The 124,380-nt window shown below is 48.0% G+C and overlaps 2 protein-coding genes and 1 non-coding gene across 4 annotated transcripts; 1 reads left to right on the forward strand and 2 right to left on the reverse strand.

Annotated features, from left to right (window-relative positions):
- Window positions 1-34,605: 34,605 nt before the first annotated feature.
- Window positions 34,606-34,678, reverse strand: TRNAR-CCU (transfer RNA arginine (anticodon CCU)). Its single transcript has one exon. It is a non-coding gene; the product is annotated as a tRNA-Arg (tRNA).
- An 8,148-nt stretch (window positions 34,679-42,826) lies between these two features.
- On the forward strand, window positions 42,827-53,575 carry LOC149330792 (globin-like). Its single transcript, XM_089559976.1, has 4 exons — window positions 42,827-42,985; window positions 45,037-45,228; window positions 48,806-48,988; window positions 53,492-53,575. The coding sequence occupies exons 1-4, from the start codon at window positions 42,827-42,829 to the stop codon at window positions 53,573-53,575; spliced, it is 618 nt and encodes a 205-aa protein (XP_089416102.1).
- Window positions 53,576-64,230: 10,655 nt separating this feature from the next.
- jing (AE binding protein 2 jing) lies at window positions 64,231-121,009 on the reverse strand. 2 transcript variants are annotated; one of them, XM_089561459.1, is made up of 8 exons: window positions 120,984-121,009; window positions 117,349-118,150; window positions 114,470-115,468; window positions 106,884-107,052; window positions 100,684-100,869; window positions 73,060-73,190; window positions 71,107-71,174; window positions 64,231-70,572 (listed from the first exon to the last, which is right to left on the reverse strand). In XM_089561459.1, the coding sequence occupies exons 1-8, from the start codon at window positions 121,001-121,003 to the stop codon at window positions 70,392-70,394; spliced, it is 2,556 nt and encodes an 851-aa protein (XP_089417585.1). In that variant the 5' UTR covers window positions 121,004-121,009; the 3' UTR covers window positions 64,231-70,391. The 2 variants fall into 2 exon arrangements, with proteins under 2 accessions (XP_089417585.1, XP_089417584.1); XM_089561458.1 differs by having other exon boundaries at window positions 117,325-118,150.
- Window positions 121,010-124,380: the final 3,371 nt, after the last annotated feature.

Below are 124,380 nucleotides of genomic sequence, written 5' to 3' on the forward strand. Positions count from 1 at the left end.
CTGCCTGTGATCAGCGCCTGTTTTCTCTAAGATTTCAATGGGCGAGCACGCCGTTCAGCAAAAAGCATGCGTCCGCAGCGGCACCAAACGGCTAACAAGACCCGATTAAACAAATTGCACATCCAACCAGATTCGCATTTTTCACTTCTCTCGTGCAACCAAGTTGTCACGATAGACTATGTGCACCCACCTTTGCGCTCTTCAATCAATCAGATCTTGTTAGCCGCTTGGTGCCGCTGCGGACGCATGCTTTTTGCTGAACGGCGTGCTCGCTCATTGAAATCTTAGAGAAAACAGGCGCCGATCACAAGCAGTTTCAAAGTTTTCGGCTTTATTTTCGCCAGCAAGCAAATTACCGGCCAATTTCATTTGTCAGAATGTGCAGGTTTTTTTGCATGTTTTAAGCTCAGGCCCGCCGCAAAAGAGGCTGCAGGGAGCGAGGAATTAATGATTAAATAAATTGCACATCCAACCACGTTCGCATTTTTCGCTTTTTGCGTGCAACCAAGCTGACATGAAAGACCATGTGCAACCACCTTTGCGCTCTTCAAGCAATCAGGTCTTGTTAGCCGTTTGGTGCCGCTGCGGACGCATGCTTTTTACTGAACGGCGTGCTCGCCCATTGAAATCTTAGAGAAAAAAGGCGCCGATCACAAGCAGTTGCAGCGTTTTCGGCTTTATTTTCGCCAGGAAGCATATTACCGGCCAATTTCATTTGTCAGAATGTGCAGAAGGTTTTTTTGCATGTTTTAAGCTCAGACGCGCCGCAAAAGCGGCAGCAGGGAGCGAGAAATTAATGATTAAACAAATTGCACATCCAACCAGATTCGCATTTTTCACTTCTCTCGTGCAACCAAGTTGTCACGAAAGACTATGTGCACCCACCTTTGCGCTCTTCAAGCAATCAGGTCTTGTTAGCCGTTTGGTGCCGCTGCGGACGCATGCTTTTTGCTGAACGGCGTGCTCGCTGATTGAAATCTCAGAGAAAACAGGCGCCGATCACAAGCAGTTTCAAAGTTTTCGGCTTTATTTTCGCCAGGAAGCATATTACCGGCCAGTTTCATTTTTCAGAATGTGAAAAAGGTTTATTTGCATGTTTTAAGCTCAGACCCGCCGCAAAAGAGGCTGCAGGGAGCGAGAAATTAATGATTAAACAAATTGCACATCCAACCAGATTCGCATTTTTCACCTCTCTCGTGCGACCAAGTTGTCACGAAAGACTATGTGCACCCACCTTTGCGCTCTTGAAGCAATCAGGTCTTGTTAGCCGTTTGGTGCCGCTGCGGACGCATGCTTTTTGCTGAACGGCGTGCTCGCCCATTGAAATCTTAGAGAAAACAGGCGCCGATCACAAGCAGTTTCAACGTTTTCGGCTTTATTTCCGCCAGGAAGCATATTACCGGCCAGATTCATTTTTCAGAATGTGAAGAAGGTTTATTTGCATGTTTTAAGCTCAGACCCGCCGCAAAAGAGGCTGCAGGGAGCGAGAAATTAATGATTAAACGAATTGCCCATCCAACCAGCTTTGCATTTTTCACTTCTTTCGTGCAACCAAGTTGTCACGAAAGACTATGTGCACCCACCTTTGCGCTCTTCAAGGAATCAGGTCTTGTTAGCCATTTGGTGCCGCTGCGGACGCATGCTTTTTGCTGAACGGCGTGCTCGCCCATTGAAATCTTAGAGAAAAAAGGCGCCGATCACAAGCAGTTTCAACGTTTTCGGCTTTATTTTTCCCAGGAAGCATATTACCGGCCAGTTTCATTTTTGAGAATGTGCAGAAGGTTTATTTGCATGTTTTAAGCTCAGACCCGCCGCAAAAGAGGCTGCAGGGAGCGAGAAATTAATGATTAAACAAATTGCCCATCCAACCAGATTCGCATTTTTCACTTCTCTCGTGCAACCAAGTTGTCACGAAAGACTATGTGCACCCACCTTTGCGCTCTTCAAGCAATCAGGTCTTGTTAGCCGTTTGGTGCCGCTGCGGACGCATGCTTTTTGCTGAACGGCGTGCTCGCCCATTGAAATCTTAGAGAAAAAAGGCGCCGATCACAAGCAGTTTCAACGTTTTCGGCTTTATTTTTGCCAGGAAGCATATTACCGGCCAGTTTCATTTTTCAGAATGTGCAGAAGGTTTATTTTCATGTTTTAAGCTCAGACCCGCCGCAAAAGAGGCTGCAGGGAGCGAGAAATTAATGATTAAACAAATTGCACATCCAACCAGATTCGCATTTTTCACTTCTCTCGTGCAACCAAGTTGTCACGAAAGACTATGTCCACCCACCTTTGCGCTCTTCAAGCAATCAGGTCTTGTTAGCCGTTTGGTGCCGCTGCGGACGCATGCTTTTTGCTGAACGGCGTCCTCGCCCATTGAAATCTTAGAGAAAACAGGCGCCGATCACAAGCAGTTTCAAAGTTTTCGGCTTTATTTTTGCCAGGAAGCATATTACCGGCCAGTTTCATTTTTCAGAATGTGCAGAAGGTTGATTTTCATGTTTTAAGCTCAGACCCGCCGTAAAAGAGGCTGCAGGGAGCGAGAAATTTATGATTAAACAAATTGCACATCCAACCAGATTCGCATTTTTCACTTCTCTCGTGCAACCAAGTTGTCACGAAAGACTATGTGCACCCACCTTTGCGCTCTTCAAGCAATCAGGTCTTGTTAGCCGTTTGGTGCCGCTGCGGACGCATGTTTTTTGCTGAACGGCGTGCTCGCCCATTGAAATCTTAGAGAAAACAGGCGCCGATCCCAAGCAGTTTCAAAGTTTTCGGCTTTATTTTCGCCAGGAAGCATATTACCGGCCAGTTTCATTTTTCAGAATGTGCAGAAGGTTTATTTGCATGTTTTAAGCTCAGACCCGCCGCAAAAGAGGCTGCAGGGAGCGAGAAATTAATGATTAAACGAATTGCCCATCCAACCAGCTTTGCATTTTTCACTTCTCTCGTGCAACCAAGTTGTCACGAAAGACTATGTGCACCCACCTTTGCGCTCTTCAAGCAATCAGGTCTTGTTAGCCGTTTGGTGCCGCTGCGGACGCATGCTTTTTGCTGAACGGCGTGCTCGCCCATTGAAATCTTAGAGAAAACAGGCGCCGATCCCAAGCAGTTTCAAAGTTTTCGGCTTTATTTTCGCCAGGAAGCATATTACCGGCCAGTTTCATTTTTCAGAATGTGCAGAAGGTTTATTTGCATGTTTTAAGCTCAGACCCGCCGCAAAAGAGGCTGCAGGGAGCGAGAAATTAATGATTAAACGAATTGCCCATCCAACCAGCTTTGCATTTTTCGCTTCTCTCGTGCAACCAAGTTGTCACGAAAGACTATGTGCACCCACCTTTGCGATTTTCAAGCAATCAGGTCTTGTTAGCCGTTTGGTGCCGCTGCGGACGCATGCTTTTTGCTGAACGGCGTGCTCGCCCATTGAAATCTTAGAGAAAACAGGCGCTGATCACAAGTAGTTTCAACGTTTTCGGCTTTATTTTTGCCATAAAGCATATTACCGGCCAGTTTCATTTTTCAGAATGTGCAGAAGGTTTATTTGCATGTTTTATGCTCAGACCCGCCGCAAAAGAGGCTGCAGGGAGCGAGAAATTAATGATTAAACGAATTGCCCATCCAACCAGATTCGCATTTTTCACTTCTCTGGTGCAACCAAGTTGTCACGAAAGACAATGTGCACCCACCTTTGCGCTCTTCAAGCAATCAGGTCTTGTTAGCCGTTTGGTGCCGCTGCGGACGCATGCTGTTTGCTGAACGGCGTGCTCGCCCATTGAAATCTTAGAGAAAACAGGCGCCGATCACAAGCAGTTTCAACGTTTTCGGCTTTATTTCCGCCAGGAAGCATATTACCGGCCAGTTTCATTTTTCAGAATGTGAAAAAGGTTTATTTGCATGTTTTAAGCTCAGACCCGCCGCAAAAGAGGCTGCAGGGAGCGAGAAATTAATGATTAAAGAAATTGCACATCCAACCAGATTCGCATTTTTCACTTATCTCGTGCAACCAAGTTGTCACGAAAGACTATGTGCACCCACCTTTGCGCTCTTCAAGCAATCAGGTCTTGTTAGCCGTTTGGTGCCGCTGCGGACGCATGCTTCTTGCTGACCGGCGTGCTGGCCCATTGAAATCTTAGAGAAAACAGGCGCCGATCACAAGCAGTTTCAAAGTTTTCGGCTTTATTTACGCCAGGAAGCATATTACCGGCCAGTTACATTTTTCAGAATGTCCACAAGGTTTATATGCATGTTTTAAGCTCAGACCCGCCGCAAAAGAGGCTGCAGGGAGCGAGAAATTAATGATTAAACAAATTTCACATCCAACCAGATTCGCATTTTTCACTTCTCTCGTGCAACCAAGTTGTCACGAAAGACTATGTGCACCCACCTTTGCGCTCTTCAAGCAATCAGGTCTTGTTAGCCGTTTGGTGCCGCTGCGGACGCATGCTTTTTGCTGAACGGCGTGCTCGCCCATTGAAATCTTAGAAAAAACAGGCGCCGATCACAAGCAGTTTCAAAGTTTTCGGCTTTATTTTCGCCAGGAAGCATATTACCGGCCAGTTTCATTTTTCAGAATGTGCAGAAGGTTTATTTGCATGTTTTAAGCTCAGACCCGCCGCAAAAGAGGCTGCAGGGAGCGAGAAATTAATGATTAAACAAATTGCACATCCAACCAGATTCGCATTTTTCACTTCTCTCGTGCAACCAAGTTGTCACGAAAGACTATGTGCACCCACCTTTGCGCTCTTCAAGCAATCAGGTCTTGTTAGCCGTTTGGTGCCGCTGCGGACGCATGCTTTTTGCTGAACGGCGTGCTCGCCCATTGAAATCTTAGAGAAAACAGGCGCCGATCCGAAGCAATTTCAAAGTTTTCGGCTTTATTTTCGACAGGAAGCATATTACCGGCCAGTTTCATTTTTCAGAATGTGCAGAAGGTTTATTTGCATGTTTTAAGCTCAGACCCGCCGCAAAAGAGGCTGCAGGGAGCGAGAAATTAATGATTAAACGAATTGCCCATCCAACCAGCTTTGCATTTTTCACTTCTCTCGTGCAACCAAGTTGTCACGAAAGACTATGTGCACCCACCTTTGCGCTTTTCAAGCAATCAGGTCTTGTTTGCCGTTTGGTGCCGCTGCGGACGCATGCTTTTTGCTGAACGGCGTGCTCGCCCATTGAAATCTTAGAGAAAACAGGCGCTGATCACAAGTAGTTTCAACGTTTTCGGCTTTATTTTTGCCAGGAAGCATATTACCGGCCAGTTTCATTTTTCAGAATGTGCAGAAGGTTTATTTGCATGTTTTAAGCTCAGACCCTCCGCAAAAGAGGCTGCAGGGAGCGAGAAATTAATGATTAAACGAATTGCCCATCCAACCAGATTCGCATTTTTCACTTCTCTGGTGCAACCAAGTTGTTACGAAAGACAATGTGCACCCACCTTTGCGCTCTTCAAGCAATCAGGTCTTGTTAGCCGTTTGGTGCCGCTGCGGACGCATGCTGTTTGCTGAACGGCGTGCTCGCCCATTGAAATCTTAGAAAAAACAGGCGCCGATCACAAGCAGTTTCAAAGTTTTCGGCTTTATTTTCGCCAGGAAGCATATTACCGGCCAGTTTCATTTTTCAGAATGTGCAGAAGGTTTTTTTGCATGTTTTAAGCTCAGACCCGCCGCAAAAGAGGCTGCAGGGAGCGAGAAATTAATGATTAAACAAATTGCCCATCCAACCAGATTCGCATTTTTCACTTCTCTCGTGCAACCAAGTTGTCACGAAAGACTATGTGCACCCACCTTTGCTCTCTTCAAGCAATCAGGTCTTGTTAGCCGTTTGGTGCCGCTGCGGACGCATGCTTTTTGCTGAACGGCGTGCTCGCCCATTGAAATCTTAGAGAAAAAAGGCGCCGATCACAAGCAGTTTCAACGTTTTCGGCTTTATTTTTGCCAGGAAGCATATTACCGGCCTGTTTCATTTTTCAGAATGTGCAGAAGGTTTATTTTCATGTTTTAAGCTCAGACCCGCCGCAAAAGAGGCTGCAGGGAGCGAGAAATTAATGATTAAACAAATTGCACATCCAACCAGATTCGCATTTTTCACTTCTCTCGTGCAACCAAGTTGTCACGAAAGACTATGTCCACCCACCTTTGCGCTCTTCAAGCAATCAGGTCTTGTTAGCCGTTTGGTGCCGCTGCGGACGCATGCTTTTTGCTGAACGGCGTCCTCGCCCACTGAAATCTTAGAGAAAACAGGCGCCGATCACAAGCAGTTTCAAAGTTTTCGGCTTTATTTTTGCCAGGAAGCATATTACCGGCCAGTTTCATTTTTCAGAATGTGCAGAAGGTTTATTTTCATGTTTTAAGCTCAGACCCGCCGCAAAAGAGGCTGCAGGGAGCGAGAAATTAATGATTAAACAAATTGCACATCCAACCAGATTCGCATTTTTCACTTCTCTCGTGCAACCAAGTTGTCACGAAAGACTATGTCCACCCACCTTTGCGCTCTTCAAGCAATCAGGTCTTGTTAGCCGTTTGGTGCCGCTGCGGACGCATGCTTTTTGCTGAACGGCGTCCTCGCCCATTGAAATCTTAGAGAAAACAGGCGCCGATCACAAGCAGTTTCAAAGTTTTCGGCTTTATTTTTGCCAGGAAGCATATTACCGGCCAGTTTCATTTTTCAGAATGTGCAGAAGGTTTATTTGCATGTTTTAAGCTCAGACCCGCCGCAAAAGAGGCTGCAGGGAGCGAGAAATTAATGATTAAACGAATTGCCCATCCAACCAGCTTTGCATTTTTCACTTCTCTCGTGCAACCAAGTTGTCACGAAAGACTATGTGCACCCACCTTTGCGCTTTTCAAGCAATCAGGTCTTGTTAGCCGTTTGGTGCCGCTGCGGACGCATGCTTTTTGCTGAACGGCGTGCTCGCCCATTGAAATCTTAGAGAAAACAGGCGCCGATCACAAGCAGTTTCAACGTTTTCGGCTTTATTTCCGCCAGGAAGCATATTACCGGCCAGTTTCATTTTTCAGAATGTGAAAAAGGTTTATTTGCATGTTTTAAGCTCAGACCCGCCGCAAAAGAGGCTGCAGGGAGCGAGAAATTAATGATTAAAGAAATTGCACATCCAACCAGATTCGCATTTTTCACTTATCTCGTTCAACCAAGTTGTCACGAAAGACTATGTGCACCCACCTTTGCGCTCTTCAAGCAATCAGGTCTTGTTAGCCGTTTGGTGCCGCTGCGGACGCATGCTTTTTGCTGAACGGCGTGCTCGCCCATTGAAATCTTAGAAAAAACAGGCGCCGATCACAAGCAGTTTCAAAGTTTTCGGCTTTATTTTCGCCAGGAAGCATATTACCGGCCAGTTTCATTTTTCAGAATGTGCAGAAGGTTTATTTGCATGTTTTAAGCTCAGACCCGCCGCAAAAGAGGCTGCAGGGAGCGAGAAATTAATGATTAAACAAATTTCACATCCAACCAGATTCGCATTTTTCACTTCTCTCGTGCAACCAAGTTGTCACGAAAGACTATGTGCACCCACCTTTGCGCTCTTCAAGCAATCAGGTCTTGTTAGCCGTTTGGTGCCGCTGCGGACGCATGCTTTTTGCTGAACGGCGTGCTCGCCCATTGAAATCTTAGAAAAACCAGGCGCCGATCACAAGCAGTTTTAAAGTTTTCGGCTTTATTTTCGCCAGGAAGCATATTACCGGCCAGTTTCATTTTTCAGAATGTGCAGAAGGTTTATTTGCATGTTTTAAGCTCAGACCCGCCGCAAAAGAGGCTGCAGGGAGCGAGAAATTAATGATTAAACGAATTGCACATCCAACCAGATTCGCATTTTTCACTTCTCTCGTGCAACCAAGTTGTCACGAAAGACTATGTGCACCCACCTTTGCGCTCTTCAAGCAATCAGGTCTTGTTAGCCGTTTGGTGCCGCTGCGGACGCATGCTTTTTGCTGAACGGCGTGCTCGCCCATTGAAATCTTAGAAAAAACAGGCGCCGATCCCAAGCAGTTTCAAAGTTTTCGGCTTTATTTTCGCCAGGAAGCATATTACCGGCCAGTTTCATTTTTCAGAATGTGCAGAAGGTTTATTTGCATGTTTTAAGCTCAGACCCGCCGCAAAAGAGGCTGCAGGGAGCGAGAAATTAATGATTAAACAAATTGCACATCCAACCAGATTCGCATTTTTCACTTCTCTCGTGCAACCAAGTTGTCACGAAAGACTATGTGCACCCACCTTTGCGCTCTTCAAGCAATCAGGTCTTGTTAGCCGTTTGGTGCCGCTGCGGACGCATGCTTTTTGCTGAACGGCGTGCTCGCCCATTGAAATCTTAGAAAAAACAGGCGCCGATCACAAGCAGTTTCAAAGTTTTCGGCTTTATTTTCGCCAGGAAGCATATTACCGGCCAGTTTCATTTTTCAGAATGTGCAGAAGGTTTATTTGCATGTTTTAAGCTCAGACCCGCCGCAAAAGAGGCTGCAGGGAGCGAGAAATTAATGATTAAACAAATTGCACATCCAAGCAGATTCGCATTTTTCACTTCTCTCGTGCAACCAAGTTGTCACGAAAGATTATGTGCACCCACCTTTGCGCTCTTCAAGCAATCAGGTCTTGTTAGCCGTTTGGTGCCGCTGCGGACGCATGCTTTTTGCTGAACGGCGTGCTCGCCCATTGAAATCTTAGAGAAAACAGGCGCCGATCACAAGCAGTTTCAAAGTTTTCGGCTTTATTTACGCCAGGAAGCATATTACCGGCCAGTTTCATTTTTCAGAATGTCCAGAAGGTTTATATGCATGTTTTAAGCTCAGACCCGCCGCAAAAGAGGCTGCAGGGAGCGAGAAATTAATGATTAAACAAATTGCACATCCAACCAGATTCGCATTTTTCACTTCTCTCGTGCAACCAAGTTGTCACGAAAGACTATGTGCACCCACCTTTGCGCTCTTCAAGCAATCAGGTCTTGTTAGCCGTTTGGTGCCGCTGCGGACGTATGCTTTTTGCTGAACGGCGTGCTCGCCCATTGAAATCTTATAGAAAACAGGCGCCGATCCCAAGCAGTTTCAAAGTTTTCGGCTTTATTTTCGCCAGGAAGCATATTACCGGCCAGTTTCATTTTTCAGAATGTGCAGAAGGTTTATTTGCATGTTTTAAGCTCAGACCCGCCGCAAAAGAGGCTGCAGGGAGCGAGAAATTAATGATTAAACAAATTGCACATCCAAGCAGATTCGCATTTTTCACTTCTCTCGTGCAACCAAGTTGTCACGAAAGATTATGTGCACCCACCTTTGCGCTCTTCAAGCAATCAGGTCTTGTTAGCCGTTTGGTGCCGCTGCGGACGCATGCTTTTTGCTGAACGGCGTGCTCGCCCATTGAAATCTTAGAAAAAACAGACGCCGATCACAAGCAGTTTCAAAGTTTTCGGCTTTATTTTCGCCAGGAAGCATATTACCGGCCAGTTTCATTTTTCAGAATGTGCAGAAGGTTTATTTGCATGTTTTAAGCTCAGACCCGCCGCAAAAGATGCTGCAGGGAGCGAGAAATTAATGATTAAACAAATTGCACATCCAACCAGTATCGCATTTTTCACTTCTCTCGTGCAACCAAGTTGTCACGAAAGATTATGTGCACCCACCTTTGCGCTCTTCAAGCAATCAGGTCTTGTTAGCCGTTTGGTGCCGCTGCGGACGCATGCTTTTTGCTGAACGGCGTGCTCGCCCATTGAAATCTTAGAAAAAACAGGCGCCGATCACAAGCAGTTTCAAAGTTTTCGGCTTTATTTTCGCCAGGAAGCATATTACCGGCCAGTTTCATTTTTCAGAATGTGCAGAAGGTTTATTTGCATGTTTTAAGCTCAGACCCGCCGCAAAAGAGGCTGCAGGGAGCGAGAAATTAATGATTAAACAAATTGCACATCCAACCAGATTCGCATTTTTCACTGCTCTCGTGCAACCAAGTTGTCACGAAAGATTATGTGCACCCACCTTTGCGCTCTTCAAGCAATCAGGTCTTGTTAGCCGTTTGGTGCCGCTGCGGACGCATGCTTTTTGCTGAACGGCGTGCTCGCCCATTGAAATCTTAGAGAAAACAGGCGCCGATCACAAGCAGTTTCAAAGTTTTCGGCTTTATTTGCGCCAGGAAGCATATTACCGGCGAGTTTCATTTTTCAGAATGTCCAGAAGGTTTATATGCATGTTTTAAGCTCAGACCCGCCGCAAAAGAGGCTGCAGGGAGCGAGAAATTAATGATTAAACAAATTGCACATCCAACCAGATTCGCATTTTTCACTTCTCTCGTGCAACCAAGTTGTCACGAAAGACTATGTGCACCCACCTTTGCGCTCTTCAAGCAATCAGGTCTTGTTAGCCGTTTGGTGCCGCTGCGGACGTATGCTTTTTGCTGAACGGCGTGCTCGCCCATTGAAATCTTAGAGAAAACAGGCGCCGATCCCAAGCAGTTTCAAAGTTTTCGGCTTTATTTTCGCCAGGAAGCATATTACCGGCCAGTTTCATTTTTCAGAATGTGCAGAAGGTTTATTTGCATGTTTTAAGCTCAGACCCGCCGCAAAAGAGGCTGCAGGGAGCGAGAAATTAATGATTAAACAAATTGCACATCCAACCAGATTCGCATTTTTCACTTCTCTCGTGCAACCAAGTTGTCACGAAAGACTGTGCACCCACCTTTGCGCTCTTCAAGCAATCAGGTCTTGTTAGCCGTTTGGTGCCGCTGCGGACGCATGCTTTTTGCTGAACGGCGTGCTCGCCCATTGAAATCTTAGAAAAAACAGGCGCCGATCACAAGCAGTTTCAAAGTTTTCGGCTTTATTTTCGCCAGGAAGCATATTACCGGCCAGTTTCATTTTTCAGAATGTGCAGAAGGTTTATTTGCATGTTTTAAGCTCAGACCCGCCGCAAAAGAGGCTGCAGGGAGCGAGAAATTAATGATTAAACAAATTGCACATCCAACCAGATTCGCATTTTTCACTTCTCTCGTGCAACCAAGTTGTCACGAAAGACTATGTGCACCCACCTTTGCGCTCTTCAAGCAATCAGGTCTTGTTAGCCGTTTGGTGCCGCTGCGGACGCATGCTTTTTGCTGAACGGCGTGCTCGCCCATTGAAATCTTAGAGAAAACAGGCGCCGATCCGAAGCAATTTCAAAGTTTTTGGCTTTATTTTCGCCAGGAAGCATATTACCGGCCAGTTTCATTTTTCAGAATGTGCAGAAGGTTTATTTGCATGTTTTAAGCTCAGACCCGCCGCAAAAGAGGCTGCAGGGAGCGAGAAATTAATGATTAAACGAATTGCCCATCCAACCAGCTTTGCATTTTTCACTTCTCTCATGCAACCAAGTTGTCACGAAAGACTATGTGCACCCACCTTTGCGCTTTTCAAGCAATCAGGTCTTGTTTGCCGTTTGGTGCCGCTGCGGACGCATGCTTTTTGCTGAACGGCGTGCTCGCCCATTGAAATCTTAGAGAAAACAGGCGCTGATCACAAGTAGTTTCAACGTTTTCGGCTTTATTTTTGCCAGGAAGCATATTACCGGCCAGTTTCATTTTTCAGAATGTGCAGAAGGTTTATTTGCATGTTTTAAGCTCAGACCCTCCGCAAAAGAGGCTGCAGGGAGCGAGAAATTAATGATTAAACGAATTGCCCATCCAACCAGATTCGCATTTTTCACTTCTCTGGTGCAACCAAGTTGTTACGAAAGACAATGTGCACCCACCTTTGCGCTCTTCAAGCAATCAGGTCTTGTTAGCCGTTTGGTGCCGCTGCGGACGCATGCTGTTTGCTGAACGGCGTGCTCGCCCATTGAAATCTTAGAAAAAACAGGCGCCGATCACAAGCAGTTTCAAAGTTTTCGGCTTTATTTTCGCCAGGAAGCATATTACCGGCCAGTTTCATTTTTCAGAATGTGCAGAAGGTTTTTTTGCATGTTTTAAGCTCAGACCCGCCGCAAAAGAGGCTGCAGGGAGCGAGAAATTAATGATTAAACAAATTGCCCATCCAACCAGATTCGCATTTTTCACTTCTCTCGTGCAACCAAGTTGTCACGAAAGACTATGTGCACCCACCTTTGCTCTCTTCAAGCAATCAGGTCTTGTTAGCCGTTTGGTGCCGCTGCGGACGCATGCTTTTTGCTGAACGGCGTGCTCGCCCATTGAAATCTTAGAGAAAAAAGGCGCCGATCACAAGCAGTTTCAACGTTTTCGGCTTTATTTTTGCCAGGAAGCATATTACCGGCCAGTTTCATTTTTCAGAATGTGCAGAAGGTTTATTTTCATGTTTTAAGCTCAGACCCGCCGCAAAAGAGGCTGCAGGGAGCGAGAAATTAATGATTAAACAAATTGCACATCCAACCAGATTCGCATTTTTCACTTCTCTCGTGCAACCAAGTTGTCACGAAAGACTATGTCCACCCACCTTTGCGCTCTTCAAGCAATCAGGTCTTGTTAGCCGTTTGGTGCCGCTGCGGACGCATGCTTTTTGCTGAACGGCGTCCTCGCCCACTGAAATCTTAGAGAAACCAAGCGCCGATCACAAGCAGTTTCAAAGTTTTCGGCTTTATTTTTGCCAGGAATCATATTACCGGCCAGTTTCATTTTTCAGAATGTGCAGAAGGTTTATTTTCATGTTTTAAGCTCAGACCCGCCGCAAAAGAGGCTGCAGGGAGCGAGAAATTAATGATTAAACAAATTGCACATCCAACCAGATTCGCATTTTTCACTTCTCTCGTGCAACCAAGTTGTCACGAAAGACTATGTCCACCCACCTTTGCGCTCTTCAATCAATCAGGTCTTGTTAGCCGTTTGGTGCCGCTGCGGACGCATGCTTTTTGCTGAACGGCGTCCTCGCCCATTGAAATCTTAGAGAAAACAGGCGCCGATCACAAGCAGTTTCAAAGTTTTCGGCTTTATTTTTGCCAGGAAGCATATTACCGGCCAGTTTCATTTTTCAGAATGTGCAGAAGGTTTATTTTCATGTTTTAAGCTCAGACCCGCCGTAAAAGAGGCTGCAGGGAGCGAGAAATTAATGATTAAACAAATTGCACATCCAACCAGATTCGCATTTTTCACTTCTCTCGTGCAACCAAGTTGTCACGAAAGACTATGTGCACCCACCTTTGCGCTCTTCAAGCAATCAGGTCTTGTTAGCCGTTTGGTGCCGCTGCGGACGCATGCTTTTTGCTGAACGGCGTGCTCGCCCATTGAAATCTTAGAGAAAACAGGCGCCGATACCAAGCAGTTTCAAAGTTTTCGGCTTTATTTTCGCCAGGAAGCATATTACCGGCCAGTTTCATTTTTCAGAATGTGCAGAAGGTTTATTTGCATGTTTTAAGCTCAGACCCGCCGCAAAAGAGGCTGCAGGGAGCGAGAAATTAATGATTAAACGAATTGCCCATCCAACCAGCTTTGCATTTTTCACTTCTCTCGTGCAACCAAGTTGTCACGAAAGACTATGTGCACCCACCTTTGCGCTTTTCAAGCAATCAGGTCTTGTTAGCCGTTTGGTGCCGCTGCGGACGCATGCTTTTTGCTGAACGGCGTGCTCGCCCATTGAAATCTTAGAGAAAACAGGCGCCGATCACAAGCAGTTTCAACGTTTTCGGCTTTATTTCCGCCAGGAAGCATATTACCGGCCAGTTTCATTTTTCAGAATGTGAAAAAGGTTTATTTGCATGTTTTAAGCTCAGACCCGCCGCAAAAGAGGCTGCAGGGAGCGAGAAATTAATGATTAAAGAAATTGCACATCCAACCCGATTCGCATTTTTCACTTATCTCGTTCAACCAAGTTGTCACGAAAGACTATGTGCACCCACCTTTGCGCTCTTCAAGCAATCAGGTCTTGTTAGCCGTTTGGTGCCGCTGCGGACGCATGCTTTTTGCTGAACGGCGTGCTCGCCCATTGAAATCTTAGAAAAAACAGGCGCCGATCACAAGCAGTTTCAAAGTTTTCGGCTTTATTTTCGCCAGGAAGCATATTACCGGCCAGTTTCATTTTTCAGAATGTGCAGAAGGTTTATTTGCATGTTTTAAGCTCAGACCCGCCGCAAAAGAGGCTGCAGGGAGCGAGAAATTAATGATTAAACAAATTTCACATCCAACCAGATTCGCATTTTTCACTTCTCTCGTGCAACCAAGTTGTCACGAAAGACTATGTGCACCCACCTTTGCGCTCTTCAAGCAATCAGGTCTTGTTAGCCGTTTGGTGCCGCTGCGGACGCATGCTTTTTGCTGAACGGCGTGCTCGCCCATTGAAATCTTAGAAAAAACAGGCGCCGATCACAAGCAGTTTTAAAGTTTTCGGCTTTATTTTCGCCAGGAAGCATATTACCGGCCAGTTTCATTTTTCAGAATGTGCAGAAGGTTTATTTGCATGTTTTAAGCTCAGACCCGCCGCAAAAGAGGCTGCAGGGAGCGAGAAATTAATGATTAAACGAATTGCACATCCAACCAGATTCGCATTTTTCACTTCTCTCGTGCAACCAAGTTGTCACGAAAGACTATGTGCACCCACCTTTGCGCTCTTCAAGCAATCAGGTCTTGTTAGCCGTTTGGTGCCGCTGCGGACGCATGCTTTTTGCTGAACGGCGTGCTCGCCCATTGAAATCTTAGAAAAAACAGGCGCCGATCCCAAGCAGTTTCAAAGTTTTCGGCTTTATTTTCGCCAGGAAGCATATTACCGGCCAGTTTCATTTTTCAGAATGTGCAGAAGGTTTATTTGCATGTTTTAAGCTCAGACCCGCCGCAAAAGAGGCTGCAGGGAGCGAGAAATTAATGATTAAACAAATTGCACATCCAAGCAGATTCGCATTTTTCACTTCTCTCGTGCAACCAAGTTGTCACGAAAGATTATGTGCACCCACCTTTGCGCTCTTCAAGCAATCAGGTCTTGTTAGCCGTTTGGTGCCGCTGCGGACGCATGCTTTTTGCTGAACGGCGTGCTCGCCCATTGAAATCTTAGAGAAAACAGGCGCCGATCACAAGCAGTTTCAAAGTTTTCGGCTTTATTTACGCCAGGAAGCATATTACCGGCCAGTTTCATTTTTCAGAATGTCCAGAAGGTTTATATGCATGTTTTAAGCTCAGACCCGCCGCAAAAGAGGCTGCAGGGAGCGAGAAATTAATGATTAAACAAATTGCACATCCAACCAGATTCGCATTTTTCACTTCTCTCGTGCAACCAAGTTGTCACGAAAGACTATGTGCACCCACCTTTGCGCTCTTCAAGCAATCAGGTCTTGTTAGCCGTTTGGTGCCGCTGCGGACGTATGCTTTTTGCTGAACGGCGTGCTCGCCCATTGAAATCTTATAGAAAACAGGCGCCGATCCCAAGCAGTTTCAAAGTTTTCGGCTTTATTTTCGCCAGGAAGCATATTACCGGCCAGTTTCATTTTTCAGAATGTGCAGAAGGTTTATTTGCATGTTTTAAGCTCAGACCCGCCGCAAAAGAGGCTGCAGGGAGCGAGAAATTAATGATTAAACAAATTGCACATCCAACCAGATTCGCATTTTTCACTGCTCTCGTGCAACCAAGTTGTCACGAAAGATTATGTGCACCCACCTTTGCGCTCTTCAAGCAATCAGGTCTTGTTAGCCGTTTGGTGCCACTGCGGACGCATGCTTTTTGCTGAACGGCGTGCTCGCCCATTGAAATCTTAGAGAAAACAGGCGCCGATCACAAGCAGTTTCAAAGTTTTCGGCTTTATTTGCGCCAGGAAGCATATTACCGGCGAGTTTCATTTTTCAGAATGTCCAGAAGGTTTATATGCATGCTTTAAGCTCAGACCCGCCGCAAAAGAGGCTGCAGGGAGCGAGAAATTAATGATTAAACAAATTGCACATCCAACCAGATTCGCATTTTTCACTTCTCTCGTGCAACCAAGTTGTCACGAAAGACTATGTGCACCCACCTTTGCGCTCTTCAAGCAATCAGGTCTTGTTAGCCGTTTGGTGCCGCTGCGGACGCATGCTTTTTGCTGAACGGCGTGCTCGCCCATTGAAATCTTAGAGAAAACAGGCGCCGATCCCAAGCAGTTTCAGAGTTTTCGGCTTTATTTTCGCCAGGAAGCATATTACCGGCCAGTTTCATTTTTTAGAATGTGCAGAAGGTTTATTTGCATGTTTTAAGCTCAGACCCGCCGCAAAAGAGGCTGCAGGGAGCGAGAAATTAATGATTAAACAAATTGCACATCCAACCAGATTCGCATTTTTCACTTCTCTCGTGCAACCAAGTTGTCACGAAAGACTATGTGCACCCACCTTTGCGCTCTTCAAGCAATCAGGTCTTCTTAGACGTTTGGTGCCGCTGCGGACGCATGCTTTTTGCTGAACGGCGTGCTCGCCCATTGAAATCTTAGAGAAAACAGGCGCCGATCACAAGCAGTTTCAACGTTTTCGGCTTTATTTTCGCCAGCAAGCAACTTACCGACCAGTTTCATTTGTCAGAATGTGCAGGTTTTTTTTGCATGTTTTAAGCTCAGGCCCGCCGCAAAAGAGGCTGCAGGGAGCGAGAAATTAATGATTAAAGAAATTGCACATCCAACCAGGTTCGCATTTTTCGCTTTTTGCGTGCAACCAAGCTGACACGAAAGACCATGTGCAACCACCTTTGCGCTCTTCAAGCACTCGGGTTTTGTTAGCCGTTTGGTGCCGCTCCGGACGCATGCTTTTTGCTGAACGGCGTGCTCACGCATTGAAATCTTAGAGAAAACAGGCGCAGATCACAAGCAGTTTCAAACTTTTCAGCTTTATTTTCGCCAGGAAGGATATGTCCGGCCAGTTTGATTTGTCAGAATGTGCAGAAGATTTATTTGCATGTTTTAAGCTCAGACCCGCCGCAAAAGAGGCTGCAGGGAGGGAGATATTGATGATTAAACAAATTGCACATCCAACCAGATTCGCATTTTTCGCTTTTTGCGTGCAACCATGTTGACACGAAAGACCATCTGCACCCACCTTTGCGCTCTTCAAGCAATCAGGTCTTGTTGGCCGTTTGGTGCCGCTGCGGACGCATGCTTTTTGTTGAACGGCGTGCTCGCCCATTGAAATCTTAGAGAAAACAGGCGCCGATCACAAGCAGTTTCCAAGTTTTCGGCTTTATTTTCGCCAGGAAGCATATTACCGGCCAGTTTCATTTGTCAGAATGTGCAGAAGGTTGTTTTGCATATTTTAAGCTCGGACCCGCCGCAAAAGAGGCTGCAGGGAGCGAGAAATTAATGATTAAATAAATTGCACATCAATTTCTTGCACATTAATCATCAATTTCTCGCTCCCTGTAGCCTCTTTTGCGGCGGGTCTCAGCTTAAAACATGCAAAAAAACCTTCTGCTCATTCTGATAAATGAAACTGACCAGTAGTATGCTTCCTGGCGAAAATAAAGACAAAAACTTTGAAACTGCTCGTGATCGGCGAGTAAATTTACATAATTTGCAAGGGGCGAGCTGGCTTTTAAGCTTTTAGCATTTGTCTGGGGCGCCACCTGGTGCCTTGCTGAGACCGCGTTACTGAAGATCACAAAGGTAGGTTAACCAGGTGGTTCTGTAGCATTTCATTGCTCCCAAGGCACAAAAGTGCGCATTTCGCTTTCCGTGCCATTTCGTTCATCAGGAATTTCTCGTTTCCTGTGGCCTCTTTTGATGCGACTCTGGGGTTAATATACGCAAGGCGAAGCTGCGAAAATTCTGAGATACAACACTGGCCAGGGTAAAGTTTCCTTACGTGAAAAAAAAAGGTGAGAACCTCGAAACTGTTCGTGATCGGCGAGTAAATTTACATACATTTCAATGGACGAGCTCGCTTTTAAGCTTGGAGCATGCGTCTGTGACGCCAGCTGGTACCTTTGCCGAGACCGCTATACATTGCCGAGGCGAGAGGAAGCCAGCATTTCACGAATAATGAAATGGCACGGGAAGCGAAATGTGCACTTTTCTGCATTGCGGAGCAATGAAATCCTAAAGGAACACCTGGTTAACCTACCTTTGCGATCTTCATGCTTCCGGTCTCGGCAAGCCGCCAGGTGGCGTCACAGACGCATGCTTTTAATCACATCACTTTATTTTCCTTAAAGACCCCTTGCGGGGTGTTACATAAGGGGTGGTTTTTATAAAGTACAGGTGTCCACTGCAGTCACGAATGTTCCAGGGCAGGTGATGGCAGCGATATCGCGGGGAAGGCCGTTCCAGTCAGCTGCTACTCGGCAAAAAAAATGAATTAGAGAAAACAGTAGTACGGGCACGTGGGCGCAAAACTTGAAGAGGGTGACTGATGCGATGGGATCTGCGCGGCGGGGGTGCGCAGATGTAGGGTTCTTGTCTTAGGGGTGAATAAAACAACTTGTGAAATAAGACGAGACTGGCAGTGCGACGGCGAACAGAAAGTTTAGATAGACCTGATTGCAATTTTAGAGATGATATGCTAACTTCGTATGAATACGAGGAATGAATGAATCTGGTGGCTCTGTTCTGCACAACTTCGAGGGCGTTTGTTAGATATGCTTGGTGAGGGTTCCAGATGGCCGATGCGAATTCCAGTTTAGTTCTGAGTGAAATGTATGCTTGTTGTCTTACATGTTGAGGGGCATCCCGCAGGTGAAGTTTCAAGAAGCCAAGTGTTTTATTTTCACCACCACGTAGCTTTAAAGTAAGCTCGCCCTTCAAATCTAACAAAATTGACTCGCTGACCTCGAGCAATTTACACGTTTTCGCCTTTTTTTTTTCATTTAAGGAAGCTTTCAGCAGGCCAGTTTTGTTTCTCAGAATTTTTGGAAGTTCGCCTAGCGTATATTAACCCCAAAGACGTATCACAAGACGCAACAGGAAGCGAGAAATTCATTATATAAGAAGTGGCACGAAAATAAAAATTTGCACTTTCTTGCTTCCGGGAATAGTTAACCTGTCTTTGCGATCTTCATGCTACCATGCTGGGTAAGCCGCCATGCGGCGTTCGAGGCGCGTGCTTTTAGTTTTAAAGTGAGCACGCCCGTTGAACTTCCAAAAAACTGTCAGATTTTTCGGTACTTCGACTATTTTCTATTTTCGCCGGCGAGATGGTCATATATACAGGGAGGAATTGAAGACAAAAGAAAGGGAGCTCGTGTCAGAATCGACTTTTGTTGCTTTGGGAGCAATGAAATCCTAAAGAAAAAAACAGGTTAACTCACCTTGGCGCTCTTCAGGCTGTCGTGCTGGGTAAGCCGTCAGGTGGCGTTCCAGGCGCGTGCTCTTAGCTTTAAAGTGAGCTCGTCCCTGTATCTCGAGCCAAAAACAATGGGTGATCGCAAGCAGCTAGATGTTTCCGTCGTTTCTTCATTTTAGGGATTATCGTGCAAAACAGTTTTATTTCTCAGGATTTTCAGCACTTTTTATTGCGTAGATGAAGCCTTTTTCCGCCTTCGAAGAGGCCATATAGGGTTGCAGCCACAATTGCTTATAGTCGGCAGCTACCGCAGCAGACTTCTTTGCCGATGTTGAGCTCTGGTCGCGTAGTGGCCAGGGCCTCCGCAACGGAGGCAAACTGGAAGTCGATTCACATGACCAATATTAGTCCGGCCTTTACCCGAAGTGAAAGGGGAGCCTGTGTGGTACTGGTACACCATGCCGTGTGCGGCTGTAGATCCGAGCCATGCACACAGACGATCCGAGGGGGGGGGGGGGGGGGGGAGGAGGTATGACGCCTCGATGCTGGACGCTTCCACTTATATGTCGTCGAAGTCCTGGAACAGGTGGAACCGGAGATACGGCTGGAACCTCGGATGGCTCCGGTGTATGGCTTGAGGCATCTTCTCTGCCTCGGGTACTCCGGGATCAGCTCGCTCGTGCAGCTCTTGGAAGCTGCGCAGAAACTCAAGCATGGCCTCAGTTTCGCCTTGCATTCTGGTGCAAAAGGTCATCGTTTATGCGTACAATGCAGTCGGGTGGAAAGAATTACTTCCGCTAACTTTTCAGACGAACACACAGATAGACATGACAGGACGGGCGCTGATTTTGATTCGATTCGGTCCATTCAAACCCTTGTAAGAGGGCTATTGCGACCCTTTCTCTAGAATCCACACTGGTCAAGTTATGCCCTCACGTAATGCAAGAGAGCTTTCGGGGCGAGGTAGCCAGACTGCGAAAAGCAGGGTTCCCTAGCCACGTACTGACTGCTGTCACCGAGGCCCTGCTATACAGAAGTTCAAGGGAAGGCAAAAGAAGACACGCAGAACAAAAAGACCCGGGAACGCCAAACCAGTGGTTATGCCATCCATCCACAAGGTGTCCCATAACCTAAAAAGGGTGGGCAACAAGTACGGCGTTCCGATGGTGTTCTCTGCGCCTTATAAACTTGCCAAGATGTGCCCTAAGGTCTGCAGTAGTGGCTCTGCGATATCCAGCTGTGGAAAAAAACGATGTGCCACGGGTGTGGTCTATGAGATCACACTTTTTTGTGGCAAAGTGCACGTTGACCAGACTGGGCGTTGCGTTCACGAACGTGAAAGATAACATGAAGGAACCTTGGGAAACGCAACAGTCATCCATGAATCAACCCGCCCATTGCCGTTCTTGCAAGGATCTAAACGATCATAACTGTGAGCCACGGCATGACAAGATCAAAATTCTGTCCAGAATCAAAGATAGATTAGCTCGGGAAATACCCGGAGCCTTTTTCATCAAGGCGAAAGGCGACATGTGAGTCAGCACCACCTCTGTCTTCCTGCATACCAGCGAATTCAGTTTGCTTAAAAATAGGGGACGAAATGCAGTCTGCTCGTCTTAATCTGCTCAGCGCCCATCCTGTTATGTCTATCTGTGTATTCGTCTGAAACTTAGCGCTGTTTAAAGTTGAAGAAAAGAAACTGCATCACCAACTAGCCCCGAAACGTGTTTTACTACTAATGCGACCGGTAGTACACGCGTCAGCAGAGCGGAGCCCGAAATTGCCATGATAGTCCTCCAATTCGTAAAGAAAATCGCAGACAGATTTCACGTCAGCGCACCCCTCATACCTTGGCACTGGCAAATTTAGATGCAGCTAATGATCCGTGAACACGGTGCCCAAACCGCGGCCAGGAGGTGAAGTTTGAGCCAAGTAGTCATCAGATGGTGCTCATCCATTGACAGTCATCTGTCGACTAACATCCGTGAATTGGGCCCTTGATCGAAGAAGCTCAGACAACAGGAAAAGTACTGGCCTTATAAATCGGAGGAGTCCTGCCATGTTTTCCGGAACCTCCGCACATTCTGCTTTCAGGGACGCCTCCTCTTTCACTGCAGACTGGGAGGTACCGCAAGGTGACCTTGAAGTTCTCTTGAAAGAAGAGAATAGGGAAGGCTGATGCAATTTGCGACACTCGAGGGGCGAACCAGTGCTCGAGTAAAAAAATTCAGGGGGCACTTTGGTTCTCTAAAGTGCTGCAAGGCGGGGTGGACGAATATTTTTTATTAGTTGTCCTCTGCTCCAAAAGGGGGCGTCAGGCGTCCGTGGGTGATCTTATTACTTCGAATCCGCGCACTCTGACGTCATAACCATTTCGACCAACCGAAAAGCGCTACACCTCTGCTGACAACCTTCTGTGGACAACGATGAAGCACTAACGGCTTTCGCCTTAAAATTCACGCTGGGTGACAAATGAAAGCATCGCTTTCCAGGGAGCAGGGTCTGTGTGCCATGGTCTAGCCCGACGAGTGACACACCCATAGTCAACATAGAGGATACCGGTTTTTTCTGGACCGAAACAACGCTTCCAAAAGGGCACAACATAGAACATGGCGGCGGAGCCAGACTTGCGATCGACGCTCTCGACAGCGCAAGGCTAAGGCTACAAGAAAACAAGCACCACCCCTGAGCGTGACAGAACAAAAATACAAAGAGCACAAAGGGTAGCTAAAAAGAACTAAGAAAAAAGGAATGAAACGTGAATGAGGCGAAGCGGCAGCGACAAGCGCTCGAAACAGTACGTGCAGTCTTCGTCAAAAGGGGTCTGCTTCTGCGCCCTGTAGCACGGCTCTTCTTGCGTACTCAAGGACCCTAATCTCGCGAAGGCGGGGGGATCTTAAGTCCTCAATCCTCCCAAGCTTAGAAGTGCCAAACGTTCTTAAAGGTGCACTGAAGAGGATTCTGAACTTGTCTTTTTGCCGCGGGAACTCGATCTACACGTTCCTAGCATTCACCACCTGCTGTGGGTTTGCCCGGCGCTGAAGCCTACAAGAATTTGGCACCTGGCGGCAGCGGGTCTTTCGCCCGATAGCAGTGCTTCATACACCGCTTGGACACAAGGACCTCATCATCGTTCACTGCTCGATTTCATTAGATCAGCGAACCTTTACTCATTTATTTAGGCATCCTCATTTATCATTACATGCCGTTTTATGCCCTGAGGCAATAAACATCGCATTAAAAAAAAACTGCGACTTATTACCCTCTGTGGCCGATTTCCCTAATTAAATCGAATTAACGTCCGGCTCCCGCCTTTATTTTTTGAATTCTCCGAGTACGGTGGGCGGAGTCGACCAAGGCGTTGAGTGCCTTTCAGCCAGCTCCGTGGAGTCTTTGCTTTCGCTTTGTTTTGTTTTTTAGGTTTCCATGAATAAATAGTTTCATTCGCAGATAGCCGCAAAATAAGCCCGAAGAAATAAAAATACGCGCGGACTATTTGCTACTACGGACTACTACGTATTACTCCGCCGATGGCAGAGCGGCAAGCCGCCACGGGACTGGGTGAAAGGCGCTCCACGCGTCTGTCGACTCCGCCCACCGTACGCGGGAGAATTAAAAAAAAAATTGCAGAGGCTTAACTTGGTTAAGCCTGGAGAATGCGAAGCATCATCGTGTCGCGTAATTTGGAGGCGCACAACCACGGAGACGGCGCGAGGTGGGCCCCCGTTTCTCCACTGTCGTGACGTCATCGTGTCACGTGGTGTGACGACATGTATCACGTGATTCGGAGGCGCACAACCACAGCGACGGCGCGAGGTGGGCCCCCGTTTCTCTACTGTCGTGACGTCATCGTGTCACGTGGTGTGACGTCATGTATCACGTGATTTGGAGGCGCATAACCACGGTGAAGGGCTGAAGTGGTAGCTAAAGTAGTATGCTTCGCATAAAATGGTGGGAGCCGGACGTTAATTCGATTTAATTAGGGAAATCGGCCACACAGGGCAACAAATCGAAGTTTCTAAGAATGCTCGGAACGTGCAGATCGAGTTCCCGCGGCAAAAAGACGAGTTCAGATTCCTCTTCAGTGCACCTTTAAAAGCCCCACTACACGGCTTAAGAACAAATTTCTGGGGCTCTACATCATTGACAAAAACTGTACTACAAGAAACCTGGCTCCCCGCGTAATAGCTACTCACGCCGAACAGCTATTCCATCGTTGCCGATTCCAGCTCCCTCTTCATCCTCGCAGATGCGCGCCGAGTCAAGCTCCTCCGTCTGTGTCCATCGTGATGACCTGAGCTGGCTGCCGAATGCGTGACCGCACCCCAGCAGCGCTCCCGCAGGAATCCCCCGCATAGGAAAACATACTTACGCCCCCCAGCGCCGCTTGGCTGCCCTTATCAAGTCTTCACCGCAGCGATGACATGCCACATCTGGCGAGCAACAGTTCGGTCATGCGCAGTTGCGCTGCCCGTGCGCGCACTTAGATTGACTGGAAGAGAGCGTGCGCAGCTCAAATGGCTAAACAAAGGCCATAGCCACACAATATTTATGTGATGGTGAAAGAAAGAACAGTATCTGCCAAGTGATATGCTAAGAGGACCCCGGGCCACTGAAGAGACCCCCCTCAACGCTATCGGGTCACGTGGGCCCTTGAGGCGGAGCTAAAGTAATCCCTCAAGTTTTTTAAAGCGAAAGCTTTACTACTTGCACTTTCAAGCATTTGCCGTGACGCGGCAGTGCCACCATTGACCTTTCGCATGACCTCTGTGTGACGTCACGCCGAAGAGCTGGGCGACCATCTAGCGCCGTCTGCGAGTAGTGGCGGTGCCACCACCGGCGGCCTTAGATTATATTAGATTACATTACACTACATTACATTAGATTAAATTGGATTGGATTACATTACATTAGATTAGATTAGATTACATTGGATTGGATTGGATTAGATTAGATTGTATAACCGATGCATCCCCACAAGTTAACCACAAGCACCACCACCAGCTACACTACCAGCTGAACCATGGCATAGGTACGGTTATTGCTTTCGCAATTACCGGGCTTAACCAAGCTAAGCCACAGCGAATTTTTTTTCGCCTCCATCGAAATGGGGATGCCGCAGGTGGGAATCAAACCCGCGACCTTGGCATCAGCAACCGAACACCAAATCCACTGGCCCATCACACCGGATTCCCCCGTGCTCAGAAGAGAGAAAAAATAAAGGAACGTAATTTTTTTTCTAACGCGACAAGTTAATGCCAACTTTTGTGACATGCGATACGATCACGCGTGCCAAATCAGAACAATTGGGACTTTCACACCCAAAACGTTCGACTACGCTGCCAAGGTTCTCTGCGTGTGCGTACTAATTGTGCCTTATTAATGAGGTGTGTGCTCAGTGGTGCTTTCGAAGCGCAGTGCAGAGTAGATAACCGGCTCCATCCGGGTTAACCTCCGCCCCGCCGCGGTGGCTTCCTGGTTACGGCGCTCGGCTACTAATCCGAGAGACGCGGGTTCGATTCCGGCCACAGCGGCCCAATTTCGATGAAGGCGAAATTCTAGTCAGTGCACGTTAAATGTCAGTGCACGTTAAAGAACCCCGGGTGGACGAAATTTCCGGAACTTCAATAAAACTTGGGTTGGGCCTAGTTGGTACATGATGTTGTGAAGGTATAGGTTGCGCAATCAAAGGACGAACCACGAAGAAAGACACAGACACACACAAGCGCTTGTGTGTGTCTCTGTGTCTTTCTTCGTGGTTCGTCCTTTGATTGCGCAACCTATACCTTCACGAAATTTCCGGAGCCCTCCACTACGGCGTCTCTCATAGCCTCAGTGCTTTGGGACGTTAAACCCCATAAACCGGCCAACCAACCCGGTTAACCTCCCTGTCTCTAATTTTCCGGGGGATGGTTGAGTTCATTTGCGCAACGGTCGGTCCCCTGCGGTACGGGAAAGAATGGTGCTTGTAACATCAGGACATGTAGTACTCAATGAGCGACGACTTCGGCGCTTACTTATCTCCCTGCTTTCTAAGAAAGAACAGACAACCGCCTCAGGGCGTGCCTCTTGTTTCATGATCAGCCGCAGTTAGGCGATTACTCCGCGACATACGATTGTGAGTCGCCTATCATTGCTTGTATCTGTACACCCGGCCAAATCTTTAACTCGCTAGGGGGTGACATTGATAAATGCGCCTTGTAAAAGGTTGCTTTTGGCTACACCGCTAGTATATTCATGCTGTAACCTGACGCGTGAGGTGGCATTTAGATGTCTTTTTTTTTCACGTGTTATTCGAGGGGAGTACTTGCCTGGTTGGATAAAATTATTAGAAATCCCAATCGTCCGCACCTACGAAGAGCCAAAACAAGCGGCATACGCAGTAATGGTTGTGGTCCATATGGACTTCTCTTCTGGGTAAACAACCGCCCCTTTCATGCCGAACAAGTCGTTTACCCAGAGTAAGCACCGCTTGTTTCGGCTCTTCGTAGCGGCAGACGATGAATATTTCTGATAACTTTGATCTAAACACGCAAGTACTCCACTCAAACAGTATATGAACAAAAAGGAACCACGAAATGCCACCTCACGCGTCAAATTACAGCATGAATATGCCAGCTGTGTAGCCGAAAAGAACCTTTTACAGGGTACAGTCTTTGTCAAAAGTAACCAGGCTGCATGGTTTGCTTCTCGGCCGTATAGTGGAGCCCTTACGGCTTCCCTGAAGCTGAAATGGTTGTTAAAGGTAAGGACTGGGGGTATTCTTACCTTCCAACAACTTTTGATGTTTAGGTAAGTCACAAGGGCTCCACTAAACAAGCTAGAAGCAAACCGTGCAGCAGGGTTACTTTTGACAAAGACTGTACATTTGGTCGGTTGTACACCCTCCCACTTTTTTAACCTGAACGCACGAGCGTCGACTGCCCGGCGCTGCGGCGCCGGAAGAAGAAGAAGAGGAGAAAGCTTGCGAGGGCAACGGCACGCCCTCAATTCGTGCTGCTGGAATAAGGTTCGTCTGCTAGGCTGTTCTGATTAGTGCGAAGCAACCCCTGCCCATCATCGGCTGTTATGCATCGGAGCCCCAAGAAGCTGCGAGCAATTGATTTTATCCGCTGCATGTAGCACGGGTGATTCTGAAAAGAGCAAACATTTGGAAACAGCCTAGCATGCCCAAAAAACTAGTGGCAAACGTTGATTACAACAAACTGACAGAAGAGGGCCTTCGCTATTGACGCTTTAATTTCGCTATTTAAAGCAAATGCTCTCGAGACGCTACCCGCAAATGCAACCGAAGCCTAGAGTCGTGCTTGGAACTCTACGCGTTTGCACCATCTCAGAGCCTTAAAGACGCATCAGATAGAATACGCAACAAACGCTCTCAGAACTTGGCCCGGCCATAAAAATTGCTTCGCAGGGGTTGCTTCGCACGAAACAGAACAGCCAAGCAGACGGCGATAGCTGCAGCGACATGATCGGCGCGCATGCCCGTACCCCTCTCCCGATTTCCGCTCTGCTCCGCCTATGCACCGCTGCACCGGGCAGTCGACGCTCGCGCGTTCAGGTTAAAAAAAGTGGGAGGGTGTACCTCCGCGATTGGTGCAATGAATGTCCCCTGGTAATTATAGGTTTTTGCACTATGTTCGCGTGAGCTTTGAACGCATTTTTCCCGCCAATAATAGTTGGAGGGTTACAACACTCGCGGGCCAAGCACTGCGAGTTGCAGAGCTGACAAAGTGCAAATCACTTACCTTTCTAGCTGCTGCGGCTGAAGCTTTGAGACGGTTTCGTTCATGAGTTCACCCTTTGAAGAAGCGACACCGACGACACAGCACTTAGAAGACAAGCTGGCAGAGACACTTTGGCTGGCATTATTCGATGATAGAATAAAATACCTGCCGTATTTGTCTACGGTCAATCCAAGAGCGACCAAGAATACGACGTTCTCAAGGGGTAATAGCTTGGGCCTTTGAGTTCCAAGGCCCCAGCTATTGCAGCGCTATTACAGGGATTCCGTCACAGTTTGACGAGGTAGGCAGAGAGGTCTTCATTAATGCAATCAGTCAAGATGAGTTTAGATCTACGTCCCGAATAACTAAGAAAATGACGTCCGAACAAAGGTGAAAGGGCTGACGCCATGCTGCAGCCGAATCGCTGCAGCCCGGTAGGCTCAGCCAAGTCTCGCCTGGTCTCGCCAAATCTCGACCGGCGGCCCGGATGGTGTGGAAGGCCTTATCTTGAGCCTTAATTAGTTCGCTTTTTTTTTCAACTGAGGCAATAGCAACGCCTTTGTTTCTATTTCAGGCGGCAGAATATTGTGTTTTATTCCTGATTTAGGCTATCGTCCTTGCACGCTGGTTTGCTTGGCTCGTTTCAGCCCTGCGCACGCGTCGTGCCATGTTGTCACGTGGAGGTGGCAACAACATGGACAACGAACGAGCTGAAAGAAGCGACGATTAAGCCATTAATTCCGATGCAATGAAAACGCCAGATGAAAGCGATGAATTTCCAGTATCGTATCATTAATAGCTCTTTGATCGCCAAAGAAATAAACAAAAAAACTTTGAGATTAATAAAGAAAAACGTAATTACATGTTTGTTGATTTGAGCTATTTTTGTAATATCTGAGTGCCCAAGGCCCACAAAAACCCATGAACTAACACACAGGTGCATGCAGAAATTCTAGTGCAAAATTCAAAACTTCTCTATCATCTGTGAATGCAGCATTACGACCACATAAATTTTGGCTGTTCTGGGTTACAGGGCTAGCTTTTGCACGAATTCATCTTTTCGTGGGCCTCCTGACTCTCTGGCAGCTTATACTTTAGCCTCGCGTTGATAAATATGTTGGAGAAGAGTGTTACTTGAAATATGTCAGCAGGTTTAGTAGATATGCGGGCAGAAATTAAAACTCACATTTTTGCGCTCTGTATCATATATGCACGCAACGTCGGGCGTTAATGGGTTAGACGAATTCTTTACTGGGCTGACTCGTGCCCACAAAGAATTGAACAGCACGGCGGTTGCAATAGCAACAAACGTAATCGGTGCCCGTCGAAGAACAGAATCACCGCTGCTCCCTCCTGCGCTCAGATTAAAGCTGACAGAGAACTTTCGAGATAAACAACGAAAAGCAGCCATAACAATCTCGAATCACGTAGCAGTCCCGCGTGGCTGCGGTCATTCGAGATAACTCCGTTTGGAAGGCACTAAACACTGTATTTGGTAATGATTCAGAAGCGGTAACCACAATCGTAAAAGATGGCATAGAACTTCAAGGCACTAAGTTAGCTGACGCATTTAATGACTTCTTTTTATCAATCGGTGGTGCTACCAGTAGAAACCCTGATTTAAGATATATGAAGGAGCGAAGTAATCCAACTATATTTTTAGACCCAGTCACTAATAGTGAGCTTGTAGCGACATTTTTAACCCCAAGCAATAGTAGAGCTGCTGACGCGGACGATATTCAAGTGAAACCTGTAAAATTTGCCATTGATGTATTAGCACCTTGTCTTACCCACATTTTTAATATGTGTTTGTCCACAGGATGCTTTCCTCAAAAAATGCAGCGAGCAAAAGTGACAGTTGTGTTTAAGAAGGGAAATAGCAATGACATGTCAAACTACCGCCCCATATCCGTTTTACCTGTATTCTCCAAAGGTTTAGAGAAAATAATTCTGAAACGCTTGACCTCTTTCACTGAACGTTACAACTTAATAACGTCTGCTCAGTTTGGCTTCCGCAGGAACAAATCTACGGAACTCGCACTGCTGGCCCAAAAGGAGTTCATTCTCGAAAACTTTGAGTGTAAAAATATGGCACTTGGGCTGTTTCTGGACTTTTCCAAAGCCTTTGACCTAATTAATCATGAAATTCTCCTTCAAAAACTCGATCACTACGGCATAAGAGGCATTTCGCATCAATTAATATCGTCTTACTTACAATACCGTACTCAGTTTGTCGTCATTGAAGGAAAACACTCCACATCAAAGTCAATCAAAACAGGTGTCCCACAGGGAAGCATCCTGGGACCATTTCTTTTCATTCTTTATATTAACGAGATAGTTCGCGTTGATGCAACGGCACATTATATAATCTATGCTGACGACACAAGTTTATTCTTTTCAGGCAAATCGTGTGTTGATCTAGGTATCCGAGCGAATAGAACGTTGTCCGAAATTAATGCCTGGGCTCAAATTAACTGCCTAAAGCTAAACATTAATAAAACGAAGGCTATTTTATTTCACCCCCGACACACACATGTCCAGCGACCTTCCATTTTTTTAAATAACACTGAAATTGAAGTGGTAAGGAGCTTTAAATCACTGGGCGTGTATTTCTCAGAAAACATGACATGGGATGATCACGTAAACTATATCGTTGGTAAGCTATCCAGGACAGCTGGCGTTATGCGCCGTTACTGCTACAATTTTCCCATACCTGTTAACATGCTCATATATAACTCTTTATTTTCCTCTTTATTAAATTAGGCGTTTTCTGTATGGGCAACAACAACAGCTGAAAACATTAGCAAACTTACTGTCTTGCAAAAAAGGGCTTTACGCCTCGCCTGTAAAGTTCCATATCGCTTCCACACAGCAGGCCTATTCAAGAAGTACCACATAATACAAGTTTCATCGATGAACGATCACAGACTGTGCCGCTTATATAAACTCAGTTTAATAAAAAATAATGATGCCATCACTAGCCTAGCAAGGCTAGAGAAAAACATTTCTGCTTATAATGTGCGCCATCCTGAGATGTGGTATGTTCCAAAATGCAGAACCAATTATGGAAATCAAATGATAAAATTTAAATTGCCTACACTTCTGAATCACATGATAAAGGATGCTAACATTGACATATCAGATATAACACCAAAAGAACTGCGTTTATTGTTTGTATAATGTTGTGATATGATTTTCTAGTTCTTCTTGCCTGTTTTATACTAACTTTTTCAACGATGTTGCCATATCCGACTGTGTTCTCTTGCCGCACGCTTCTGTCCTACCCCGTGTGTTGGGGGGTCAGGGCTTTTCAAGCTGTTCACACAGCTTTTCTCCTGTCCTCCTCGCAGCATCTTTTTGTTGTGGAATAAATTTCAATTTCAATTTCAATTTCAACTGTGGTCGCGTCTTTGCATCGCAAACAAAGCGATAAAGTCGCTTTCGGGCAGTTTGGAGGAATGAACAAACATAAAAAGCTTCGCGGCGATGTATCACCTGTTCGCCGTGACAGGAAAGTTGGCAGCAGAGTTTGGTCGGTTACAACACCGAAACTGCGCCTTCACTTGACCGGCAAATCTGAACCGTTGCCGTATAGAGCAGAAACAGTGAAAAAAAAAAGCATGCTGCAAATAACCGTTCCGGGAAACTAATTATCCTTTGCTGGCCTCTAGCTGCCGAACAGCTTTTTTGAAGCTTGACGACCACTTTCCCTTAAGGATGGGGGGAGGGGCGAGCTATGCGCATTCATCTATTTCCGCCCTTCTGGCAAAAATGAATTGCGGCAAAGACGTTTACTCGAGTTCGTAGAGCTTAAGAGAGAGAAGGAAAAACTTTACCGCGACGCAGCACCAAGCATCGGGTATATTCTGTGACGGAGTCATCCTTCACATCGGCTGGCCCGAAAGACGCCCGAAAGAAAAATCTCGTCAATACACTCTTCAACATGTTAGTAAAATGTGTTGGGCCGCCGCGGTGGCTCAGCGGTTATGGTGCTCGGCTGCGGACCCGAAAGACGCGGGTTCGATCCCGGCCGCGGCGGTTGAATTTCTTTGGAGGAGAAATTCCAGAGGCCCGTGTACTGTGCGATGTCAGTGCACGTTAAAGAACCCCAGGTGGCCGAAATTTCCGGAGCCCTTCACTACGGCGTCTCTCATAGCCTTAGTCGCTTTGGGACTTTAAACCCCATAAACCAAACCAAACCAGTAAAATGTGTTGAAGAGTGTATTGACCAGTTTGGAACCGTTGCTTTTCAAAACTCGGCAGGTATTAGTGTTAGCAGTTTTTTAGAACTTTTATCCTTCTATCTGAGGTCCATGTTTATCTTTTGGAATGATAAACCTCACCTTCAAAAAGAAGGGATTCGTATCGGCTCCTGCATTTCCCCGATCTTAAGTGACCTCGTTTAAGCAAAACTTGACAAAGCCGTTATGGACAGATTAGACAATATGCAGGTTGCCAAAGTTTTTAGATACGTTGACGATTCCCTGATTTTTATTGACAGTGACCATGATTCCTTTAAATCCAATGCTTTTAACATACTAAGTATGCTCAGACAAAGTTTTAAACCGCATGTTCTAACTTTCGAACTGCCTTCTAATGACAAGCTTAGATTTTTTGACATTAGCATCACCTTTCACCCAGGTCATACCTGCTGGGCTTATGAACCTCGCAATAGCAAGCCTCTCCTGCCCTTCAAATCTGCCCACTCTAAACTGGTCAAAAAAGAGCAATAGCGAATCTGTGCTTTGAAAATGCCCTCCGAAAATCCTGTCCGCATTTGATATATGCAAGTTTGCAACAACAGTGCAGTAGGCTTTCGCACGCTGGCTATCCTGGTCACCTTCAGATTTCAGTAGCGGAAAGTTTACTCAGGAAGCTGAACACTGAGCTGCACCCTTGTGCGCGTGCGCCCTTTGAAAGACAGAAGAAAAAAATGGCAGTTATCCCATACTTGCATACCATCTCTCAAAATCTTAAGCGCATTGCAAATCGGATAGATGTGGCGGTTGTTTTTTCTGCCCCTGAAAAGTTAAACAGCCTATGCAAGGTAAACAAAGCTGTTCGTCCTTTGGCCAAAGAATGCACAAAGAAATATCAAATTCCGTTCGTGGATTGCAAGGTTGGCGTGGTGTACCAGATACCGCTCTCATGTGGACGACAGCAAGTCGGTCAAACTGGTCGCTGCCTGAATTACCTCCTCCGTAAGCATAATCGCAATGTAAGTAATAAAAACGAAAATGATGGAGAACTAGTGAAACATTGCAACGCATGTGTTAGGTGCAAGCCACTACTAGACAAGTGTTCTTTAGTTGGGAAAAGTAAGGATAAGCGCACTCGGGAAATTATTGAAGCAGAAAAGATAGCCAGATTAGGAAGTGCCTGTGTAAGCACTCCTTCTGTCAAACTCTCAAAAAAATAAATTGCTTACTTACGCTCGCAGTGAATTTCCGCATGCTATGGTATGACACGGCAAAAATGCATGTATAAATTTGTGCTTTCGTTCCTAATAAAGTTGTTGGAAGTTAGCGCTGTGTGTGTCTACTCGTTCTTGGTCTCTTGTCCTGTTTGCGCTATTGCTCCGAAAAATGGTTGAAGTTGCTGCGCGGATTAGCGTGAATTAGTTCGTTGGATGAGTATAATCACCGGATGTTAATCCAATGTAACCTACTCGAACATTCTAGTCCTCAGATTTTCAGATTTGGCGGTGCTGTTAACGTCATGAGCCTCTCGACCATCAGGGAATTTCGTGAACGAGAAGCCGAATTTTTTAGAGACCGCAAGCCAAGTGTTATCGCATTAACAAACGAAACAGACCTTTCTGGTTCCGTGCGAAACATATTCGCAATAAATCTGCCATGTGAAATGGCGGCTTATGTAGCTGGTATCCTCCCTGGTAGTATTTGTGCATGATATTTTCATTTATTTATTTTGTAAACCTGCAGTCACTACGAGGTGATTTCAGCAGGCTTGTAAGGAGGTAGATGATAACACAATTACAAAGGTAATAATAGACTGTGGAATTTCGATGGAGGCGAAATTCTAGAGGCCCGTGTACTGTGCGATGTCAGTGCACGTTAAAGAACCCCAGGTGGTCGAAATTTCCGGAGCCCTTCACTACGGCGTCTCTCATAGCCTGAGTCGCTTTGGGAGGTTAAACACTAATAAACAAAACCAAACCAGACTGAATCTAGGTTAATACAATAGAAATTAGGGCAACTATTTAAAAAAATTGAAGCGCAGGAAAAAAGTACGGTGTGTTTTAACAATTCAGATAAGCAAAATAAGTCAATAATTGCATCGAAGCTCATATCTGAGGCATTTATTTAGGTCAACACATCCACGCCACTACTAAGCAAGTTAATAAGAGAGTAATTCCTCATTTGCATCCACCCAAGCGCAGCAATACTGCTACAAAGGAAAGCTATACAGCGTTTTCAGAAACTTGCTAGTTAAAGAAAAATGCGGCCTGCTCCGGGGTTCAAACCCAGGACGACCGCTTCACGGGAGTAGTCGCTCGAGCAACTAAGCTAACCGGGACGGCATGCTTACGGTAGGGCGAGAGCGAATTGATCAATAACTCGAAGTGCGAACTGTGTTGGTCAAATGTTTAGGGGAATCACCCAAGGTGGAGTAGATTTGTAGTAAGGGAGTAATTGATCATTGAGTTTCTGAGAAAGCTGTATAGCTTTCCTTTGTAGCCGTATGGCTGCGCTCGGGTGGACGTCAATGAGTAATTACTCCCTTATTACAAATCTACTCAACCTTCGGGGATTCCCCTAAACATTTGACCTACAAAGCAAGCTGTGTTTTTCGCAAGCAGTCAGAACAAACTCCGAACGCCGAATGTTAGCATATCAGCTTCCATGGCACTCTAAACAAAAATTATTGAAACAAACATTGATATGGACATCATTAGCCATTTTAACCTAATAAGCTATTTGCTCTGCGCAGCTTCGCTTTTATCGTATTTCGCACTTATGAGTCTAGAAGTCTGTTCGCGTGAAGCAACCGGTTTAGAAATGCGCTTTTTTTTAGAAATGCTCTTTCTTTGTTTATTTTCCGTTTTCTCTGTCTGCGTGCTGGACTCATGTATGTTTATTATTAGAATGGAAGCTGTATGAATGTAAAGTGGCACAGGTGACGTCACATGTCACTGCCCCCTGCCCAACAGGTGAGAGCCACGCCAAGCGGTAATAAGTTTTATGCCTGCAGCCTTCACCATTATTTAACGGTTATGAAAATAAAGTATTATACAGTTAACGCTATAAACAATTATATCACTTTAAATACAACAGAACAAAGTGGATGGCCCTGCAGAGGCAACGCTTTTGTTCAGCTGATTAAAGTGGACCATTTTCGGAGAGAAGGCTGACTACCTGAAGAAGCTTTAAATTGACCAAAAACGGGTTGTAATTTATTATACCTTCAAAGGGTAGCACGACCGGAGGAGAAGATATGGTTTCTATGCCGTAAATCTTGCAGTAGCCGTTAATGAGTTGATATGAAAGAAGCGTGCTTTCAGACCTATTCAGTGTCGTTACGCCCAGTTAGCTGACTAGGATAGTGACCCACACTACCTCTCTCTCTCTTTTTTTTTAGGATAAGGTGCAGCCTCTATTGTCTACCTGCGTTACCTGCCCACAACGAGAACAAATACTGTTGGTTTCATAGAATTCGAGCTTCCAGCAAAGGTGTGATGTCAACTTCCGGGTTCACGCACTCCGTCGCGGCGTCCTCTATACAAAGAAAAAAAAAATTTCGCCTGTACCCTCGGCGGGACTCGAACCCGCAATCCCCGGTTTAGGAGACCGATGCCTTATCCATTGGGCCACGAGGGCTAGGACGGAGAGCGCTCCAGGTTTGCGGTAGACAACGGGAGCGGCAAGACAGCTGCTTTCCTCCTTTCCATTTGTCTCGGGGAGCTTTCCCTTTCCCTCTTCCGCAACACTTTCACAGAGGGAAGAGAGGGGGGAGAGGGAGAGAGAGCGGGTTGCACTTGTTGAGCGAGCGCCAAGTTTTTATCTGGGGCAGTGAAAGAAATCAAGAAAAAGGCGGCCCGTGGAACGCGGCAGAAGACGAGTGGGTTTGCCAGTCGTCTCTGTCGGTCGACGAGGTGAAAACGTGTCGAGCCGGTCGGGTGTGTGCGACACCGTATCGCAAGCGCAGGAAAAAAATAATAAAGAATAATACGACGAGGATCTTACGGCAATAAAGAGAATATAAGCACAGACGACAAGAAGCGACAGAGAGGATTTACTGGAGGAAATCTGGTTACTGGTTACTGCAATTAACATTTCGGATTATCCTATTTATGATTTAGTTTATAGTTTGCGGGGGTTTAACGTTCCAAACCAACTCAGGCTATAAGGGACACCGTAGTGGAGGAATCCGGAAATGTCGACCATCTGGGGTATTTAACGTGCACTGACATCATACAGTACACGTGCCTCTAGCATTTCGCCTCCATAGAAATTCGACCACCGCGGCCGGGTTTGAACCCGCGTCTTTCGGGTCACCAGCCGAGCACCATAACCACTGAGCCTCCTCGGCGGCTGGATGATCCTAATTCAATTCAATTCAGTCTACATCGAATTTCTTTTACAGAAAATACAAAACACTTTTTGGACCCATAGCCAACGGCTAGTTCCATTTGATCCATAATACTATTTGATTCAGTGCATTTAAAGATTATCCTATTTGAGTCATTCTTAAACGTACTGTCTTCTTCACCCTTTTGTAGAGCGCTCGAGCGTGGCGCTTCCATGCAAACGAAGGGACACCCCGCTGCATCCGCTAGTTACTATAGGCACAATGATTGGCCGGAAGTAGAGCCGCCTAAACCCAAAACAATGCCTGAACATGCACTTTGCTGGAGAACCAAGGCTTGATGTATAATTTCAGTTTTTATTCATGCTGCACACTGCTCAACCACTCTGCACAAGGGTGACGTAGACAGTACAATCAGCTTCAAATGAAAGGCATCAGAAATGCAGACAACAAAAGGAAAATATTTCAGATGAGGAACGTCTAAATGCTAGCGCAGCTAATTTTCGCTTCAGAGACGCATTGGAAGGCTCGTTGGCTTTTTGGAAATGCTAAAGTACTTGCTCTCCCGTAACTGTACTGCTTTTGTATTTTTGTGTTCGGCTTTCAGTTGTCACTTCATTTCACGCTGATATTTCCTTACTTCGCAAATTGGATGAGCATAAACGCGGGAACACAAGCGATGTGTACGATTCACGAATGCCAAATAATTGATTCCTCGGAAGAGCGAAATTTATGAACGTGGAAGCTGCTGCCATTGTGCAACTCAGCGATGAGTAAAAACATGAGAGAAACTAGAAATATAAAAAAAAGAAAGAACTTTCAAAATGATACGTGAAAGATACTCATCTAACAGTACCTTTTGCTGGGCTAGTTGGTGTGACATTGTGTTCAGGAAAGTAAAAAACAGCGCTAAATTCTACACAAACCACACAGAAAGACGGACAGGACGGGCGCTGACGTCTTCACTTAAGCAAACCAAGTTTAACCAATCATGCAACAATCGCACCTGCCTCCATATTTCCGCCCTTAACACTTTGCTCACTCGTCTTGCGTGTCCTAATGAAGGTTTAACAAATGAAGGTTTGGATTTGTTAAACCTTCATTAGGACACGCAAGACGAGTGAGCAAAGTGTTAAGGGCGGAAATATGGAGGCAGGTGCGATTGTTGCATGATTGGTTAAACTTGGTTTGCTTAAGTGAGGACGTCAGCGCCCGTCCTGTCCGTCTTTCTGTGTGGTTTGTGTAGAATTTAGCGCTGTTTTTTCTTTTCTGAACACAAAGATACTCATCGACAACTTCCAAACGAAAACGGAATTCTAAAAGCGAAAACAGAATTAAAAAAAAAACACCGGAATGGGGAATGCTTGGCTGCTACAAAGCATGGGTTACCAATAGATTAGCATAGTTTCGTATCCCACAAGAATCATTTTAGACGATGCGGTAAGCAAGATAGATGCAGCTAAAAATAGTTCCACGCGCAGGGGTTTTAAACGCATCTGTTCGTCTTTCTTTTTGTCTAACGTTGTGTCCTAGACGACAAAATGCTTACTTCTGGTTCCGTTTGATGTAACCCTGCTGAGGGGGAGTTCTATGATGCAATGGACTCATAGATCGTTCATCGTGGGATGTCGTGCGGTCTGTGTGGCATATCGTGCAGTCTGTGTGATATGTCATACAATTCGTATGATATGTCAAACGGATTATGCGGTGTGTCGTGCGGATTGTGTGGTGTTCTGTGGTGGATGGTCTGTGGGGTTGTTGCGTCGTGGAGCTTTTTTTCAGCAGGGAATGTTATGTCGGTTCGAACAACCCTAATGTATTGTATTTCTGTACCATTTTTTGTATATGATTTAGTGTGTATTATTATTTTATTATCTGCATATATTTACAAGAACTGTTTATGATGCGTCTGTTGTGTAAGTGATGGCAAAGAGCCTTTTTTTGTTGTATAATCCAATACCGCTCCTGCTGCTGTACCCAGGCGAGGACAAGACCCAGTCAGGAGGTTCAGCACCTCCTTTTGTCTTGCCTCGTGGGCAATACCTGTATGTTGCCCGAAGGATGAAATAAATAAAACAAATAAAAAGCTGGACACCGGGAGAGGGCATAATTGGTTGCTAACACGCATGGGTTATCAAATGCATAAGCATAGTTTAGTATTCCGCAAAAATAACTTTGTAGCATAATCTACAAAATATGCCTAGTTACTTTTGTAACTAAATACATATGGCATAGCATTGTTACTCTTCGTGTCCATGGATCCCTTCTTACATAGAGCCCACGTTTCCATGGAGGAGAAATGGAAAAGTCAGTTGTGCGCTGTTCCATGTCAGCACACGGTAAAGAACCCTCAAAGGCTGAAATTCATTCCGGGGCCCTCCGCTACGGTGTTTCTCATAGCCTACATGCAGCTTCGAGATAATCCTGCTGTATGGCGTAATGATACACCCGTATGATTAGAGATTAAATTAAAAATGATTAAAGGATCCTCCTCCTCCCCTCTCCCTCGAGGTGCAAAGAAGAAAATGGGAGTGAAAAAAATGAATTAATGCTGTCAATGAAAAGAGAATAACAAAGAGGGCACGGTATTCGTTCATGACGGCAGAAATATAGATAGTCCAACCATTGCATATGGCACTGAGGTGATACATATGCATGCGAACGTAATTTTAAGTGTTCCAATTTTTTCTTTTTAAATTACCGTACAGCCATCGCGAGTACCTAAAGAGATTCGAACCTTGTCACAGAATATGACTATCCTCTAGAACGACTAGAAATCATTATGAAACCTGATTTTTTTATTGTTATGACCATAAAAGGCGACAAAAAGTAGAATTTATTATTTATTTGCAAATACTGTTGGCCGTGGGCCGTTACAGTGGTGGGACGTGATTGTATAGTATTGTATTCACAGTTGACGAGTAACAAGTTTCTTTGGTTATATAAAAATACAAAATTCATCTTCATCTATACAATCATATTTCTTGCAGCGTAATGTTTCTCTTTTTCTACAGAAGCAGTATTAATAAATATTCACTTGAAAAACAGTTATTTCACACAGAAAAGGAAAATAACAAAAACATTTCTACATTCCAGGCCTTCTCCTTAGGCGGGTTGTAATCACCAAGTGATTAGGCGTATGACACTGAAAATCGAGAAATCGAGAAATATCGAGAAAGCCGCGTAAAAGTCCCTTTCCAGCGTGGTGTGCCAAGTCGAACTCGTTTCAGTTAATTGCAACGGATCCGATTTAGACTGGCACGACGCGCCGAAGCGGCTTGTGCGTCTTCAGTCAGTAGAGCCGACATAACTCTGATTTATGTGGTGTCAGTGCCATTAGCAGGCTCTGCATGAGCCATTAGTGGAAAGGAAGGACGATATATCGGCACGTTTGTAATAGCGCCTTTCTGTTGTCTCGAGGATGAGGTGAAGGCGTATAGTGTGAGTTTCATTTTTAGGGCAGTAGTTCCCACCACATCCAAAACACACCACAGCAAATATGAATGCTAAGTTTTTGTACGATCCTAGATATAGACAGCTCGTTAAATTGTTGAAATTTTGAAAGACGGGAACACAAGATGTGCACAGACTCATCGTATTCATTATATTTTTGTTCCAAGGCGATACAGGCTTCGGCATGTTGAACATAAGCCCACGCTAAATGTCTAGGAGCTCGAAGCTGAGTGACGTTTATAATCCTGGGAGGTCGAGTGTATGAGCGCTGAATCTGGCACGACTAAGTTTGGTCTGCGTATTTTAATTGTGCGCTGCTTGAGATTCATTAAATACCGATTACAATTTCATGAGACTGCGCCTCTAAGTTTCTTTTTTATTTTCTTGTCAGTGAACCTTACAAAGGTGCGCTTCTTTGCTGTTTCATTTTTCTGCGCCCTGAAAGAATTTCACACCAAACTTGCTAGCTCCTGCCCGCTTGTGCATTAACCGTCATGTTAGATCCAAGGATGGTTAGGAGTATGATATTTCAGTGAGCATGCTCCGAGGCCTCCGGTCAGCCAAGAAGCTTGTGGCTAATAAAGTGTCACTGCTACTGTCTACTATAGTAACAGCTACTGTTATGCTGCTTGCACCACTGCTGCCACTGCTAGTAATTAATAGTTCTGCTGAAACTGCTACTACTACTTCAATTGCCATCACTACTGCGCTGCTAGTGCTAGAAGTGCAGGTACTAATACAACTTGAACCACCACCACCATTGCTACCACTACCATCACCACCACTAATGGGGGCCGTGGGTTCGGTTCATGGGTTCGGATCGAACCAGCGGCATGTGGTTGTTTTTTTCTTTTCCAATCAATTATCCTTATATAACTATCTTACCCATATACCACTGATGAACACCCCACAAAGAAAAAAACATCCCTTATTCTCCATGGTTTCCGTGACTGTTGGCTTCTGCCCATGTACCACTACTTTGTATGAGCTATATACACTTTCTGTTCTGTGACTAGGCCGTCTGGAACCGCTCTTTTCCAGACCACGGCGGAAGCAATAAACGAATCGAAGCACGAAGACTGCCCAGACCATGCCGTGTTGGACTGAAGCCAGCCGAACAAGCCGACGTGTTACGCACCGTTCGAGCAACCAGGACGCGGAGAGAGGAAGTGTAACGCACGTGCTATACGGGCTTGGTCAAAAGGCGGGAGAGGGGAAGGGGGGGGGGGGGGGGGGGGGGGGGTAAGGGGCTGTCTGGAACCGCAAGAGAGAGTGCTGCGTAAACGCTTCGTCCGGTCATCGTCGTCCTGAGAGTGCAGTGATAAGAATGGTTTGTTGTTACGGGAGTGCGACGGTTGGTGAAGGGAGTAACAGAGATCCCCTGAGTGCATCTTGGCTGCCGGTCAGTGCCAGGGCCGTCGATAACGCGTCGGGCGGGCTTTTATTTAGACTTGCTTGACTAGCTGGTTTCCCATAACTTGCAGGGCAGAGCGCGGACAGCACGGGGTAAGAGTGAGCTCATGTTCGAAGCGCTGACTTCAAGCTATTTATTTCTTTGCCCATAATTCTAACTAGTTATGAGAAAAGGAGAGACACAGCAGCAATCCCTAAGGTTGTACACCGCGGGCCCAAGGCAGGAAGAGAACTTGCGAAGGAGAGGCTCAAGAAAGAAAGGGAGAAAGAGAGGAAGAAAGGAAGAGAGAGAGAGGAAGAAAGAAAGAAGGAAAGAAGGAAGGAAGGAAAGAAAGAAAGAAGGAAAGAAAGAAAGAAAGAAAGAAAGAAAGAAGGAAAGAAAGAAAGAAAGAAAGAAAGAAAGAAAGAAAGAAAGAAAGAAAGAAGAAAGAAAGAAAGAAAGAAAGAAAGAAAGAAAGAAAGAAAGAAAGAAAGAAAGAAAGAAAGAAAGAAAGAAAGAAAGAAAGAGGCACCATAGTGGAGGGCTCCGAATTAGTTTCGGGCGGCGGCCGCGTCTCGATGGAGGCGAAATGCAAAAGGCGCCCGTGTGCTGTGCGATGTCAGTGCGCGCTAAAGATCCCCAAATGGTCTAAACTACTCCGGAGACCTCCACTACGGCACCTCTTTCTTCCTTTCTCTTCCTTTCTTCTTTCACTCCCTCCTTTATCCCTTCCCTTACGGCGCGCTTCGAATGTCCACCGAGATATGTGAGACCTTAGTTAATGAGTCATTTCCATTCCTCAAAAAAACATTTTTTTCAATTTACATAGTGTTCCTCAAACGTGACATCCCACAGCACACGGCCGTTTTAATGCGACAGCTCAATGCTTCCGTTCTGCAGAAAATCCGCCGCTGTCGTCGGCGTGGGAGCTGAAATTAGCGGAGAAGCAACCTAAGTGGGCCACATATATAGGTCACGTGACCATACGGCGTCATCGCAACCTGCCCACCGGACTCTGAGCAAACTCACCACAGTGCCAAGTGGCAGGTAGATTGGTTTGGTTTGTGGGGTTTAACGTCCCAAAGCGACTGAGGCTATGAGAGACGCCGTAGTGGAGGGCTCCGGAAATTTCGACCACCCTCCCAAAGCGACTGAGGCTGTATGCGAATTAACCCACTACGCTATCTCGTCATACCCTTAAGGCGGAGCGTAAGTGTCCTCTCCAATTTTTCGTATTCATAAAGAAGTTGACGGAAGGCGACGAAAAATTTCCGGAGCACTGAGTGCACCCGCAGACAGGTTCGGATGCTAAACGGTTGCCGTTGCAGTTAACGACAGCGAGAATACGAGGCAAAGAAATGCATGTGGCTGCTGTCCTGTCCAGCAACAGCAGCTTATATAGCATCTCGAAGACAATAAAATGAAATCAATAGTTTCTATTGTTTCTTTAATGGTAAGTAGATTTCGTACATGCAGAAGACATCAAGCAGATTGAAGCCTATTTCGCATGAAAAAATAATGAGGATCAGATTTTTTTTCAGAATTCTGACCAGCAACACCGCAGTCTTCCGTCCGTGGCCTGTCGGACTTATTGAGAGAGAGAAAAACGTATAATGCATAGAATGGCTGGGTGGGCCCTCGTTCCAGGAACCCATTGGCTTTTGCCGTCGCTCTCGCCCGGTTCACCAGTAAAATCTTGTGTTCTGACTGTGAGCTAGATAGCGCGTCTTCTAGTCCTCAATTGTTGGGTTATTGACTAGTTTAGTTTAGCTTATGGGGGTTTAACGTCCCAAAGCGACTCAGGCTACGAGGGACGCCGTAGTGAAGGGCTCCGGAAATTTCGACCACCTGGGGTTCTTTAACGTGCACTGACATCTTGATTCTTGGTACAGCTTCTGGCATGCCCACATATGGTACAAGTTAGCCACTTCACCGCAGAAGGCGCAATGCGGATCCTATGAATTTGGAAACACATAGCTGAATTTGACTGGATTTATATAAGTTGGTTTGGTTTATTGGGGTTTCATTGTCAGCGACTCAGGCTATGAGGGACGCCGTAGTGAAGGGCTCCGGAAATTTCGACCACCTGGGGTTCTTTAACGTGCACTGACATCTTCATTCTTGGTACAGCTTCAGGCGTGCCCACATGTGGTACAAGTTAGCCACTTCACCGCAGAAGGCGCAATGCGGATCGTATGAATTTGGAAACATACAGCTGAATTCGACTGGATTTATATAAGTTGGTTTAGTATATTGGGGATTAAGGTCAGCGGCTCAGGCTGTGAGGTACGCCGTAGTGATATATATATATATATATATATATATATATATATATATATATATATATATTCCAGTTTCAGTCTTTCCACTATGCTACTCTACCGCCTCACGCCTTTTTTCCCCGCACAAATACTGCTTTGGCATTTACCAACGTAACTTGGCCAATCCCCCAGCGTGGGTATGTGCCATTTTTACTGAGGGAGAAGAAGAAGACCGGACGCTGTCATTCTGCGTATGTGTCCTTAAGCCTGGGGACATCATCATTCTACGTACTACTGATCGGAACAGGCCTTCGATCGTCCCTTCGAATGCGATGGCCAATGCCCCCGACTCGAACCGTAAGGGGGAGGTGTCCGCGATCTTCCGGTGGCTTCTGGGCAGCCCCGAGGAGACAGTGCCGGACCCCGTATCGGGACTCTCACGCCGCGACAAGACCTACATCATCGACACCTGGACCATGATTCGACGAGACGTGAGCCCCGGCCGTCATGTCGTTCTGTTTAGGGGAAGTAGGAGGGCTAGAACACCGCACGCTTCCTAAGGAGCTCGTCGGTTAGGCTTCCACTGGCGGAATGTGACTGTTTCTGCTACTTTCTGCAAAACTGTACCCTATCTGGAATTCAGTAATTTTATTCTAACGCTGCTCTAAAAAATTTCTTTTTTGTAAAAGAGTACCACTTGAAAAAATCACAGGGACACCTAATTCTATTTTGCTGGCAATGTGTTAGCATTTGCAGATGTTGCGTTTACCGGAAGTGGCGTCATTTATGGTCACGTGACGTCACTTCCCTTCAGCCAATGGGCGAGTTTCATGACCGACCAAGCATAGGGTTTCTAATGCAGCCGCATTAATGTAATAATCACTACAACGAATACACCACAGGGTCATTGCGATTACTTAGTAGTTTCAGCATTCGCATCGTGGACCTCGCGAGAGGAGCAGGGTTCGATGCCCAGTGCCGCCGAGTACCCAACAGTTTTCTAATAGCACAAGCTTTCCCCCTGGTCTAGTCCTAGGCTTTTCAGGGGTAGAAATGGTGGGGAAAATTTGTCCTAGACGAAGCGTTGTGGGCAAGAAACATTACGACCATGACTTTCTTTGGCCTAACTTTGTTCGCGCCATTGAAATCAAGTCATTAATATTAGTCACCGTCCCCTATGCTTTACCCTGTTCCAAAGACTGCTGCCTTTTTTTGGAATGTATACGTCTCCATGCGCGCCCCTCATCTTTTCCATGCTTGTCTGTTCACTGAATGTAAGGCCTTTGGAATGGAACAGCGACGAAAAAGTCGATATTTTTGTAGCGAAAGCTACACTAGGCTAGTCAGTGGCGCATTTCGGGCAGTCCTCGCAGGCCAGTCTGCGCATGCGCCGTAACCTACTCCTTAATAACGCATTAAAGATGTCTCCCACAGACTTTGTTCGTATAAACACTACACGAGGAACACGTCACAAGCATGCACTCACCCTTGAAGAATATTTCTGTCGCAGTAATACTTTCCAATATTCTTTTTTTTTCCACAAGTTGTTCGAGATTGGAATCGCTTGCATCCGTCAGTCTCAGCCCAGCGCACCATAGTCAAATTTATTACCCTCGCTGAGAGCTCTGTACTTTCATTCCCCTCATCATAACCTTGCTCGTATTCTTGTATTACAGTACTCTTCTCAGTGTATTTATTGTACTGAAGTGCCATCATCAGTTTGATGACACGATTGCTTTATTTATTATTGTCATTTGTATTGCATGTTGTGCCTTTATTTTCTACTCTTCAAAAAAATTAGCACTGAGCCTGTATTTGTATGTTTTGCCCTCTCCTGTAAAAATCCCAAGAAGGGATTGACAGTATTCCGAAATAAATAAATAAATAACCATGGCAACCGGTTTCCATGGTTGCTAGGCGCAGAGCATATGGCGCTCTGCGTCTAACGTACCTTTCGTTATGTATATCCTGGCCTAACTGAGCTAAGCCATGGCAAATTTTTCGCCCCCTCACGCCATCAAGGCGAAAAGTATCTCCACTGAAGTAACCCAGGGGCGGTGACGGTGATTAAAACACACAACTCAACGCAGTCGTCACAGTCTCTCGATATGCACGTGATATCTAGCGTGGCTCTATTCACCAAGAGGACAAAAGGACAAAGACACGTCTGGGACCGCGGCTGCAGCTGGCAAAGGACATGGGAGAGGACTTTGCCCTGCAGTGGGCGTAGTCAAGCTGATGAGGATGAAGGTGATCGTCTTGCATTCGTCGGTCCTATGCGCAAAAGCGACACTGTACTGGTTTGGTTTATTGGGGTTGAACGTCTCAAAGCAACTCAGGCTATGAGGGATTCCGTAGTGGAGGGCTCCGGAAATTTCGAGCACCTGGGGTTCTTTAACGTGCACTGACATCGCACAGCACACGGGCCTCTAGAATTTCGCCTTTGTCCGCCGCACTCATCTCTCTGACTCGAACGCTATAGTTGACGCAAGGGCTTCTGGTATATGTCCCTGTCTGCCCGTTCTTCCTCGACGGCGTCCAGATGCGGGGCAACGCCCTGTCGCTGTTCGTGGCTCTGTTCGCCCGATACCCGGAGTACCAGCGCATGTTCCGCGCCTTCAAGGACGTGCCCTTGGAGGAGCTGCCCCGGAACGGGGTTGTCAGGGCCCACGCCTTGGCCGTCTTCTACTTCATCACGGTCATCATCGAGAGCATGGACGACAACGACCTCCTGGTATACGGCCAGAGGCGCCATCACGTCCTTCCTTAGACTACAACGAGACGTTTTCTAGCGCTAGAGGTTAAGAGAAAACAATTTTGCTGTGATTTGACCAATGACCATCCCGAGTAGAATTGCGGAAGCAACGGCGCGGCAATCGCATCGGCGGCGGCGTCTCAGGGGTACTTTGTCTGAAGTGCGTAGAGGCAAAAGCGTTTTCCACACCACTTTGACTGCCTGTGTGGCACTGGTGACGCCACCACTGGATGACGTCACAATAATTGCTAATTACTAAGTGATTAAACATTAATTAATGGTTAATTAGTGATTAATGACTAAATAATAATTAACTGCTTATTAATGACGCTTAAGCTTCGCCTTTAGGAGTGGAACGCGACAGTGTGTTGTAGCGCTTGTCAGGGAGTCCACGGAACACCGCCACCCGTTCGGCGCGATGCCTTGCCCTTTGAGCGCAACGATTTTTGAGGAAAGGAAATGGCGCAGCAATTCTGTCATCTCGGTGGACACCTGAACGCACTGTACAGGAAGGGAGGAAGTGGGAGTGAAAGAAGAGGGACCGTAATGAGGAAAATGAAAATTGTATTTGAGGAAAGGAAATTACGCAGTAACCGTCTCACAATGCGCAGTTGGGGCTCTCCGGGGCTCCGCGAAATCGCTCACACATAGCGTAGTGTTGCTTCCGCAACGAAAAGAGGACGAGAAACGGGAACGCCCAATACATTAATTTGTTTAGCCCGACAGCTTGCCACACGGTATATTAAGGTTACTCTGGAAAATTTTACGAGCAACTACTCTCGCCGGGTAAGACGCAGAGCTCAGCGAGAGCTGTTTGGCGGTGCTGCCGCTGGTAGTTCTATTCCTCGGGCAGCACGATCGGCAATGACGTGATCATTGTATCACGTCACTGCGCGTCCTCGCCCTAAATGAAACATTCTCCAAGCAAATGTGACGTCACGGCGCGTGACGTCACCGATGGGGAGCCGCTCCTTAAGTGATAAAATGTCCCTACAAATAGCTGTCGGTGTAAATCCAGAGCGGGATGTGATAACGGCGCAGCAGTCGCCTTGTAGCACCTCTGTGACTGCCCTAACAATACGTCTTCCCCCCACTCAAGGAGCGATAAGTAATACGAGTTACGTAATGAACGTCTATTCCGTTCAAGCAGGTAAACAAGGCAACCTCATTCCCGCCACATCAGGGGGCGTGTATAGGTACGCACTCAAGGGGAGACAGTACGGGAAAGACTGGGAAGTGTGAGACAGCGGGTGGAGTGGGACAGTCGAGTTCATTCTCTCGTGAGTAGCGCCAGCAAGTTGACAAATAGTCATATGGATGGCAGTAATATAGGACAACACTACTAGATATGGCCTACATAACTGATGCGGAAACATTATTCCCGAAAAATATTCGCGATTTTGACACTCAAAAGTATGTACATATCAATCATTAGCTTAGCTTGATGTTGCCCCGCCACGATGGCTCAGTGGTTACGGCTCTCGGCTGCTGACCCAGAAGGCGTGGGTTCGATCCCGGCCGCGGTGGCCGAATTTCGATGGAGGCGAAATTCTAGAGGCCCGTGTACTGTGCGATGTCAGTGCACGTTAAAGAACCCCAGGTGGTCGAAATTCCCGGAGCCCTTCACTACGGCGTCTCTCATAGCCTGAGTTGCTTTGGGACGTCAAACCCCAATAAACCGAACTTTCGCTTGATGCTGAAGTAAACCAGCCGACGAAAGTAACTTTATCAAATAGGCTTTGTCAATGTACTTTAGGCCACCGAAATTCGATGCGTAGATGCAAATAAGTTGACGGGAAACGCCGCCGTTTTGTGTACTTCGCAGTTAGGAAGAATGGCACACTAAACTGGAGAGTGAGGAATGGGTAATTGTCTCACTTACCCCTTTCTTGGTTTGGCACTTCCTGTTGACCTCTCTGTGGTCACAGCTGTAAGTGCGGACAGTTTTGAAGCAACTGTGAACTTGCTGAAACTTAAATAGTATCCAAGAGGACAGAAACGCCGCTCACTCGCTTCCCTCGAATAGTAAAAAATCCCAAACGACGGGAGTCGTGCTACGTATTTATCATCGACATTGAGGGCACCTCCATTCAGCTTTTGTTCTCAGTAAAACGTCATACGCTCCCTAACGCTCTAATACTCGCATTACTATAAGTCGCGTTTGTATGAAACACGGTCATTCAAGTGGGAACAGTGGGCGGTACCATTGGTACACACACTGTGGGCCACCTAATTGGCGTAGAATGTTCGGAGCGGTATCAAACGATTCAGCGTGTTACGGAGCATGCGATTAGTATAAAAGCGTAAAGTATCATAGGGATTCTTACCGACGACCTTTGGCTCTCCAAACCCTTACTTCTTGAAACTTCAAACGTCCGTTACGGCCAAACTATTTGACGTAGGACCTTCGAAGTGGTGTGAAACGATTTGTCTTCTTGTGATGTGTACGTTGATTTCAAAAAGTAGGCAGCCGGATGTAACGAAAAATTTGTATCTTCTTTAGCGAAGATGCCTAATGACGCAATATTCGTTCGATATTGCTAACGCTTGATACTCATACGCTGCCTCAGCGTTTTCTTTTTCTGTCTACGTTTCGGTTTGTCCGGCATCTGCACTTGGAACAACTTGCACCCAGCACTGAAACCACCAGTGTCATTGTACAAGTTCAAAAAATGTTAAAACACCACATGTTTGAATCCTTAGATATCTAATACGTGTTTGGCTGTAGAAATTCTGTATCACATTCATCTGCTGTACATTTGTTTGGCTTTTGTTGTTTGTTTCGTTTCTTTTTTTCACCTCGGATTGATGTGCATGCACTGGTATATTATACTCTGTTCATGTAGATATAGGTGGCCCTATTTGCAGTTTCGACTTTTGAGCCTCCTGCTGTATACACATCCTATAGTACTGTGCCGCAAATCTGATATAAAACATATTAAAAAAAATGTTCGCATTCCCACTAATAAGCAGTCTTAAGAGTTTCTGCCGACTTTATTACGTTCGTTCCCCTGTGTGATTGACGATTTCAAGCCCGCAAAGCATGCATTGATTCTAATCTCCATGCTGGCGTGTACCTGCAATACAGTGCGTCTTCAAGGACACCACCCTTATATAAATGGTCTATAGACAGTCTATGGACTTTTTATTGACTATTGACTTCCTATAGATATTGCTTTTTGTCTATTCATAGTCTATAGACTATCTATAGATAAAAGTATACTAAAAGTGTATGGCCATAAATCTATAGATTGTCTTGTAGGATGGGGGTTTGTTAAAGGCACTGGGACCTCAGGAGCAGGGCGGCAACAGTCCGTGGTCGGCGAAGGCGAGAACACAGCACGCGCAGGGATGGCAGCGCCGCCGCTAAGCAGAACGGTCTTCTTCGTCTTCACAGTCTATAGACTGTCTATGGCATTTTTTTGCCTATAGGCTGTCCTCTCAAATTTGTCTATGACACTCTATAGACTTTATAGACAGAAGTCTATAGATGCTCTATAGTCTGTCTAAAACATTTTTTGCAAGGGCACAGTCCCGTTAATTCATTCGCACCCAGACGGAGCTGGTGCGCAAGAACGCCCGCAACCACCTGCGGCGGCCCGTGGGACCCGAGCACTACGCCAACATGGCCGAGCTGCTCATCGAGGTCATGCAGGACAAGCTGCGCTCCCGCATGGCCCCAGCCGCGGTCAGGGCCTGGAAGACGCTGTTCGCCTTCATCCAGAAGGTCACGGTCCAGGTACGTACCGGAAAGGGGCTTCCTGGGTGTCGCCATGTTGGTCAGTAAGGCAGGTTGACCGGCCAGTTGGCTTTGCATCTTGAAACTCGGAAAAAACCACCCAAGCGAAAATAATTTCACAAGGACCAAAAGAGACGAGGAGGCAACGGACAGGCGCCAACTTCCAACTGTTTATTGTTTGTGTTTTTCTAGCAATAAACACTTGGAAGTACAGTCTTTGTCAAAAGTAACCAGGCTCTATGGTTTGCTTCTCATTCGTATAACAGGGCCCTCACGGCTTCCCTAAAGATCAAATAGTTCTTTGAAGGTGAGAACGAGGGTTCTTCTTGCCATACAGAGGTTAAGAGCTTGAGGGCTGGCATAATAGCTTTAATATACGATTGAGAAGAAAAACGTGCAACCTGGTTACTTTTGACGAAGGCTGTACATTCATAGACCCGCCGCGGTGGCTCAGTGGTTACGGCGCTCGGCTGCTGACCCGAAAGATGCGAGTTCGATCCCGGTCGCTGCGACCGAATTTCGATGGAGGCGAAATTGTAGAGGCCCGTGTACTGTGCGATGTCAGTGCACGTTAAAGAACCCCAGGTGGTCGAAATTTCAGGAGCTCTTCACTACGGCGTCCCTCATAGCCTAAGTTGCTTTGGGACATTAAATCCCCATAAACCAAACCAAACACACATTTATAGCCTCAGGTAAAGCCCACATATTCACATCACGTGTCTTATTGCAGCCTTGACTTATCGCCTCGCACAAACATTATTGCACAGAAAATTGTACTCCGCCGCATACAACTTAAATGACGTGTCACTCACGCACGAGGCTACCTTTTCCTTCGTATTAAAGGCTTCGAATAAAAGCCTCGCCTGCTTGATCTTGCTTCTGCCTAGAATCCTCGCCTTTTCCGGTCGAGGTGCACACTTGCACGTGTTAACATTTATCATTATTATCATTATTCATCATTATTATTCTCTATTTTTTGTGTGATGTTCCCCAAGGTGTTTCTTGATACGCCTCCCCGTTTGCCCTACATAGGACATTCCACATGTCCTAGCATTCAACAGCAATAAACAGTTGGAAGTTGGCGCCTGTCCGTTGTCTCCTCGTCTCTTTTGGTCCTTGTGAAATTATTTGCGCTCAGGTGGTTTTTTTCCAAGTTTCAAGATCCATATTGTTCGTTGGACTGTTGCGTGAACCTGGCGCTGGAAGCGGCAGCGCGAGTTCTCTGCAAGTATTCATCATCATCATCAGCCTTTCTACGCCCACTGCAGGGCAAAGGCCTCTCTCATGTCTCTCCAATTAACCCTGTCCCTTGGCATTTGTAGCCACCGTATCCCCGCAAACTTCCTAATCTCATCCGCCCACCAAACTTTCTGCCGCCATCTGCTACGCTTGCCTTCTCTTGGAATCCACTCCGTTACCCTTGAGGACCAGCGGTTATCTTGCCTTCGCATTACATGCCCTGCCCATTTCTTCCTCTTGATTTCGACTAGGATGTCATTAACCCGCGTCAGTTCCTTCACCCACTCCGCCCGCTTCCGATCTCTTAACGTGGCACCTATCATTTTTCTTTCCCCAGCTCGCTGCGTTGTCCTTGGCTGAAGCTGAACCCTGTTCGCAATATCAAATCCGCTATTCGCTACCGTGATCCACTCCCGCGGCTACCGCGGTCCCGCAGGGCGCCACGTTCCCGTCAGCTGCATGCGCGCCTACCGCGTCCGGACCAACCAGCGCGTACGCTGTGGTACCCCGCGGAAGCCGGGCCCTACTGCGTGCGCGCCTACCGCGTCCGGACCAATCAGCGCGTGCGCTGTGGTACCCCGCGGAAGCGCGGCCCTACTGCGCGTGCGCAGAACGCCATAGGGGCGCCAGACGGCGCCACGTTCCCGTCAGCTGCGTGCGCGCCTGCCGCTTTGGGAACAATCAGCGCTTATGCTGTGGTACTCCGCGGATCGTGGCAGCGGATCGCGCTATGCTATAACTCTATTGATAGCAGCTCAAAGAGCAAAGGTGTTTTAAAGCGACAACGTTTGTGGTACCGTTCGGCGCGAAACCCGGCGTCGGCGTGACTACAAAATCCTTATTGGTCGAGAGGGTAGTGACGTAGCAAAGCAGGTTCGCTGAAAAGAAGGTAGTCACGCGGAACCGAACCGCTTTCCTTTGGGTCGGGAGCCGGGAACGCTTTCTATACACCACTGAGAAACGTTCGTTCATTGGGATAAGTAGAGGCCGTTTACATTACAGGAACACTTAGTTGATACATTCACTAACTTGCGCCACCAATCAATATGGACGGTAACGTGTAGTAAAGCAGTACGGGATGGCAACAAGCGTGTAGGTCTCTGCGAAAGGGTGCGCCAGGGGACCCCCAAGCTACCACGTTACCCTTTAAAGCCATTGTGTCATATGAACTTAAGTGTCCCCCATATTTTCGACATCTGAGCATACCCGATGGATAGGTTTGTCACGAATTACACAAAACATTCTCAGCATTACCAGATCTGCATTTAAAATACGGCTCTTGAAAAGCAGACAGTACAAAAATAAATTAGAACAGTGCGCCGTGAAGATGTCATCTAGAGGTATGTTTCTGATGTAGAATATATTGCTAACAATGTTTGAGTACAACTTAACGTTCACCTCAGCTCAACCTCACAAGAAAACGCACACACGACACAACGGAGTTCTTGGGCTTGATCCACAGGACTGAACTAATTGTAGCAACGTTTGCCTTGATACTAGTTGGCTCAAGTTGCAGGATGGGAATTCTTTCAGCGCACCGCATACATCACGGAATAGTAGACTGGCACTCGTCTCTAATCTCTCAGACCCTGTGTAGACAATTTGTTTCATGTTTGGGGCTCTTTGGCCGCCCATCTGCCCTTACGCCATAGAAATGCGCAATAATCATTAGATAGTAATGTTTGTAAAGCTGTCCAGTTATTATCTTTGACCGTACATCGGGTACATGGAAATTCGAACACTTATTGTAAGTCAAGCGTATATACCAAACGAAAATGGCAATGAAAGCAGTGTCCCAATGTAGCTTTAGTAAAACGACCTTTTGGGCAAGTTGGTTACTTTGCTTCCACATAACTGCAACGTAAAAAATGACGAGCACAAAGGAAGGAACACCTACGACACGGACAAACGCTGCACTCACAACTGATTTTATTTCGCCAGCAATGGGAAATATAAAGGTTCCGCCGCCATTTTTTACGCTGCAGTTATGTGGAATCCCAATGTAGCGTTCGCGGCCGTACGCGTAAGGAGCTTATCTGCCGAAATATGCTGCGAATTCAAAAGCATGCCGCGGGCTTCGTTCTCTCACGGCGTGGTTGTGGTGTCTGCCAAGAAGTAGGTCAGTTACTGCATGCGCTCTTTCCTCTTCTGATGATCAATTATTAATTTTCAATGCGAAAGCATTTCTTGGATCATGAGTGGCGTCACCGGAAGCTATGGACGGAAGTTGTGGCCAGAGCGTGTCAGCGCGAACTGAATACAAATAATGAAATCTAGTGAATGCACAGATGTCTCAGAAACGTACCTTCGAGATAAGTACTGGGACGTACATAAGTAATTACGAGCAACTAAGTTCCAGGTGTTCGTTTCCGGTAAACTTCCTGCGTGTTTGGAGCATACAGTTTCTTACTATTACCTAGAGGGAAAGCTGGCGACCCTTCTATGGGAGTTTGTGTGGAGCTTTCTCAAGACCACTTCAGCCACCATGGGCGCTCAAAGCATCATGGGGCGGTGAGCTACCGACTGCAGAACTTCAACTTTTGGCCATAAAATAATTCAAAAATAAACGCTGCTTGATAACCAAGAGTGTCCTAATATTCAATATCCTGTCTAATGATTGCAACAAATGAGCAGAAAAGCATGCAAATGCAAAGTTTGTCCAAAATCTCTCCTATTGGCCAAGTATTGAACATACAAAAACTAATACTTTGTGCTTAACAGGCGCACTTTTAAAAAGAATTATGTTTTCAAAAAAATGTTTGTTGGAAAAGCATTTTTAAAAGTTTAATAGTATTTCGGAAATAAAAACCTTTTATTGACGTCGTCTGCTGTTGCGGTTTTACTACTATAGTTTTTGCACACTGCGTTCGCGCCAAAGTCGTCTGCGCACACACGAACAGCGTTTTCAGAATGAAACACCTTAGTAGTGACACTCCATGTTCCCAAAAAAAATACGATTGTCTCGCAACAAGTAGCTCACCGCCCAATGATGCTTTGAGCGTCCATGGTGGCTAAAGCGCTGCGCCGCCAGCTTTCCCTCTAGGTAATAGTAAGAAACTCTATGGTTTGGAGTGCAGTCGTAGCGCCATCATGCGGCACCCACTGAAACCCCCTTGCGATGTACGGCGCTGGTCCAGCAGATGGCGCGCGCGTAGGCGAGATGGCGGACGTGCATGAGGAAGGAAGGATACGCAGTAAAAGAAATGCTTTCACATTACTGCACCTAAGCAGACTTAAGTGCACCTCTGTAATTTTTTGTCGCAGGTTTTCGCCGAGCACAGGAGGGCTATGAAGGAAGGAAAGCCTTTAGGCATCCTCACTCCACCGGCACCACCAGACAGCGACTAGCATGGCGTCGTCAAAGGACGAAAACTGATTGCGGGTCCGTGCCCGTACTGAAGGCGTGGACGCCGGCTTTTGCTCCAGCTTGTTATAATCGTGTACTTTACTTTCTTTCGACTTGTGAATAGCAATTGTCTGTGCTATATCATTCAATGGCCTTGAAATGTAGCTGCACTAATGTAGCATCAGCCTGACTACGCCCACTGCAAGGGAAAGGCCTCTCCCATGTCTCTCCAATTAACCGTGCCCTTTTGCAGCCACCGTATACCCGCAAGTTTCTTAATCTCATCCCCCACCTAACTTTCTGCCGCCCCCTGCTACGCTTGCCTTCTCTTGGTATCCACTCCGTTACCCTTAAGGACCAGCGGTTATCTTGCTTCGCATTACATGCCCTGCCCAAGCCCACTTCTTCCTCTTGATTTCAACTAGGATGTCACTAACCCGCGTTTCTCCTCTCACCCACTCCGCCCGCTTCCGATCTCTGAACGTTACACCTATCAATTTTCTTTCCATAGCTCGGTGCGTTGTCCTTAAGCTGAACCCTCTTTGATAGCCTCCACGCTTCTGCCCCATAGGTGAGTACCGGTAAGATACAGCTGTTGTATACTTTTCTCTTGAGGGATATTGGTTAACTGCCGTTCATGATCTGAGAGGACCTGCCATATGCGCTCCACCCCATTCTTATTCTTCTAGTTATTTCCCTTTCATGATCAGCTGTCATTACCTGCCCTAAATAGACATATTCCCGTACTACTTCTAGCACCGCCCCACCAATTGCGAACTGCTGCTCTCTTGCTAGACTGTTGAATATTACTTTGGTTTTCTGCATGTTCTCTAGTGCAGATCGCGCACTAGAGATATTAGATACTTTTAGCATAGCGTGTACCGCGCCCCGCCACTGCGCACACGCTGATTGGTCCCGGAGCGACAGGCGTGCACGTCCTGCCACTGCGCATGCGCAAGTCGCTCTGAGGGTGCCAGGTGCCGACCAGCTGCACACGCCCCGGTCACATCGGGATAAATCAGCGCGTGTGCACTGGCGGCGTGCGGTAACCTGTAGCTGTTGCAGTACGCGCTACGCTGAAGGTTACTATTTCGAGAGCACCGGTTACCTCCCACCCTGCCCACTCCCGAGTTTATCATAGTCCAGACTTACTTCGATAATATATTCATTTTGGCCAACCGGAAGACATGACAGTTTTCAGCTGCTACATATGACTCTAAAAACATTTACCTTGAAGAAAGTCCCTTATCTATACCCACCACTGTAATGTCTCGAAAGTGCTGACAGGGTATGAAGAATGAACTGTCACGTTTTCATAAGGCCTTACTGCGTTGTAATCCGGGCTGTTTCTTTATGTTCGTGTTTCCATGGTCTTTCGTTATGGCCACCAGCGCACAGATTCGTTAAATTTGTCCGCCATGCGGCTAGTTCTCTTCGTAACGGTCATGGTCAACCGCGTCAGCTTTTCCGATGTTCGGTATCCTTCGTGGTAAAAGAGGAGAGCGCGGCTCAGCATGGCGCTATTCTCGTCCTCGTCTTATATCGTACTCTTTTTAAATGCGAGAGCATTATATATATATATATGGCTTTGTCGCGTCAGCAAAAAGTGTCCGTAAATCCGTAAATTTGTCCGCACATTACACCGTTCTCTGAAGATAAATGTGTTAAATTATATAGTGTGAAGAAAATGTTGCCGCAGGAAAAATTTGGTTGACGACGTGTAATTACTGAATTAAACGTGAAAAAATACACTTAGACTTCACAACAGCCATGAACGTCGATATGGTACATGAACATCAGAACAGCCACGGACGTCGATATAGTATGTGGACATTTTGCTTTCTCATTGCTCCTAGTGCGCGTCACCGCAGTGATCTCAAATTTTTTTTACTAACACTATCCCCAACCAGTTCGACAGTACGCCGCTTTGCTGAAGTATTTTCCTGTCATCTTTTTAAAACAGCGCTGAAGGAAGCACCGACTGTGCACTATCTTGTCCAATGAACAACTGAGTAACAAGCCAGCCTGCTTGTCTTTCGTCTACGGGCCCATCCGTGCCTACTGTCCCAGCCATGGGACACTATTCATACCTACAGCCTTAAGGTCGTGTATATATAGTGAAGCCCCAAGAGGAGGAGAAATACCTGTATTATCTTTCAAAACAGGTGAGCCAAGTGGTGATCATACCGACGACCGCATCTGCTGCTATCACTGCCGCCGAGTTTTGTCAACACAAGTTCCGGCAATAAACAGTTAATGCGTTAGCTTAGAATCCCCACTGCAGCGATTTTTGTCTGTCGGCACCGCTCTCTGAATCCTCTAAGAAAGCGGGAGCAGAAATAAAACTAGCCACACTATTAACCTCGAGCGGGACTCCAAACCACGGCGGCGCGAACACTAGTGTGCAGCTACGCACTGAGGGCGCCAGACGTGCGTGGTGCACGCGCTAGTTTGCATCACTGCCCATAGAGGGTGCCACGAGTGTGCGCTTACGAAATCGGAGCCCATATGCTAACGCATTCCCCTCCGCATCAATCGCATTGACCACCCATGAGTTTTTCTTCTCCTGCTTGTATGTCATCCATGGCCACGTTCGTCCCTTCCATAGTGGTGATTTGTTGATAAAACAAAACAAAAAGAAACAAAGAAAATATGTTGCCGGCCGATGGTCCTTAAGGGTAACAGACTGGATTCCAACGCAAGGGAAGCATAGCAGGGGCAGCAGAAAGTTAGTTGGGCAGATGAGATCAAGAAGTTTGCGAGGATAGGGTGGTCGCAGCTAGCAAAGGAGAGGGCCAATTGCAGAGACATTGGAGAGGTCTTTTCCCTGCAATGGGTGTAGTCTGGCTGCTGTTGAAGAAGATACATGCCCTGCCAAAGCCCATTTCTTGCATTTGATTTCGACTAGGATGTCATTAACCAATGTTTGAATCCCTGACCCACTCTGTCCTCTTCCTGTCTCGTTATGTTACACTTATCTTCCTTTCCATAGCACACTGTGCTGTCCTCGAGTTGAACCCTTTTCGTTAGCTTCGTTTCTGCAACATAGTTGAGTACCAGTAAGATAACGGTGGATATTGAGGGATAAGATAACGGTGGATATTGAGGGATACTGGTAAACCACCACTCACAATCTGAGAGAATTTGCGAAATGCGCTTCACCTCATTCTTACTCTAGTAATATCTCTCGTGATCCAGATCTGCAGTCACTACCTGCCCTAAGTAGACCTACTCCCTTGCCCCTTCAAGCACCTCGCTAGCAACTGTACACAGCTGTTCCCATTCGAGACTGTTTAACATAACTGGTTTTCTGTACATTCATTTTTAGTCCCACCGTTCTGCCCTGACCGTCTAACTCATTGATCATGCTTTGCAGTTGATCTCCCGAGTGACTTAGCAAGGCAGTGTCACCAGCGAATTGCAGATTACTTAGGTATTCTCCAATAATTCTTATCCCCAACTGTTTCCAATCCAGGTCCCTGAATACCTTCTGTAAAAAGGCAGTGAATAGCATTGGCACAGGGCCGTGCACAACTTCACGTCCATGTAAGGCAGATGTCCGGCGCAATAGCTGCAATGAGGGAAACATTGCACTGGCCCACTTAATTAACGATGTTATTGGCCGGCACGTGGACGCGAGTTCTCAGAATATGACAAACTTCAATGGCGACAATGATACGGTATGCCGCCGAGAAGGTTCCTTAATAGAGCTCTCGCTGTAAAAAGGGGCACCAAAAACCAAACACACATTTTGCTGTCTTTTTTTTCCTTTGTTTTCGTACATATGTAAAAAAAAGATGAATGTGTTTATTGGCATATGGAACTTCGACATCTAGAACTCATCGCAAACTTCCAATGGCAAGGAACGCTTACATACATACACTCTTTATGTGGCAGCTATCAAATGTTTCACATGCACGCACACATGTTCAATTCCATTCAACACGAGATGCAAACCCACACTCACTAGCACACACAAAGTACAACCAAGGAAACTCATTCTCATCAACAACCATGTACACATAGTCTGCCCCTAAAGAACAAACATAAGTTGGGCAAAAAACAATCTGTGAAGAGACACATCACCGTTGGTCGTCATTGTGAACAGTCAGTTGCCAGCAACTCAAGTGATAAAGAACAGTGAAAACTAGTGTGTACAAGAGACAAGTGGCACGATTCACAGTGCTACAAAACGGCACCCGTCTGCAGCTTCACATGTGCATTTCATCAGCCTGAAGCAGTGCAGCCAGAAACTTTACAGGCGTGGCCTTCCTTGAGTGACACTGTGTGCCAACCAATCTGAGCACGTTTACATTGCATCATGGCCCCTCTGTTTTCTGGTTGTGACAACTTTCAGCAGTTTCGCATCTGATTCAGGGCAAGCCCCACATACAAGATATATCTGGAGCTTTTTGTCTCGGAGTTATGCATTAGTATCAATCACTAAAACAAGGATGCCCCTGTAAGAAAGTATCACTGCAAGGAGTAACAAGCTGCTGCTAAGCCTTGGCCACAGCAAAGAAATTAGAAAATTTAGTCACATCTTCCGTTCCTTGAGTGAAGAAAGATTTTAAAAAGTACACACCCACAATTAGTTTATTCGATACCAACCGTGAGGCCAGCTAATGTTCTGGATGGCTGTTCTACAAACTGATCACGGATATGTTATGCAGGTGCAAAACATTACTTTGTGAATGGATTCCCAATATGATAATGTTCCCACCAATAAGCTGATGCGAATTATAAGGTACACAGAGGACTTACGCCAACACTGTACTAGGTAGCAATGCAACTGAAAATTAACTTTCTGAATTTTTGAGCCAATAGTAAGAAGACCAAGCCTGTGACATTTCATGTGAAACCGAAACAAGTGGAAAAAATAGTTATAAACGCAGCAATGCACAATCATGGGTCAGAAAATAGCATTTCCAGCCCCACACAAAAAAAGATGCAGCTGTAGACACTACATCACCGTCACCACACGACATCGGGCCACCCGCAAAAGTCCGAGGCCACGAGGTAAAGTATGGCTACAAATCAGCTCTGAACTGGTGCAACCCATCAATTATAATTACTACAATAATATTATGTTTACAAGTACCAAGACAACACAAACTAGAAACAAATAATTTACATGCCTCGACAACATATTCTCCCAAAAACTGAGAACTACGAGGGGGGGAAAAAAACGCTCCAAGGAGCGCAGGCATTTTGCTTCAAAGATACTAAGCTGCGTAATCAGCATTCATTAGAAACTGCTCTGTACAATGTTACAACGACACCATCAAAACTGACTGCACTCATCAATGTGGCTGCCCGACAAGTGTTTAGAGGCATTGCGCGGGTTTCTCCTGTGCGAGCCACAGATGCACGAGTTGGCACCATGTCTTTAGGCCTAGCAAACAACAAGATAAAGGAAACATACATAACAAAAGATAAAAGTTCATTCAAGACTGCTCACACGCATTGTCAATGTGGAGCTGTACGACTGCAACAAAACTGAGCTAAACAAGAGATACAGTCACTCTTGAAAGTTTGAAGCCCACTGCCATTGTTGCTGGAGTGGGAATGTGCCAGTACCTTCCAGTACCAAGGCTGTGTTGGGAGAGGGGGAATGTCTCTCACTGTCTTGCTGATAATGCACTCTCGTGGTGAGGGCGAGATCGCCCAACCTCTTTGCTTAGTGTGACCTCGGTGCCGACAGGCACTACCACATTCCGGCTCCTGCCGCAGTTACCGTGGGCTACAAACTTTTGGCAAAGACTGCACTTCTTTTCATTCTTTAGCTGATGCCTTCAAGAAGGAAAGAAACCTCCTGCCTCCATGACATAAATCATGGTAAAGGCCATGAGACCACACAAGTATGACATATCCAGCAAGAAAAATCTTGCTGCCTGTAACAGGCACTCTTTCCTCGCTAGCTTGTTTAGGGAACACCTCACCTAAAAGCATGCTTATGGAACGTACATTTCCTGGTTCCACACCTTACCCCAAAGAACTGCATAAATTATGCGGCATGAACTAACGGCCAGTAAAACTGGCAGACAAAACAAAAATTCCTTTATCTCAAATGGTACACCTCTGAATAAAAGTACTCTCTTGAGGTACACAATGTCCTTCCATAAGTCATACAGTAAGCCAAACTTGCGAGAATAATCTGAAGCCGCAAAAACTGTATAGCAAAAAAAGGGCTCACAAAAGAACAATAACCTTGGTCCCAGTTGGAGCAAATTAACAAAATAGGCATCACTGGCATTTGCCTTCACTGCTGTTAGTAGAGAAATCCCCATAAAACCCTTCACAAATCTTCGTTCTGTGTTGTCTAAACACTAATACTGGTTACATTGGAAGAAAAGCAGAGCATAAAAATATCTGTTCCCTATAACCGAAAACAAACAATAAAATTCCATTCCAAGGCAAGCCAACACAATCGGACCACTCGTGCCAGCTGCAGCGATTCTCAAATGTCTCTCAAACACTCCACAGCACTCAGAAACACAAAAAGGAATCCAGTCAAAGTATTGGCCACACAACCACTCCGTTCTCTGCGCACAATTTGGCGGTCTACAAAGCAAGTGCTCACATCCGCATGTACTCAACAAATGGCAGTGAAGAGCTATACATACATAGTTTTTTTTTTCTTTTCCTCGCTGAAACAAACTGTTGAAGACCGCCTCAGTACACATATTCTTCCCCATCGGCTTTCAGACTAAACCAACATAAATCAAAGAAAACACTGCTCCACGTCCAACATGGCGTGAAGGGAGATCCGAAAGCTGACAGCAAGACACCATAACTGACCGCCTGCTCCGGTTTGCGAGATCATAGCCGACTGCTTCCACGTCACGTGGTTAGCATACAAAAGCACAACTATACCAACACAACGAAAACAAGAAAGGGGGTAAAAAAACAGGCGCTCAAGAGTTCTCAGGTAAGGCAAGCTATTTGAAAGAAGTGTAGAAAGCGCTATGGCGTATGAAAACTTGGTTCTAGTGCACCAAGCAGATGGACCCAATGCATCTGTACGCCAGATTCAAAGTGCGCTCACTCTAAATTATGGAAATTTCACACCTGTATTGTAAATATTTCATTTTGTGTAGGCCCGCGGAACAGTATTACGTACTACACTTCACCCGATGCACAAATTAGATTTCGAGCAAAGAATTTTGGAGCTAACTTTACAAGGATGGTGCACTGCTGTAACTGATGGTAAGAATTTCTAAACAAAGCTTAGCAATCAAATTTAGGGATGTAATTCTTCTCTTTATAAGCGCCACTAAAGAACAAGAAAAAACTAGATTACAGAAGACACAGACGGTTCCAAGATGCAAACGTTTCCACATAAGCACACAACGTGAACGTGAACGTCACCACAAGAGAAACGAGTGTTATAGTTAACAAGTCTCCCGCCACCAACTTGAGTCAGTGTTTTCGCCTGAAGAAATAAACGGCCACCAGAACTACCCGATATAAAAACAACCCCGGATTTGGCATCGCTACGGTGTAAAACAGTGAAAATTGAGCTTCTCTATTTTTCTTTCCTCCGCAAAGGTCTCGCCACGGGGGTCAAACAACTAACAAAAAGAAACGCAAGGAGCCAAAAACAATGCCAACCTATCCTGACGCAAGTTTCATAAGAGCAAGTGCGACATTACTCCAAGACTTGCTTGCAGTAACATTACATTATCTGCAAATATGACTAGGACCGAAAACAAACCCAATGGTGGAAACTGTCGAGCACGCAAATTGTCGCTAAATGATAACTTTTAGAAACACACTCGAGCTATAATGCTTGGCAGAGAGTGAGAATAGCAATGAAAAACGCAGTGCCATGCAAATTCAATCCATGCAACCAACTAATGCACTTGTCGACACAATGTGCACAAATACAACGCTGTGCAATGCACGTGCAAGCGTCTACACACACTCAAACACTTGACCAGCCAGACTTCGTGGATTTCGGGAACAATTGAAAAAACATGCGCCTACGAGACAAGCAAGGGAAGAATTGAAGCAGCTAATTGTGGCCGTTTCAACACAATGAAGCAGACGACAACACTGAAAGCAGACGATTGTTACTATGTCAGCGGAGCCTCTTGTGGCGATTTAGGGGCAGTCTCTTAGTATGGCGAATTGGTTAGCAGTGTTTCCAAGCCCATAGCACTAGACTGGCATCTTGGAATTGCACGTTTTCGAAACCTAAAAAAAATTAACTAACTCACATGCAAAAGCATTGCTATCATTTTGAGTGTTAAGAGATTGTGTTAGTCTGGGCTGTTTGTCAGCAAAAAGAATTTTATTCAGCCTTGTCAGCTTTGTGAGTGCACGCAGCGTTCAAGCAGCTAAGACGACTGCAGCCAACATGAAAATATAGTAGCAGATGTGCAAAGTTAATGTTCTTAATAAGTTATGCCAATCATTAGCAAAAAAGAACTGTCCCGCGGAAATTCGAAGCCACTGAAAACTTCAGGAATGCCAAACCAAATGAAGAAATGAATAACCACCGCAATCGCCACAACAGAAGCATTGTCGGATGTTGAGGTTTGCCTTGCTTGAAAATATTGAAAAGTAGACCAGTAAACGTTACAGCTAGCGAGAAAGACATGACCAAATTCAAATATTTTATGACAACTCACAGGTCCTTGCGTTTCTACCAAGATAAACCTGACTTAATCCTTCAACATGATACAATAACTAGAGCTACATAACCACACCAGTTGCTTAAAATGCCGAAATTTGTGTGATAGCTTCAATTATATATAGCTGACTATATGTCGTTCAGGAGCTTCACGTTTAGAGTAGAGTGCCAACAGTAGTCAGCCTGGCAATGACCACGAACCGTGACGATAAGTTTTGTGAACCATTTCCCTTTCATTTGCCCCTAGTGATCAAACAACAATCATCCGCTCATAACTCTCGTCTAAAGCTAATAGAAAAATGTATACTACCCAGCTCCCTTTCAGTTTGGAGTGCCTGACGCTGCCACATTGCCAACCAGTATAACTTTTTAACATTGCCTTTTCTGGCCCTTTGATATATTTCTACACCTCCTTAACCATTTAGTCTTATCTTCCCACAAATTTCCCCACAAGATTTCAACCTCAATTCAACAAGTACCATTTTAGAAAAAAATTCTATTGTACCTGTCTTGGTGCAGTCAAATTTTTTATTTTTAACACAAATTGAAGTCAAAAAGCTAGCAGATTTGCACAACAGAGGCATACATACGCTGCTATTGTGGCAGCCATTGTATTTCTGAAGACTCTAGCGCCACCTATCGCCATGGGTGGTACTGCAGTGCCTATGGCAAAACACAGGTGGCGCAACAATCTGCAAGCTGCTCTATTTTGAGTGAATCACCGCATCAATTTTAAATGCGGGCTCTGTGGGCAGTTCTGCAACTGGTGCGATTAAATAGCTCTGCAGTGAAATGGCCATTCGTAGCAACTGTGCCTTTGGAAACCAGACAACACCTGTACTCTCAAAGTTACCACCAGCACAATACTGATTTACGAACAGAGAAAACTGCAGCAGGAATGACAAGGAACAACACTGTCCGTTCAAGAAACGCTCGCAGCCCTTTTGCATGCATTTGGAACGACTCTCAGCAGCTGTCTCCGCCTTACCCTACACCAGAAGCTGCTACCAGTATGCATTCGTCTATGATGTCAACAGAGCGAGACTATAGGAGTATCATTGCTCAACCCTTATAGCAGTGCATTTGAGTTCCAGCTACCGTGAAATGCCAAGCATCCACTCAATGTCACACACTCAGAGGTTAGAAGCCGCCATACAGTTGCAGATATAGTTGGCGTGCGCATAATACGAACGCATGCAATCAAGACGCGGTGACGTTCAGGCCAACCGTCACGACTCTTTACAGGGAACACAAAGTTCATAAAACAAGGAACACCAGGATATTATCCCTATATGACATACACTAAGCATGACGTACACCCCTGTCGTGGGCTTGGTCGCATATAGTATAGTTTCTGCTAGACATGCTAGCCGCCATGCCTAACAAGCCTTGTATATATCTTCATCTCGCATAGTATATAACCTTTATGTAACAGTTTCTTTTAAAAACATGGTGTTCACTCTCTTTACAATGGCAGTGTTGAACGTGTTGGCTGGTAGAGCGGGAGACTTGGTCACGAAGATGGAAGATGTACAATTGGGAGTCCAAGCAACTCGTGGGGTACTATTATACACGGGCCACGTGCGCACGTCCATCTACCTTTCACAACAGGGCACAGCTGTTGAAAGCATACCAACGAATGGCATGCTTTGCTTGCACACATGTAAAGCGAGCATGCAATGTAAAAAACTTGTTTTTTCGCATTGTTAATAGGGGATATTCAAAATTCCGCAAGTGCGCTTTCCCGCATAACAATGTTGCCCCTAACAAGATGGCCGACTTCGCTATAAAGGAACTACATGGGCTTCAGGACAGGCGCTAAAGGTGTGGATAGAATGTGAGAAACGTATTTTGGAACAATCAAACAAAAAACCAGTCTTTCTTGCTTTGTTTCAGCTAGAAACGCATGGTCCGCCATCTTGTTGGGGGCAACATTGTTATGCGGGAAAGCGCACTTGCGGAATTTTGAATATCCCCTATTGTCCCTTCCTTTCAATTGTGATTTAACGCATGCCACAAGTTCAGTGCGATGTCACCAGATCACCTAACAAAATTTGCAGCTGTGAAGATTGACATCTGATGTAATTGCTTTTACATCAACAGCCGGATTAAACAATGGAGTGTCTTTTCCAGACCTAATGCGTCATTCTGTAAGCGCATAAAATTTGCCTGTCTCTGACCAAGGATCAAGCATTTTGTCTCTCAAAGAGGCTGATGGGAGCACGCATACGGTTAGTTCTCTACAGTAGAACAAAGTTTTCACAGCACAGGCAGTAGTTCTGCAATTGTAAACGGACACAGCTCACCAATGTACACAGATGGTATACAATACGACTCATTACAAGCTCAGCTATGAAAGTTGATATATTCCTCGGTATGATACAGCATAGCAATGTGACATGTCACTATCTCTGGTAACTCTCTGCCTAGCACAGTTCTCAGACTTTGTAACACGCGTTTGTAATGCTGCCGTCTGCCATGCAGAGCGATGCCCGCTCATTAACTCACACCAAGCTGCACTGCCATGCGCCGTAGGTAGTGATGGGTCAGAGGTCAAAGGTTACACGCAGCGAGTGGAATAAATAAAGCTGTGATGATGAGGGCCGTAGCGACGGCAGCAATGTCTGATGGCATGCAGATGCGATTAATGCTGTGAAAAATGAATGTCGCTGATGGGTGTCTACAGAAAGCGCTGATGCGAAAACTGGAAAACAGCTCCTTGCAGCATCTCGCGGCATGGCAGTCGCTTACTACGCTATTCGAAACACGACACTGCGCAAACTGCAACATACCAGTAGAGGGTCAGCCACCCTTCACAACAGCAGCCAAAATGTTTGCATCTCGCTTCCCAAAGACCACTTTTCTCGTTGATAATCTCTTAAACCACGCCATACAGCTTTTTCCAGCATCGAGTCTGACACATGACAGCGGCTTATAAATCATGCAAAAAGCAGCATCAAAGACCGTCATGTTTTTTATGGCAACAACGCGAAAGTCTCCCATGCTGCCTTTACGTTATCATAGCAACATGGCAAGCGAAAACAAGGTTTGCTTTTGGTTGCCATCTTGCCACTGAAACCACTGTTTAACAGCCGAAACCGTACTGCCATGGTAATTTCAGTTATTAGTTGATCATTTCAAATCTGGCAGAAATGGAAATGCCAGCTACATGTCAGACTGACGTTCTACACTCTGAAGATCACTTATCATAGGTCACGTGTGCATCAACCTGCCTTTTCATTGACAGCCTTTTCAATGAACGAGCCTATGCTAAGCACATCTGATGTGTCAAAGCACCAGGGTTGCAATCTGGATCTCGATAATCAGTCATGCAGCTCCCAAAACTTCCTGCCTCACAGTGATGGGAGAAAATGCTCAAACGATTTCTTTCACAAGCCAGTTCACATGAGCACCTGCCAAAAAAGCAACTGATATGGCCATCTTGTAAGAAATACATTAGACCTTCATAAGACATCCGCAAATAATGTGCTCGTTTGTGTTACAGATTCTACGAATTCGGTACTTTTAAAACTTTATGCTTCCTTTTTTGAAGATGGCAGCAGAAATTTAGCGGATCATTGAACAGTGGTGCTCCAGAAAGCTGACATCATGAGTCTTCTCTGCATTAGTATACTTTTCCAACTGTCCAGAGCAGAAAGCTTGAAAGCATGATTGTTAAATGAAGTCGCAATTCCAACTTGCTTCAAAATAATTTGTTCATTTCATTTAGGGAGACAATTAGATTTCTTTTAGCCAGGTGTATGTAAATGCAAACGCTATCAAAAATGTACACAGTTTGGTTTGGTTTGTGGTTTATGGGAGTTTAATGTCCCAAAGCGACTCAGGCTATGAGGGACGCCGTAGTGAAGGGCTCCGGAAATTTCGACCATCTGAGGTTCTTCAACGCGCACTGACACCGCACAGTACACGGGCCTCTAAAATTTTGCCTCCATCGAAATTCAGCCGCCGCGGCCAGGATCGAAATTGCGTCTTTTGGGTCAGCAGCTGAGTGCCATAACCACTGAGCCATAGCGGCGGCTTACAGTCAATGACCGTCTTATAAGGCCATCAAAATCATGACCAAATCATCTGCTTAGTGACAGGTACATCATGGAACAGGCAACGATCATTTCGTGTCAGTCGTCCATTCAGAGATAGTGACATAAAAGGCACGTGGTCCTATAAAATAGCTTGCCGTGTCCGAACGATGTGCTCAATAAAAAAAAAACATATGGACGAGAAAAAAATTGCATCCCATTTGCTATTGGGTTCAGGAAGCTTGCTGAGGGAACCGTAAATCACAAGAGCTGCTTTTAATGGGCAAAACAAAGTTCTGCACCTAAAGAAGCGCTAGCATTAAAAAGATAATCAGCGAAGCATTAAAGGGATAACTAAGAACTAATTCAAGTTGGCTTGTATCGAGAGATCGTGTCCTGATGTTCAAGAGGCTTTCATTAAAAACAATTTTTTTCTTTAGCTAGAAAAGCAGTCATTGCTGGCACAGGCCATTTTCACAAGCAATCCGCAGTGATGTCAAGTACTTAATTCTTTGCACCTAGACCACATTGCCGTCCATGTCCCAATAGTGATCATGGACTCCATATTTTTCTTGACATCAACAACAATAACGAGTTTTAATCAAATGGCAGAAAAAACGTTCCACTTTCATCCCTGACCTTCTCAGCAGCAAATTATGGACTTTGCTGCTCAATAAATGCCAGCACAACCCCAAAAGGCTGAACAATTAAATTTTTGTTAAGAACAAAAACTGCATGCAGTTCTTCTCAGTGTCTGTTTAATAAAAACCTCTTAAAGCTGTCTGCAGAGGGACTCAAATTTGTGAGCATACCACCAATATCCTATAATCTGAGAAATACTTGAACCAAAGCATCAAGATTTGTTTCTATGGGTGCTCCTTTTTAGCGAGAGAACCGAAGTGAACAAAGGACCTAAACATAAATAGCTCAGGCAAAAGCTCGAATAGACACTCTGAAACCATTACAACAGCTACTACATATCGAAAGGTGCCTCATTGACATTAATTCTTAAATTTAAACACATCGAAGCCCCAGCTCCAGGCAAATATGACCAACAGTTGGCTCGACTGTGATTTGCAGTTCCCTCAGAACCACTGGCATTATGTTACAAACCTCGACCCTCCTCCATAGTACAAGTCGCTCACATTGGAGCAAACTGCTTAGGTTAGGCTATTGGGATTTAACGTCCCAAAGCAAATCAGTGCAGCAAACTGCATACACACAACTGAGATCACAAAAGCTCAACTCTTTCTGCCCACGTCTAAACCACAATCTTAACATATTACACACACACTATGGCAGTGCTTGTCACATTCTTTTAGAGTTGTCTGCGTGAGCCAGTGGCAATTACTAAAAAAAATGGCATGATTACAGTTTTTGCTTCTAGCTGAACGAGGCAAAGAAAGTCAGGAAAGCAGCAGAGGATGCTTAACGTAAACAATTGTTGATTGTTCCTGGTAATTAACAGCCACAAGTTCATTTTGAAGTGGCGTTCTAAGTAGATGTGAGCCACCAACACTGGCTAGCCATATTTTTAATCTTCACCTCCAAAGTGGCACTTTAGAATTTGCTCCTCATAGTTGAACTCTGCAGTGCATATCATGACAGTGAGCAAACTGGGTGATGGAGACCTCAGGTTGTACTAAAGCCAGCCTGCTACTTAGTGTCAACCCAAGAAAACTTTGCAAAGGTGACGACAAGGCAGTGAACACATCAGGTTTCTTACATGCAAGAAGATTAAAGTACCCATAAACAACAACTTATGCTACACTCAAATAACTTGAAAACTCCAGTAGAAGGTGCATTTCAGTGAAAAAAAAGAAAGCCAAAACCTCAGCCTTAGCTTCTTGCTTAAAATTTCTAAACATTTCCAATGCCTTTGCAGCCAAAGTTATTGTCAATAAGACCAGATTGAATTACCATTGGCTCCTATACATTCCATTCATATCCTGGGTGTATCAGTAAAGCTTTCTTCAATATTTAGAAACAGACTTCTTGAAGTGTGAGGGTTGGTTTTCAGGCATAATAGAATCAGCGGTGGCAGGCATACAAAAATTGACGAATCATGCTAATTAGCAAGCTGATCAACTTAGTTATAATAGATAGCTTTTTAACTATCACATTTAAGTGCCTGCTGTAATTAAAGATGCCTAGAAGATTAGAGATGACAAATTCTACAGTCGACTGTCCATAATTTAACCTCACGTTCTAGTCAAGAAAGATTCCGCTGCACTAAAAACCACGCCTACGAATCTAATCAAAGCCAAGCGCCTAATCGCAACTTAGTTAACCTGTTTAGTAGCTGCAATCGCAAAAACGCACGTCTACTAAATACATTTGAAAGACTTCGCTAAAACATGCAGTACACGCCCAACAGGCCTGAGGCCATTCGTCAAGTCCCACACGATGGAGGTTCTAGATAAGGAAAAAAAAAAAGGGATACTAATCCCACCCCAAAGTTCATCACACTCGAAAATTGCATATGCACGATCTGCATACATAAAACACAGCGCTCCTCTGCGGTTCACTGGAATCGACTTGCATAAGTGTAAAGCATCAAATATGGCAGTAGTTCAGCGTTTGCCTCCACAGCACTGTACCAGTACAGTTTCATTACAAGGAAGGGAAGACATAAGTGTCAAGGCTTCACTTTTAAGAGCCAGAAATATGCACCACAAATGCGACAACCACCACAAAGAAGGGGCACGGCTTCTCCCATAGATGGAATTCCCTGTGCAGAGCCAACTGCTGTTGATTAGGAGTGAAAGCTCACCAAATGAATGAAGGCGAAACAACTTGCTTTCTCATTGTTTTCCCTTGAGACAATCAATTCCGAAATTCATTATTTTGAGCGGTAACTATAACAAAAGGCTAGAGTGCACACACCAAACATTTTCATTTGGGATGGAAACTACAGCCGTGCTGAGGTGTTAATTAACGGTGAAAAATTTTCTACAATCCATTGCCAAGTCAACTATCCTTCAAATATTTCGAACTGACAGCGCATGACATGCTTGGCTTTGTAAGAGAGTGGATAAGCACTCCTGAAAGCAAGCTAGCCAAATGCGCACATTGATAAGAGAGCTATAGCAGAGCTAACAAAGCTGCAAAATATGGGCCTCCACTAGAGTCAGATTATATTAATTTAGTTGCTCTGTGACCCAGCAGATTGCATTGCAGCAGGGGAAAAATTTTCTTACCAAGGACCTGCACATTGACAGTTTGGTGCATGCACATTCCACCTTATTGTAGCTAGGCAGGAAAGTACTTTTTCAAGCGGACACAGTTGAGGACGCTACTCAAGGTGGCACAACAAGCAAACACAAAAAACATCATTCGTCATCAATGCCAAAGGGTGGGGACAAGACAAAGAGCAAGAAACAAACAAAAGACGTTGAAACCTCAAGCACAGCGCCTGGCTGACAAGCACCTGCATAGTGTTGGTTACCGGAGACTTTCGGTTCTTCCTCTCTTCATCTCCTCCGTGGGCAGTGACTGTCGTGAGCCATCGTCGCGGTTCGTCGACCAAAGACGGCAGTTGTTCTGGCAGCGGTCGACATGCCGTCAACGTTGTCAATGTCGAGAACCACACAGCACCCAAGTGTTGGGTTTGTCGAGAAAGCGCAAAGTCCGTTGCTGTGGAATGATCCACCACGAGGTGTCGTGCTTTTTTTCCATCAGTGACAGAATCAAGGCCCATTCCTTTTCAACCACTGTCCCTTGCAGATGATACTGTTGAGATGAAGCTGATAAGGATGTGGCATTTACACTGAGTGACGGCACACGGCGTCAGTAGTTGTGACCGGACAGCGGCTGGAATCCAGTGTCTCTGTGCCCCGTGTTTTCGTAGTCCTTGAGATGCTGGCATATGTTGTCAAAGGCAGTGGGAATCTCGTGTTGCTGCGAACGGCGAGTAGCAGAGCCAGCCAAACACGGAAAACACGTAAGACGAAACTTGCAAATAAATTACACTCCTAATATGGTGCAGTTCATGTCCAAGTCCATGTACATTGTGTTTGCAGGAGGGAAGTGGGGGGAGACATAGCTGTTGCCACTCACTGACAACAGGTGGCGATACTGTGAAAGCGTGGTGGCAGTGTTGCGTTTTCATTGCGACCCTGAGAAATGAGAGTGACCTCGGCATCACTTCCGCTTGCGCCGGCGACCTCCAGCAGAGGGCGACCCCTGACATGACGACTCCTGGCATGGAGAGGGCAGGTCCTTGGGCCAGAGGTTCAGTACGTGCAGGTCATCGGCAGACAGGGATGACAGGGCGACCACCTTTTCCGTGCTCTGGTTCTCCGACACCCAGCTGTCAGGCAGGCTAGGATGAAAAGAATTTCCAAATTCACAGCTCAAAAGAAAACAGTAACACAAGGCATGCAGAAGCAGCGCTACACATTTTGTTTTAGTTTCTTTCCAAATTCCACCTAAGCATGAAATTTACAATAAAACAGTGTTATGGAACTACAGACAAACATCGTTATAACGAAGTCACATTTTCCACGAAAATTCGTTCATCATATCCAATATTAGTTATAAAAGTACGCACCCAAGTTCCCACAGAAAAGTTCAGTTATTAAACCCAAGTAAAGGGTGCCTTATTGTGGAAAGCACAGGGTTGAAAAAATGCACTATTTTTTAATCTAACATGTATTATAAGCATGTGAAACCTCACCTTCCATTTCATACTTGGAAAGCAATCTCCTATCTATTAGAGCCTGGAAATTGTGTTTTTAAGCTTCAGGCCACAAGGCAAAATGCAAATGACAGAAACTCCTTGGAAACTTACACGTCCACAAGCAACTAAACTGCGTGTACAGAAATGAACAATAACAGAAAGGTCGCTGCAACTCACACATGCTCAGGAACCCAGTGAAGGAGCACTTTCACCTTCCCTGTGTTCTCTTTCCTTCTCGCCACAACCTGCAAGAAGTAAAACACACATCCAATCACCAACTCTAACATCACTGTACTTTGCAGCTCTTCACTGATAAAGATGGCTGCATTCTACACAATGGCATTTTTGTACAGGTTGACACAATGAATACGTCAAACTGCACCGTTGCCCTCTTCTGATTCATACATTGCTATGGCAATGGTAGTTATGACAGTTAAACTCTGCTGCATGATCATCAGCTCAAAACCTGCTTTCTTACTCATTTAAGCATCTGGTTCGTCATCAAGTATCATGCAATGTGTCGTAAGTGAGACTTAATGCATCAAGCTGGATAGGTACTCTAAAGGCAGACTTGTGCTCCTTTGATGACGTGAAAACAGTGCAAGTAAAAATTGACTTTGAGAGAATCACATCTCACAGTACAAGCAGAAGGGGTAGACAAAAGGCAATGTTTGAGAAAGTAAACTATTTCCTAGTGGTCGTGGCGTAGTAGTTGGGGGTGTCCGCTTCGGCTGTGGGAGGTGGCTGGTTCGAAACCCACTGCCGGACACCCACCGGTAAAAATGGGTACGAGCGTGCCCCGGCCCTGCGCCCGGCTTCCTCAGAGGTATGCGCTTGGAGGAGGCTCCGCACAACCCGCTCCGCCCTTACGGGGACAAACCAGGTTTCGAACACTTCAACCTGCAAAGGTGATTCGTGTTACTGTGTTCATAAGGGGGTTCTCACTGTGATTTCAAGTTCCTGCGCTACAAAACCAGAGTGCCTAAAAAGATGAACAGGTTCAAATGTCTCTACTGTAAGAGATTCTTCCAGAGTGTCACTGCAGGCTTGGGCAAGTCTGGTAGAAGGGCAGAGGGGGTAGCAATAAAGCAGTGAAGAAGAAAGTAAACTAATTCCATTCTATAAAATCTCTACAGCCATTACATACCAGCTGCCCTGGCCACCCCTGCTATCAGGCCTGGGGCAGCTACGCTGCTAACAAATATAACAATTGGTCCCACCCCCACACAAACCATGCCCCTTATTCACGGGAGAGTTCCACTATTACACCTACTGCTCTCTGTCCCACTTCAAAACACTATACTCTGCACTTGACCTGACTGTTAAAAGGCAGTGCCCCCCAGCTTCCAAAAAGTGGAATTGTAAACTATCCCCTCTGCTTTCTACACATTGCACTCCCTTCATAAGAAATGTGCCTGCAAGCTGGTTGCTTGCATTGCCCTCGTACCAAACAGTTTGACACAGTTTTTGAACTTATCACACGTCAAGTTTCATGTATTATTCCGCATACTGGAACAACCTAGTTGACTCAGTTTTACTGGATTTATTAAAAGCCCAACGTGCTGGTCTGTAGACCAGTACATTTAAGCCAGCATGCCAGAAGAAGAATACAAGCTACTGTAACTTCACTACAAGTACTAACACAGCCAGTAGGGGTGTTTTCTTAGCAGCACCAGCTGTTAGTAAGACATTGGGCAGAATTCTGCTGCCCTGAAGCTAGCTTGACCAAATATTGGGTGGACGCCAATGAGTAATTACTCCGTTATTATGAAGCTAGCTTCATGACATCAACACCAAACGGTTTTCTGACATGCGAAATGGCAGCACAGATTGACTGCTGGTGGCCTCTATCACTGACTGGCACAACTAAGCCTGCTGCCTGTCTGGTATGATCGCAGACAGGTTGCAAGCAAACATTAAGAAAACATACATCCAGCGCTAGCATTCGCAGCATCTTTCGATGGCTTCTTGGTGATTTTCTTCTGTGCTTTACAAACAGGTAGGTGAACGCCCTTGAGCACAACTGACACATCAGTTGCATCGTATACAGGTTGTTTTGTGACACACAGCCCGAAGCAAAATTCACTGCAGCACCTTTTTCAGTGTGCATCAAACATAACAGGCACTGACCGTTCCGTGGAAGGTGACGGTGGACCCATTCCAGGAGTGCGGTTCCGTCGGCGACTCCGGGGCACTGACGTCGGCCAACCGATGTTTCAGCTCCTCCATCACGCCAGCGTCGAAGAAGTCTGCATGCTTGGCTGCAGAGAGGGAATGAGACGGAAGGCAGGTTTCAGCAACTACTTACCACTGCGTTAAGCTTGTAGTAAAATTAAGACGAGCATGAAGTCTGTGGTCACAGTGCGGTTAAAAACACAACTTTAATGCATTCTATGTAGCACATCCCTACAAATGTTATGAAAAGTTAAATGCAACACATACTGGAAGGATAACTTTGCACGAATTGAATAACAACTTTCAACAACAATTCCCGTAAATCGCATCTGATGCTTCACTGGTTGTGAACTGCTCAGTAATTTTTAGTAAACAATCGCCATAAAAGAAATTGCAGCTTACAGACCTCCATTTCCAATCCCAGTTGCTATGCAAGTAAAAAGTACAGCTGCTCGTAACCTCCACAACTCTGATTGCGTCATGAAAATAACGGCAAAATGAGATTCGCCAACTAATTCACTACAGCACAAATACAAATATATGCGCAGCAAAAACAGTTTTCAGCAAGGGTTGTCACCTTGACCAGCTGGTATTTACAACTGTGCTCTAACCACACTGCTTAAATATAATAATATTTCCTTTTTTCTTTTCCTTTCCCTGGAGTTGTGGATCTGCTGCTTTAAAGAAAGGAGGGCACAGCTGGAATTCTTGCAGGCAAAATCTGTTGTAGCTGCACGGATAATTAGCACATGCAGCTTCCTTCATGAACATGGTGCGGTGTAGCACTAGCAGCAACTACTGCAAGCAACTTCCATTTTCCTTTTGTGTAGACTTGAGTTGTCGTGATTTAATTCCAAGCTGAAATGACGGTAAATCCTATGCACAAAATTTTACAAGGTGGCTGCAGGTTCTGTATAATCAGGCCCCCAGCAACAAGAAGCATGTCACTGCCCCAGCCAACAGCACATGCTTCTAGCAGTGAAAATGCCTTCATCAAGAACACAGGACATCCTAGAACTATGAAAAAAAAAATAGAAAAAACATGAGTCCAAGAAAATGTAAACAATGGTGAGTAGATGCCTACATATGGAACATAGCTTACACAGGTGTATTTGAAGCCTAGTTGACATGCCCTTTGTCATCTTCATAAAACTAGTGTTACACAAATACTGCATAATTGTGCTAGAAGATCTTCCCATAGTCCAAAAATTCCTACTTTTTCAATTACTTTTGACATGCTAATTACACAGTCCAGATTGTCATAACAAAAACATTTAAAGTCTCCAAACCTGCCTTCTCTTAGCAAGCTAAATACAACCTGAGCTTGGACATCTGAATTCTTTCTGTATGACAGCATCAGTCACTCGCATGAAGTATTCTTCCAGAGCAGCTGGCCATTCATGGAAGTCTCCAAAATCCATTCGCTTACAGCAAGAAACTCTCCACTCATTGCAAAACCTGACAGTAGCAGTCTCAAAATCGCTGCAGCAAGCATTTCAGCATTAAAATACAAAAAGAAGAAAACTCAGAATTTCCTCTTTCCCACAGGGCTAGGAAGCAACACTGCCATCCGCACCGAAATCCTCCAACTGCAAAAATACCCACACCCAGATATTTTTGTTCTCCTCTAGACCAAAGCAATAACGATGATATCATCATAGCGAAAGTTTCCGGTTACGACATCTTACGACGCCGACGTCATCTATCGCGGGGCTACCGTTCTAAACGACGCTGTCAAATACGAAACGGTCGCTCAGCGCAACGCTTCCACCTGACGGGAGCGGACCCGCGCGCATACACTACACCGCCTATGCACGGAACTCGCCAACTACCGGGCGAGGGAGGAGCAGTGCGGGTGGCTGGAGTCCTCGCCGTTTCCTCAACTCCCCATTTATTCCCTCTCTCGGCTCCTTTACCACCACTCCTGCCTCCTCCTCCCCGCTCCTTTTCTTTTTTGTCTTGCTTTTCTTTCCCTCCCCTCTCCGTCGCCATGGCAACGCGCTCCCGAACCCCCCCCCCCCCTTCCGGCACACTCGGTCGACCGTCGTGCCTCGCACGCCAATCGTCATCAACATCCTTTGCTCCCGCTCTTCCCAGTGGTTGGTCGGAGAAAATTGGCACAGAAAGAGTGGAAGAGGGAAGGTGGGGGGGACGGTGCAACGTGAAATCAGCGGACTCATTTTACGGACGGTTCGCGCTTGGGCAGAAAACCGTCGCGCATAAGCGTGCACACACGACGAAAGAAGACCTCCACTACGGCACCCCTTCCTCTCTTTCTTCTTTCACTCCAGCCTTCCTCCCTACCCTTACGGCGCGGTTCAGGTGTCCACCGAAATACGTGAGACAGATACTGCGGCATTTCCTTTCCTCAAAAACCAAATTTATTTCAGATGTGCATGACGAGCCAAGCGCTGTCTTTGTCTTCATGTATCTTTCCTTACCTTCGTGTGGCTTTAGAGGCAGTGCTTTGCTGCGCGACTAAAAATGCGCTGAGAAGGCCGAATTATCCAAGGTCGCCGGCACAAAACTGCCAAATAACGTGGATGTCCCGTACGGTCAATCGTCAAATGGCGGCCAATCGCGTAACGCACGGACAGATGGGCTGCACAATTGAGGTCGATAGAAGACCACCCCCACGACTGATGCAAAGCGGGTTAACCGCTATGCACAGCGCTTTTCCTACCTTGATGATAAGCCAGATCTCCTCTGGTCTAAATTCCTGCGCGAGACGGACAACCATGGCTTTCCTGTTTCGAGGTCCAAATTGCGGGTTTAAAAAATCTGACTTAGCATCTCGGTGCGCGACACTAATGAATATATCACAAGATGCACGCTGCACCTCGACAGATTGTCGAAGTTTTTGACAGAACAAAACTACCGATTACTGACAGAAAACAGCAAGCTGGACATTCCTCCCACATCAGATCCAAGTTTAGGGCGCAGGATTACTGAATTACCCGTACAAAATTTTCAATACAGTACATGCGGCATGCCAAACCTTCCGAGCGATCTCACCGCGCGCGCACGCACGCACGCACGCACGCACGCACACACACACACACACACACACACACACACACACACACACACACACACACACACACACACACACACACACTTTCTGTTTCGTCATTTTCCTTTCTTTCTATTCTCTTTCTTTGAGAGATAAGCACACAACCTATAATATCCCTACCAACGCTGTCCGCGCCTATTTACTGAGGTGCGTCAGAATACCCTCAGCCAAGAAGTGTCCTGAGCTGCAATCAAATATTCCAACTACCCCCATCCCTACGCGAGCTTAGAACACTGCCTTCTCCAGTGCTCCGTCATCGTCCAATCCCCGCTCACACCGAAACTTGGTGTGTGTTGGCTGGGATCGGCCCAACATAGGGTATCAACTAGGCCTGACAGTAGGCGCAGGTCCAAGACTACCTCCGCACTTAATTTGACGCCGAATAAGTTTTGTTTATTTTTTGCAGTCCCTCCCGTACCGAAGGCATCCGGAGGCGGTGGCAAGTCGGTCAAACCGGTTCAACACACAAGCGCGCTCGGCAGAAGCCACCGATTCTAGGCCGCGAGAATGACGCCCCACAAGCACATCGATTGCCTCGAGGGCGGGCAATTCGTATATTGGCTGCCTCGCGCACGTGATTGATTTGCTGCCGACGCATCAGGAGACGATCGCTACTCGACGCCGGTGTTATTGCCAGGGTCAATATCCGTCTCGGCACCGCGTCTATTCTTTTTTATTCAGGGGGAAGGGGGTGGGGGCGGGAAGCAGCAACTGTGCAGTACGCAGGAAGGAAATGAGAGTCACGTGGTTTTTCCTTTCCCTCCCCACGAACACAGGTAAAAAAAAAATAAGAAATTATACAGGGAAGTGTCGCTATAACGAACCTTTCAGTTCAACGAACTTCATTGCAGCCAACGCAAATGAGTTTTAGTTGAGCCAGTTTCCGCCCACTGCAGCTTTCAGTTCAGTGAACATTTTGGCAAGCTATGCCGTGTTGCCTCAGAACCAGAATGCATCAGTTCGGAAAATAACAGCAGCTTGCCAAATTTGAGTATTTCATACATGCCTCTTTGAAATTAAGCAGTTTAACCGTAGTAGTTAAAACGTTTGATAAAACATTTGATATTAGTTAACCAGCGTGCTAGTTAGCATGTCTTAGCTCCATTGTGATGTACACAGTCGCCGCGATGGCTCAGTGGTTATGGTGTTCGGCTCAGAGGAAAGAGAAAAAGGAAAGAAAAGACGCGCGTCGCAGCAACAACCGTGTCCGCCGAAGCGGACGCTGGCTGAAAAAAACAGATAAGAGGCCGTAGCCACGCTTCGTAGAGCCCCAGGTGGTCGTCGGAATTTCCGGACCCTTCACTGCGGCGTCCCCCATAGCCTGAGTCGCTTTGGGATGTTAAACCCCCATAAACCAATACTCTGATGTACTACACGGCAGACAATGGTATGCCGAAAAAAACACTCGTCTAACGCAAAAAAGCCTTTCTTTTTTAAATGTGTAAACTCTTAGGTGAAACACCCTGCATGCCTATGTTCCTGGGAGATGTCTAGTCCCTTTTTGTCGACGGCATAGCGAGAAAGCAATGCCTCCGCCATCCAATAGGCTACGAGGAAGCCAAAGGGCGCGAAACGAGTTTCCGCCGGGCCCATTACAAGGCCTGCTTTATTTTTGCCACGTGCATGATTTTTCAGAGCGCCAGGGCACAAGGGGCCGCAGATGCCGACGAATGAGAAAAAGAATAAGAGAAAAGAACGCTGCGGAGGGAAAAAAAATGAAGGATGGGAGAAAAAAACAAAAGCACCGTTACAGAAAGCCAGAGAAACAAAAACGCCGCGCGAACAAAGAATTCAGCGACGCAAAAGCAGAATTTTTTTTAAATATCAACGTGGGCTGGGACGGGGGCAGGGTAGGCAAAGACAGCTGCGTCGTCTCACCTGTCCACTTTAAAACTGGTAGATGGATGTACTGCTGCCGCCTGTTTATACTCTCTCTCTCTCCCCCCCTTTTTCTTTCGCTCAACTGCTGTCTCCCCTCTTTTCCACAACGGTAGGTCACCCTGCGTTCCACTCACGGGATCCGGGAAAGAAACCAGATAATACTAATCCCGACTAGACAGGGGCCTCAAGTTTCCGTGTTGCATTTGATGGTACACGGCTCTGACCAGCCACCTGTACCATGCACAACTTGGCAATGACTTCAATGAACGTCCACTTGAAAGTAGCCTAATCCCAAATCACAGAGCTGCTGACAGCGGAAAAGTGCGATTGTAGAACTGGTATATAACGCGGATGCGTGAAGTTTCCAGGCCACGGGGTCAGCTTTTGACACCCCATACCCTCGAGCCTCAAAAAATCTTTAGGAGCTAGAAGAATGATAATTCTCACCGCCGAGAACCTTAAATGACTACAGATACCTAACTTTACTAAGTGTTTTCTTCTTTGAAATGACGCGTTAGACATTAGAATACATGGATTACCGCGTGGTATACGCATACGACCACTAAATAATTTAGAATTGACTTTCCTCTCTCATGCTATTTCCCTTTCGGTTTCATCAACCGAACTGTGACGTGCAGTTGGTGTTTAGGTCACGTGATGAACTAGAAAAACTAATATCATCGCTGATATTGTAACGTACTTGTTGACGAAGGGGGCTTTAATACCAAGTACGAATACAGACAAGGCCACGCAAGTTGGGGCAGCAAAGGCGACAGATTCCACACGGCGCGAGCCCTACTTCGTCGTCATCAGCTATGCGCCACCTGGCAATGCTAGGTGGCAATATGTTGTTCTAATTCACTACAGCACTTTAGCCAGCCTCTTCCAAGACCTTGAATGACCGATCAACAATTATACAGCAGATTTTTCACTCCTCACGCGACCTAAACATCAACTGCACATCACAGCCATCATTCGGCAGTCGAAACCGAAAAACACTGTCCAGAAGAAATTCAATTATAAATTATTTAGCGGTCGCAGACGAATACCACGGGGTGCTCCGTGTATACCAATGTCTAACGCATCGTTTGAAAAAAGAAAACACGCAAGCAAAAATTTGGTGTCCATAGTCCTTTAACAGCTCCAGAGGCGTCTTTAGTGCCAGAATATACTTCTGAAGAACAGACGCTATGACCCAGGAACATTTGAGGGGACCCTGTACGATAGCAACAGGCTCAGTTCTGGCCACAGCGAGGCAGACGTAATTTTAACTAGCATTAGTAATTATTAATGACTACTACTGCGTCGCAAAGCAATGCCGCTGACGCTATGATCACGCAGCAGCGAAAACCTGCGGTCTGATTTCGACAACCTGGCGCTCTTTACTTACGCACAATTTACGCACAAGGGCGAGTCTCCACATCGCCTCCACATAATGCGGGCGGAATCGAACTCACGCTCAGTAGCCAAAGCGAACATGTCCTGAGCTGCCGAAGTGAAATCGTCCCGAGCAGCCGAAGTGACATCGTCTCGAGCAGCCGAAGTGACATCGTCTCGAGCAGCCGAAGTGAAATCGTATCGAGCAGCCAAAGTGAAATCGTCTCGAGTAGGCAAAGCAAACATAACCTAAGCAACCAAAGCGAACTAATCCTACGTAGCTACAGCAAACCCGTCCCGAGCAGCCAAACCAAACCCGGTCGTATCGATAGATTTCCTGTATAGGTTCCCAGAGTTTCCTGCGCCGCTCACGCATCTAATGGCCACACGCGATCACGTGGTTGAAAAAGCATACATGCATTGCGGGAAGCCAACTCATCCGCATCGTTCAGCACCTAGCCTGCTGCCTGAAAGTCAGAGCGCCTAATTGTCCAGTGCTTTGCGGTATTTCAATTGACCGAGCGCACAGTGTTATTATTGATACCTATGTTTTCTATTTCTTTAAAAGTACGTAATTTTATGACAGAGAGAGAGAGAGAGAGAGAGAAACATTCAATGCGAACCCGTCACGAGCACCTAAGTGAACACTTGCCTCGCGCCCGAAGCAAGTGTCAAACAAAGGCAAAGCAGAAGTGATGTAGTCATGAAATCGGACAAAAACATGCGCGCTAAATGTCCTTTCCCCAACTGTTATCCCAAAGGCGTGCGAATAAAAAAAATTAAATGCCGATGTCCGCGCCGAAATACGTCAATACTTGTAATTCACCAACGCATCATTTACAGCTCGACGTGGGCGCCCTTGATGCAAATATACACATGACCGACTCTATTAGATAAACGACAGGCTATCTCAATATTCTCGATGCGCACGGACACATCAATATCCACAATACACTTCACATAAATTTCAGCAATATATCAGAAACGAGTTGTGCACGCCCTGTTTTGCAGTTACTGTGAAATGTGCATGTGCCAACAAAAATCCGTTTTACGTAGCTGGAAAGTTTAAAAAAGGTTTATCGAAAGCAAACGAGTATGAAGTTTAAAATACGAGCGGGAAACCAAACCACAGCACAAAGAAAGCGGCGAAACATGTCGAAGACTAGCACTGAAGTGCCGTACAAATGCGAGAGGTCTGATATTTGTCTAGTAATACATTATTACTCTAAGTAGAGCTACGAATAGTCCAACCTGTGCAGGAAACATGAACTGAAGTACGCAACAAACCCGCAAGCCGGACGTTTGTTGTAAACGCAAAGACGCCGCTCCGCGCGACGAAAGCTATCGCCCCCGCACCCACTCCAAAGAACAACAGAAAAAAACAAACGAGGAACCAGTTTCTCCCAGTTCATCAACGCGCGCCGAGGTGGAGCCACCATGAAACCGCTGCGCGCTCCGCGCTGCCCTCCTCACCCGCTTTTCCTCGCTGATTACGTCACCGATGACGCCATTGATCGGGCCGGCGGCCGGACGACCGGGAGCCCGAGGAGAGAGAGAGAGCGGGAGGGCCCCGACACACAGCTGACTCTTCCTTGCGCGTTCTTCGCCCTACCACTTCCTCCTCTCCCCCCCGCGCAACAGAGACGAGGAGGACACGACGCCGCGGACACGCCTCCTTCGCTCTCGACGGCGCGATGCGGGAGCGAGATAGAGCGAGGGCTGAACTTGGCTTTCGCTTTTGTGTGTCTTCATTCTCTCGCGCGCGCTGCAATCTGCTTTCGTCTTCCGTTTTTCCGCACGCCGCCTTCTGCCTTCGCCCCCCCCCAAACACTGATCGCCTGACGTAAGGCGCCGAGAGGGAGGAAAAAATGCAGGCAATCCCTCTCCGTAAGACGGATCGGAAAGCGAATTCGGACGCGGGAAAAAGAGGAGGCAGGGCGAGAGAAAAACAATAAGCCCGAGCCGAAAGGCTGGCACGCAATAAAACGATCAGGAGAATAAAATACGAGACAAAAAAATATATATAGCCTATAAAAACCGAGTACGACCCGAACATGTGCGCCTTAGCTAAGTCAAAGCACTGCGGCCTCCGAAAAGCTACCATTCCCCGTCCCTTTAGTAGACCGCTCGCCTAGCAGCTGCCGAGCTGGCGCCATCTGCTAGCACAAGGACGAAGCTGTGTTGAAAAACTCGCGTGAGCACCAGGATAGGCCTAAGCTGCAGTGATGCCAACCCTAGGGATTTATCCCTAGATCTAGGGGTTTTTTCTTTGCTTTAGGGATCTAGCGTCTTTTTTGTGAAATCTAGGGATTTTGAGAGGCCGTAGAATTGCTACTCTAAGCAGCTTAATGGCAAGTGTATCTGATTATTTTGCGCTTGGAACAGAAAAAACTATGGAAAATGCTAATGACTACTCCTTTATTTTTAGTATTCTGCCGAGCCGAGAGAGAACAAAAGCAGTTCTGCAACGCGAAATTATCGACTGCTGCACAGGGAGGAAAAACGAAACCACGTGAATTTCAAACTGTTTAACGTGCGTGCCATCTCTGGCGCATCGAGTGACTGCTCCTCTACGAAAGACGAAGTTGAATTTTGACTTGTAGTGCCTGGATCAACGCGCTACGTTTACGCTCACCGCTTACCTTTACCAAAAAGTGCCACAATTGATCGCATTCTCCACGTATACTAGACCACTTGATTTAAACGTGCTGTTCAACCAAAAAACACATTCAAAGTTGTAAGGGATCACTTGCTGATTTTGGAATTACTAATCTTATGTCTGTATCATTGCTGTGTAACTATAACAAGATTACATTTTTGGTTATGTCAGTTTCTCGGGACGTCAATCTTTAGTAGCTCCAAAACTATTTGAAGGTCTTTGATTGCGGCTATGATTAATAAATAACTGTGCGGTCAGATACGCCATTTCACCGCTTCTGAATGTTCTCTATGAGGCGAGAAGGGGCCTTTCATTAATTCAAACATTTTCGTCTTTCTGTGTGCCTCTTAAAACAATCCTTACAACAACAACCCTTAATGGGTTGACGGGGCTTAGCAGAAAATGCCAGCTCTTTCAGCTTGGTATCAACTGCATTTATATTTCAAAGGGCTGCATAGGTTCTTTGCGCGTAAAGATAAGCAGGCTGAAGGAGCAGCTCAAAAGCCGGTGCAGTGAAACGGGAGTCGTCTGCGCGTGAGCGCCGTTGCTATCTTTCTCTCCAGTGACCACACGTCTCTGTAAAAGCTGGCGCCATCTGTGGGCCCTCTATGTAAGGTAAATCTACAAAAAAAAAACCAAAAAGAAGGTGCACTTGTGGCTAACACGATTTCATTTATGTCTGACAAAATGTATAACCAATGGACGAAACAGTGAACTGCGCTGAGACTTTGTTAATGCTCAAATGGTCGCATTAACAATTAAACAATTATAGGCTAGGGATTTTTATTCAATCTAGGGATTTTTGGAGGTTCAATCTAGGGACAAAACGTTGACCTGAGTTGGCATCACTGCTAAGCTGGCTCGTCGCGTGCTTTGGGTCGGTCGGAATATCTGCGCTTCGTCCGTCGTCGAAGGTGGTTGTTGCTGCTGCTTGTGCTCGGGCAGGGAAGATACCGATCAGTCACGTCGGTCCGCTGCTTTGCTCACTGCACGCTCCGCGGCGCTGCTGTACTCGGTCCGAACTGCCTCACTACCGCCCCCTTTTCAACGCACAAGCCTACGTTTCCGTGGTCACGTATCTCTTGCAGCTTCTTTGTAAAAAGAAAGAGAGGGGGGGGGGGGGGGGCACATGGGTGTGGGAAAGCGGCGGCGAACAAGGGATTACGAGTGCAGCAAAGACTGCGCGAAGAAAATGAAAGAAAAGCGAACGGGGCTGTCAAGAGGGATCGCTAACAGCTGCGAGAAGCAGACGACACCCGACGGGGCCTCCAAGCTGCTTTCAATTTAGCAGACGAAAAAATCCGGCCGCCGCAGCCCCGTTTTTGTCCGTGCCGGCCACAGATCTTTGATCACATATGCCCGCTGCTAAAGTCTCCACAGCGTCCATGCACTGACATCCGGCGATTTGATTGAGTCAAAACTCAGAGGCCAGCTGACAGTCATTACCCCTGTAGGCAGCGAGATATATAACTTGCGGTTTATAACAGCGCGAGCGCATGGTAACAAAATCAGTGAAACAGTTGCAGTGGCAAAAATGCACAGAGATCACAGACCAAGAATAAAACAAAAATCTGAACCAAGCAGTACATTCCGCTGCTAACCTCCGCGCAGAGGCCACAGGGAATGGCCAGGTTTTGAAGCGCGATATCCAGGACTGGTACGACCAAAGAGCTCTACATTCCAGCAGAAGACCGAAAGCACAGGTCGCGCCATCTGGCTCAAATTCCAGTCGTCCTCGGCAAACAGGGAGAATCTTCATTTAAACGTGTGTCTTACTCTCAAGAGGAGCTTTCCTTCGGCCTAGTTTTTCAATCAGCACAGTAGGAAAACGGCGAATCAAAGAACGCGCACGATGCGCTGCAATTTTATAGCGGTGAAGCGACTGAGGTTGTATAGCTGGACTTTACCTAGACTTTTCCCATTCCTAGACTTTCCCATTTCTTTCCCATAACTACACTTTTCCTATTCACCCCTCAGCATTTCCGTCATCACACCAGCCAATCGTCATTCACGCCGTGTTATCCACCCGAAATCCGTGCATCCACCTCGAGTATCCGCCTCTGCCCATCTCCAGCCATTCTTCAGCCACACTCTTAAGAGAGTGGAACAACTCACTAACAGAAACTGTGCTACCTGACACCCTTGACCTCTTCAAGGCATCAATTGAAAAACTAATCACATAATACTTATGTCAGCCCATCACTTATGCAATGCTCCCTTGCGGCCTTTGAAGTACAAATAAAATATCTGTATACAGTGGAAATACCTCTCCCTAGTTCTTCCTCGCTATCGCTTCCCACTGCACTTCACCTCGTTATCAATTCCGTGCCCCTTTTATTTCCTCGAGCCGCACATTGGGTGCTTTAGATATAATGATAGCAACTGCCGCTACTGGCTACATCTTCTCTTTCCGTTTCATTTTATTTTTGCTTCTAACTGCCACGACGATCTAAAGCAGTTCACCTGAACATCGCAAGTGGCACGTCCGTGCGAACGTAAATACGCAAGCTATACACCAATCGAGTACCGGATTTCCATACACGGCCCCGTATAGTCAGCTTCGCAAAAGGAATGATCAAAGAAGCCTGTATTTTAAGCCTGAGTCCACGGCAAACCTATGCTCGATAAACGATACCCAGTGAACTTGGCTTCGCTTGTATTTCAGACTTACTACGCGGGAAAGATGAGCGCGACGTGATGGATGGACAAGCCCACATCCAACAGGAAACGCAGTCCAGGCAAAAAAAATAGACGGCCTAGCCAAACAAGTGTTATGAAAGGGTCGAATGTGCCACAGTTAGGAAGCCACATTCATAGCTGTCGCTATTTGAGACACACGGTCATTATTTGGTGCGGTAATCATAAAGGAAACAAGCTCACATGCAGGTAAACCCCTCTCAGATATTACGGAGGAGGCCAACGGTTCCAGCTCTCGGCATCCAGAAACTAAACTTTTGGTCGTACTGTTCTTTTCTTTTAATACTTGAAAGTCCTCCTTTTACACTTGATACTCGGCATCAGGGCTCACGTCGATTTTTGTAGTTCATTGTTTGTTCCTACAAGCAGTCAGCCTATCGATTTCGTATTGTACGTGGCCCTCTTTCTTTGCCTCTGGCACGAACTAAACAGCGTCCTGGCATCAGACCAGGCAGTGGCCTGACAGCTGCTTACAGCCTCCCTTGTTTCCCACCTACCCTATTTCCTTTCTTGCTCTTCTTACTCTTTTCTTTTTTCGTTTGGCCACTCATTCCTACCCCGACTAGTTCTTCAGCATTGCCTCTTTCGTTCCTCAGTTTCGCCATCATCATCATCACCAGCCTGACTATGCCCACTGCAGGGCAAAGGCCTCTTCCATGCCTCTCCAATTAACCCTGTCCCTTGGCAGTGGCGGCCACCGTATCCCCGCAAACTTCTTAATCTCATCCGCCCACCTAACTTTCTGCCGCCCCCTGCTACGCTTGCCTTCCCTTGAAATCCACTCCGTTACTCTTAAGGACCAGCGGTTATCTTGCCTTCACATTACATGCCCTGCCCAAGCCCACTTCTTCCTCTTAATTTCGACTAGGATGTCATCAACCCGCGTTTGTTCCCTCACCCACTCCGCCCGCTCCCGATCTCTTAAAGGGACCATGAAAAGAATTAAAAGACGCTTGTAAATGTTAGAAGTTATGCTCAGAAGCACTGACACCAAGTATGAGTCTTCGGAACTGAGCCGGCAATTTATTATGGCTTTTTAAAAATCGCGTTTTTTAAAATTCGCGGGCCGATTGGTGTCTTCGTAGGGAGCGATTTTAAAACCAAAACCGGGAAAACAGACGTCACTAGTCCCATGACGTCGGTAGGCCACCACACGCTGTCATTCGCTCGAGCCGCGGCAGCTACGACGTCACGGGCACACTTCCGGTAGCGGTGAAAATCGTCTGCTCGAGGCGCCGCGCGACCCCCTCGGGCAAGCGCGGGCCAGGGCATTGCCTTCACGCATATGTTTCCAATTTACCTTTCGGGAGCAAAGAAAGTTCGGGAGCAAAGAAAGCGCCGAGACCGGAGAGACGCTGCCGACGCACGCTGCTCCTCGGGAGTGCGACAACCGGAAGCCGTAAACCGAACGTCAACGAATGACGTATTCATGGGCGGAGCCCAGTCCCGGAGCTGTTTTCTTTATTTTTTCTTGGTGCTCCGCGCGTATGAGTTGAGGGGGGAGAGGAGGAGAGTGATTTTTAATCGTCTGTAACTTCGTTGTTATTCATGCTAGCTCGAAAATTCTTTCGCTGGGGTGACGAGTGATGGATTGCCTATCTTTACGTAATCTCAATTAATTTGTTTCATAGTCCCTTTAAGGCCCGTTCACACTTGCGAGTCGCAGAGGTCGCGCGACTGTTTTGGTCGAAAAGCGACAGTCGCAAACGGTCGCCCTGGTCGAAAAGCGACAGTCGCGGGCCAGTCGCTCGCTGCTCGATTTTTCAGCCTCGGAGTCGCAAACCTCTGAACCAATCAGCGAGCGAGCCAAGCTTCCGGCAACGACACCGCTCGCGGGCGCGCCGGGCGACGACTTGCGCTGCTCCCAGCGGGCTGCCGTAGTCGTCGCTAAGCCTAGCCGGTTTCATATCGATGTCGCAACTGAGGGCGCTTCGGATCCTGGCCAGCGCTAGTAATTAAGGTGCTGCTTTCGTCACCGCTTTATTGTGGACCTTGTATCATAATAATATCAAGACATGCTCGACTTCCGCGACGCCTTCAGCAGCGGGGCTAGCAGACAACAGTCGAGCCGCATGGAGCAGCAGCAGCAGCAAAGCGGCTCTGGGAAGAAATTTGCTTTTGTCGCTGTTATCCCTTCTACCAGCAACTCGGTACTGGCCAGCGATCTTCAAAAATGATTCATTTTTTACATTCCTGTACCCAAGGGCTTGGTATGAACGCGAACAAGCAATATTTGCGCATTTTTGTGACGCCGCGGCGGCCGGCATACTGCAGGCTGGTAGGCCGGCCCTGCAGAGAAGCGCGCCTCTGTCATCATGACGCTTGTACGACCACGGTGCACATCAAAACCGTCACGACAACCTAATCTTCGCTCGGGTAGTTGTTGTACATTGCGAATAGCAGTTTAGACGACCGAGCGCGATGTACAGGAGGCGCGGCCAAAACAGACGAAACTCTCGAAAGCACGCGAACAACGTCATTCCCGAGAGTTTTCGCTTCAAACGAGAATCTAACGAGAAAGCGACCCGCTGGTCGCGCTTGCAAGTGTGAACAACGGTGTTGTCGAGCTGCTGCTTGGTCGCAAGCGACTGCTGGTCGCGTGCCCTTTGCGACTCGCAAGTGTGAATGGGCCTTTAACGTTACACCTTCCCACGTTTCCTTCACTTCTCTCTGTTCCTTCATTCCTTATTTATTTCTGTACGACAGCACAGAACCGCAATCGGAACAAAAACCCGACGCCGTCCGGTGTTGCCCAGAAAAATCACGATTGGCTTGGCTGGCGGGCAGTGGTCATCAGAGCGCAGAAATCCCATTGGAGGGGAATACGTGACGTCATCAGAGCGCAGAAATCCCATTGGAGGGTGTTAAGAGTGGACAACGAGGCCTGGCGCCGGCGGCAGAAGCATAGACGACGACGGACGGGGGTTGTTGCTCTCCAAATCACCGAACCTCCGAACCGATCGAAGGACGCTGTCTCCCACGGGCCTGGAAGAAATTACTGTCAGACGAGTGTCGTCGTTAGGCAGAGATGCGGCGAGAACTTGTGACAGCAGCAACAACGCTGGAAGCAGAGATGCACAAGAAGCAGCTGTATACAGCGGTATACGTTGGCCAAGTCGGCCTTCGGGTCACCGGACTGGATGATGCTACGCAAGGTCACGCTGAGCGAGGCTGCTAATTGAAAGACGCTGTGTCGAAGGAGTCTCGTGCTTCGGCCATCCGGCGGGGGAGTTCGAGAAGGTTCAACCACCTGCGAGGAGACTGCGGGATTCTGCTTTCCCACGGAGGCAACGCACAGAACACTTGCGGCAGTGACGCATCTGTGTTTGATGACTGTCTTCCCCTTCTCATCCCCCGAGCTGTGAGAGAGCGAGAGAGCTTCAGCACCGCCCCGTGCCGTGGGTGGTACCGCCAGCGTCATCAATGGCCCATCCGATTGGACAACGTTATTCGAACCAAGTTCCCCAGTCAGGGATCTAGGGAACGCGAACCGTATTTAACGGGATGTTGTTGTGTGATCGGATAGCATTCGCATTGCATTGCATTCGATTCGATTCTCATCTGTAAATATGTAGAATAAACCCTCTTGTACAGTTTCCTCGATAGCGAAATCCGACAACGTCATTCGGAGCCGGTACCTGTGGGGCTAAACGAGTTAGTCTTCTCCAGGAACCCTCCGTCTCCGACACTGGTTCCAGCGGTGGGATAGAAGCCCCATCTTTAACACTGGTTCCAGCGGTGTGTGTGTGGCCCCGTTCCTAACACTGGTGGCAGCGGTGGGATTGTAGGCCCGTTCCCAACACTGGTTGGCAGCAGCTGGGATGGACCGTGCGACATCGTACTTTCTCCACGGGTGAGCGTTTTGGCTTTTGCTAAGGGATTCACCAGGCTGTAAGATTCAGAGAATAATCTTGACTGGGAATCAGGGCTTTGTCGTTTGAGAGGGGTTATTCTCAAGGCATTGTGGAGTTAGCAGAGCCAAAGCGGAGAAGGCGTTGTCATGGAACTGATGGAATTGTGGAGGTCGGACTTGCTGTTGATATGCGAGGAACTGTCTTTTGAAGTGCGGAGCAAAATAACCAAAATTGAACTGTGCGAATTCATTCATGAACAGGTCAAGAATAACGATCAGCTGCTGGTAGATACATGGAACTTGATACAGGAGAAAATAGCAGCTGATCGAGAGAGGGAAAAAGAGAAGGAACGGCAACGGCAACAGTGGAAGGTTGAAATTGAAACAACGAAACTAAAGATATTAGAAGTTCAAAACGAAATACGAAGAAAGGGCGGTAGTGTGAGAGCCGGAAGTCCTGAAAGAGCAAGCGATGCTTATGAAATAGGTCCGCAGATAAGACCCGAAAAGTCTGTGACCGTAGCCGCGTTGGTAAATCGCGACACCACGAGGGAAGTGGCAGAGAACGCGTTCAACCGGTGCGGTGGTCCAAGAGAAGCCGCAGAATCCGAGACCGTGTCCGGAGAAGTTGGACGTAATGCTAAGAGAGAGCATTCCGAGATAGCGTCTAAACTACACGAGTGCGAGGATTCTCCTCCAAGTGAGGTAGGAGTGGCAACGGACAACTTTGTCGGGACAGTTGCGAGCGCGACACTTTCAGTAGAGCTGATACAGGCGTCAAACCGGCAGGACCGCGAAAAGGGAGATTTTAATATCGGAAAAGGTTTCGAAGTAGAAACAGCGGAAACCCCCTTTGAGAGTAACAACCGCGGTAAGAGCGAGTTGGGATGTCACAGTGGCTTCAGTGACAAAGGCTCCGGAGAGGCTACCTTGGCAGTGCTGGCGCAAGCAGAAGGCGAGACTGCCGAGCAAAAGGACAGCCAGGCGGGCTCAGTTGTAGCTGAGCACTGCAGTGCAGAGAATGGCGCGCAGAGCGACAGCCAGGCGGGCTCAGTTGTAGCTGAGCACTGCAGAGTAGAGAATGGCGCGCAGAGCGACAGCCAGGCGGGCTCAGTTGTAGCTGAGCACTGCAATGTAGACAAAGACGCACAGAGCGACAGGCAAGCGGGCCCAGTATTGGCTCAGCACTGCAATGCAGAGAAATACACACAGAGCGACTGCCAGGCGGGCTCAGTTGTAGCTGAGCACTGCAGTGCAGAGAATGGCGCGCAGAGCGACAGCCAGGCGGGCTCAGTTGTAGCCGAGCACTGCAGTAGAGAGAATGGCGCGCAGAGCGACAGCCAGGCGGGCTCAGTTGTAGCTGAGCACTGCATTAGAGAGAATGGCGCGCACAGCGACAGCCAGGCGGGCTCAGTTGTAGCTGAGCACTGCAATGTAGACAATGGCGCGCAGAGCGACAGCCAGGCGGGCTCAGTTGTAGCTGAGCACTGCAATGCAGAAAATGGCGCGCAGAGCGACAGGCAAGCTGGAGAGGACAACTCCCGAGGGAATGAGCTGGGGATCTCAGGGGCAGTTTCATGTCCGTCTGTCAGCTGCGTGGAGCTGGCACTCTGCTGCGAAGGCACAGAGGCCAGTTTGGATTTTGAGCAAAATTTCCAAAGTGCGACTGAGAAACTAGAGGTAGCTAGGTATGATCAGGAGACGCACGCGGTACAGTCTAGGCGCAGAAAAAGAAAAGGGGCAAGAACCAAGAGAAAACAAATCAAATTCAAAGCCCTAAATTCGGTTGCGCGGACAGGTGCGAAAGAAAGAAATGCGGTGGAAGGAAAGGCGAAGCCTTCCCGCGTTGCGCCTCATAGACTTGCAACTGCAGTTAATGATCTGGCGACATGTGCAGCTCGTTCGAGGGCTGACTGCGGCTACGGAAAAGGAAGTGTGCGTTTTCCGACCAGAACAGGCGCGAAGTGCTTCAAGGGGCATCGGCCTGTAAGAAAGCCTAGACCGCGCCGTCGGGACAAATAGCCAGTTAAAAAAAAAGCAAAGCGGCCCAAGAGATCAGAAAGAGCAAGGTTGCGCGGTACTCAGCGCATGCGAACGCAGGCGTCGAACAACCGAGACGACACATGCAGGCATGTTCGGCGGGCGCACTTGAAAAGGAATCGTCCTTCACATTTGGCACCGTATTCTAGGAAGCGCGCATGGCGAATGAGTAGCCGAGCTTCCTGCTTGGGGCGAGAGAAAGAGGCACTTTCTCGCGCTGGTCACTGCTCGTTGTCCAGAGCCAGAGTCGGTTATCGACATTGTAGGAGCGACCAAGGTTTTCGGAGAGCCTCGAAGGGGCGCGGAAACGACAGTGAGAGTCGGGGATCGTTTTTTTCTGCAGCCTTTTGTCACGAGTTGACCGCAGTACAATCAGTCAAAGCGCGACCCCGGCGGGCACGTCTGAAAGACTAATCCTTTCAACTCGGCGGCGGGGAGTCAGCTTCCCCCCCCCCCCCCCCCCCCCGCGTGGCGACTCGAAGTAGCTGTTTCGTTTTTTTTATTCCTCTTTTTTTTCTGTGTGTGTTTATGAAATCAGGAAGGGAAAGGCTACTTTGTGAGTTAAAAAGAGTTGATCGGAGGTTAGTTTTTTTTTCCTTACCTTAGACAAGGGCTATGGCGTCACTTAGTTAGAAGGGCTAAGGTGTCACTGAGTTAGAAATCACAGGTGTCGATTTCCCATGCTACCAAGAGATAAGGGCACTCACAGGAGTGCAGCTCGCGTAGAACTGCGCTTAGAGTCGCGTAGACGGAGCGTAGATCCCTTGACTGACTGACTGACACCTTACGAAAAGGGAGCCTCACTGACATACACTGAAATGACCGAAGGGAAAACTCGTCTGAAGGAAGCGCTCGTGTCCCAACCTTTGCTTCAGGCCACTTATTTTGTTAATGAAGTTCAGTGTGACGCCAGTGATAGAGGACTGGGTGCTATTTTAAGTCAAGTTGGCGACGGCCACGAAGAGCACCATGTTCAGTACGTCAGCCGCAGGCTGACCTGTAGAGAAGAAGCGTTCAGCGCTTCAGACAAAGAGCGCGCGTTTGGTTTAGACGGCACAGATGTTGTCGGGTTACCAGAGCTACTTGAACGGCGCAAAGTTCATATTTGAGACTGACCATCGTCTCAAACGTGCTTATGACAGTTTTGTCCCCCCCAAAAATGGTCGCTTGCTTAGACGGAGTCCTGCTCTCTAAAAACAGAATTTCTCGATGCGTTTCAGGAACGGAAAACCGCACGGAAATGCTGATGGATTCAGCCGATTGTTGTAGACAGGAGTACTTGGTAGGACCACCTACTGTGTGTGGGTTTTTGTTTTTAACCTTGGTCCAAGCAGTCCGTCTTTGGCGATTTCAAAGGGGATATATTGCGCTTTCTTGGCACCAAAATTACGCCAAAATTCAGTAATGTTTTAGTAAGCATTTATTGTCATTGTGGGAAGCCTGGTGGGTCTTTGGCAAATTCCGAGCGCTTGCTTGTGGGTCAGTGCCCTGTCTTGTGGAACAGTCCACTGATGCCATTCTCTGTTGAATGTTCGTGCTTGGATGCCATTTCTGGAAACCAGCCCTTCCACCCGACTCCGGCCTCATCTCTTCCTGCCCAGCGGTCGTGAACGCTGGCCATTCGAGATTTTTCGGGCCGCGGACGAGCTGTTAAGAGTGGACAACGAGGCCTGGCGCCGGCGGCAGAAGCATAGACGACGACGGACGGGGGTTGTTGCTCTCCAAATCACCGAACCTCCGAACCGATCGAAGGACGCTGTCTCCCACGGGCCTGGGAGAAATTACTGTCAGACGAGTGTCGTCGTTAGGCAGAGATGCGGCGAGAACTTGTGACAGCAGCAACAACGCTGGAAGCAGAGATGCACAAGAAGCAGCTGTATACAGCGGTATACGTTGGCCAAGTCGGCCTTCGGGTCACCGGACTGGATGATGCTACGCAAGGTCACGCTGAGCGAGGCTGCTAATTGAAAGACGCTGTGTCGAAGGAGTCTCGTGCTTCGGCCATCCGGCGGGGGAGTTCGAGAAGGTTCAACCACCTGCGAGGAGACTGCGGGATTCTGCTTTCCCACGGAGGCAACGCACAGAACACTTGCGGCAGTGACGCATCTGTGTTTGATGACTGTCTTCCCCTTCTCATCCCCCGAGCTGTGAGAGAGCGAGAGAGCTTCAGCACCGCCCCGTGCCGTGGGTGGTACCGCCAGCGTCATCAATGGCCCATCCGATTGGACAACGTTATTCGAACCAAGTTCCCCAGTCAGGGATCTAGGGAACGCGAACCGTATTTAACGGGATGTTGTTGTGTGATCGGATAGCATTCGCATTGCATTGCATTCGATTCGATTCTCATCTGTAAATATGTAGAATAAACCCTCTTGTACAGTTTCCTCGATAGCGAAATCCGACAACGTCATTCGGAGCCGGTACCTGTGGGGCTAAACGAGTTAGTCTTCTCCAGGAACCCTCCGTCTCCGACACTGGTTCCAGCGGTGGGATAGAAGCCCCATCTTTAACACTGGTTCCAGCGGTGTGTGTGTGGCCCCACTTCCAACAAGGGGAATACGTGACGTCATCAAACTGGAATAAACATCATCACACCGTAGAATGACCATTAGCTGAAGGTAAGTGACGTCACTTGACAAGGTTAGTCTGCGTGAAGCCTTCACCTGCCAACTGTGATATGTGGTGTATGGGAAGACCTCTGGAAGAGCACCTGGGTCTCTCAAGCCACACCAGTCGCTTCCAGCAAAGGTATCAGCAGCTTCGAATGTTATCTCACCGCCATATAGCACACAATGGAATTAGGTGTCCTGGTGTTTTTTTCTATTCCAACCTGTTTTCCCTTCATAGTTTCGGGAGCAATTCCAGAGTTATCTTTCCTGCCATCCATGAATCCTTCTTTCCATTGTTGCTTCCTGTATTCCTTCCTCATTTCCCCTCTTTCTTATTTCTTCCTTACTTTGTCTCTTCATTGGCACGCACACGCACGCGCACACGCACGCACGCACGCATGCACGCACGCGCGCACGCACACGCGCACACACACACGCACACGCACACACACACACACACACACACACACTTCTGCGCTCTCACAGCGCAAAACAGGCAAGGGAGTGCGCGCGTAAACACCGCATACGCCCAAAGAAATGCAGCCCCACGGAGAATAATAACAATTCTGTTGACGGAAAGACGGAGAGAATGAGCTCCACACCGACAAAAGGAAGTCCGCTCGAGAGAAAGCAGAAAGCATCCCCCCACCCCAGCTGTCAACAGAGAAGGCCCACTGGCGAAATGGATTGCTCGCATGCATCGTGAAACGCACCGTCGTTGTTGTTCGCAGCAGTTTTTCACTCGACCGTCCGCGAACACCTGCCCGCGGTCCGCAGTACTCACTGACAAGAGGGGTCACGTCAGTCTTCGTCAATTTCAGAAGTTAAATGCGGTCTTAACAATCGTCGTCGATAATCATGTACTGTACTGTACACATTCCTTCAGCATTTTCATTTCCATCAGTTTCAAATAATTGGCGTAGCCTGTCTTTTTTAATGTGAACTGTTGAACACTTCGAACCCGCAACTGTTCTTTTTTCTTCAACACAAACTAATTGTTTGCTTCATGTGTTAACATTTCCACTCCCATAACGTCCTGCTGAGCATTTCGGGCACGTATTTCTCCCTCATTTCACAATTTCCCTGCTACTCCGGACCCGACTCTACTTCGCTCGTTGGCGCCAGAGACTGCAACTGCCTTGTTATTTTACATTTCGCGGCTTCCTCTTTTTCTACTTTACTCGTATTACTAAAGCTGCATTTGAAATTGAAATTGAAATTTATTCCGCAACAGAAATGGAATGTTGCGAGGAGGGCAGGTAAAAAGCTGAAAAAACAGCTTGAGGAGTCCTGACCTCCCAGCATACACAGTAGCGCAGCAGCGTGCGGCGAAGGCGTACACGTCAACATCAAAGCGAGCAAAGAAAAAAAAAAGAATAAACAGGTTATACAAACAAGGTACGCAATTTCTGTGAGGAAATCGCGGAAATGTCATTATTTGTTTCAGTAAAAAGATAATTTAAAACCGTCGGCAATGAGTATTTCAACATTTGTTTCCCGTAGTTAGTCCGGCATTTGGTGACATTCCAGGGTTCCAAAAAACGTACGTTATAGGTGGTGGTGTTTATCTGCAATCCGGCTAGGTTAGTTAATGCATCATTATTCTTTAGTATTTCCTGTTTATAAAGGTGGGTGGTACCCAATCAGCTGAATGAACGGTCATCAGCGTTTCTATGACAGGCCCTTTCATTGCTTTATTAGCAGCAAGGCTTCTCGAGTGTAACCAGCTATACATGGCTGGCTTCCTTTGCGCTTCTAGCGAGCAGACACTGCTTTTTTACGTGTTTTTCGCTCCCAACTCCTTATCACCGAACCGACAAAGAAGCCGACACTTACACCGCCTTTTCCGCCGGCACCCTTCCACATTCTCCGCTTCTCCTCTCGTCTTCTTTTCTCTTTCACTATTTGTCTCTTCGCTCGTTCCTTATGCACGGAATAACTGCCTTTACTCCCTCTTCTGGTTCGGCAGCCGCCTTTTCTGCTCTGTTATTCTCAATTCGCTCCCATCTCACGCTTGATTCAATTTTCCCAGCTTTTCCTCAGCTATATGTTACGCCTGCGATGCTTGCGCTTTTCGTCCATGCGAATTTCTCTTCTTCCGCGATGGTTGTCGCAAGTAATATACCACCCTCACCATCAAAGTGGCGCTTCTCCAAAACTCACTGCCCCCCTCCCCCCTCTCCCTTTCTCAACGTCATCATCCGTAAGACTTCAGCAATTCATTTTACTTTCGCGCTCTTATTTCAAACACACGCCCGGACCACCGTAGTCTTTTTTTTTTTTTTTCAAACACTTTTATTTTCCCAGCCTTTCCTCGCGGCGAGCCGGCGGCTTTTCCGAGCGCTCTGCCGCCCTCATTCAAGGCACCTTTTTTTCACCTAGGAATACTTTTTTTTTTCGAACCACGGCTTCCTCTTCCTTTCTTTCGTCATTTGTTTGAATTTTGGTTTTCCCATTCCCCTAAGAGCGGCAAAGCATTCATTTACTGTTACACCCACGGTTTCCGTTTTACAATAAGTTTCCTTTCTTTATTTTTCTTTCTGCGCCCTGTTCTCGGAGGAGATGAAAGTAGGGTGGCTTTCCCCTTTTACGACTCGGCCCTTCCTCCTTTCCCACGAACTTCACTGCAAACACACAAACACACACGACACATACGCATCTTCCAGTGTGCAAGGCAGCCGCCAGCAAAGCAAGCAAGCGACGCAGCGAGCTAGAGCAGCAGACGACGACACTCCCCGGAAAAGCGTTCCTCGTCGTCTGCTCGCCCTTCTCGCGGAGCAGACGAAACGAAGAGGACGACAATGAAAAAGGAGGAAACAAAACAAAAAAGGACGAGGCAAAACCATCCAGCAGCGCCCTCTACCTTCATCTTCCTCCCGCACACGCACACCCATCGTTCTCGCTTCTTCTTCTCCTTTCTTTTCTTCCTTTTTCTTTTTCAGTACGACCTGGATTCCTTCTCCTCTTCTCCTGCACTCCGCTTCTTCCTCTTCCACTTCGTCATTTCCTCCCCATCTCAAAGCCAGAGCTTTCTCTTTCCCTGCAGCTTGCCCCCTTCTGTCGTTCCCGCCTCTTTTTTTTTTTTCTTTTCCTCGCCGCTCCATCGGGACTTTCCCTCCCTCCAAGAACGAACGACGAACAGGGGCACCGCCATCTTTGCGGGGGCTCCGAAAGAGGCTGAGGAGGAGGCAAGGCGAGGGAACCGAGCAGCCCTGCACTGCAGGAGAGGAGCACGCAGCCGCCCCCAGAGAAAAATGAAAGGCTTTCCCCGCCGCTGGCGGTGAAAGCGCGCTCGCCGAGGAAGGGCTCAACGACCCAGACCTGCTTGCGCCGCCGCCGACCGACCGGGTCCGGGGCAGCCGCAGCTAGAGGCAAAGAGAGGAGCGGCGGAATGGGATGTAGAAATATAAACGACAGAAACGCGGGCTCCGAGAAAGACAAAAAAGAGAGAGAGAGAAGCGGGCACCGCCGGCGCGCCAATGCCCAGAGGAGCGGTTGAATTACAGGGTACACCCTTGCCTTCCCTCCACAAGCAGCGGCGGCGGACACGCGGGGAAGCCGCGAGAGACGAGGAGGGCAAAACAAAGATCCCCCTCCCTCCCAGCGCACCGGGAGAAGAGGGCGGCATTAATAACACAGGACTCCGAGAGAGGAGTCAGTCCGGAGCGCACGCATTACACACCCCTTCTAGTTTGGTGGGCGCCGCCACCGAACCAATGTTGCGGGCTACGTAACACTTCTACCCCTCCCCCCTTCTCCCTGGCTGTGCACTGCTTGCTAACACACCAAACCACTCCGGAAAAAGACGGGGAGAGGAATGGCCTTCTCCCTCTAAATATGGGCCGGCCTCCTCGGAAGACGGAAAACATTAACATCATTGTGCTGTTTTTGTTGTTCTCGTTTTACGAAGCGCGCGATCAGTCGGTGGAGCGCCTGAATTTAATATCCAAGCGAGCGGCGCTGATCCGATGAAGACTGTTAAGAAGGCTGCCGCTATACTTTTGCTACCGTTGTAACTTCGCGCGATTCACAATAGCGCAAAGCGCTGAACTTTTCGTGGCAAACAAAGGAAATCCCCTCGCAGATGTTTTTGAAAGCCGCATCTCCCATGTAAACATATTGCTACCTACGTTCATCCATTCGTGCATGCACTATGAAGAACCGGCTATCGCAGTCTTCGCGAAGCCAGCGAGACCTCCTCATGCGTTCTGACCATCTTTCCGGCTGAACCAAGACACATTCTCTCGTACTGGATTCGATTCACCAAACAATGTGAGCTGCTTACGTAACCTGACTTATCATTGCTTACTCTAGCCCACGTTAACCATTGACAAGCACTCTAGCTGTAAGAACACGCGGACTCCTTCCCAAAGAGTGCCCGACGGGAGCTTAGGACCACTACCGAGCTGCGCGGAGCACGAAAGCCGTCAGACCCTCCGCAGAAGCGCTTCATCAAGCATAAAAGCTAACCACCAAGGCTTTTAGAATACACCTTCCGTTTACCGTGTACAGCGCGTCACCAGTGCACACCTGCTCACTGGTCCCGACGCGGCAGACATGCGCGCAGCTAGCCAGCACCTGGCGCCATCTGGCGTCTTCAAGGAGATATACGCATGCGCCATAGTTCATTCCTTCCTCCATGGCGTGCGCACTGACGGCTCTGGCTAAGCGGTAGCGGTATGCGCTATGCTAAATCTCTCTAATAGGACACAGCGAGACTGCGTAAACGTTACAAGCTGAGCACAGCAAAACATTCCAGGATAACTGCCTTACGTAAAGTCCGTCAGCGCTTTTGCGCGAAATAAATGGCGTGCTGTCGGGGACAAAAGTCTCCAGGACGCGTCATCGGGAACCGAAGCCGACAGCTATGTGATTAGCCGCTCGCTAGAGACCACGCTTGTCGAGGTGAAAGTCGGACTCGCTTGCTGTGATGTGTGCTAGTTACAGCAGGTGATCACGAACAAACATGGCAGCTATTAGCCAAAATCGCTTGTCGCGCGTCCTAGATAATTTCGTCAACCATATTAGACTTCCAGGCTTCTGGCGCGCCGTCACCAGGTGGCGAAACACGCAGTCCGCGGTAGGGCGTCGTTCCAGCATTGACCACCACGAAATATAGCCTCACGAACGCGGAGACGGTGAATCGCGGCCCGAGGTAAGCAAACACACGTGTCAAAACACGGGCGACTGTTGCCTGCTGACAGGGTATTACTTTATCATGCTTACATAACAGCTGTACCACCTACGGGGGGTGCTGACCTACAGCGCAGAAACATAGAGGCTAACCAAGAGGGTTCAGCTTAAGTTAAGGACAACGCAGCGAGCTATGGAAGCAAAAATTGCCGGTGTAACGTTAAGAGACCGGGGTGAGGGAACAAACGCGGATTAATGACATCTTGAGAGAAATCAAGAGGAAGAAATGGGCTTGGGCAGGGCATCTAATGCGAAGGCAAGATAATCGCCGGTCCTTTGGGGTAACGGAGTGGATTCCAGGAGAGGCCAAGCGTAGCAGGGGGGCGGTGGAAAGTTAGGTGGGCGGATGAGATTAAGAAGCTTGTCGGGATACGGTGGCCGCAGCTGGCAAAGGACAGGGTTAATCGGAGAGACATGGGAGAGAGGCCTTTGCCCTGCAGTGGGCGTAGTCAGGCTGATGATGATGATGACATATTTTACCTAATGGCCGCATTTGAAGCTACGACAGATAAGAAACAAGTTTTATAACCAAATTATCTGCAATATGCTTTTTGTTTCGTGCGAAATAAATGATACAGTGAAAGACCCGGTAGTTCATTAGCGATAACGAGCTAATGAACTAGCAAAAAACGGTGATCAAATTATACGCGACGAGGCCCCGGCCTCAAAATTACAGCGTCAAACAAGAAGAGATTGAATTACTGCGCTAATCTTGGGACGCCAGCGCGCCACGCCGGGCGAGCGTTCTCACGGGACTCTGAGAGAGCTTTCGATTTAATAAGGGAACATGACTCAGAGACGCAAGCTCCCGGGTCCGGAAGTTCCAAGGCTTCAGGTCGCGGAGGCTCAATGGAATGACTGTACTCGCTTAATTCGAACTTTCGCTTTATTCAGACAACCGCTACTGTACTGCCAACATCAGGCGTAATAAAATGGCTTCAGCGGAATCGAACTCAACACAGTTCGAACAAATTGCCTGTCCCCTTCGAGTTCCATTTATTGACGGCCGATTTATGTGGAAGAGATGGGATAGAACAAGCTGGAATTCGGTCATAATAAGTCAGAATCTCTTAAGAATTAGAATTACTTTCGGATCAGCGTTCACTCTGGGATGTCCAAACACTAAATGATCCCAATTAAAAAGCCAACAGGGGGGGGGGGGGGGGGGGGGGGGGGGGGGGGTCATCGTGACGTCACAACGCCACGCGACCAGCCATGTCCCCATCTCTATGCAGCGCCCAGTGTAACGAAAGGAATACAATGTCACTGTGAATCGTTTATACAAAGGTGCAGAACGGATTATTTTTTGATTTTCAGATGCTACAGAACGCCCATGAAATGCCTGCGAAGGTTGAAGTAAAAATTTCCCCGGGGCACCTAAGGAACTTGCCTGCGAGTAATGCAAAAGCGTTGTAATTGCACTGAATTTTCATTCTAGTTTTATTCTAATTCTAGTTCTATTTCTTTGTGGTTGTTGCAGTTGTAAGTATGAGAAGTATTACTGGATAACGTAGTAGAACTTTTTGACGGGTTAGTTGGTACATTGTCTTGAAAGAATATCGTACGCCAAAAAAGGACGAAACAGGAAGGAAAAACACGCCTCTTTCCTGTTCTGTGTTTTTCCTTCCTGTTTCGTCCTTTTTTGGCGTACGACATTCTTACTGGATAACATTCAGGTTACGCGATGGCGTACACAGCTCGTTCGGTCGGAAAGCCGTCGGCGTCGTAGTAGTTTTTTCCCGCGTTTGATGACGACAAATCGATTCGACCAATCGCGATTTTTGTAACGTTGCCCCGTTTTGAGCGAGGTCCGGTTTTCGTGCTGATGAGCCATCTAAAGCTTTCTGGCTATTAAAGCATTTGGTCTGATACTTCAGCACATATCATGACTACCTTGTATCTACGAAATCGGCATTCGATCCGAGGCGTCATTATGTCGGTGACCCTGCATGTCACTGTTGATACGTAGAGCCCAATGCGAACCACGGGTAAAAGCCATCCCCGTCAGTTTTTTTTTTTTTTCGGGCAGAACGGCGGAAATAGCCCGCGTTTCTTTTTTTCTTTTTCCCCGCTTCCCTAAAAACCTTTGCACACAGCGCAATACCGACGAACATCGCTGACCACGTAAACTGCAAAGGCTGACGCCAAAAGGAGGGGGAGGGGGGGGGGAGTGCACAGTGGCGCCCCCTTCACTCACCGGTGGCCCATGCCCGGCGCCGGCACTTGAGCTTCTTGCGGAGCCGGAGCAGCTTCAGGGGCGAGTCGCCATTGGCCAGCTCCTTGGAGCCGAAGCCCCGGGAGCCCAGAAGGCTTCCGCCGGAAGTGACGCCGCTACCGGAACCGCTGCTGCCAGCGCCGCCGCCAACGGGCACCGGACCGGAACCTGAAACAGCGGAGACACGTCCCGCGATGCAATCATACAACTTAATAAAAGTCGCACTTCACGCACGCACATCTTTTTCGAAGCCCCTGCAAAACATACCAGACACTAACAGCACGGCGGTGGCTACGGTCATTGGTGTGCAGTCAGGCAGCTTCGTTAATACAGAACGGGAAGAACGGATAGCCGTTAACGGGCGTCGCTGCTGTCATTTGGCATAGTCGAAGGTTTGACAGACTCCCGTCTGGCGAGGAGGGAGCATAATAGCAGAAAAAAGGAGCCAAAAAAGAAAAAAAAGGAAAAGTAACAGACGTTTCGGGGCCCGTACGGGTCCCTTGTTCGCAATGGCAAGTGGTTGGACGAAAGTGGTGACTTATATACGGTTCACGTGGCTTAGTGAGAATGCGTAAATCTCGGGAAGATTACCCCGCGTTCGGTTCAAAACACGTGCCGTCATTTGCATGTGAAGCGATTCTAGAAGTAGGCGAGACGATAAATACTTCTCCATCGCGATGACTGAGCCGTTGCCCCAATCGATGGCATGTGATGCAACTTGACAGTGCTCTCAGCCAAATGACATTTTCTTTCGTGCGGTTTTTCGCGACGTCATTACGATGTTGTTTCAAGCGCCTAATGAAACTGCCTGATTCGCCGATGTATGAAGCGTTGCAGTCCTCGCAGGGAATTTTGTTCACCACTCCGGGAAATCTGCTCCGTTCAACCGGGTCCCTCAATCTGACGAGTTTTTGCTTCAGTTTACTTGGTGGCACGTGGGCGATATGGACACTAGTCCTTGAAGACCCTGGCTAAGGCTTCGCCGACTCCTGGACCGATTAGGATGCTTGCCCGCTTGCTTTTCTCGGTGTCCGTTGGTTCCACGTGTTGACGTGAACAGCGGCGTTCTGCGGTTCCTTAGGGCCCCTGAGAATGCAAGAGGGGCCGCGCTGCAGGGCTCGGAAGCAGACCCCTTGGGCTGCATACTTTTGACAAAGACTGTACGTCCCAGCTATGAAGGACGCCGTAACGGAGGGTTCCGGACCAGATTGGGCTATCCAGACATCTTTAACGTAACTGAGACCGGACAGCACACAGCCGTCTTATGCGCATCGCCTCCATCGAAACGCGGCCGCCACTGCCGGGATCGAACTTACAGACTGGAAGGGGGGGGGGGGATGCATGTCCGAAATTGGCTCACAACCTCCTCCCCTTAGCCCCCCCCCCCTTTTTTTTTTCTCTCTCTTGGCAGTGCTGTTACCGGCGCGGCCATGAACCACCTAGCACTTCACAACACCCAACACCTCCACCTCAGCCGCCAATACAAGAAATCACGCTGTGCCCCTCCCCCACAAAATTTTGGCTGCTTGCCTGTTTGTACTGCACTAGTCGATAAGGAAACAGCTGTTGACTACAAGAGCCCATGCCTCGCGGTATACTGTATCAGTCCGGTTACCAATGACAGTAGCAAACAAAATCAGAAATTTAATGTTGCACTCTAAGCAAGTCACAAGCATTAAAAACTCATTTCGCCTTGTGATTTTTTTTCCTTCAGTTAACAGAAAACGCTCTAACCACGGACTATTTCTTGGCCGCGGAGGAACACAGCGTGATGTAAACGGCCATTTTTGGTCTGCAAACTCTCCTGTTGTTTATTAAAAAGTTTTCACCACCACCGGTCACGAATGTTAAAGGAGCTTTACTCCAGATTTGAGTCGGATCAGGCTTACATCAAGTCAAGCTCCGTTCGCGCTGGCGAAATGGGCCAGCTGTAAGAAAATTTCGCGCAGATCAAGCAAGTTTCTCGATCCTGCTTAAATTCAATGGCCGGCGTTGTTTATCGACCACTTAACGATCACCCGTACCACTCGCACTGTCGTCCCCGAGGGGTTCCTTCGGCCCGCTGAGACGCCTCGAGCTCGCTACTCAGAAAACAAAAAAAAAGCGTCCCCGTTCAGTGACAATCGGGGCACTGTCGCGTGACAACCGGCACTACAGGCTGAAGGACGTCGTAAAGATGGCGGCCAGCAGGCATGCAGGGAACTGCACCGAAGGACACGCTCTTGGATAGACGAGCGATCGTCGACACTTCATTTCCAAGAGCACGTTTGTATACGCGGCACAGCCGGTAAAATATACCAAAAAAAAAAAGTAGGCAGGAAGCCCACCAAAAGCCCAAGCAAGAAGTCCCTGTCCCCGAATGCGTCTCTCGACCTACGTGACCCTGACCGGAGTTCCACATTTGGCTCGCCTCACCCCCCCCCCCCCCCCCCCCCGTAGCGCCCTCCCGTTCCCGTCTCCCCCCCTGCTTCCTCCCCCCCCCTCCTCCCTATCCTCCAAAATGGACGCTACGAACAGAACAAAGCGCACACAGTCAGCACACACACGAACACAGGCGAACGCGAGATACGAGCCCCTTCCCAAACGCCGCAACTAAAAATGGTCACTCGTCGCACACAAAACGAAACCAGCGACAAGGCACGGCGGCGGAGTGGAGGCTTGGTAAGGAAGCGACGTTTACGGGCCAGCCCTAAAAGCCCCCTCAGTGTGTTGCCCGTTTTATGCGTCCCTCTCCTCTTTTATTTTTCTTTAGCGCTGCTCTCGGCAATACACCAGAACGCTCTCTTATATCCGTCCCCTTTCCTTACCTCCTCGCCCACAGAGAACTTATACACATGCTGGAGACTATGTGGCCCTTTCAGTTATTTTCTTTTTTCGCTAGGTTGTGCTCCACGCGTTATCGTCCTGACGCCCCGGCGCAGATGCCTCGATCGACGACGCCGTTCCCCCTTCCCTCTTTTTCATCTCGTCCCGTTGTGTATATGTAGTATATGTATACAGTGCCCCCCCCCCCCCCCCCCCCAAAAAAAAACTCTTCGCACGCGAGGCCGCCTTTCGCCAGCGAGAAGGGTTTGAAGCGCGGGTTTTTAAAAGGGTGCACAGCGAACGGCGCGCATCGGTGGTGGAGGTGACGTCATTTGCTATCAAGTTGCTGAGCTCTTCGAACATAGCAGCTGCGAAAAGTCCGCTTCGAAAGCCCCCCCCCCCCCCCCCCACTTGTACCCCTCTTGAAGCAGTGATGCAGCGGTTTTAGCGATGGGCCACTCCACTACGATGGCAGGTGCCACCACCGGTCGGGCTTGTAAGGCCCAGGTTATTCTTCCCGAGCAACCTATCGCGACCGATCATTAGTTGAACTACGGTGGACAGGCTGCTACGGTGGACAGGCTCTGATGACGTCACAACCTGTCACGTGTCGCAGCAGTCGCCATTTCCTTTTGCACAGACCCTTCTAGAGTCGAATACAACTCAAGAACACAGCGGCTTTACCCCGTCAAAGGACGCCCTTTCCAGCCAATGGCGTCGGCCGATTCTCGTGACCCTGCTAGCATGACGATGCAAGGAGCCGCGCCACAATGGAGAGATGGATCTATTCCTGGTCCATAGAGGGAATAGATTATCCCATTCAACTACCACTCCCTGCTTTGTCACCTAGCAGGGTCATCAGAATCATCCGACACCATTGTCTGGAAGTGGATCCTTTGACAGGGAAAAGGCGCTGTGTACTTGAGTTGTATCTCACTATAATGCTAACGAGTTAATAAAGACTGCAGCCGTTCCGATACCGTTGACGGCGGTATAGTGGCTCCGTGGTGCTCAAGTTTTAAGCACGAAGTGGTGGGATCGAATGCTGGCCACGGTGGCCACCGAATTCCGATCTCGAAGCGAGGTTCGAATTACTTTTCAGTGCTGTGCGATGACAGTAGACGCTTAGGGACGTCAGGTGATCGGAATTAACCTCGAACCCCTCCCTAAAGAGACTATTAGGCTCTCCCGTTTCCACAACCTTCCTGCATCTGTAGAGGCGATCAATTCGCAGACTTCACGTTGTATTCAAATAAGCATCAGTGAACATTTCCAAATTTGGTCTGGTTTATGGAGGTTTAACGTCCCAAAGCGACTCAGGCTATGAGGGACGCCGTAGTGAAGTGCTGCGGAAATTTCGACCACCTGGGGTTCTTTAACGTGCACTGACATCGCACAGTACGCGGGCATCTAGAATTTAAATTAAATTAAACTGTTTTTTGAAGAAAATGGCGCAGTATCTGTCTCACACATCTCGGTGGACGCCTGAACCGCGCCGTAAGGGAAAAGATGAAGGAGGGACTGACCGAACAAAGGAAGGTTAGCGCCAAAAAAGACGAACACAAGGCGAGAGGACGACGACACAACAGAGAAGAGCGGTCTTCTGTGTTGTGTCGTCGTCCTCTCACCTCTTGTTCTTTTTCTTTGGCGCTAACCTATCTCAAAGAATGTATAACCAACTAGCCCAGCACCAAGTATTACTAAAGAAAGGGAGCAAGAGGTGCAGCAGTGGAGGTCTCCGGAGTAGTTTCGACCACCTGGGAATATTTAACGTGCACTGACATCGCACAGCACACGGGCGCCTCTTGCGTTTCGCCTCCGTCGAAACGCTGCCGCCGCGGTCGGGATCGGACCAGCATAAAGTTCCACAAGCCTACGACGGCTTAGACAGACCTGTTTTCTATTCAACTAGAATTGAGTGCAAAACAGACACGGTTATTATAGTTATTATTTAGCAGGTGCCCGTTCGACCATGCCTCGAGCCATAGGCACCGGGAGCGGCGTAGGAGCGTGCTCGAGCATTCCGAGTCAGATATCATCGCCATCCGATGTCGCAAGGTGTAATACGCGTAGGCAGGCATCGAGCGACGCTAATTACGCTTCGAGCGTCCTTGGGCGTTTATCCTGTGCCCACACTCCCTCGTACCCGCCGGACGGACGCTTCACGTCGCGATGAACATTCAGATACCGATAACCCGCCGAAAGGCACTGCGGTGCATACAGGGTGTTTCACTTACGACTGCGCAATTTTTAAAAATAGGCTTTTTGAGTTATAACACCGCTTTTTTCGGCTTAGCACAGTGGGAGGTGTAGTGCATCAGAAGACAGCTAAGATGCGCTAACTAGCAGGCTGGTTAGCTAATATAGAATAAACTTTTTAACTATTACTGTTAGGCTGCTTACGGCTCCTTACTGATTACTGTTCGACTCATATAAGGTTCCTTAGACGGTAACTAGCTCGACTCATTGAGCTACAACGTCGAAACATAAAAGGGGCTGCACTCGGAAATACCGTATTTACTCGCGTAATCTGCTGCTTTCTCTTAATTAGCGATTCAAAAAAGGGGAAGCATGTTGCCTGAAAACCTTCTGAACACGTCCTAAAAATCTCTACAAGGGACATAGCGAACAATATATAATGAGTACTGGCGCCTATGCGTATACTCCTACATCTCTCACCCCTCGCTGGCCAACACAAAAGTTGACTCCAAATATAAGACGCATACCCCCCCCCCCCCCCCCCCCCCCCTCGCTGCGTTCTTGAGTTGTGTCTTACTATAGCTTTCTAGTCATTGCAAAGGGGCTGAAGAAGACAAGGCGATAGCCACAGGGGCTATCCACAGGGGCTATCCACAGGGGGGGGCTATCCACAGGGGCTATCCACAGGGGCTATCCACAGGGGCTATCCACAGGGGCTAACCACAGGTCCCAAGAGCCCAGGCCGAACGGACCTGTACCCCACCTTCAACGGCCAGCTCCCGACACACAGTCAACAGACCCGATCTCACCGGCAAAAAGCTGGCCACGTGGCCCCGGAACGCTTACGTCACGGAGTTTTCTGTCAGAACAGACTAATAACAGGATCCTTACCCGAACAAGTTACCAGCAAATGCTGAGAGACAGGAGGTCAGCGGAGTGAACTCAGGAACAAATACGAGTTAACGGTATCTTAGCTGACCTCGTGAAGATGGATACTGGCAGGGGCTGTAATGCAAAGAGACACCAGTCGGTCCCTTATGGTAGCGGAGGGTATACTTCGAAAGAGCGACAACCTGCCGTGTCACTGCTGCTTACCAGCGCTAACCGGCGGATCCTCCGCCAGCGTACTGCAGAAAAAAGGAGGAAAACACCGGCAGAGTGCAAAAGCCCGTTCTCACCGTTGAGCGACCTCTCGAAGTGGGCGTTGACGTGCCTCTGCAGCGCCCCCTGGGAGCCGAAGCGCTGCCCGCAGCCAGCCACGATGCAGGGGAAGGGCCGGGAGCCGCAGTGGCTCTGGGTCACGTGGCGCTCCAGCCACTGGCGAGAGCACGAGCGACGCTCGAACACCTGCGGTGGGAGGGAGACGCCTACTAAGACGACAGGGCTGTGCCACGCACGGCTACAAGAGACACCTTTTAGCAGCTGAAGCTTTCTGCGTAGCCGAACAGCCGGCCTGTGAATACGGCTACGCTTAGGCACCATAGCAACGCCTTGCCGTTGCTGCCGTTGCTACCGATGCCACACTTGCTTAACCACATTTGCTGTACGGTAGCAGTTGCTGTAGTTGCCGTGCTTGTCGTACAGTGAGGCTAAAACTCTCTAATACCATGTTACCGTTTCCGCTAGCGGAGTACCAGAAGCAGGTGGCAGGTACCTGGCGCCATCTGGCGTCCTCAAGGCGATTTGCACATGCGCACTTACGGCGCACTGGCTCCCGGTAAAGGTAACGGTAACACGGTACACAAATGATAAAGGTGCCTAATCGGAGCTCTTTCGCGGTACCAGCCACAAAAGTGTAAACTCTAGGCACAACCTGCCGCAAGTTTGAGGAGGTGGTGGTCAGGCGAAGGCGCCATCTCGGGGCAACTAGTGCACCTCTGCAAGTTTTCTGAATACGCTACAACGATCTTACGAGCTCATCTGGGTAGTCCACGTCAACGCCGAGGTTGGCGTGACAGTCAGTAAAGTTCCGAAAATTGAATCCGCCAGGACCCCGGAGACGCCCTCATGCGACAGCTTTCTTATTCCAAGCCTGCACGACGCAAACAGAGATCGCAACGTCGAATTCTACGCCACCCTTTACAAAATCCGCCATCCACAGCAATGTGCCTTCCGTGCAGCATGACATTATCATTCAAACGTTACCAGGAAGCATAACTGGGCCCTAGGTTTAGCTAAATAACGACGAAATCCGTGACCGAAAAATAGCTTTAAAAAAAAAGGCGGCTTTTGCTTTTGCCACTCGCTAGTCTACGGAGCAGCACGCGTTGGACACGGGCGCACAATTTCGCGTGCGCTTCGCAGTTCTGAGTCAGATCGCGCCTGAATCACGCTCCAAAACGAAGTGAACCAAAAAAAAAAAAAAAAGCACACGAAAATGGCGTCCACTCCATTGCCCGCACACCTCCTAAGTGCCCTCACCCGCTCCAGACACCTGTAACGACGCTCTAAACTTCATTCGGCCGCGGCCCCGTTGTTCACTCGGGGATGAAGCGCAGACGGACAACACCTCCCCCCCCCCCTCCTCCTCCTCTCTTACGCTACCTCCATCCACAAACGACGTGTTCCCGCATGCGCAGTGACGTCACCAGCTCCGGCGGTAGTGACCAGAAAAGCCGAACCAAGGCCGTTCGGGGGCCGGGGCAGACATAATAAAGATGCAGCAGCCAAAAAGAAAAATAAAAGAGCCGAAAAACAGACGGCGAGCCCACGGAACAGCTGGTTAGCGAGCACCGAGCGGCGCTCTGTCGCGTGCGAACACGGCTCCGGACAGGAAACCCGCAGCGGCGAAGAAAAAAAAAACAAAAATAGCGAAGCAACACCGCGCGGCGAGCGAGTGAGAAGACTGACGGCACGCAATGGGCTACGGCGCGGAACTCGGAAGAGAAAAAAACATATATACATATAATATACATACATACAGTCTACAGCGGCGCGCTTTCTTATTCAACTTTTCTGCTCGCCAGTCGAAGAGGAGGGCGAAGCCATTACAAGAGAAACGGCGACCGTAAACGTCACGACCGACGGTGCAACGTAAAAGCAAAAACAACAAAACAAACGCGAAAGCGGCTTGCTTTCCCATTTCTTTTTTTACTGTTATTTCACTGCCAACGGCAGCAGTGTCGGCGGCCAAACAAAAAACGATCAAATATAAACGAATGCCACAACGGCCCAAAGCCGACTGAAAGCCAAGCGCGCAGACGACGGAACGGACGAAGCCAACCGAGATCGAAAGATAAAAAGAATGGAGAGAGCGGGGGCCGAGCCGAGCGCGGGCGGAGAGGAGCAGAAAGAGTTACCGCCTACAGCGACACCTGCGGCGAGAGCTGGAAGTGGGTCATTGTGCCAACGAAAGACAAAACAAAGCCACTGAGCGACACAAAAGGTGCTCGTAAAAATAAAGAACGCGCGAAGAGGGTGAAGAGAATAAAAGTTAAACGAGGCTTAGCGTAGGCAGGAGGAGGGCGAGGATGAAAAGCGAAAGTGACGTGTCGTCTGTTGCTGCAAACCGAAGCGAAGCAATGGCCGCAGGCAGCGCGTAGCAGACGACGCGCGCACGGTCGTCTGCTTCGACGGACGATGACCGCTTTCATCCATCCAGTTCAGGGCCGCGCAGCCGAGACGGCAAACAACGGTTTATGAAACTCTCGCCTTCAGGCCTTTTTCGAGTTCGCAAGACCAGCAGAGTTTAATGACGAAACATACAAAAAAAAAGAGCACGCGTCCCGTTCGTTCCATGAAACCACCACTTTCCTGTAATCCGCAGCACGGGGCCTTTAAAAAAAAAAAGGTATGGGGCAAAAGAAAATTGAACCGGAAAACCAATAAACTCCAGCAGCAGATCGACTAAACCAAAGAAAGTCAGTTTTGTCGAACGTACAACTCTAATCGACGCAGGACAGGAATAAAGAATACGTTTAAACAAACAGCCATGTACGAATGTATGCTTTCCCCGCTATTTTTTTTGTAAGATGAAAACTCTCGACCCTCGCGACACCACGCGTTGCTATTGGTTGCTAACAAACTTTATATTTCACCTCCCAAAAACCGGTGCCAGTTCAAATTCTCTACTTTGTTGGAGGCGGAACCCGATCTGTACAATTTGACAACTCCAAAGCAGTTAAACCTACCAGTCGAAACGGTTCACATAAAAGCGTGAAATGTCTACAGCCGAGGAAAAAAAATTAAACGCGAAATATAAAAGCCGCTCGGAGAGGTAAAAGGAAGGTTAGCCCCAAACGATCGTTTAAACAAATTGCAGCGGCGCCTAGAGGGACTATTAAGAACACCGCTTTCCTGTCCACGACCTACTCGAAACACAGCGCTCGTTTCCCCGGGCCAGAAAACAACAACAATCAACTTCCCCCTTCGCCCGCTTAATTAAGCCTCACAATCGCGCTAATAGGGGGCGACACGTTTCACCCCAATTCGAACGTAGAATTACCACACCTTCGCTATCTCCACCGCAGCGAATCTCTCCCCCTTGTCGCCATTTTTATTCCGAGCTACGCAGCACGCGCCTCGCTGGGCGCGAGAATAAAGCGAAAAGAAAAAAGCAAAGGTCATTAACGCGATCAAACTGGCGACAGGCGGCGCTACTAATTAAGCCGATATACAAAGCAGTCATCCCCCCCCCCCCCCCCCCCCGCCATTCTCAGTTACTGACAACAGAATTAAAAAAAACAATAAGCGAGGTGCTAAAGACACAACGCGGGACGCTAACAAAGAAAATAAATGACTAAGCCTAATCGAAATCCCGTGCGGCGTGACGAAGCCAGCGCCCCAAGTGTCGCCGTCGTCTGCTGCGAGCGGACGTGAGGGTAGGACAATTCCCACCCCTCCCCCCCCCCCCCCGGGTAAAGCTGTCGTCTGCTAGCGCGAGCGCGAGCCTGCACGTTTTCGTCGTCTGCTCCAGAAACGAAAGACAGCAGAAAAAGTCTAATGAAAAAAAAACAAAACAAAGCAGAAAGGAGGAGAGCGTTGACTCACGCCCTGTTTGGATGTCGGGCGCGCGCTCGCGCTATGCGGGTCAGTTGGCTGTCACGTTTTCGCTGTTAACGACAAGCGAGTCGTTAAAACGTGACAGGGAGCTGGTTGTGGGTGGGCGTCTGCGGGGGAGGGGTTGAAGAGAAAGGGCGCGACGATGCTTGGGAGTACAGTACGGCACGCTCGGGCTAAGGTGATGATGCATGGTCGCTTTAAGGGCCCTAACTGTTGTTCGCCTGACACCGCGGAAAAAAGAAAAATCTATTCTGTTCGCATCAACTACCATAGAAAGCTGCTTTTCCAAGCTTTCTTGCGGGGCTGGTCCGCAAAGAAATGAAGGGTTCAACTGGCGTTAAGTACTGTACAGTTAAGTACAATCAACGATAACGGCAATGCTAGTAAATTAACCTGAAATACACGGTTACTGCCCAATTCGAGCTGATATTTCTTTCACAAGTACATTTTCTCAAGTCACAAGTCACAAGATTCCTTACCGAATAAGAATGTCATCCAATAAGTTAAGTACTGTACAGTTAAGTACAATCAACGATAACGGCAATGCTAGTAAATTAACCTGAAATACACGGTTACTGCCCAATTCGAGCTGATATTTCTTTCACAAGTACATTTTCTCAAGTCACAAGATTCCTTACCGAATAAGAATGTCATCCAATAGTGCCGTTCTAACACATCTCGGCCTCAACACCCAGAACTATCATCCCGTATTTTAGCTGTTCCCCACTGAGTATAAAGTAATCTCGTTGCGCACACAGATAGGAGAGTCCAATTTGTCTATTTTCTTGTTTCAGACCTGCGTTATCTTTGTAATTATTGTTTCTGCGGTATGTTTTTCGCACCTAAAGATTGTTTCGCCCCAATCCGAGCAAAATTAATAAACAGTAACTGATGTTGTTCTTACTGTTAAATAGCTTCGTGAAAAGCAAAAAGAACGTGGATTAAGCGGGGCGTTGAGGGATGCGCCCGGAACCACTTGTCGCCTAAGTTCGCGTGAACACGGTATGTGTTCCGGAGCTCCGTGATGAGCAGTGGCAGCTGCGGGGTCTCCCACCAAGTGGGGTCTCCTCCCACAGGCAAGACGCCGTCTCTCTTTCCGTCCTCTCTAGGGGCACAAACGAGACAGAAGAAGATAAGGGCAGAAGCCAAGCAAAGAGTGGGCGCAGATAAGAACGATAAGCGCCCCCTCAACATTACATCACCCGGCTGCAGCGGCCGCTGTCAGGCGGCCGACGAGGAGTTCAACGTCGCCGTGACAGCTATGCCACAGTCTCCCAGGGAAACGACCCCAGTGCAAACTGCGCATGCGTGTGAGCTTGGTCTCGGCAGTTCTATAATCATCATCAGCCTGACTACTATCACTGCAGGGCAAAACCCTGTCCTTTGCCAGCGAGAGAGAGAATAAATTTTATAGAGTCTTTGAAGAGGAAGGCTCCCTTCTGGAGCAGGTGGGCTACTGTCGCTTGGTGGCCTTGATCTCTTGGATCTCGGCGACCTGGTCAGCTCTCTCTGTTAACAACTTTTGTGCTTTTTTTTGTGCTTTCGCCAGTTGCGGCTACCGTATCCCCGCAAACCTCTTAATCTCATCCGCCCACCTAACTTTTTCCTGTGGTGGACAAAGCGTAAGAAACTCGCATAGACGGTGGCGCCAATCGGCATGAACTGTACTGGTAAAAAGATAGAGTTCAATAAAAGATTCCTTTATACTCTTTGCAAATTCCGGCAAATCAGCCCTGCCTCCCCACCATCCCCACATTTCTCTGCGCCAAAACACTACAGGGGCAGGGCCAAACTAAGCCCACGGAACTTTACTTTCCGACGGCCCTGAACAGCAGGGAAGGCTGCAGCCAGCAAACGAGAACCACCCACCCCAGCCAAGGCAAGGCAGGCAAGGCAAGGCAAAGCAAAGCAAAGAAAAAAAAGGCGAACAGCGGATGGAGAGCACCACGCTGCGCAAACCCTCGAAGCCAAGCCGGGAAAGAATCCATCCCGGCGATCGTAAAAGGGTCGGGGCCGCCGCCTCGCAGTCACTGCTCGCCGAGAGAGGCGAACCGGAGATTTTGCTATGTGCTCTTAGATGGAGCGCCACGGGAAAGCCCACTACTAGGCGGGCATAAAAGACGCCGCGGGATGAGGAATTCGAATGACGCAGGGTGTAGGGGAGCTCTTTAGAACCCTTTTCGACGAAATTCCGCCGACAGCGGAGCGCACGCAGCAAAAATGCACGCAGAAGTAGAGGCGGCAGGGCTACGTGGGCATGAGGTAGTTACGCGTGCTTACAGCGGTGTCATCGGAACGTCCGTTTCTATTTTGCTTCCCTGCAAGACACCCATTAGCCCTCACCTTTTGTTGCAGTGACCATCGGCCTCTCCAGCTTTTCTTTAATGTTCGCATGCAAAAAGTGCCTCAAGAACTTTACACCCCGTCCTAGGCCAATGAAGAGGCAACGACAGCCATAGCAGAGGCGGGTTTATGATCACCTTTACAGGGGGCGGTTCAGGAGAGGGGGGGGGGGGTCATTTTAAGCACGCATTTCTCGGACTTTGTGAGAACAGAACGGAACAGGTCCTGTGCCTGAGCTGTTCTCTTCTCACTTCATCGCTATGCACCGACCGGCCGAAAATTTCAACTTCCTTAGACTTTTGTCGCCATAAAACGGGATGCAGTATGGTCCCATAAATCCGCCCTGTGCCGTGGTGCACCACATATTACCACTACCAGAGCTGTTTAATTTCAGTTACACAATTTAGAAACAAACTCCAACGACAGGCTGCGGCCAGTTACTGGAGGTTAGCTGACAGTGGCTCTGGCTATGCGCTTGGCAATCAACTGTTCGCGACGCCCGGAAGCTTTTCATTCCTCAAGTGTCCAAGATTCGGGAGGCCTGGGAAGTTCACGCGAGTCCCGCCAGGCGGCCAGACTATCTGCTAACCTCCCCATTCAGCCCAGTCGCAGCGTCCAACTTAGATGCATCGGTCCAATGAGGAGTTTCACAGATGTGACCAACGTTCTGACCACCATCCCACGAGACTGGCTCTTTTATCATAGCGGCTGCAAACGTCTACTTCGAAACTCGCCTTTTCCCTATTGCACCTGAGGGAAGGCCAACAAACGAAGAGTAAAATGGGCAGGAAAAAAAACTAAAAAGAAAACTGTCCGGCTGGGCCGACATACAGATGTTAGTTTGGGCTTAAAAAAAGAAATAAGAAAAAAAGTGCCCTGCGGGACAGTGGCCCCGCCCCGTATATGAGCTAGACAGTCAGCTAATGGTGGCACTCGGAGACTTGCTTCTTCAATATATCCGTGCTTTTTGTGCAGCGCTGAGCACTTCATATGAAAGAAACCGGTGGCGTGACCGACTGCTAAGCTCGAATTTCGGCTCAGAGCATCGGACTGTGACACAGGGCAGGTCTGGGAGGCGACCCTGCTCGGCTACCACGACTTACAGGCCCAACAAGCCTTAGTCGGGCACGCCCGGGCGGCGGCCATCGCCACTGGGGTCCCATACTAGGGACCTCCACCTAGTGCTCGTGAGGACCTGTCCCTTACGGGCTGATCCAAGCATACCTCCTGTCCCTTCCCAATAAATGTTTTCATCACCACCGGAGTTTCCGAACTGGCATGACGATCAAAGAGTTCTGATCTTATGAATTCCCGCACCTGCAGACACACTTAAATCGCACGACAACAGATGGCGCTTCCTGTACAGCCTCACACTGAGCGGGTAAAGACAGGCAAAGGAGGAGGGGGACACGGGTCTCACCTTGCATCCCTGCCACCGACATGCGTAGAGGCCTTGGTCCCTGGTCTGAGTATCCACGTGCGCCGCCCGGACGTGGTCGCCGAGGGCCTCTTCGCTGCGGAGCCGCATCTCGCACTCCAGCCATCGGCACGAGAACAGGCCGTCTTCGCCGGCCACCACGGAGGACTGGGTCGACGAACACGGCGAGGGCGCGGCCGCGAACGACGAAGAGGAGGAAGAGGACGGTGCCGAAGACGAGGCCGCCGCCGCCGCCGCCGCCGCCGAGGACGTCGACGGGCCCGCCGTCGACGACGAAACCTTCGCCGGCGAGATCCCCGTCGGCGAAACTATCGTCGACGAAGCCGCTACCGGCGGTGCGGACGTCGACGAAACCGCTATCGACAATGCGGACGCCGACGCATCGGCATTCGCTGTAGTCTCTGTTTCTAATATACACCCGGACTCTTCCTCGTCTGGAATGCTTCTACTACTGCTGCTGCTACTGCTGCAGTCGGGCGACGGAGGCGGCAACGGAGCCTCCGACGCAGCTTGTCTTAGGTGATGCTGCTTCTTGTGGTTCTGCTGTTGCTGTTGCGAGTTGTGATTCGGCTGTGAGGAGGTGTGGTTCGGCAGTGGATGATGGTGATGATGACCCGTGCGGTGGTCGAGGACGTGGTTCCGGCGTTCCTGGCTTCTGCCGGCGTCCTCGCAGTCTTCGTGAGCGTGGCGTTCCTGGTGGCGGCTCTCCCTCTGCTGGCGGTGGTCCTGGTGACGATGGCTGTTGCGTGGCGACGCCTGGTGATGGGTTTCATGGTTACGGCGCAATTCCGGTTGGTGTTGTTCCCTGTGGTTCCTTAATGGGCTGGTGCAGCTGCTGCTGCTGGCGGTGGTGCTGGTACTGCCGGACGCCGTGCGCTGCGGGTCCAACCGTTCGGCGACGAGGTCGACGCAATGCCGAAGAAGGGACTCCACCTCAGCCTCCCTGCGCCTGCAGATGTCCTCGTCCTCGGGCTCCTCATCCTGCGCGAGGCACCCGCGTTCGGTGTACTTAATGCTCACAAAAAGACGTCGACTCACCCCGCCCAGGCCCACACTCAAAACATCACTGCATTTCTCGGAAAGCTGAAAGGGAACTAGTGAAGTGTGCCAGTCAGGACTCACGGAAACATCAGAGTACCGGCTAGTGGGGTTACGCTATTCCTTTAAGAAAAATCCTTTTATAGACAAAAAAAAATGCATCAAACAGACAAAAACATAAGCCTGTGGTCGTGTTCAGGCAGTTTTGGCTGAGCGAAATGGAGCGGGTCAGTAGCTGAATGGCGCTCACCTACACAGAAACTAACCGAACACACTGACGTTGCTGGCTCGGAACGATGACAGGAACTAGAATAAAGAAACCTCCCCCCTCCCACTGGTGTAAAAACTGACAGCGATAGCTGAGTCCAAGGGCGGCGGCAAGCCGCCAACTATCGTTTATACAAGTGTGGCAACAGGCTACACCAAGTCTGCGACCATTTGTCCATAGGTAGTCGCGTGGCGTCGAGATGTCGCCAGCTATGACGTCACGTGACCACCTGTTTTTCGGTTGCATACACTCTAGACGACGACCTACTTCAAAGAACTACAGTGATACACCTACGTCCGTGATGAAACCGCATTAAGCTATTGCCTGCGCATGCTAGTGGGTCTCAATGCAGACGCCACCGACGGGCGTCGGTGACGAATGAATAAGAAGAAAAAACGTGACGTACAGGAGACCAACTGCCACAAAGAATGCAAGAGCGGGATTCACTCTAGACCTAGCTGCTATCGGAGCTGCCAGCGGTAAAAGCTTAGGTGTCTCTCAGCGAAGACTGCTTCTGAGTCGGCAACGGGTATGATACGGCGACTCACGCATCGATCCTGTTCTGCGAGAAGCATTCCGTGAGTTATCGAGACTTCGCTCGACGCTTTACCGTCTGATCTCCGAGCGATCGCAATGGCTTAAAAATGCAAATGCTCGCGAAAACTCCTCGGTTCAAGATGCCAAGTTTCTCAGCGATTGTGGTAGCCTGCGAGCCCTTATCTGCGCCACCCCAACTTCACGAGTCCCCTTTCAAGCGATAGCTGTTCTCATCGGCCTGCGCCTAGCCCTTACTGTCAACCAACCAAATCTTACTTGCCCATCAATTGCATGCATAAGACGGTTTGCGTTTTAAAAACGAAAGAAAACGTGAGGCAGAGTTCTTACGTCAAGTAAGAACTGTTCTTACTTCGCTAAGAAGGCACCACAAATGAATATCAACCAGAGCAACTGCTAGTCAAGTTCCAGGCCCAGATAAACTGACCTTACGAGTCCTTTTCGTGCACATGTCAAACACACTGAAGAAAACGTTGCTTCGCAAGGGATCAGGCGTGAACACAAAATCACAGCGAACTATGTGCTATGCAAGCCTGATACTGACGACGTTCAGAAAGAACTCTAATACACTCACTGAGGCACTCCTTGAGAGAAAGACGGTGAAAGACAGACCAGGAAGTGAAAGACCAGGAAGGCAGAAAGGAAGTTTAGGTTTAATGGGGGTTTAACGTCCCAAAGCGACTCCGGCTATGAGGGACGCCGTAGCAAAGGGCTCCGGAAATTTTCGATCACCTGAGGTTCTTTAACGTGCACTGACATCGCACAGTATACACGGGCCTCTAAAATTTCTCCTCCATCGAAATTCGACCGGCGCGGCTGGGTTCGAACCCGCGTCTTTCAGGTCAGCAGCCGAGCGCCGTAACCACTGAGCCACTGCGGCGGGCCGGTAGAAAGGAAGTGAAAGTAGTAAACAAGAAGGGAAAGACCACTTCCGCGAGCTGCTCTACGTCCTGGCCCTTAGTGAAGAGTGACATACCTCTGAACTCGCATGCTGGCTTACCGATACGGATGTTGCATCCCGTTTCCTTGCATCCCCCGAGAGCTTCCTCTTCCGCCTGCTCTTGGCACAGCCTCCCGGATGCGGCGAGGGCGACGCCACCTGGGGCACACACTTCTGTGACGTCAGTGGCAGCGCCTGCCGACACGCAGAGGGCGCAACCGTCGCACACAACTCGCCGAGGGACACCACAGGCCCGGAGCAGCTGGAAGACGACACTGGCGCGCTCGACACCGACGGCGACGATGTCACGGATGACGACAATGACGCGGGCGGCACCACCAGCGAAGCAGCAACAGTCGATGTTGAAGAGGTTAAAAATGGCGCCGCGGCGGTTGCAGACGACGTCACCGCTGTGGTGGCAGACGACGATGATGAAAGACTGGAGGCCAGCGCGGACGAAAAGGAAAGCGCGGTGGTGGCGGCCAAAGCAGACGACTGTGGACGCGGGGACGCGGGCGGGCCGGTGGCGGGGCAGCAAGAGTCCGAGGCCGAAGCCACAGTCGAAGCCGAAGCCGTGGCGGCGGCCACGACCTCGTCGACGAGCCGGAGGTCTCGCTTTCGGGCGTCGGCGGCGGACTCGCCCTGCCGGTGCTGCTGGGGCAGCAGCAGGCGGGACAGGTTGAAACCGGAGTCCGGAGTGGCGTCCCCGAGGTCCCCCAGGTCTCCGGAGACCAGGCTGGCGACGCTGTCCGGCAGGCCCTCGGCGCCGCCCGAGTCGCTGAGGACGCTCTCGGGCGAGCAGGGCGCCGACGAGGCCGAGTCGCTCGAAGACCGGCATGACTCGCCGCTGCTCGTGGCCACACTGCGGGGACGAGACGGGAAGTCGCCGGTGAGCGAGGACAAGCGACAGCAACAGAAGACGCGTACAGCCTCTGTCAAACGTTTGCAGCCCGAAGAGATTCGCTCCGAAAGTGGCGTAGCCCTTATAAAGATGGTCTATAGACAGTCTATAGACTTCTTATAAACTCTATTGCCTTCCTATAGATATTTCTTTCTGTCTGTTCATAGTCTATAGACGAAATACTAGTAAAAGTGTTTGGCCATATATCTATCGATTGTCTATAGAGTGTCCATCCAAGGAGACAAAAGTCTACTAAATGTGCATGGCCATAAACCTGTAGATTGTCTACAGATCGCCTGTAGCATTTGTATTGCCTATAGACTGTTCTCTAGAATTTGTCTACAGAGAGTCTATAGACTTCATAGAAGTCTATGGACAGTCTATAGACTACAGAATAATTTTTTGTAAGGGAGTAAGGCTGTCTAACACGGAAATCCTGATACGCAGGCGTGAGGACCAGAGTACCGCTCATCTTCAAGGAATTTTGAAAGCTGTTGATGGACACAGTATGCTCCAGAGGAGAACCCCTAGGTCTCATTACTTTTGACGGAGATTATACGGTGATGGTAAAACAAAGGAACCAATCAGAACGCCAGAATTACGGCTACGCGAGCGTACTGTAGCCAACTGCTGGCTGTATGCTGCTATTAATAGCCTGCAAACAATAATGCATTTGCAACCACAAAAACGTTAACCCCGGTTACAGCAACCCCGGCATTTTGTGCAGCTGCACGGCAAACTTAATGGCAGTTAACCTGGTAACCATGGTTACCTAAAACCTGAGCGACATCGGTCAACACCCTTATTGCACAAGCCAGCTGCACCCAGTAAACCGTGGTCGCATTTAACCACAGTTACACTGCCCGTATAACAAAGGCTCAAGACAGTCGCATGCTCAGTGGATATACTGCCAATTAATTCGGCGATAAAAGGCGGCAGTCAAACTGCTTTTCTTGCGATGAATTAGCTTTGCCGAAGGAGTTTCTCATCGAGCGGCATACTAAGGAATAAACGATAAGTGTTCCCACCGGTCAGCACAATCAGAACACAACATAACCACCGGCGTAAAAGTACAGGAACCCACAAAAGCTTTCGAAACATGGAGATAACAAAAAAAGGCTTAATTGCTTAGCATTCTAAGCATGCAGCCACTAACTGCAGGATGTCGTTTGCCCTTCCCTGCGCGACTTGCATAACGCACCTCCATGCCATGCCTGACCACGCCTCTAGGCAGCGAGGAAATTGAGCTTTTGTTGTTGTTTGTGGGCAGCTGTACTGCTAATAGTGGTACATATTCCATACAACGGATGGTCAAGGTGGTCCCACCAAGCAGGATCACCTCGCACTGCGACAGAAAGCTCTTCCAGAGCACGAAAACCAGTAAATTATAATAGTAGGATATGCTCTGCCTGCAGCTTGCAAAACTGGCCACTGGAGTGCAAAACAGATTTGAATGCTGTTCACAATCAGCTGCAGAAAGATTTTGACGCACGTACTCGAGAGCTTTACACATTCGCAGCACAGGTTATTCAGGGTGCCGTCAAAAAGTGGCGCTTCAAAAACACGGCGACAAGCCTTTGAAGGCGCCCAACACCTACGGGTGGTCCCTATACCTGCCTGGGAAGAGAGGGACCAGGGAAAATATAAACGTACATAAAATCTCTCCCCTAGGCATAGAAGCGGCAGTGAACATGATTCTCCGTGTTTCTGAATGAAGCGGCCAAAGCCCGAGGTCAAAGCCTATAACATACCGCCTGTTCTCCAGCGATACCTCCACCAGCAGTAGAACGCTATACCTGACTGCATAAACCTGACAGCGTAAACCTGACAGCATAAGCCTGACAGCATACACCTGACAGCATAAACCTGAAAGCATAAACCTGAAAGCATACACCTGAAAGCATACACCTGAAAGCATAAACCTGACAACATAAACCTGAAAGCAAACACCTGAAAGCACACACCTGACAGCATACACCTGACAGCGTAAACCTGACAGCGTAAACCTGACAGCGTAAACCTGACAGCGTAAACCTGACAGCGTAACTTGACAGCATAAACCTGACAGCATAAACCTGAGAGCATGAACCTGACAGCATAAACCTGAGTGCATAAACCTGAGTGCAAATAAACCTGAGAACATAAACCTGACCGCATAAACTTGACAGCGTAACTTGAAAGCATAAACTTGACAGCATAAACCTGACCGCATAAACCTGAAAGCATAAACCTGACATCATAAACCTGACATCATAAACCTGACATCATAAACCTGAAAGCATAAACCTGACACCATAAACCTGAAAGCATAAACCTGACAGGTGAGCAGGCTAAAGGAATCAAGAAAGGTATACATTCGGCGTTAGGCGCAAGGAGCGTCTTCACCTCGCTCCGGGTGCAGAAGCGACGGACAGTGTCGTTCACAATTCTAAGAAAGCCCATTCTGCACGCTCTGTCAGTGTCGACCCTGTTTCCGGTATACTGAGACCGGTGACATATATTTTCCCTTCCATTACGGTCTGCCTTCTCGTTTCGAAGCGAAGACGGTTTTTCGGCTGCCTTTCAGCTGAACGCCCGGCTATTGGATTCGCAAAAACTGCACTGGGAAGACCCCGTGTCCCCTGGACCTTTGCTGCAGGTTATAGGCAAATTCGAAGCATGCTACCGCGTGTCTGCAGACGCCAAGTACACGACATATTCACTAAGTGGCCGGCTTATACACTCCATTGAAGATGCACAGCGCCAGAACCACAGCGCCAGAAACACACCATTCAGCCTGACTCTGCTCACTTACACGCCTGCGCCAACGGACATCGTGGAAAGCACAAGACTAGTCGACGTAACCAACAGCCGCGCACAGGAGACGGGACGTTCAAGAAAGACGAATGAAACACGTCCGGAATACTAAAAAAAATTCACACGAAGTGTTTTCCTAGTTAAGCCACAGCAGTGCCACAATTCACACTTCGAACCACGTTCGCTTTCAGGTAGCTTCCATCTGGTGAGGTCAATACCCAGAGAATCCCCTTCACAAGTTCAGCATTCACACTTCGAACCACGTTCGCTTTCAGGTAGCTTCCATCTGGTGAGGTCAATACCCGGAGAATCCCCTTCACAAGGTCAGCATTCACACTTCGAGCCACGTTCGCTTTCAGGTAGCTTCCATCTGGAGAGGTCAGTACCCGGAGAATCTCCTTCACAAGGTCAGCATTCACACTTCGAACCACGTCTGCTTTGAGACAGCTTTCATCTGGAGAGGTCAATACCGGAGAATCTCCTTCACAAGGTCAGCATTCACACTTCGAACCACGTCTGCTTTGAGACAGCTTTCATCTGGAGAGGTCAATACCCGGAGAATCTCCTTCACAAGGTCAGCATTCACACTTCGAACCACGTTTGCTTTCAGGTAGCTTCCATCTGATGAGGTCAATACCCTGAGAATCCAGGTCACCACCAACCAGAACGAATTAGGTCCACGGATTGCACCCAAAACAAGACCATCAGCACCGAGCGAACGTCACAAGCAGGCGTCACGGCCCTGCACAGGTGTCCTCCAGACCCCAAGCAGCGCACACAGCAAGCACCAGGAACGGTGACCAAGACGTGGCGTCCAGCCGCCATCGCAAGCGTCGAGACGCGAGCCACGACCGGAGGAGCGCTCTTCCACGCGACTCCAACCACGCGTCGGCTGTCACATTGTCGTCTGCGCCGAGGAGGGTCGTACCACGTGACACAGCACTAAAGGCGCGCGCGACATATGCCCTCGTGGCACACACACACACACACGGCTTCCTCACTCCAGCTGAGCGTTAAATACATGCACAGGGTTCAACCCAAGAAGAGAAAGGGAGGAGAACAGGGGGGGGGGGGGGGGGGGGGGGGGGAAGAGAGGCACGCGAACTGTTTATACTTAGCAAGAGCGAAGAAACCGAGACACACGCGACGCTATACGGTGCACATGTCGTCGTATACCACACGCGACGTTTCGGGTTTCCAGCCCCGAAGCACGACACGAGGCGGGGCCCGCACGCGCGCCCTCTCGCGGGTATCTGTGCGGTTCAGATTCCGACCGTCTCGGTTTCTTTCGAACGATGGAAGTGTGTAGAAAGGATGCACAGATAGACGCTCGCCCTGCACGCGCTGAAGCCCACTGTGGCATAGACATAACCACGCGCTTCTTCGTTGGAACCCAGTCTTATAGAAACTTGAATTCCTCTCCCTCACGGTACGCGGTCATGAAAAACTCGGATGTCAAGGAAGTAGAAGATACATGCAAGGAAGGAAAGAGGGGGGAGGGGGGGGGGGGGGCAGTTTGCAGACGCTTTTCAGGCATTTTTCAACTCCCTCTCACCTCTGTACCTCTTTTTTCTTCACTTAGTTGGATTAATAAATCAATACGGTCATTCTGTCGAAACGTCCTTCTTCCTTCAGCAACCGCTTCCTGACGTAAAGGAAAAATTAATTGCCTCCGATTACGCAACATATGCATCGTGATCCCACAGCTCGTCGTTGCCTCGGCGAATGCGCATCCCCTCCCACGCGCTTCAAATGGTCTGAAGACAACAACGAAGCTGAAGTATCTAAAAAAATAGAACCAAGTAAACTTGTATAATGGTTTCGTGAGCGCCGTAATCTATGCTCCGCTAGATGATTCGCCACGGACCGCGACATTGGACGTGAAACCCAAATTCGTTTCGTAAAGGCGAAACCGGATACGATGTTTTCAATCCCCGATGCCCCCGTAGCCTCCATTTGCGAGCGTGTATTCACATGTATGCTTGCGTAAGGAAGAATCGCATTACGGCAGTAACTAGACGTCAGCTTCGCTCGACAGCCCCAGTAATAATACGCGTTGGCTTTGTGACCAGGATGCCCTACAAAATGTAGCCATGCGTGAGCAAGGCCAGAAGAAAAGGACCTGTGCCTTCTCGGAAACAGTGACATCAATTTCTGCACGATTCCTCCCCTCACCTGTACCGCCCCTTTCTCGCTTCGATAGCGAATACTATCGGGACCATTTATATCACACGAGCTCAATTCTCATTGGTCACCGGGAGCCGCCGACGCTCACAGTTCTACTGGCTAGGCACTGTGATCACGTGAAGCCGGTATGGTGACGTCACCAGTTCGCGGCTACAATAAATAAGGGACGCGGTATCCAACTACGACGACGCAGAGACTGCCTTTCCCGTAGAAATGATGTGAGTGGTAAATTTCATGTTCGCATTCTTTCCATGTTCCTGTTGGCGTTTCCTCTTCGCTGCCTGTTTGTGGTTATTAATTTCTTTATCGAGCTGCAGGTCTCCGAATGGCTTTGTCTTTTGTTTCGCAATGGATAAGTGCGCACGCATAACTTGCTGTTCAAATTTGCGCGAACCATCTCCATTTTTCTATTACTTCTAGCTTTCTGTTTTGTGCACCACCATGAACTTTAGTCCGTTGCCCTGCGTTCTGTCTCGCTTGAAGAACGAAGTAGTTTTTCCCCGTGAAAAGGCGCCCTTCCAGCAAATGGCGTCAGCCGATCCTCATGAGTCTGGTAGTGTGACAATTCAGGAAGTGTCAGATAAAAGGAAACAGTTCCCTCCCTGCTTTGTCACACTAGCAGACTCATGAGGATCGGCTGACGCCATGGGCTTGAAGGGGGTCCTTTGACGAGGAAAAGCCGCTTCGTTGTTGAGTTGTACGCAATTTTAGCTGCATAAGTCAAGAGAAAAAAATTGCAGACCTAAGCTCACCGCCTTGCCGAATTAATGAGCGTGAGTTGCTATAGCTGTGGTTTGGTTATCTGACCCTGCAATCGGCCGCGGAATCCACATCGTCAGCCGTAAGAGAAAGCCTACAGCCGTGCTAATGCGAATGAGCAAAATCTGTCCTGGACACCCATTGTCTACCACACACACTCTCTCTCTCTCTGCCTTCCCTCTCACATCTTCCCTGTCCCTTCTCTCCCCTAAACGTGGACAGAGGGAGACTTCCCTCGCTTTGCTTTTGATGCCTCACAGCCGTCGTGTCAAACTGGATTTAATTTAAATTTCATTTATTTCACCTAAAATAATTCACCAAACAATTAAGAACTTACCGCTGACCCATGGTCCCACGGTAAAATGCAGGGCTGTATGGCTAAACCAAACCAATAGCATTTTTCGCTCTAGAAACATCCACTTATATACCTTAACTACTCGCATATGACG

The sequence above is a fragment of the Amblyomma mixtum genome, chromosome 9 (genome assembly GCF_055824585.1).
Source record: "Amblyomma mixtum isolate Tamu chromosome 9, ASM5582458v1, whole genome shotgun sequence".
Taxonomy (NCBI): domain Eukaryota; kingdom Metazoa; phylum Arthropoda; class Arachnida; order Ixodida; family Ixodidae; genus Amblyomma; species Amblyomma mixtum.

Excerpts from the sequence above, each read along its gene's own strand:
- LOC149330792 (XM_089559976.1), top strand. The coding sequence starts at position 42,827 with ATGGCCAATGCCCCCGACTCGAACCGTAAGGGGGAGGTGTCCGCGATC. Across the intron at positions 45,229-48,805 it reads TGGACGACAACGACCTCCTG|ACGGAGCTGGTGCGCAAGAA; the intron begins GTATACGGCCAG and ends ATTCGCACCCAG. Across the intron at positions 48,989-53,491 it reads TCCAGAAGGTCACGGTCCAG|GTTTTCGCCGAGCACAGGAG; the intron begins GTACGTACCGGA and ends TTTTTGTCGCAG.
- jing (XM_089561458.1), bottom strand. The coding sequence starts at position 121,003 with ATGTCCGTTGGCGCAGGCGT. Across the intron at positions 115,469-117,324 it reads GCCAGCATGCGAGTTCAGAG|GATGAGGAGCCCGAGGACGA; the intron begins GTATGTCACTCT and ends TGCCTCGCGCAG. Across the intron at positions 73,191-100,683 it reads GCGCCGGGCATGGGCCACCG|CCAAGCATGCAGACTTCTTC; the intron begins GTGAGTGAAGGG and ends CCCTCTCTGCAG.